Source organism: Phodopus roborovskii, unplaced genomic scaffold (genome assembly GCF_943737965.1).
Source record: "Phodopus roborovskii unplaced genomic scaffold, PHOROB, whole genome shotgun sequence".
NCBI lineage: Eukaryota > Metazoa > Chordata > Mammalia > Rodentia > Cricetidae > Phodopus > Phodopus roborovskii.
The window spans coordinates 19,238,241-19,382,419 of NW_026126511.1; positions in this window are offsets into that span (position 1 = coordinate 19,238,241).

Here is a 144,179-nt window from a genome sequence, read left to right on the forward strand (position 1 = left end):
GTCTATTTCTTCCATGTGTTCCTGCCATGATGTAATCCCTTACCATGGGTCCCAGGCATGTTTAGGCCCTGGAATCTCTAAAACAGTGAGTCTCAAATCAAGCTTTTATGTGGTGGGGAAGAGCAGGGAGTTGTTTTATATATTTTATTATAATCATAAAAAGCTGACAGCTACAGATCTATAACAAATTCAGAATTTGGATTAGTAACTAAATTTCTTTCCTCAAGGAAAAGTCCATTTCCAAATGGCTTTGTTGTTGAATTTTATCATTTTTTTTAAGAAGAAGCAATGCCATTTCCCTTCAAATTTATTCAGAACATTGAGGAGGATCATGAGGTTGTCATTACCCACAGACATTATAAAGTAATGTCATGAGGGACAATGTCCCTCGTGAATATAGATGGAAAACTCTTTAACAAACCAAAGCCAGAATCATAAAAGGAAATATATCTCCTCCCAAAAATGCACAATTAATTGTCTGAAAATCAATTGGTTTAATACATCATATTAATTGAATAAAGGAGCAAACTTACATGATGATTACAGTAAATGTACCCAAACTATTGGATAATATCCAACCATCATCCATGAAAAACCACATAACAAACTAGGAATAGGAGAAAACTTCCTCAACCCAAGAGTCAATAATTAGAGAAGATATAGACAAGACAAAAACACCAGGTACCTACATTATATTGAGTATCGAAAGACTGAGCACTTTCCCCAAAGATAAAGTCTAAGCTTTGGATTCTTGTGATTGCTATACAGAAATTTCTTGGCAGTGCAATAAGACAGGCATGCAGAAATAAAAGTACTTAACTGAGACAGGACATTATAAAGCTCTCTTTATAGGTAAGTGACATGATCTTAACTATAGAAAATATGGTAGGTAACCCACAATTACGTGCATGTGCAGACCCACACACCTCACACACATTTGCACATATACACAAGCCAAAACAATGTTGAAAACAAGCAAGTTTATGAGGGCTACAAGACATAAGATGTGTCTTGGTTACTCTTCTGCTGCTGTGATAATGTATCATGAAACAGGGATTTGGAGAGAAGAGGTTTATTTGGGCTTACTGTTCTAGAGTACATGTGGTTCTTTACAGCAGAAAGGACATGGGGGCAAGGATATGAGGCAGGCCTTCACATTTCAAAAGCATTCTGGGAGGAATTGTCTTTCTGCTCTCATGAGGCAGGCCTTCACATTTCAAAAGCATTCTGGGAGGAACTGTCTTTCCGCTCTCACAATTGGAAAAGATAGAAAACCATTGTGAAATAATGAGCCAATAAAGAATTATGCAACAAAAAATGTAGGGCTTTTTTTAAAAAATAAATATTTGTTAATCAGTTGTTACATAAAAATAGTGTGCTAATGTTTTGGTGCATGTTTTGAATGTCTGATCACCGAAATGTTTTCTTTTTAAATAAATCATTGCTGTGTCTTTTGTTCATGACAAGTACTTTCATTCAGAAAGTTTCAAAAGTCAATAACTTGGATTTCACAAATTGTACCTCTCCAACCATTGTTGGAAGAAGAAATTATTTGAATTAGTTTATTATGTACTTTTTGGATATAATCTAATAATATCATAATGTGAATTAAATCATATAATAAAAACTACAGCCTTCCTATGGGCCAAGATTTGCTTTAAAAAGGTTGCATATATCAAATCATTTAATCTTTATATTCATCCTGTGAGGTAGATACAATTCTTCCCCCATTTTGCTGATGAAAACACTGAGGCAAACAGATAGTAATTTCCTATAAAAAGTTGTAAACCTATGCCACATCACAAAAGATCTGCTTCCTAAATGACTAAATATGTGTTTTTAATAGAAGCATATATATAAAGTATATACATACAAAAATATACATATACATATATATGTGTATATATATGAAGTCAATTTAGATACACACATGTAGGTATGTATATTATGGATATATGCGTGTGTACACATTTATACATGTGTGTATTCTGGAGTTGGAAGGTCTGTGTTGGAGTTATTATAGTAGGGCCATATTTCTTTGAATGCCATGTTCAACTTTCTACATTTTTTTTTTCCCGTTCACCTTGGGGTTAGGACTAGATCTACAATTTCTAGTGCAAAAGAACAAAAAGTGAGGTCCACTGTTAAAAGAAATTTAAGGCCATCAAGATACAAAATTGCACTATTAAGTCAAGAACAGAAGTGGCCAAAGAAACTAGAGTTTGAAGTTGCCACTATCACATGTTTCTGAAGTTGGGCTGTCACAGAGGACACAAAACCCAGAACTTCTGTCTCTAACTCCTTATATAATCTCTGCTTCCCACTAACACATAATAAGATGCTACCTTCATGCTGCAATCTGGGACCTACCAACTCTTTCATTATGCTTATCAGTTTGGTGAGGAAGGCAACCCATGTGCCCATACAGCTCCTACTGCTGCTGACTGAGGGAAAACCAGAGTTCTGACCACACAAGAACATGGGCAAAAAATTGGAGATTAGACATCTTTCTTTTGTATCTCTCTTTCTTCTTATCTTCCAGTTTATTTTAGCATGATAATTTAGGTCACCAATATCGATGCAATCAAAGCAACTAGCAATCAACTCGTCTGACCCTTCTTTTGACACAAATCCAAGTTATTCTACCTAGGGTTGTTCTACACTTTCAAGTACCGTTTATTAAGCTCTTTTACTAGAAAAGTCTGAAAAGAAAAGAAAATATATGATAGACTTGATTGAGAGGCACAGCATCTGAACATTTCCTTACCTTGTAGGGAAAATGGGAACCATTTTGAGAACTTACATTGAGCCAGTGTTATGCTCTAAAGTCATCAACTGATGAAGAGCCTATACCTTCTCTGCCCTGCCTTGTTCTTTTCCTGTCTGCATTTCTTAGCTGATGACCTATATACAGCGATTGGCAGAATTAATTTGATACCTACTCTATAAACAGATTGAATAAATAGCTGGCAACAGGGCTACCTCTGTCATCAGAATGTCTAGAGAGCAGGGGCAGTAGCCACACAAAGAAAATCTACTTCCAATCATACACGGGTGCAGGCAAGGGGGAAAAAAAGTGTGGGGGGGGGAGAGTAGCAAAAGAAAAATTTCCAGAACATTTCCATTTAGAAACACGATGTAACTTGTTGACTGAAGCAGCAACCTTATCTAGGGCATGCATTCGGCAATCTGGTACAGGTGACGAAACTGACAAACACACGCAAGAAACTAGCACAACATTAACTGTAAATTGGTTGTGATTGAACATTTCATGTCATCAAGGGAATAGAGGCAATGAAAGAAAAGCCTTATTCCTCTGCAAAGAAAAGAAGTGCTGTCAGAAAGGGACCAGGAAATAAAGAGAAAAACGTCTTAAGAGTGATCACTCTGCATTTGTAAAGTACATATTGTAAAGGGAAAAGGAAAAGCGGCTTGATTCTGAAAGTCTATTCAGTGTAATTTTGTGTAAGCTGTTCACTAAGGAGCGAGATTGAACCCTAATCAGCTGGCATCGTCTTCCAGATGGCTCTAAGTGTGCCTCAATCTGCTTTTTAAGAGAGACTGGGATGATTCCATACTAGGAGGAATGGCACAGATTGAGATTTGATCAAAGGATTTTGCCAATACATATTTATAACTTGAAAAGCATTCTCAGAGTGTGAGGGTTTTCCCTTTCCCCGTGCTCTACATGGTATTTGTTGGCTCTTGATTTAAGAGATGATGGCATCCTTTAGTGGCATTCTGGCTGCTGAGTGGCTAGATGACAAGGCCACCTTTCTAATATAACAATACGGCATTAATTGATATGTGTAGAAGACATGCAAATAAGGAGCTCACGCCCCCACCACCAAAGATGTAGCGGATGGAGAACGGGAGCTCAAATTAAGTGAGCAAGGCTGGATTGGCTTCCTTCTGTGAAAGGCAAGGAACCAAGGACCCACATTTGTACAAAGATGTGAGTACCTCTGCAAGACTGGACTCAGTAGCATGCCCAGCATTGTAAGCAAGTTCAATGATTGTTTTTATAAATATGGGAACAAGGAATTACCTAAACAGTTCTCCATGTCAGCAATGACCTTGCAACTGCTAAAGAGATAAGAGAAGATTCTTGAGACAGTATTCCTACACCTTGCATATGCTTATTTACCCAAGGTTTATTGAATGTCTAAGTCTCAGGCATAGAGCTACAATTCTGAGGGTACATGGGTAAATAAAGTAATGTGTCCTGACCACAGTTTGAAGAATGCTTAAGCCAGATTTTATCTGAGAAAAAAAGCTTAAGAAGTATAGATTTAAAAAATGAGTTCAATCTTGCCACACAGAAAGACATTCAAAGGTGGCAGTATTTGCAAAAAGGGCATACATAAAAAGACATGCTAGATATGAGAGTATATGGGCATGGAAGATACAGAGTTGGCCATGGGTGGGCATGGGGTGAAGTTGGAAGGGTATTTAGGGAAGCAAGAACTCCCTCATCTTCTTTTATACTAGGAGATGGTTGTGCTGTAACTGTGCTACTTGCTTCAAAGATCAGTAGCAAGCAGCCTCTACCCTCGAGGAGCTTGAGTCAGTAGCAAATTCTCAGGGGCCTGATCTATGTCAAGTCAACAAGTAGATAATCTGTGATCTGGGAGATGTCCCACAGTGATACTGAGAGCTGATTCAGAAATGCTGGCTAATGAAGTAAAGATAATCTCTCTTTCATGTATGTGATTTTAACTATGATATCCAGTTAGCAGGTTTATAAACTTCAAACATGTAGGGATTCTCAAATTTTCTGTATTTAACCAACATTAAGAAATCAAAGTGATCTGGTGGTCAGAAAGAAAGCTTACTGCTCTTGCAGAAGATTCATGCTCAGGTCTCAGGACTCAAGTGGTAACTCATAATCATCTCCATCTGTGTCTCTAGTTCCAAGGGGCCTGATGCCCTTTTCTGACCTCTGATGGCTCCTGCCTACCTAGACATGGTGCACATGTATTTACTGAGGTTCATATACACAGAATTAATAAATCATTTTTAAAGTATGTAAAGTTATCTAGAGAAATTGTTCTAACAATCTCTTTTGTATTCTATAACTCTTAGGTAGCTGGAAATACCATCAGAGAGGTTCAGATGGATTGCCAAAGCTAATGTTACATACCAAATAGCAGATCAGAGCTTATTCTGGTTTCTGATTTGCTGACCATTGGAATATGAGTTCTTGGAGTAAAGAGGTAAAACATGTTACCATTAAATGAACATCATTTACAATAAGAACTTTGAAAACCCATTAATCTAGGTTAAAGACTCCCAATCTCTGATTGTCAACTTTCAGTCACTGTGAGAATATTTGAAACTTGTGTCTACCATAAAATGTTTTTCTACCGAGCAAGTAAGTTTATGCAGATATTTGTGCCATCTTGCAAAACTTACTTTTATATGCTCATAGCTAGAAGAAGATTGAGAGCTATTAAATACATTATCTTTTTCTACATATTGATAAGTACAGATTATTACAACTAAAATTTATAATGTAGTATAAAATAATCTGACCCTAGAAAATCATACTCATTTTGCAGAAAAGGCCTACTTATTTTCTGCAAATGAGTTTCTGATTTTTTTTGTGTGTGTATCTATATATAATATATGCAATTATTCTGGTAGGATTTTAGTTGGTATGTGTAACAGGCCTGTGCAGTGACATCAATCTATCAGGATTGTCTATCCTTCTGACATTGTGACATGGCTTTGGAGTCTATAAATGCATTAAGCCATATTCATAACTATCCTGGGACACACGGGCCTGTGAACCATAGGAGAGTCACACCTGAGTAATGAAGTCCCATAGAAATCCAAGAGCTTTTCAAGAACAAGGGGGAAAGAGGAAGATGAGGCAGAGGGCAAAAGGAGGAGATGGATTTGATGATCTCTCTGTGTCCTCTGTGAAGAACAAAACCCAATCCAAAGCTCAGTTATAGCAACTTTACTTGGTGCAATTCTCAGATAAAGTGATCACCTTTTCTCACCACATGATGCTTTTGTGCTATTTTTTTTTTAAAGATACAATTATGCATGTGACTCATTGCAAGCTATCTCAACTCCTTTGTGGAAGTAGGTGTGGTGTGAATAATAAACTAATTGACTTGCAATATTATACAAAAAAAATAGATCTCTTTATAAAGCAAAAGTTCTTTAAAAATACACAGAAAGTTTCTTGAGTGATGTGCCCTGGTAGACTCCCTCCTTGTCAGAATGAAGAACAAAGTCTTCTGTATCAAGCAAACAATATTAATAATAATGACAATGATAATACAGTCCTTGCTGGCCTGGGGTGCTGCTTAGTACCAGGAAAGTTAGTTCATTTAAAATCATGTGTTATGTCTTTTTTTTCTGTACTAGCTCAGAAAATGATGAGGGTGGGGGCAAGAGATGAAGCCATTTTGCCTCTACCTGGGGTACTATTCGTGCAGAAAAGAGAAATTTGAATGGCACTTGAGAAAGTGAAGAATTATTCACAAATGTTTGTCTTGCAAAAGGGGCCATGTCCTGGATGTACAAAACATACCTGTAAAATATTAATAAAAGCAAACAGCGGAGAAAGAAGGGCTGCTGCGTATCAGGCATCCCAGATGTTCTAAGAAGCAGCTGTAAATGCTGTGCAGAGAAGGGAGGGGAGCTGCTCAGGAAGGGAGACCAACCCAAGTACAGGACTATCCAACTTTCCCTTCCAACTCCATGGCCACTTTGCCAGCTCTTCCTCCTTGAGCCATCCCTAAAATCTCTGGGTTACTTGGGGCTCTAGCGGGGCTCCACTTATCATCTTACACTACAAATCAGTCTTAAGCAATTCTCTCCACACCCACTAATGGCTTCGTTCCCATCTTTATGCTGATGACAACTAAATATGTATCTGTAGCTCCAATCTCTTTCATAACTTCAGATGGGTATAACCAAATACTTCAAGACATCTCAGCGTTGGAATCACTCAGACACCTCCAACTGAACATGTTCAGAACTGCATCTTTCCCCTTCTTACATGATTCCTCTAGTTTTTGTTTTGGCTCCTGGCACTGCAAATCCCCAGGTGCTCATATCAAAAAACCTCTACTCATCTTTAATTCCTCCCTTTTATGCACCCACACTCCCTATAACTTGCCTGGTTCTGGGATGCCAATATCTGAGGCACATCAGGAACTTTTCTTCCTGTCCCCTGTTGCTTCTCTATCACTCTGAATCACAATTTTTATGTCCCTAAATTATAGAACAGCTATTAGCCAGCAGATGTGGAGGGATGAGCCAGAACGATTAAGTCATGTGGAAATAGCGAATGCTGAAAGTGAATCCCAATGGTTAAAGTATAGTGCAGTACTGGAAGTTATAGAATCTAGCCAAATCTGAAAGCTGCCCATGCAGCATGTGGGCAGGGGCAGAGTATGTCCAGTGCTTCTAAACATCCATTTGTCTAAGATCAGAATGAAGGTTTCCATGGTCACAGGCTAGAAGTAATGATGAAGATTTTGAATGAGAAGAAAATGAAGTCTTTTCTTCCTGATTTGTAATCATCTCACATAGGAACCTGGTGACAAATCAATGATGTTCTAGCTCAAAGACTCATGAAAAATAAGTTGGTGACTGAAAGAACCTTATTTCATAATTTGAGAACTGATAGCTTATAACTTTGTTCCATTTATCTTACTAAATATTGAACAGATTTGTTAAAAAGGTTTTTGCAATGATAAGGGGATCTTATATATGCCCATTTGCTACTAGGACTTTATATGTTGTTTATGTATGTATATGTTGTACATAAATGCATCATGTGGCAAGTTTGTATGCATGTTCCCTGATCATCATGTTTTCTGTTCTAGACATAGCAAATTTTCCTGCATTGACATCTGTCTTGAGCCCTTGGACATGTCTGACTGGACCATGGTTGGAAAGTCTGCTCTAGCAAGAACTCCAGGCCATAGAGAAAGCTCACATCAAATAAAATGTTGTAATTCAGGTAGTATTTCTCATGTTAATGTAAAACAATACTACATTTAAACTAAAGAGGGTTTTGAGATACAACTGATGATTGGAATAGGTTCTTAGTGCAACTCATTTCTCTTGAGCATGTTTTTTTTTTTTTTTTTTCAGAATGGCCATTATGTCAAGGACAAGTTGATCTCAGGACTTGCCTTAAGTGGCAATACATACTGGTGACATCCTGTCAGTTAACAAAAATCCAACCAAATTCCATATGTCTGAAGCCTAAATCTGAAGGATATGCAGGCTATGCTGAACCACATCTGAAGAACGCCCTAGGTCTTCTATTCATTTAAGATTGTTAAGATTTTTTTTCCACATTCAAGGAACATTTAATAACATTTAGGAAACTGGTTTCAGAGTAAAGGCTATATGTTGGTATACAGAAGTAAACAGGAATGGTAGGGAACAATAAATAAAGTCAAATCCAGATCAGATGGAACAGGTTAAACCTAAGAGTAAATTCAGAGACCTCTCTCATACCCTGCCTATACTCTGGCTGCCATTTCTGAGAAGAGTTTTCCGGAGCCTTTCTTGGCTGAGCATCAGGGAAAACCAGGTGACTTTTCCAGGCCAATACTTTTTGAGTAGAAGGAAAACTGACCAGACATATCTTCAACTGTGGTAAAACCCTCTCAGAACCCATAATGGAACCAAGAGAAGCATTTTTATCTTGATAAAAATATTCATGCTGAAAGTGGAGGAATGAAAAATAATTGCCTGTTCTGATGTGATGTTTATGTCATCTCACTTCCATAAATAGGAAGAATAAATACTTTGATCCAATTAACATTCTAACATAGATACTATTTTACTATTGCTTTTTTTCACTTAATATATTCTTTTGGTTTGTGATACAAATAATAAACTGATACTCATAATATACTGATAGGCCTAGACATTTTAATTAGAAAAAAGAATACAAAATAAAAGAAATATATCAATGAAGGAACTAGTAGCTACAAACTGAAAGAAGATTTAAAGAATTATAATTTGGGGGAAATTAACTCCACACAGGGAAAGTCAAGTACCTAACTGAGGCTTTCCAAGAAACTTTCCAATAGCTTGTAAGGCTTCCATGGACCAGGAATGAAGAGCTAAACTCTAAACTCAGGCTGATCCATTTGCCAGTCACCACACTTGCCTAACAAGATACAGCACTGCCCATAAATGCCCTGTAGGGTGTCTAATAAGTGCCCAGTCCTCAATGGATATTCACAGAATGAAGGAATCTACTATGCAGAGAGAGCCAGTGTGTAATTTTTAGAACTAAACTGCACTCCTGTTTGGTAACACCATCCATGGTTTCTGCCACAGCCTCCATCTACAACTTAGATGTTGAGAAGTTCCCCTTGCATTTACCCCTGCTGTTAGGCTTAGAGGGAGTGTGTTATCCCGACCACCTTCATGCTTTTCTAGCCCCAAACTGAGGGTGATTGAGTCTGCCCTTGGTCACATCTGACATCAATGAGTTGTCGGCCCATCATAACGACAAAGACAAAGTACAAGGACAGGATGTCCTTTGACATTGGCTTGACATCTGGGTCACTAAGTGGATCTTTTCCAGAAGTATTTCTTGTCTGAAATTTTTGGTATTATGTAGTTCTTACAGCGGTTCTAATGATGTAACAATTTTACGAGAGATCCTGCTTCTGCTGTTCAGTCTGAGGCTTATTTAATGGGAAAACGAGTGGGAGCCACGCCATCAGTACATATCAAAAGGGTCTTCCGTGTATTTGGGGATGTCAATAAGCAAGGGGGAAAGCGGAAGTTAAATTGACTTAGGCAAGAAGAATTACATCAGATGAAGCAGAAGGAAAACTCTTGACAGATGGTCAGAGACCATTAGTATAAGGAAGAGGACATGCATCTCACCATCTCAGGGAGGGCCGTTGCTCTCTGTTTTATTATCTGGCTTAATTAATAGAGAGGACTGGAAATCAAGACAGCTTGATTCCCTTCCCATCATTTGAACACTCTGGCATCGCTCTTTCTGGCTTCGGCTTTTTAAGACAATTGACTGCAACTTGATGAAAATGTCTTCTGTATGCAGCGGTGTAAGTGCCCCGCTCTGCAGGCCCCATTAAAGAACAGGCACTCCAAGCAAGTCATTACCATCTAAGTACTTCTTAATTCAGAAATCAAGGAACTAAACACAGGCAGGAGATTTCAAAGTCCATAATGATATCAGCTTAAATGAAGCTTCTGGAGTTATGTTATTCAAAAAAAAAAAAAAAAAAAACCAATAAATAAATAAATAAATAAATAAAAACCTGCAGTACTCTGTTGTTCAGCTACTACTTGGAAAATTGGAAGCCTTATGGCAAGAAAGGAAGCTACCAAATACCTCCAATTGCAACCATGATCGCTACCATCTCCAGGTGACAGATCTCAAAGCCTATGCTCTGGCTGGAACACTTGAAGCCATCAGATGATATCGTACTACCTAATGCTAATCTGGGTCATTTCTGGAAGGTCTTATTATTGCTTTTCTTTTTTTAAGTTCTGTATGGAATTCTAACACTCAGTATGGCTAGAGGCTGGGACTTGATGAGTAGTGTCAGAGAGATCATAAGACTAATGCTTTGCTCCTAAGAATGTAGTTTCCCCCATGTGACGGGATCAGCCTTGCAGAGATTCTCGGCTCCCCAGGGAAGTCTGGCTTGACAGACAATCCTGGAGACAAACTAGATGAGGCAACGAGTCCTACTTTATCTCTTTGACACTTCCAAGGTTAGAATATGCTGAGCCACATCTGATAATCTCAGCTGAAATTCAAAGCCTTGTGGAAGGATGGATGCCTAGGAACCGTCTTGTAGAAACTGCAACCTGGTATCATCCTTCCCATCTCAGCCTGCCTCTGGTGGATATGACTGTCAGTGCCCAGCTGCTGTCAATTCGGCTTTATCTTCACTGCGACATCAACCTTTGTGGTGTTAAAGGCTCATGTTTTGGATGAGGAAACAGAGATCTTTCCTAACTGAGGCAAGACCATCTTCCTGGGAAAATGTCAAACCAAGAGTCAAGCCCCTGCCTTTCCAACTCTTTCATGGTGCTCTGTTGAGTGGAGCAGCTACCTTCAAGTCACCAACGCTGGACTTGTGCCATCAGGAAATGGGTAAGCATCGCTGTAAAGAGAACGGAGCTGGTTCAACCTCATGATCCTGTGACCAGACTGTTCTCCAATGTGGAACTGAGACTGTGGACATCTGGATGTTAAAATGTAAATCTCTCTCTTTCATATTCTCCCTCACTCCCTGTGCATGGCCCTCTCAAAAGCCACCTAGATGCTGGCATATTCTATGTTGGTACATTACCACTGAGCTACAATCCCAGCTCCGAATTTAACCTCTCAAGAGACCTTAACAGGAGTTAAATGGAATACGTCTCATAAAAATTAGATTTTAGTTTTCAAATCTGAGCTACTACCCATGATAAAAATACATGCTTTCAAACCACTGGCGCACCCCCCCCATTCTGAAAAAAAAAAAAAAAAAAAGGAGAAGAGTTCCAGGGAAGAAGAGGAACTCAGGATTTTTTGTTAAAGAAACAAAATCCTCCCTAAATAGATCTGCTCTCAAAAAAATTAAGTAAATAAAAACAGAAGGGCTGGATATTTCATGAGAAAATTAAGATGGCCTGTTGTTTTATTGCTTGCACTAAGTAACGACTGATTCACAGTCATCAGTGTTTTCAGACAGATGGAATTAAATTTATTCTTTGCTGAACTTGAATCACTTTACTGGTGAATGAGTGTTTTACCCAGGGCTCATAAAGGCATGATGGGGATGGGGGCAATTGTCAGTCATACAAAGACAGATAAGGTAATTGGACATAAGGAAAAAGAATGACTCCACCTTTTTAATACATCTTTATGTAACAATGATATGCCCAGATATACAACCACCATGTTTTCAACAGCTGATTGTCATGTGTATGACATTGTCAAGCCCTGTGACTATGACTATGGGTTTTATTAAATACTTAAGGCAAACGAAAACTAATGAAAATAGAAAATACCCTTCTTTGCAGTCTCCGTAGCCAGGGCATTTGAACTATGGTTTGGATTCGAGTTGGGTATGCTATGAGAGAAAGATGTCCTAGGTGGCGCAGGCCCTTGAGAAAATCACTTATACCACAGGAGAACTTCAGCTGGATTGTAAACACCCCCCAGACAAAAGCTCCTCAGTTCACACCCTTCTGGGATTAAATCCGCAGCTTCATACGTGCAGAACACTGCTCTATGCAAAGCTCCCCTCCAAATACTGTTGTTTACCCATTTATGATAGTTTTTTTCTTTCCTATCATAACATGAAAAAATGATGGGAAACTCTTTGGACACGGAGGAGCAAGTACAATAAAATCAAACATCTCCAGTTCTAATACTCTCACTCAGATGGGTGGGGGGGATCTGGGTTGTTTAGGAGAGGTTACACCTTCAGCTTCTCCCTTGTTCATCCCATGATTGCTGCAAACTGGAAAAATCCTGCCTCTCCTTCAGACAGACATCACCAGTAGGTAAAACATTGTATATACTTTTCATAGAATATTTCCAGGCAGGGATAAAAGGGTACAATAGAACACTTTATGACGCACCTCTGTTCGATCTCATGGTCTTGGAACAGTTACTATCAATGAACTTATAACTTATTAAAGAAATAACAATTAAATAGCATTGCATTATATTTGAGATTTGACCTGCAGGAAAATGCAAGAATTGGTGGCATGTACTTCAGAGGCAGAGGTAGGTAGCTCCAAAGTTCAAAGCCTACCTACCTTGGTCACACAGTGAATTCCAGGCCCACTTAAGCCACATGAGATCCTGTCTCAAAATCAATGAATTAAATCAACCAATAAATATTAAAACACAAAAATGTTGTAAAAGAAAGCACAAGGAAAACAAACCCAAACTTTTTTGAAAATAACATGTCCTAGAGATACCTAAGAATTAGATACAAATATGCAAATATAGCATTTAAGTATGTATTTGGTTATTAAACAGAAATGTATATTTGACAATTAAGTAAAATACTTATGATTTCCCAACATCAGCTCTTTAAAGAAATACAATGCCGGAGACTGTTCATCCTGTTCCATACCCTAGTGGATATAAGCGTTCTACAAGGACCGTCAGCGCCTTTGCCTCTGTGGAGCAGAAAGCATGGTGTTCTAGGATTACAATTATAACTCTACTTTTACCAAATTGGACTGTGCAATACTGTGAGAGCTAAGGGCCTTTCCCTTGAAGGTTACATAAAAGAATGATGGTATATTGAGTGACCTTTAATTATCCCATTTCCTTCCAAGGATCATGATCTCTGTTTTAGTTCCAACAGTGTGTCAGAGACAAAATAAGAGAAACTCTAAAAGAACGGCAGCCAAATGCAAGCACTTGGTCAGTTTACTTGGGACCATTTCATTCCTCTTTAGAACATGTACACATATATATTCTTTGCTTTCCTCCCAGCTACCTTTTAAGTAAACAAATAGAACTCTGGGTGTGAATGGCAAATTCAAATGCTCAATTTTGAGGGACTTTGAGCATTGTTGATGAGAAGCTGAGTAGAGAGCAGCATGTCACCTGAAGCCTCTACAAACTCTTTGGGCCATGGAGACCGGACATAGTGACGAGGTGACCCAGAGCTGTCACCACACCCAGTTTGCTAGAGGGACTAGACTGGAAATGGAAAAGAGTAGCTGAGTGTTGCAGAAACAGAACATTCTGGCAACAATGACACCTGTTCCAGGACCTCCTCACACAAAGGCAGAAAAGTCTTCTCATTCTTTGGAGTACCTAGATGTGAGCTGTACAATCAACCAAGCAAAACAACACTAATTTAAGGCGTGGCTCTCAAGGCAGCCATGTGTGTCTTACCCAGATTTTTTTTTTTTAAAAGACTAATGATACCTCCCATGTATTTGAAGTTTGGTCCATGGTTTCTCCTTACATAATGCATTGCAAGCTAATTTGCTGTGTAAACAGATGGTACCCTTCTACAATCTAACTCAATGTATAAACAGACTTTAAGCCGTGACATGCAACAAGCAGGTGACCAAGGACAAGTGGCAACTGTTGAAACTACGTTTAAAGACATCTGGGAGGGAGTTTCTGTACCATTTCCTTTTTCTGCCTTGAACATAACCTTGTGGTGTGATAGGGTAAAACATTTAAAGCCACTGGTTCAGGATAATTCCCTATTCCAGACTCAAAGGTAAGGTCAATGGCTGCAAAGCAAAGATTTAAGACTTTAGTTTTAACATCAGATACAGCTTCACTCCATAACCAGTCATGAGGACAGCCTGGGCACTAACAAGGAACTTCGTTGGGTGGTTGGCAGCTGCCTCTGGTTTCACGTGCCTCATTTAATAATGTGTGTGGCATTTATACCGGACGGGGACGGGGTTTACCTGTACAAAAGCAAAGCACGTTGTTTAAAGTGGGAGGTACTACACGAGACGGTGCTTCTGCGACCATGGGCAGATGGCGAGGAGTGGAGGGTTGGTAAGAACAATGTTTTCAGGTTCAAGCTGAGGTCAGTAGAGTTTGCTAGATATGAGAGACATGGAAATAAATGTTCTCTCTCTTTTCCAAGGGATTTGAGGAAAATATTCACTCTGAGAAAGCACTCCCTTCTGCTTCTCAAGATGAAAAGAAGGTTTCTATTTATGTAGTATCCAAATGTCCTGGTGAGAAGCAAAAACTTATTTGTCCAACACACTGAACCTACCCACCCATATTGACTCATGCACTGTCTCAGATGGGCTCCTCAATCCAGAGTCTTTAAAAGGAAAATCACATAATTTGTTGGTGTTTCTTCCCAGATAAGTACTTATTCTGACTTTCCTACCTTTGCCTTTTTTTTTTTTTTTTTCTGCTTCAGCATGTTACTTTTAAAAGCTTTTTTCTTTATTGCTAATTTCCTCTTTGCAGGCTCACTTGTACAATATGGTATGTGTGTTGGCTTGAAATTTTGGAGCAGAATTTATGGACCTGTTATGGTTCAAATGATATTCTATTTTTGCCTGTTTTATTTTTGCCCAGGCTTGATATGTTTTATGAGGTTCTTGCCTATAGTACTGGCATCCATATTTGGCATAACCAAAATTCTCTTATTTAATATCCTTTCAAAGCTTCAAATCTTTTCCTTCATATGATGTTAAAGCTCAATATATATCTGGAAACACTTCCTTCCACATCAGCAATCCAGTTTGCAAAACATAAATAAATGAATAAAATAAAAATAAAGTTCCTTTGGGAATCTTTAAATGTGTGTTTTGAGGGCAGAAAGAAAAAGAGCCGGCACTGGACTTCTTGTCCACTGCAACCCTCTGTGCAGCTGCGGGGGGAAGGGCCCGATTGGGAGAGAAGGGCCTGATTCTCCACCTCTGTTCTCCAAAGCCCTTCCTTACCTGACCTGCCTGAGTGCCTGTCTGCTCTGCTGAAAGCTGCTGGACGGACTTCTTTTACAGTAAAACCAAGGCAGCTGGGAGTGCTGGGATCTCCTAGACAAAGTAGATCTTCCCAGGAAAACCCGAAAATAAAGAACCAAAGTGCACAGAGGCTTGAGGAAAGATGACGGCCATGCCACAAAAGGAAGCTGAGTGACTCAGGAGGTCCCCACGTGGCCTCCAATGGCCTCTGCTAGCTCCTCGGCCCCCGAGCTCTTTCTGGTGTGGGAATGGGAGGCTGGGTGAGCCCAGTCAATCCACCAGGACCACAGGTAGTAAGTTGTAAGCTGACTAACTCTCGATATGCTTTTATTTTTCACACCATACATGTTCTTTCACCTGGAAAACATGATTGTGGCGGTGGTAAGCTCAAAGGAACATTGCTAAAGTCTGTTGGCGTTTCGGAGCTTTCTAGTCTGCAGTCGCGGGGAGCTGGTTTAAATATTGCTTGCTCAGAACTATAATTTCTGATTCTCCTGTCTCCTTATCACCCGTCCCCATTTCTTTACACTCTGCCACTATTTTCTTTATAAACTCTTATTTCTCTTTTCTTCTTCATGATGCTGACCTTGGAAATCCCTTATCGGGCCTCCTAGCTTATTTTGCATGGTTTATTTCCTTTGGAGAGAACGTGTTGGAGATAAACAATTGGTAAACAAAAATCATGTCCTTCCAAAGACAAAGTGTTGCCAAAAATATGTTTTTAGAGAGGAATTAGGGGAGGGCTTTGTTTTAATATTTTGAGTTCAGAGAGATTTTGTTCTCTCTCTCTCTCTCTCTCTCTCTCTCTCTCTCTCTCTCTCTCTCTCTCTCTCTCTCTCTCTCCTTCCCTCCCTTGGAAAAGGCCTCTCTAGGAGGACAGGTTAGGGAGCTGGCTTCTGAAAAATGCAGCATCCCAATCAAGTACCGCCTGAGAAGATACAGCAGCGAGTACTCATTGTACTAATGTGAAAAAGATGAATGACACCTAAATGGGTTTTCTTTGCATCACACAAGATGGTTAAGTGTTTCGCATGCATTTGTCACTGCTATTAATGTAATCACATAAAACTTTCTCTTGTTCTCAAGTGCTTTTAAAGTGAGCTATTTGAGCTTTTGATTCTGCAGGTTTTCCTCTTTCAAAATTAGCAAAGGTAATATCTGAGCCCGAACACCCCCTGCCTTTTAATGTAAGAGCAGAAGTAAAGAAAAGGATATGGTAGTTGATGGAGAAAATTGAGAACTGCCGGTGTATCTTCCAAGGGCTGTTGCTCGTAACTGTAATAAAAATGTCCTGAGAGGATCATAAAGAACCCCGCTAGTGTGGCAAGCATTTTCTGTATTATATAATATTAATGGCACGCCATCTACACAGGCTTTCCACACAATTATTCTTGTACAGTGTTTTTTCCTTCTGATGTTGGAACTCAGCTGCCTCTGAGAAAGACTAAATTCTCCACTGCCTGCAGGGAAGTCCTGCAACAGAGGCAGGGGAATGACTGGCTTCACCAGCGGAGAAGCCCACCCAGTTATAACTGTGGTAATTTTTAAAATGTGTTTCGAGAGGGAAAGACACCATGAGACAAGGGTTCAAGGGGGAGGAATTTTTGTTTTATTAAGGGAAAGGGACCAAAAAGGGGAAAGGGGAGGGGAAAGACGAGCCTCTGGGCACAGGGGCAGCGAGAGAGAGGTAAGAAAGGGGACAGAGAGAGGGAAAGACAGACAGAGAGGAGAGATTTTTAAAGGGAACACGTGAATGTGCACAGGTGGTGCTCTTAGTGGCAGCAGCTGAGGGTGTGTCCTGTCAGAACCCCAAAGGCAGGCCAGTACAGATGCCTGAATGCTAACAATAACCGTGGTGGGCATTTTGCAGGGAAGTGAAGAGTTACCCTTTATTTTATTCTTTTGCTCCTGGCACCATCTTCAAATGTAGATGAGGGACCTAATGTCCTTCTCCTTCCATTGAGAAGACTTGAGCTGTACCATTCATTGTTAGGTACCTAGCTAAGGATTAGTAGATTTGGAAGCCACTGAGGATCAATCCCTCCCCCACTGTCTGCTTTGTACTCTACTTCCTGGCTCCCAGGTCACACTAGAAAGCATCATGACTGCTCCTTCTTAGGCCTCCTGGTCAAAGGAATGGATTATCCCTGGCCCTAGGTGGAGACATGACAACCTGATTTGCTCTGAAGATTAAAACATTACATATTCCTGATGATACCAGTCAGGAGTCCCCCTTTCCCAGGAAAGCTGATTCACATGAAGACATGCAAAGGAGATGGGAGGAATAATTATCTGCTCCATGAGATAATGTATTTATCCTTCTCAGAAACCCTTCCCCTGGTTCAGACACTCATACAGACTTACACATACAGCCTGTCTGCTTTTCTGAGCACAACTTTTTCCTCTTTCTCTTTTTCTTTTGGATACAATTCAAAAGCATAAATGTGCCTTCCCGACACTCTGGAAGAGCAAGCTCTCTTTCTGTGACCTACATGCTAACTTAAAAGGCATGACTTTCTTTGTCTCTTCCACTCTGGGGAAGCTGTGAGGATTTTTCAGCTTGAACTCAGTTGTTTACCTCTCAAGCACTAATAAAAGTGTTCCTGAGCTTTCTTACCAGTCCATGTCTCGATTATTTTATTAACTAGATTAGGAACTCACAGGAAGGAAGCCCAGATTCCCCAGTAGTAACATGGCTCTACCATTCACTGGCACCATGGCCTGAGAAAAATTGCTTAATCTTTTTAAGCTGCAACACCTCATTTAATACCTACTTTATAGGGTTACATGGAGACAATGCATGGAAAGCTCATAGCTGTGAAGAGGGTTTACTTCAAGGATGGGAGTTCACTCTGCCCCCATTCTGCCTAAGCCAGCATGTTACTAAAAGTAACTTTTTTCCTTTTGGGGTGTTGGTGGGGATGCAAATGTTCTTAGGTGTTGTCCTCACTCACTGTCAACTATGGTTTGACATAGGGTCTCTCTGAACCTAAAGTTCACTGATTCAGCTAGTCGGTCTGTCCAGTGAGTTCCAAGGATTCTCCTGTCCCTCTCCCTTCCTGGTGCTGAGATTATAGATGGATGCCACAACACTCAGCATTTTACATGGGTTTTGAGGGGTCTAACTAAGATCCTCAAAACATGTGAAGCAATCATTTTATCCACATGGCTACAACTATATTGACAACCAGACATAATCTTACAGGCTATTTAGACTTTCTTATGGCTACATGTGAGGAGTAGGTTCATTTTCTTTTGATTTTCTTTTAAATTAGAAACTGCTCATTTTAGAGTAGTGTAGAATTCATAGAAACTGGGCAGAGAATACAGAAAGGTCCCTGCTCCCTTTTGTCCCATGTCCTGACCAAGTTTCTCCTATGGTTACTACTGTTTTGCGTGATTGTGGTTTGGTGCATTCATGACAACTAATGATCAGTTTTGGCAGTACTGGTCTTCCATGGCATCCGAGGTTTTTGTCTTTCCTAGAATTATTATAGAGAGTCATACAGTATGCACATTTTTCAGATTAACTTTGTTCACTTAACAAAGCCCTTTATTCTGATGGCTTGATAGATCACTTTTGTTTATTCTTGCATAATATCCCATTGTCTGGAGAAACCATGGATCATCCATCCATTCATCTATTGAAGGATGTTTCAGTTGCTTCCAAGTTTTAGTGGAAGTGAGTAAATCTGCCATCAGCAATCATGTGCAGGCTTTTCCACATGGGCATAATAATTTTTTAGTATTTGCCTTAATACTATGGAGTAGAATTGCTGAGCGGTATGATAAAAACATGTTTAGTTTTGTAAGAAACTGCCAAACTTCTTCCAAAGTGACTTTGCCATTTTGGACTCTCACCAGCATTTTTCAAACACTGAAAAATTCCTTGGGTGAAAGGTTACATTTCTATAGCTAGGTACAAACATTTGCTAGTCTGTATTTTGTTTGCATTCAAAAGTTAGGGTTATTTGAATTTCTAAAAGACTAAAACTTAACATTCCAAGAGTTCCAACCATCTGAAAACTAGTTTTTCTTATTATAAAGAATAGAATGGTCCATGTGGGGAAAAAGTTATTACAGGCATGATAATGTCAACAGTATATTGAAAGGACAAACTTTTATTTTAAAAATGCAATCCAACATTCACCAAAAAGGGGGTAAATCATTCATACTATTTGGCAATCACAAAGGCCATGAGAAAAACCATTTCTAGTGGAATAATACTGTTATATGGATGAATCTAAGGAGAAATCAAAACAGACAAGGAAACCGTGGGTGTGTATATGTGTGTGTGTGTGCATGTGTGTGTGTGCATGTGTGTGTGTGTGTGTGTGTGTGTGTAGTTAAAGTTATATTTTCTTGCTTATGTTATTTCAAGGTATGGTATTTACAAGTGAATTGTGATATCTTACTGTGACTCTAAGCCAAAGGTATGTCATAAACAATGTACATATTTTATGCTTTTTTCTTAATATCATATAAAATGAGAAGAACAAAGAAAGAAAAGAAGGTAGTGAGGTTGAGACCCTATTCTGCAGGAGCAATTGTCTTTGAGAGATTTTGTTTGTTTTCTGCAGCTTGAAGAGTAGAGTAGGTTAATGTGAAACAGTTTTGTATTAACTTTGATGGCTCTTTGTATAAAACTTTGGCTGTAGAATAGACAAGCTTTTCAATGAGTAGTTATCCACCAAGTCTGTATCTTGGCATGAGTAGTGAGTAATGGAGTGAATATTCAGTTCTAAACTATGTATCTATACCACCCCCTCTCCTGCTCAAGGAATATAGTGGAAGAGGCAGCAGAAGGAATGCAAGACCCAGAAGATAGGAGAAAGCGTGGAAAGACACTGTATCGTGGGCACAACACAGCCAACTGCAGTCAAGAATTCACAATAGCTACAGTTGTCTGCACTGGCCTGTTTAAGACTGGACTTGTCAATAGCCCATCATGGCTTCCCTGCCTGTAATCACACAGCTAGCCCTGGTAAACACAGTGAGTAACAAAAGAAAGAGACATGAACATGGAGAAGGGAGGAGAGAAGTTGACAGAGGTTATAGGGAGACAATCGAAGGTTCTGGTGAGAGCTACTAGAATGAATTTTACATACATGTATGAAACTGTCAAAGAACTAATTCAATTAACAGTCCCACATTCTCTGAACAGACATAAGGTATGTATGTTTTCTAGGGTTCTAAAACAGAGAGTATTAGGGGTAAAACTGGAAGGAGACAATGGAAGTTCAGAAGTAGAGTGGTCAGCATCCTAGAACTACTCCATGAAGGACACGGAATGGCTAGATGACCTCAGAGCAACATCAGTGAAGGACCAGGTGTAACTGGAAAGAGACACTCTGGAACATGGCCCCTCCTCCTGTTCTCCATCTTCCTGTGAGACAGCACACATTCCTCTCTTTCACTAACCTTCCTAACCTGTCAACTCTCTGGATGTTCCTTTGGTCACTCAACCAGGCAAATAACCAGAGATGTGATTCCTATACAGATAATTGGTAGGCTGTAAGTTGAGTCAGAAACAGATTTAACAGGGGAAAATATGCTGGAACAAAGATGGGCAGGATAAAAATCCTCAAAAATTCTGATTTAAGAAGGTAGGGATAGAGTTAACGTAGCAAAAAAAAAAAAAAAAAAAAAAAAAAATCAGCTGAGTTGACTCTATTCACAAGTCATGACTAAAAGACCCTGTCATTCCTTCGATATAGGTAACATCCAATGTCTCCCAAGTCCCTATTGATTGGCAAAAGTGAAACTGTAAATTTTTAACATCTGTCTACTGGAAATAATGTGTCCAGGTGTTTAAGGGAGGAGAAGAAAAACCCTGCTGGCTGGGTCTGTTCCCAGCTCTGGAACTTGGCAGCTCTTGGAGTTTCACTCAAGTTCTCAGGTCAGAGGGATCAAGTAGAAGAGGTGTTCATGTAAACACACTGCTTTTCTGTGAGCAACAAACCCACTCTGGGTATTTATTTTAGATTTGCAAAAATGTTCTCATACCAGAAGCTCCCAGGTCTGCCATCACATACAGAATGAGACTCAGTAGAGACATAGCTGCATGTTTCTGTTTGCAGCATGCATCTGGTTTACTAGATATGTCTCATAGACAGAGTTTACTGTGTCCCTCACTGTCAATGAATTTTAAGATGTTTTTGAACATACCTGTCACTCAACAAATGTAGCATGAGAATGAGATGATTTATTTAATGACTCATAGTAGATTGTATAATGGAATGTAATATATTTACTATTGCACTTTTAGAAATCTTGGAAAGTTGGGAGGTTATATTCTCTGCAATTGTGTGTCCTTCGAATCAAACTTATCCTAAGCATATCTGTTGGTGAGTGGAGTTGGGGATCTATTCTTAGCAGAGCTCTTGTCTTTACTCTGTTGAAAAAGAAAGGCCTCTGTGATCACTCACTCGGAAACATTGCACATAAAAGAACTTACTTTACAATTCTGACACTGCTTATTTAGAAATTGGAATCTAAGTGAGATAATGCATCATAGGTACATTTCCCACGATGGATACTCATCTTTCTAGGCATCATCACTGTCTTACTAAAGTAAGAGTTTCCAACTGTTATAAAATTGGGATTTCCATTATTCACTTAGGAATGCTAAGTGACAGCTATTGTGCTAAAGACAGGTAGTGTATATTTGTAGGGCAGCAGACTTATGCAGTATGTGGCACAGGGGCTATTTAAAATGAAATTGCAAAATATGGAGTAGAATATTATGTTTTTGTGGCAAATAACTCACAGTCTCTCCAGGACAAATAAAGCAAATAAGGCCATTTCTCATGAGTGTAGGGCAACATGTAAACACAGACAGCAACCCAGCACCATCTTCAGAAAGGGTTTGACAAAGTTCTGATGACTTTCTCAAACATTTTAATTTGTCCTGGGTTCTGTTCGTTTGGAAGCAGAAGACTGGACAAGCCTGAGACCTGAAACACACTTCCACTTATATAGCCTGAGTAGGAAATGGAGAACTAACTAGAGTGTAACCGCTTCAAATGTACTTGAAATTGTGTTTTACTAAAGCAACTTATAACTTTTCATCTATCAGTTAGCACTTTGGACTTTGACTAGTACAAATCAAGTTGAGGCAGATGAAATGGAAAAAAAAATTATTGAATCAATGCTGGGAAACACATAGACACCTAAGGGGAATAAGAGAATGAAATGTGTACATAGATGGGCATCCCTATAGAGAGACACCTTTCCCTAGAATCACAGGAAAACTACACAAGGACACCCCACCGATGCTGTAGTGACACCCATCTGCTTCCCTTCCTGGATCCCCCTTCTCTTTCTCTTCGTCTTTCCAGTTGTTCTTTTTTCTCTCAGCCCTGGTCCATGTGGTAGAAAACATGATCTAAGAGTTTACAACATTCTTTCTCATCCCAGGATGAGACGTGAATGTCCTAAGCCCCTTCAACACGACACTGACAAGGCAGGGATCCTCCAGCTCGGCTGCTTTCAGGGTCGTTCCCTGGATGGGTAATACCATTCTTTGAGCCTTGCCAGGATGGATTAAGATGCCTACTGGGAACCTGTCTCTGTGTGTAGGTGGATGAGTGTGAAAGTGACTCACAGAGAAAGAACCTCACATAACCCAGTGTACCCACTGTACTAACAGATCTAAACCCTAATTGTGTTCTTAAAACTCCCATTCTTGACTCCACTGAATTAATACTTTGAACAGCTATGAAATGCGTCAAGAATTACTTTCTGCTAAGAAACTATTAGAAAGTCTAGCAATAGTGCCCTCAGTTTTAGTTCATGTCCTGTGGCCTCAGACATGGTAGTCAAGCACGTGGACCAGACCTGAGCTCTGGGATTAGAGAATAAGGACTGGAGGGTTCTGCCAGACACTCATTCATCTTCCCAGTGGGGACTCCTCATTCATAGTCTCATGCCTTTACTAAATAACTTGATCGAGTCAAGCTGATTTGTAAAAATAGATGTTGGACATAAAAGTGAGACTAAGGTCCTCGTGCCAAAAAGAAATTAAAACGTCCTCCCCTCCCATCAGCTACAGTTCAGAAGATGGTGAGTGTTCCACTTAGGAGTTCAGACTTTTTTTTTGCTGGAATTTGTTCTTGATTTATAGTAGACCTCCTTTTAAAACCTAAGCATGAACACAAAATATAATTTTTCATTCTAATAGATCTCTTTTTGTTGGCATGTCCACTATGGTGGGGAATGTTTTTGTACACCTTGTGAAGATTATATGCAGGCTTCTCTTTACCATAATACATTTTTACTTCACTGTAGTAATAGGAAATCCACTGAGTGGGCTAAGTATGACATCTTATTAAGGAACACAACATGAATTCATTTAATAAATGCACCTAGAAGGTAGAGGAGATGTGACAAGACAGCTATGTTCATATGTGTCAGATAAACAGATTCTGAAAAGTCAAGCTAGCAACAAGCAAAGCTCATAAGCTCTAAGTTGTCTCCTCTGCTTTGGGGTCCAGACCTACTCCCCCCTCTCTTTCTGACTCTATATGTGTGGGTCACTGATATACCAAAACACTGGGAAATCTAAGTAGGATGGGCTCCTGTGGTTTGGAATCTATCTTAAGTTGGTGTCATAGAACAACAACAACAACAACAACACACACACCTCAAAATAAAATTTAATTTTCCAACAATGAAAAAAAAAATATTCATTTTAATGTTACTTATTCTTCCAATGGAGCAAAACCAATACTAAACAATCATGATGGAGCTATGGTTTTAACAAGGAGATTATACGAAAGAGAAGGCAACCAATTAACACGTTACACACCCCAAATCATGCACACAGTAGCAAGAAATGAATCCAGCCTACATGACCATCAACAGATGAATGAATACAAATAATGCTGTATGTATGCAATAAGACTTTATGAAGCCATAAAGGAACATGAAATAATATTTTTGCAAGAATGAACAGTTAGAAGTAGAGTTAGAAGTAGTTCTTTTAAAAAAAAATCTGTTATGCCAGACTCAGGTAGATATCATATCTTCTCTCATATGCTGAATATAGATTTAAAATCATTTGTATGGACCCATATAAAACATAGGTGTCTGTTTTATGTCATCTTCAGAGTGTGCTTCACAAAACATCTTTTTAAAGTATCTGACTGTGTCAGAGTGGGAAATATGTTCCTAAAGGGGGTACACACAGAAAAAAGTATGCTGAACAAAATGACTTTCGCTTCATATTCCATCATCCTGAATACCTCTATTATTTTCATAGTAGCTTAATTTCCATTAAGTATAGAATGTCTCCCACATTTTCCTCTGTTGCCTGAGTATGCTTTCTTTTACTAAGAAACACTTCAGAAATATTACTAAGTAAAATGTATAATTGTGTTATAATAGCAAGGATCCATTTCCACTAAGCATATTTCCTTTAAAAATACTGTTTTCTAGGCTTGGGAAAGGCTATATTGGCAGGATTGGGTCAACCTAGTAACACAATGGCATGAGCTGCCATGAACACACCACCCCCATTTAATCCTAGCTGGGCTCCATGTTTCATAAATTTGGTTATATTTCTCCACATATTTAGCTGTAGTTCCCTTTCCCATTAGTTGTTACTTTTACTTTTGAAATTCTACTTGAAATTGTAGAGCTTTGCAGAAGTCTTTTCTATATAGTCCTCTTTTCAGGTTTTACTGTCTTGTGAATATAGACTCTCCTTGCTCTCTTTTCTTCCTCCTCATCCTCTCTCTCCTCCCTTGACCTCTCTCTTTCCTTCTCCTCTTTCCTTTTGTGATGCTGAGGCTCAAACCCAGGGCCTTTCTTAAACATTGCAAGTATTAACCATGGAGCTACATTCCTCACTATTGTATAGTTCTTCAAGCAAAGCTAGTGTTCTCTGTCTTAGCTTCTTAAATTCTGGGTCACTACCCCATTGCCTAAATGCACGCGGGAGTTATGAAAGAGTTGGCAACAGAAAAGGATTTCTCAACATACAACTACCAAGAACTAATTCAGAATCAAACACATGCTTAATCCAACATGTTTTTGGCAGTGCTTGCCATGTTGTACCCTATGACTCCACGACAGCCTTGGTTTTAAACACACTACACTGGCACCTTGCACTACATACGTGCTCAAGCCAGACAACACCACCTAGCAAGCAGAGCATCCAAAATACCTCAGCATAGATTTGTGACTAATGGACACTATGTATTCTACTCACTGTGCATAACAACTTTTTCTGCTACTATAGAAACATAATGGCTTAATTACAAAAGAAAAACAGAGACTTTGACTATTTTCCTACCATCATTCTTCAGCAAGTATGTATTGTTGGAATTTCTTGGGTTAAAATGCTTGACTAAAAGTTGTTGTTGGAGTTGATGGCTTGGGTTTCATTTAAAAGATCCTCCAATATATTTGGGTTTAGGATTAAGACAGAATTTTCAACATTTTACAAAACTCATATTAAACATGGCTCTACCTGTTTTTGCTTTGTATTTATACTAAGAGGCATTTTGGGCATCAACAATTATAAAATCAAATCCTCAACCAACTCTGAGAAATGAAGAAACTCTGCATCCCAAAGTGTCAAATATTCAGCCAAAATTGAATTCTTTTACATTGTATTCTCTCTCTCTCTCTCTCTCTCTCTCTCTCTCTCTCTCTCTCTCTCTCTCTCTCTCTCTCCTTTCTGTCTCTCTGTATGTATATCAAAAAATTGTTTTAAAATAAATTTCTGTGTGATTTATTGACATTTTGGTTTATATGTCCATTTTTGTATAGTCTACCTAGGGCCATGAATAAATGTCCTGAGTGAAAATGGGTCATGGGGAGAAAAAGCTGAAGAAATTTTATTTTAGTTAAACTGCATAGCATCTTTCATAGCTGGCATTTGATAAATATTTAGTGACTTTTTAAAACAGCTGTGTTTTATTTTATAAGAGTCAATATTTTTTCCCTCAATGTTGTAATTAAAGACAACTAGCATCTCAACACCAGATAGCATGCCATGAGACAGTGACATGTCACACATTTTACATAACCAATTTTCTCTGTACTTGTGAAGTACAAGCAACTAAAATTATCTGCTTCCATTGAGTTTTGTCAACTCCACTGAAGAAAGTCATGTCTAAATTTCTTGTCTTGTGTTTTTATTTGAGTTTGCTCTCTACTGGAGTATTAGTCTTGCAGTCACATCATGTCAAGGCTAGAGGTCTTTGTTCTATGTTTATGAACTCTGGGAGGGTTTTTTAAGAAATGGCATCTGGCCTTAAGAAGACAGCTCTTGTGAATGTAGGGCTAAGTGACAGCAGTTTTTCAGGAACTTGGCCATCTATAGATTTCTATCCCAGGATTTTCTTGTCAATAATTTTCTCTTCTGTCACTGTCCTTCTGATGAGATCGGAGTCACTTCTTTAATGATGGTGGCATATGATTAAGAAGTACTTCCTGTGCTGGCTGTAATTTAACATTATTATGTCAGTAATTTAACATTCATAGCATCTCACTGATGAACATTTGCAACACCCTATGCTAACAATGCATGTTTACATTTACAGTCTGGGGTTATGGCAGAGGAACAGACACCAGAGTACCACCCTGCCATTAGCCATTACAAACTCTGTGCAAATTATAAAACACAACTGCCTGAGTTGTAAAAGTAGAACAAAAGTCATCCTGGAAAACAGGGTGACATGATCCTTGACATAAGGGAAACAAATCGAATGCCATGCATCTTCACTTGCTTTCTCTTTTTAGGGCATCCTGAGGCTGGGTGGGCCTAGGAAGTCCAAGCTCAGATAGTGACCAAAGTCCTTCTGTTCCCAGAAGTTCAGGGCAACAGAGCACCTGGGAATAAAGGAAAGGATGACTGTACGGAGCGTTTCCCCATGAGAGGGCATCTCCCTGACTCCAATGCTTTCGGGGAGTAGCAGTACTTACAAACCCCATGGTGATCAGGAAGAAGGATTAGAGCAACATCACACAAAGTGGATTTGGAAGAGAGCCTGCCGAGAGATCAACACATCTTGGTCAGGGATAGATGGAATTTGGCATTCAAATCCTAGTAAGTTAACAGGGCTTTGAACATCTTGGACTTTCCATTAAAACCCCAGAGGGCCACACCTTAACAGAGAGAATCACATCCCAGAAAAAAGATCAAAACTGAAAATAGACTCATCCTAAGAGCCTCAAATTAAAACTAAATACTGACAGGCTCAGGGTAATCCACAGTAATTTAACTGCCTGCTTTGAAAAAAACCTTAAAAAGCCCTTCTTGCTTTTTACAGGAAATGCAGAATCATAATCTTTAAGGGTTTGATCACGAATCATCCCAGTGTAAATTTCTCTTACAAGAAATATTACTTGTGAGAAAACAAGAGTTTTACTAATTGAGGGTCAGTTCGATCAGAAACAGGCCCACGGGGCCTTCATGTGTTGAAACTGGTGGCCAAAGGCTTTAAAATAATAACATTTAAAGATATTCAGGAAAAATACTGAAGCGATGGAGGAGATTAAGACAGATAAGAAAAGAGAAAGAAAAGGTATATAAGAAAATATAATACATAAGGTTTCTCTTTTTTTTCTGTTGATGTTGTATGGGACTGGAGAGAGGGCTCAGTGGTGAACACTAGAAGACCAGAGTTCAGTTCCTAACACCCATGTGAAGTGGCTCACAAATGCCTGGAATGTCAGCTCCAGGGGACCCAGCGCCCCATTCTGACCTCTGAGCAGATCTTCACACACAGCATGTACACACAGGCAAGCACACAAACATACAAAATTAATAAAGAGTATTTGGATCACATGAAACAGTGAAGAGATACAAGTCACTAAACTACATGTCAGCTGAAATTACTCGAAATGAAACTCAGAGAGCAAATGATTTCAAAGGTAAACAGAACTTTAAATAAATTACTTACAATTGGGCAAAATTACAGATTGTTTCAGTTACAGCCAGGTTGTAGGGTCACCAGTGTGTACTAGCAACCCAGCCTGAGATAATGTCCTTTGCATGAATTGTTTCTCTTGACTTTCACAGCCTAAGAAATGCATATTTTTTTTTCAGGAACTAGTCTTCAAAGCAAGAAACGCTAACCAGACACAAATTAACAAGCTTTGGTTAATTTAGTTTCTGATAACTTATTTTAACCTAAGATTGGTGTGGTTGTAGACACTTGGGAGGCTGAAGCAGGAGGATTGCCAAGTTTAGGGCTAGCCGGATATGCAGAGGAGTCTCAGTTTCACAAGGAAAGGAGGCAGGAAGAGGATCGAATGGACAGGAAGAAGGAAAAGGCTTCCCTAACTGGGTGTCTTAGAAGCTTTCCCTGAACATTAGGCAGGGTTATATGATGCCATCAAGTTTCAGTGCTCTGGTCATTCTTGCTGTGGCCTCCCTCAGCAACAATCCCCATTGTCCCATGCCATCTCTGCCACAACCACCACCACCACCTCAGAGAGACAACTGTAGACTATGAAAAGCACAAGAAGAAAAGCAAAACCAAAGTCCTCCCCTTTCAGGGAGTTATAAGCTAAAAAGGAGGAGGAGGAAAGTCTCGCTACTTTCTTTAAGACAAAACCTTGTTACTTTCTCCATCTTGAAAACTGCCAAACTTGAGGGTGAAACTATTTATTTTAAATACCTTTAAACTTCTCCCGATCCCCTCTCGTATCCGATCCCCTCTCGTATAGACTTCTACAGTTTTGTTACTGCAGCACATTCTCTATCAATTAAAAACAAAGGAGTCATCACTGAAGACGCATCTCAGAACATGAACGATGCTACCAAGCTTTGGAAACTGATAGGGACAGAGGTATTTTTCATGTTCTGGCCACTTACATTGCATAATCAAGAACAGTTCTTTTCAAACAAAACCTATCAACCCAATGACTCGATAACATTCCTGTTGTGATTTATAGTTTATTATTTTGCTTTTCTTTTCCTTCTGACTTTCCGAAAGAGACAGGAGGAGCAAGGAAGCTTCCAGTCTAGGAAAATGCACGTAGCAGTCACTAAATTATTGAAGATGCTTTCCAGTTTTAGGAGATGATGATACTAAAATGCTGTTGCTCTTTTTCTATCTGTGGGATTTTAAAATTCAGTTTAGTCCCGGGACCCTTGCATAAAAAAAGACAGTAATCAGTTCATTCATTTTCTGAAAACTTTTAGCAAGTCTTTTTCATGCCTGCCTACCACATTCCAAACACTGTGGAAGGCATTGTGAGACAGCCACCAAAAAGAAAGAAAGAAAGAAAATTCATCAAGAAAGAGCCACTGAAATGGTCAAAGAGGGATAGGAGGATGGCTCAGTTAATACAGTGATTTGCCTAGCTGGTACAAATTCCTGGATTGTATAAATTGGGTGTGGTGGCACATGTTTGCAAAACAAGCATTTGCAAGGTGCAGTCAGGAACATCATCTTCTGCTACACAGAAAATCTGAGGCTAGCCCGAGTACATGAGACGGTCTCAAACATAGAAAGAGGATAGAGAGAATGTCTACAAGCCTGCAAGTGAAAGACCACCTTCAGTGTGACATTTGGTATAGAGTAAAGGTTGGCCCAACGGAGAGGCGTGGTGTTACCTGGCTGTAATCTCAGCATCAGGAGACCATGATAAGAGTATCTCAAGTGTGAGGGCAGCCTAGAAGAGAGAAGTTCGGAATGTTTTCCCAGTGGTTTTTACTGTTGAAGGAGTCAGAGGAGTTGATCAGATTTTTGTTCAAAAGTTAGGCAAACAATCTAAACACACTGTGCCCTGTAAGGAGCACAGATGTGGTCCGGTTTAAAAAAATCAAGCGACATCATATTAGAGTTTTAACACTGCCATCTTAATATTTATGCTTTTCTGGATCCATATTAATCTGCTAAAATATCCTGTAAATAAACAAACCAAAAATAAAAATAAATGCTAGTAGGCTTAAAGTATAGTTTCTGTCTGAATTTCTTCCAATATTAAAAAAAAAAAAGTGAAGTCTATCACAAAGGAGATTTTGGCATCAATTCAGTAACTTGCATTTTATAAGATGAGATAAAAATCAAATGACATCAGGCAGAGACGACTAGAACTGACAACACTGAGGACATCATTAGTAGACAAGCCTGTCACATATTTCTGGTTTTGTTTGGCTTAAGTTAGGAGGTGCTTTTGAGTTTTACCTTGGCACAAGTTATGAAATGGTTTCATGTCCTTCTTATTTACTTTGAATTGGCTTCTCAGCGAACACATGCTGCTTAAGAAAACAGGTGTTTCTATACAGTCCCTGGGAGGCATTGTTTAAGTTTAGCATGATTCACTTAAGGAACCAGGGAACAACGTATGAACACCTTGTTTTGACATAGGTTAGCAGATGATGTTTACTTGGATTTAAGTAAATGGTGATTTGTCATAAAAAAAAAAAAAATACCCATGACTGCTACACCAATCTGTTGAAACTTGCCAATGCTTTGAAACCACAAATGAGGTCATGCTGCATGCTTTGGAGTTAGAGGGCTTTGGGAATATAGAATAAAACCTACAGGAGGTCATCTTGCCTCCTTAGCCCATCATTATACCTCTCCTCAGTGAGCCTAATGGGAGTAATGATAATAAATACCATGGACACTTTGAAATCTGGAGTTATTTGCTTTTCAGTGCTAAGGATCAAAGCCAGGACCATACATGGCTAGACAGGAATCCCACCACTAAGTTACCCCAAATCCCCTACTGTGTTTCCTTAAGGAAAGTTGAGAACACTAGCATCTTGAGAGTACTTTAATTTTTCTCCCCATGCAAAGACGCTGCCACACACACACACACACACACACACACACACACACACACACACACACACACACACACACAGATGACACTGACCTACTGTGTGCAAAGCTAAATGCCTTACTTAGTTCATGTTGATACATGAACTACATGGCCTACAAAGCCAAAACTGCAAGTGCTATTTGGGATAGCGACATCACCCAGTGTGGAGTACATTTCAATGTGAAACACAGGAAGAATGTGTTTTCCTTGGCCTCTCCCACCCCTCCAATTAATGAAGAAATATCAAAGCAACTCCCTAAGAATAGAGTTAAACAGAAGTATCACTTTCTCTGGGGTTTGGAGATCGGTATATAGACCATGTTAAGTTTGGGCTGCCTATGCCTTTTGTATGGCTCTGGACTGGACCTGTTTCTTGTTTGTTTTTCTGTGGGAAAAGAAGTTCAAGGCGTGGCTGTCAATTGTGTTGATTTGAGAGATGGTCATGTCTGAACATCTATCGCCTCATAATTAACACCAAAGGGGACACAATCTACTCCAGAGCAGGGACAGGTTTGATCTCTCAGCCTTTGCCATCATCACAGCCCATACTTGACTTGGAGGAACTGTAGAAAGGAAACTTTATCTGGAAATAGTGTTCTTTCTCAGAAGGCCTGCTGACTTTTGAAGTTCATCTAATGGACCATGTTGTTGGTCATTGAGCTTCACTCTCTCTAGTAGGGCTTTAATAAATATGTATTTAAGTGCCTAAAAATGCATGATACCTCTGAATACAGTTATAAATATACCATAGGTAAATAACAATGATTGGTCCTTGGGTAAAAGAAAATGTGAAATCTTTATTTGTACTCAGTGTAACTGCGTGATGTTGGGATTTGGCATTTCCTTGTGGGAAACCTATTATGAGGATGTCCTGCCAAGATAAAGGAAGGAGGAAATTAGAGCCCCACCCCAGGACAACTATATAGAGTGTTTTATAAGCACTTTTAAAAATAGCTTGTCTGATGATAGGATCAATTGACCTTCAGGAATATTTCCTAATACCACTTGCCATGAGGCATTAGTTTCCAGATTTGCATGGCCACTAGTCTGATGGGAGTCCCACTTCTGTCTTCTAGAATTTCCTAAAGTTTGTTCCCAGCTCTGCTATAGTTTCCAGCTCTCCATCCAAGAGACTTTGAGTCAACACCACCATTATATAAAGAGCACTGGCCCTTGACTCCCTGCACCATGGAGAGGTCTAGGGGGATTTTTTTTTTTTTTTTTGGTAATTTGGCCTTTGAGAATTTTCTTCAGTACACCATTAGTACTACAACAAGAAGAGGTTGTCCTTTCTGAGAAAACATCACTGATAATATTGGGATAATTTTCCAGTTAAAGTGTAATTATTATTCTCTAAATTGGCAGAGAGGTGATATCCTGAATCGTGACTGGCTTGATCATATTTTAGCATTGTAAATAATAGTTAAAAGACAATGTAGCCTCCCCTGATGGGTACTTATGCACCAAGGATATATTCTGCACTTATAGAAGTTCTCTTTAGTCTCTTTAGGCTGCTATAAATATTATAGACTAAGTTCATAAATGACAGAAAATTATTTCTCATGGCTCAAAGGCAGAGCACTCTGAGAGTGGGACACTGGAAGATTTGGGGTTTAATTAAAGCTGATTTTCTGATTCTGAGATGGTGACTAATGGTAGAGGCCACACATCCTGCACAGAGAAGATTTCTAGTCTCTGGGGTCCCTTATAAGGATACTTACCCACTTCTGAGTTCTCCAGCTGCAAGGCTAGATCACCCTAAGCCTCCAACAATGGCGATTATATTTCAACATTTATATTAGGGTCAGGACACAGATACTCAAGCCATACTAGTATTTTAGATTATAGTGCATTTTTTTCTACTCTCAGACTTACCTGTTCATAACTACAACAGCTCTGAAGGTTCGGTCCAGTTTGGATGAATGCAGGTTTCCCAAGGGAGAGACATGTCTATTATGAATTAAATTCATTGTGATACTTTATCAGAAAAAATAAGATAAACTATAACTTGAATAAGGTGAAAGAAGGAAGTGGAAGAAAAGGATAAGTGTTTCCATTTACCTCAGTGGGAATGTAAAGCTGTTTTACTTTGGGGGCCTTGATTGTAAGTCATTATCATATAGGAACCTGTTTGACTTAACTTGTTCCAACATCACAGTCAGCATAGGGCACTTCCTGCTGCAGACCTCAGCATGTGTTCAGATAGTATACACTCTAACACATGCTCTGCACATCTCTGTGTGGCTTCTTTGGGAGAAAAGAATAGAGATGCCTAACCAGGCTAACTTAAAAAAAAAATCAGAGTTGTACCATAATGGATGATAATGATTTCTTCAGAATACCGTTCTAGGTCTGAACTCGTTCTTAAACCCGTATAAGCTAATTCTTCATGGAAACACATTAATCAGCTGATATTGTTTAGCGTTGGAGCATTATATTAATCTTCTAGCAGAGGAAATTGATTTTACATATGAAATAAGCCCCAGCTATCTCAGCTTCTTGTTCATAGGTGTAAAGGCTAAAAATAGCTCGAAATCAGAGCAAGTTCCAGAGCTCTAAAGCTCTGAAGTAGCATAGTGATGGATTTACATAATAATCTTTCTAATTATTTGCAGCATACCACATCATTTCCACTGGGTCTAATGTAGATGCCTATGATTTTGTTAGATAGTTGTTGGTGATTATTCATAGGACAGTCTGTATGCCAATGTGCTTTCTTGAATTATGGTATTTTTATTTTCACAATTATTTGTATCTATTTAGTGTGTGTGTGTGTGTGTGTGTGTGTGTGTGTGTGTGTGTGTGTGTGTGTGTGTAGGTCTGAGAACAACTAGTTGCAGTAGGTCCTTTCCTTCTACCACAAGGGTACCACAGATTAAAATGAGGACATGAGGCTGGTGGCAAGTGCCTTATCCCCTGAGCCATGAGCCATCTTGTCAGCACTCTTTACACCAACTTGAGCAGTTTGGACAATAGTTTTTCTGCTCACTTAGTGTGCTGTCACTGAAGTAGTATTTCAGGACACAGAGGGTGAGAAAACAGTCCTTAGTGTGCAGAAATGGGTCGGCTACACTTAAGGACAGTGCTAAAAGAGATTTCAACAGGAAGGCACACTAAAGGCAAACTTAAGAATAAAAAACAAATTTGTGCCAGATGGTGGGGGCACATGCCTTTAATCCCAGAACTCAGGAGGCAGAGACAACTGGGCTTCTGAGTTAGAAGCCAACCTGGTCTACACAGTGAGTTCTGGGAATGCCAGGGGTTTGCAGAGAAACTCTGTCTCAAAAACAAACAAACAAACAACAACAACCAAAAACCTTGGAAAAGATTTCCTCGGGTGATGGTGGTTTAGCCAAGCTTTAGAAATGGGAATGTAGATGGGGTAGTGGTAATTAATTTCCTTAGAATTAAGACTTTTGAAAACATAGATTCACTTATACTTAGCAATACATTTTGCACAACCAACATGATACTTATTAAAGTAGTTTTTCAGTGATTATAATACACAAAGTCACTCCAAACTGCCTTTAAATATACCATGAATTTAAATAATAGAGGCATCAAATTTTTAGATATGGAAGGCATATCATATTTATTCAGCCGAATACTAAGATATATACAGATTCGTGGGTTCACTGGCATAACAATTTAATTCTCAGAGCATGGAGTCTTTGTTCTGCATATTATAAACCCCTGATTTTAGATATGAGTAACAGAGGGAAAGGATGGTAAGCCATTGTGACACAGATAGTAAAGTTTGGGTTCTTGTTAGTTTTCTATCACTACGATAAAAGCAAGTAATGGGCTGAAAGAGTTTATTTCACCTTACATTTTAGGACACATTCCATTCTTGAAGGAAGCCAGGACAGGGACTCAAGAGGATTAAAGCAAACACTATGGAGGAATGGGATTATTTTGTTTATTCTCTGGTTCGTGTTCAGCTACCTTACTTATACAAGCAGGCCAATCTGCCTAAAGATGGCACTGCCCACAGTGGGCTGAACTTTGGGCCCTGACACAGCATCAGCACTCAAGAAAATCTGTCACAGGCCAGTTTGATGGAGGTAATTCTTCAGGGGAGGTTTCCTCTTTTCAGATGATTCTGGGTTCTATCAAATTGACAATAAAAAATATACAGCACAGTTTTCTCTTAATTTCAGGGAAGCCATTGATATGCTAGATGAGCACATAGTAACACAATTCAAAATACAGCTTAAGAAAATTCAGTTTGACATGTGTAATATAGACAGGGACTCACCATGTCAATATGCAATCAATAAATGAAGGCAATTCAATGTGAGGACAGACAAAGCAAAATACAGCAAGGTTTGTAAATGCCAAGACTGTGAAGAAACCCAAGAAGTGAGTGACAGCAAATAAGAGCACTGCCAATAACTAGCATTAACAAAAATATGTCTTTGGTAAGGAAAGTGAACAGCAACAGTACTATGCCAGCAATCTAAAACTAAAACATCCCTGAGCTCTTTGGCTCAAATATAAATATTTAGGAGCGAGGGCACATCATGCTAGCAATTTATCCTCATAGTTCCAGCAGAAAAATTATACTTTTTTTAAACACTAATTTGTTCATTTTCCAAAGGTTTGGGATATTTTCAAATTTTAAGTAATAATAATTATTAACAACTTTATTTCACATATGTACTTTGTGCATGTTTGTGCGTGTAAGAATGTGTGCATAACTAAGTACACAACATCAGGCATCTTCCTCAGTTGCTTCCTACCTTATTGTTTGAGACAGGGTCTCTCACTGAAACCTGGAGCTTGCTGATTTGACTGGACTGGCTGGAAGCTAGCCCCCAGGATCTCTTGTCTCTCAGACCCCAACTCTGGTATTACAGACATGAGCTACCCTGTCCAGTTTTTAATATGAATGATGGGATTGACCTCAATTCTTCGTTCTTATATAGCAAGCATTCTACAAACTGAGCCATCTCTCCAGCACAAGCATGTTCCCAAATTAAAAGGAAATTTTTAAATTATGAAAACATCAATTTATAAAGGATGGGAGCAAGGCAAGGATTTGAATTGAATCATTGTTAAAGAAATATTAATGTTCATGTTAGAGATTTGTGTTGTTTGATTTTTTTTCATTGTTGTTGTTTAGTATCAGGATGTTAGTGATGGATTTAATAGGACAGGAAGAGAAGCCCAATTTAGAAAGAGAATTACAACTGAAACCCACTCTAAATAATGAAATAATCCTCATGCAGAATTTCTTGGGATGATGGGGGAAATATTGGCTCTTGGTCTCCATGGTTACCTTCAGGAGGATGGACCACAAGTGCCTCAAAGATCAAGTGACTGTCAACTGGAAGAGCAGGTGGATGCTCGGTTGGTCTTCTTGGAAATAGGCTTCACAGACACTAGTTTTCAACACTGTCATCCCCAGCATTCAGTGGCTACAGGAGACTGAGCCCTCCTTGTGGTTACAAACCACTGACATGGATTTCTCTAGGGCTGCTATCATTATTACCTATCATCAATAGCACTGTTTATGCTCCTATGTGTCATTGTCCTTCTCCAGACATGTGTTCCTATGAAAAGTTTCAACAGCAGTCAGGGACCTGTTACTACTTGTTATCTAAATATGATTGAGGGAGGTGAGTTGCTAACGCTGCCCGGTCTGATGGGTCAGATATGTTCTGAAACTAGCTACCAAGGCAGATAGCCATCTTGGAAGACAAAACAAGCAGGGTACAATCTGTGTTAAGAAAACATTATGGTTTCAGCCCATTATAAAATCCAAAATGGGTGTTTGAGTAAATAATATCATTAGCTTCTCTGCCATAGAAGGCAGCTATAACTCTGTTTTGTTAGTCATGCTGATAAAAATAGCTAATCAAGTAATTGTAACAGGTAGACCAAGAAGCCTGTTCCACAAACAACATAAACAACAGATTCATTTTTGTGAGAAAAAAATACATAATTATAGGTCTTTAATCATCCCAGGGAAAACTGAAGATGATGATGGAAAGTAGACAAAGGCAATATGCCAGTCTCTTCAATGAGGGAAAACATTCATAGTGAATGTCTGGGCTTTGAATTCAGACAATAAATGGTTCTGTTTTATGGCAATTTCATGACCATCATCAAGCTGATGAACCTCAGTTTCTCCTTCTGTTAAATGGGAATGTGGCACATTACAGGGTTCTTTATAAGGACAAATGATAACATATTTAAGAAACAGCATTACTATTTCTGCTTACTCATACCCTGGTACTTAGCTTGCTACTTGTTACTGCTTTTTATATTCACTGTATACAAACTACATTCTAATTCAATAAATTGATTAACTCAAGGCTTATAGATGTTATACAATTATCAAAAATAAGAAAAGATACATGATTTTCTTTTTTAAAAAAAAAGTATAAATATGTTTCCTGAGCTTTTCCAAGTGAAGGTGTGTTCCTATTAAATGTTTTTTTTTTTAGCTGCTTTCTTGATTTTATAGTTTAAAACGATCACATCCTACGAAATCTCTAATTAGCTGAAATAAACGAGTTTAGAATCTGTCCTCTCCTCTCTTACCTAAATAAACATGCCTAAGGAGCATTTGCAGTCAATTTTGGTAACCTGACATTTTAAAATCATTTTATGATGGTCCTCTGCTTTGGTTTGCCTGGGTACTTCCATTTCCTTCCAGCCATTCCGGTATGTTTAGTATAATCCTTCCATCTCTTCTCTTTGGAAGGCATGCCAGTTTCAATGACAAACACATCTGCTCTCCCTACAGCGTTTTCACTTACACTTTCCCGAGGAGGAGGCAGGAGGCAGGGAGAAAGTACAACAGAAGGCATCAGGGATTGCATCAGCCAGCTAAGCAAACTCCAGTTTCATGAGAAGACTCTGGGAGGTTTAGGTAGGAATAATTAAAGCCAATATTTGATTAGTGGGTTATAGTATGACAACAAAAGAGAAAACAAGATAAAATTTTTATCTTGTCTGGGATGTACCTCAAATGTGGGCAGGCAGCCGGGAGGCCAGAAGAGGATGTCAGAAGCCCCGGAACTGGACTCAGAGGTGGTTGTAAGCCGGGTGGGGATGTGGGTGCTGGAAACCAAACCTAGGTCCTCTATCAGAGCAGCAAGTGCTCTTAGCCACTGAGTCATCTCTCTAGTTCGAGACAGAGGCACATATAGGACTAAGAGTTGAGCAAAGCACAAAGTGGTTTGTGCCAGCTCACTGGGGACCAGGTAGACAGTTTCTAGTGGATGGGGAAGATGGGTCAAATTTGGTATCAAGTATTTTTATACTGTGCTTTCCAAAAACAAAAAAAAAAGTGGCTAAAAAAAAAAAGAAAGAAAAAAGAAACTTATTTGGGTTTCTAGGAAAAATAACATTCATTCATTCATTCATTCATGCTAAAGAAGGAACCAGGATCACTGAGATACATTGCCTTTAATATTAAGACAAGGTTTTGCTATCTTTCTCAAATTAGCCTTGAGTTTTCTTTGTAGACCAAGTGTACCTTGACCCGTTGAGCTTCCTTAGCCTCTCTAGTAGCTGAGATTATGTCCTTATGACACCAGATGCAGATTAGGAGGTAGTTTTAAAAATCAAAATACTGTAAGTTCTGCCCTCTCCTGCTGAGTTTCCAGGAGGATTCACAAGTTAGCTCACTCTGATATCTTGTATGCTGGAGATGAGGCCATTACATAGAATTAAATCAGGATGATGCCTGGAAAGCACCCGATGTCTAGATGAGACTATCTTCTCTCTCCCATCTTCTCCATAGGTCCCATACAATTTTTAATACTTTCAAAAAATTTAGAGAAGCAGAGATTTTGACTTCTGTCAGTTTAAAACAGATTTCTTGATTTACATCTATTTTCATAACTTACATAAGTTATAGAAATCATTTATTCAGTCTATACATTATTAGCTTATAAAGTATGATATACTATCTTTTATGATGTCATTGCATTGAGTTAATCAGAACTGTGAACACCTTACTTTTTAAATATCATCATTCATTTACTCGGCCTTACTTACCAGGAAAGGCAAAATCAGTGTCTTGGCACAGAACAGAGACATAGAAAGAATAGAAGGTTCCCCGTGCCAGGCACTAGAAGAAAGACTTAAGTGTAATGATTCTTGGGAAAGCACAATCATGCAGTTACCATGAATCATGGGTGTTGTCGTCATTCATAAACTCGTCATATCTAATCTCCCAAGGAGGCTTGGGGAGGTGGGGGGTAGTCAACTCTGTGTTTGAAAAACACAACAACAAAAATCAAACAAACAAACAAAAAGTCAACCGACAATCCTTAGCAATCCGAACACCATTTTTTCTTTAAATGTTTGTCATGGCTTCTTAATGTGTAAGGAGTCTTGCACCCTTTTTTTTTTTTTTTTTTTTTTTTTTTTTTTGTTAGCCATAAGGCCTTTCTGATATGTCAGCCAAGGACAGAAATCAATAAGGAAAGGGTTTTTAGAGTTGACTAAAACAGAATGAAATCTAGAAAAATACATCCCTAGAAACACAAATATGGAAAAGAATATACAAAATCCATAGTGGATAAATGTCACTGTGGTAAATACTCTTAGAAGTTCTTACAGTCAATTACCTTTTTTTTCCCATTAGAAACACAATTTAGAGTGAATTCTCATAACAAGATCATCAGATGATGACAAATAGCAAAATGTACTCAAACTCGCTGATGATCAATGAAATTGAACTCAATAACAAAAATGAAATAGCATTTTTAACCAGTTGATTGGTGGAAGATTTTCAGAACAGTAGGTCCATGCTGCGGTACATTTTATTTGTTGTCAGTGAGCTGTAGACAGCAAGGGCTTTCTAGAGAGAAGAATGTGGATTGGGTATTGGTACAGGGTATGATAAAAGGTTTTGCAACAAGATTTCATTGCTTTGTGAAAACCAGAAGGAGCCCAGCTGTCTATCAATATGAAATTAATTAAATAATTATGTGTGTGTGTGCCTATGAAATATACTTAATTCATTCAGGATGCAAATTTATGATTTATTGATATATGATGAGTCTAGTTGTGACTCAATTGTTAGGAAACTCGCTGCTCCTCCAGATGCCTTAAATTCAGTTCCCAGCCTTCACGTAGATTGGCTCACATCTGCCTGGAACTCCGGGTTCACAACATCTGATGCTATCGTTTGGCCTTGGTGGGCACTGCATACATGTGGCATGTGTGCACAAGCACACACACACACAAATAAAAATAAGAGTAAAACCTTAAAAACTGTATCTTTAATAGAAAATGTGTTAGTCACAAAAAAAGAGTTCATAGCTCTTTCAGAATATTTCTGAAAGGATGTATATAAAATCCCAGTGAGAGGATTATATGGTACTTTTACCTTCTCCTTTATGTGAGTCTATAATGTCTAAACTATTTATAATCACAATAAAACCAATAAAAGTCTTATCCTACCCATTTCCCATTATGAAAGGGGAAATGCCCAGGCAAGCAATTTCAGATTTTCAGTTAGGATTGAAATTTGATGCCCTGAGCAAAAACACAGCTATATTTCTGTATTCTAATGCAGTCTTAAGTGTGCACCATATTAGATGTTGTTGGCCAGTTACCATAGGAAATTTCATTAGGAGGGGAATGGTACCTCAGAGTCCTCTATCCTACAGACTGTGTGGAAGAGCTCTGGGGCGTGGCTGGCCATCTGTGGGGTGATTCCTTAACACCCCAGAGTTTAACACTCCAGCTGCTGTGCCGAAGGCTGACGTCTCTTTGCTTTCTTCTCACCCTGTTTCTTCTTAGTCTCGAGTGTGAAATGAGCGACTTTTAGGGGTTCTGGAGAAAGAGGGTTGGTGGGAAACAGGAGAGAAGAAATGGGTGATGCATGCAGAGACCCTTCTAGGCCACAGCTTGGAGAAAACCACCAGACCCGTAAACTTGGTGCTGTTTTCATCTGTGAGGAGGGTGGGGAGTCACAAAAGTGAGCCCCAATGCCTATCCTGCTCCATGTACAAATATTTCAGACGAAATGTAACTGGGGGGGGGCACAAGCCAAATAAATATGCACAGCTAGCTAAGTCGGTTACAAAGGGGCCCTCAGGGTTTCTCTGCAACTCATGATCGGAGCTCCTGGCTCTAACACTGAGATGGTTCATGAAAAAAAAGCTAAATATGTTTTCTTAAGAAGCAAGTCAACGTGTCAGAAAAATATGATTGTCCTAATCCAGTTTAACTTTTAACCTCAATAAATAAGCAAGAGAAACTGCAACCTGAACCTTTCTTAGCAGCAAATGTTTCTCTTCCTTCTTGCTCCTGACAAATCTTTCCTTTTTATCCTGGGGATAAAGGGATATTATAATTCATCAAAATTTCATCCCCACAGGAATCTGGACACCCCCAAAAATGAGCTAGAAAAAGAAATCATAGAACATATTTTCAAAAATATATTTTATTTTGTTTTGTTTTGTTTTTACAGAACAGGCACCCATCTGCGCTCAACCTGGGATGAGGGCAAAGGAGCAACACAGGATACTCTTTCAGACCATCTCTCCTCAGGACCATCAGGCTGAGAAGAATCAGGATGCTGGGTCACCTTACCCTGCAGTGCTGATCAATTCCCTTTACAGATCCAGGACCCTGCAGGAAATGTTTGGACTAGCTCTTACAAGATGGAGGCAGGGGGGTCAGGAGTTAAAGATCATCCTCAGCTATCTAATGAGTTCAAAGCCAGCCTGGCCTACATGAGACCCTGCCTTAATTATGTTATTTGTAACTTATAAGGTTCTGTTCAAGGCTGGAGAGATAGCTCACCCATCAAAGTCTAGGCTCACAACTAAAAATAAAAAGTTCAGTTCATTGTGATATACAAGTAAGCAGAAGTATGACATAAAAAAAAATCTAAGTCACTATGCCTAAAATGAATAAAGTAGAAACAGTAATAAAGTATACACACAAATCAAAGGCTAGACTGTGATCCAGTGAAGAGTGCATTGATTACACATTTATGATCATTACAAGTCCTTTGTTAATATAATCTCGCAAACTGAATCTTCTAGCAATCTGAGGCTGGAATTTGTGCCTTCTAAGGGTGCCTTTTGGTGAACTTGTATTAATTTTGATGTAAATCAACTTACTATTTTTCCCCCTTTGGATTAGCATATCTCTACTCTGCTTAAGAAATCTTTGCTGACACAGAGAGATGAATCTATCCATAATTCATTTTTATTTTCATCTTTTCATATCAATCCATTCAAACTCTGGAGCAATGGAAAAGCTTTTCTAGAGGGAAAGGAGCAGGAGTGATACATCTTGATTTCAAATGGAACTTTCTAGAAGAGGCCAAGCTGAGAACTCAGATCTGTGCTCTACAGTTTCTCTGCAGATGGTGACCTGTGTGTCCCCCTGGGATGTCAGTACCCTCTATCACTGTGTTTTGACAAATGTCCTTTCCTCTTGGGCCCCTCTTAATGTCCTCTTCATTTTCTCACAGTAACACACACACACACACACACACACACACACACACACACTGTATTTCCATCCTGACCAGCTTTCCAAGCAAGGGTGGACCTAAGATGCCTGGAGGGGGTTAGACAGAGTAGTCCTGAGATGCATGCCATTTGGAGATCTCTTTAAAGAATAAAATAAAAATAAATAAAACAATGGCAGTAAATGTGGCAAACTTAACAAGGGTCCCTGGCTCATGGTTGGATTCAGAGCAGGTGATGGCTTCTGCTGTTGGGTCACTGAGTCCTCTGCAGCCTGAGGTGGCTGCTTTGTCCCCTTACTCTCCACTGAGCATGTCAGAGTTGGGATACAGAGCCATTGTGAAGTCATTGCTTTAACCTGATTCACTGAAAGCCACCCCTCCTTTTAACATGCATGCCAGGGGGCTGTACATTTGAACACTTATCCTGGCTCTTTTTTTGGTTCATGATACAACACACAATAAGGTTATATATACCCAAATATTTACTAGTTAATATATATTTTCCCTAATATTTATGAAATCGCTCTGTTTTTGCGAGATGAGACAGTAGAGTATGAGGCTAAGGTGTGGCTCTGGAGCCTGACAGCTTGGACTTGGTTCTAGCTGTAGCATTATCTGGTGAGACTTCAAATAGTTACTTTACCCTTTTAGCTCTTTCACATGTAGCTCTGTCTCTCATCAGTCACAGAGAGGATGGGACAATTTCAGAATCCTACATATGTAGAGTAAGTGACCTATAACAACTTGCTCTATGGCATTTCAAAGTTTATTAGGTTCTATTTTTGTCTTCTTTATCAAGATGTACACCTGGTTTCCTTCTAATCTCATGTGATATATCTTACTATTATTTTCCAGGTCTAGACTGTTTCAGTGTGGTCTTTTTCTTAGCAACTTTTGTTCAGAAATCATATGTCAAATGCTTGCATTACTTAACTGGCTTGATCAGGCAGCAAGGGCACTGGTAGATGGAATATAAATCAACTCACTAGAGGAAACAAGGGAGAATATGAAAGTCTCCATTCTGAGCAGGGGGGACTTGGCAGGTGAGCAAAATGCAAGGACTTTAATAAGAAAACCGGTGCAGGGAACAGGGATAGAGGCTTATGCGGGAGCAGAAAGAAACCACTGTGTCTTGAAGAGGTGAAACAGTACAGTGGACATACAAGACAGCGAAAATGCAGGATGCAATGGAAAGAAGAGAAAGAAGAAAAAGAAAGCATAGTTCAACCCACATAGCTCCTGCCATCTCCCCAACTGGAAATGGATCCAGCTAAATCCCCCAGTCGGCTTTGCTCCCACACATCTAGAGCTGTGAGAGACAGGAAGTAAAGCTTGCATCTCCGCATTTAGTCCTAAGCTCTATTCTATTTTGCTTAGGTTCTTAAATGCAAAGAGACTGACTTTTTTAATTGGCATGGTATATATTATGTTTTGCTCTAAAACTTTACCACTGCTTCTCATTGGTTGGTACCACACAACAATTTTCAATTTATACTTGCATGAATTTTTAAAATCATTTTCAGACATAGCTAGAACCCCTTGACCATTATTTCAGCATGCTCAATCATTTTGGCCTTGTTCCACATTTGAAATTATGATTTGTGTTTCCCAATAGATTTCCACTCAAATTACATCTCAACCCCTAACCCTTGTTTTACATTGCCTAAGAGCACAGAGAGTTACCTTCAGAGACGGGAGAGGCATATTGCACTGGAAAACTACACTGCCCCTGGTCTTTGAGTTTGCCTTAAGGCCACTTAAAGTAATCCAGTATGCTCTTTGGTAATTGAAATACTTCCATTACCCTCACTCCATCCCATTTAAATATTTGTCTCTCAAATGCAATTACGTCAGGAGGTGAGCCAAATGGTTTGGGAAAGTCATGGGCATTTCCAACAAGAAGACGGTTGGCTCCCAACCAAAAAGTTGGCTCCGAGTCTTAATTCTAAGCCCAAATCTCTTGTCTGAGAGGCTCCTGTTTATGAACCATGATCTACCTTGCTCGGGATTCTAGGACAGTGATCAGGAAATGAGTCGCCTGACGTCCTTCATGGCACCCACTAAGGAAAGATTACCTCAGATTTCTCCATTGCTAGCTCATCTTTTGCTTATTGTCCTTAGTCTTCTTCACATCTTGGGAACAACATGAAATATTTGCATTTATTTCAACCTCATAAGCGCAATTTTAAGTGGAATCCTGCCCCTAATCTCAAGTTTGAAAAGATACAATTTAGATATTAACAAAACTAGGAAATATTCATGCTATAGCATCAATGTTGCCTTTTGAATGTGCTTAGACAAATGTTTATTACACATATAGACTACTACTGGGCCGCAGCATGCAGCCTTAATAATTCAGTGGAATGCACAGAGAAAGCTAATGATTCTGTACACTAATAACTGTTTTATGGAGAGCTTTTCATTAAGGTCTCAAAACTAACTAATAAATCCACATTCAGATGATGCAATGAAGTTATATTTAACTGTAGAACTCTCTTCACATGCCAGATTTCAAATCTGCTTCTAAGTAAATGTCCTTTTGAGGACTCATTATGATCTTCCTTCAAAACAAACCCATTACTGATGCTCATTTCCCTTCTTCTCTTGGCTTCCTGCTGTCAGATTTACACCTCTTCCAACCCATGCTGTCTTGGCCAATGGCAGCAATATCACAGCCAAGCACAGGGCGCTCAAGCCCAGCAGACCCATCCAGCAAAGTACCAGCAAATGCATTTCTTCTGGGGTCCTCTCAAGTAGCAATCCCAAATGACGATGCAGGTGAGATTTATAACGGGCTAATATAATGGGAAAATTATGAGTAATCACTGATTTAATATATGACTGACAGCAGACTTACTTTCTTAGAGTTTAGACGGCTCACTCAGCTAAGTCATTCAGACATAGACCCCTCTCTATGAAGATATCTGTGAAGACACTGTTGTAGCAGTCCCTGCAACGGCCCAGGAAGACCAAGTTATATTTCCTGCTTTAAAAAAAAAAAAAAAGTTAATCTTGGGGCACAAATCCTCCCAAAAAGATGCACATTTATTGGAATGCAAATTGTAATTCAAGCAGGCAATACCATAATACTTGGAGCACCCTCAAGCAGGTTCACATGCGCAGGTGGAGATTGAAACCCACCGTGCAAGCAGCATGGAAGACTTGGGGCACTGTGTGTGCTTGCCTGATGTGTCACTTCCCATCACTTCCCAACTTTTCACCAGTACCGAGTGTGGCATTAACATCTACATTAAAATTGCCCTTTGAAATTGTGTACAAGCCTCATGTATCTTGTGGGTGGGTGTGTGGCTGCATGAATGCTATGATGCGCCTGTGGACATCAGAGCACAACCTACAGCATCGGTTGTCTCCTCCAAACTACTCATTCTCTCCCTCCGACATCTGACAGACTGCGGTTTTTAGGCTTGCCAGTGTTTCCACTGAGCCATCTCTCTAGCCCCTAACACTGCCCTTTAATCTTCACAAAGAGAGATGTTTCCATTTTTTGAGAATATTTCATTCTTGAGAACTCTGATATTTAAAAGCACAAAATTAGCTTTTCCTCCTCAGTGTTAGGCAGGTGACAAAACAGACGCTGTTACATTCAATAGTTCTTCCTGGTGCATGCTTTCCTACAGTTCTAAGACAATTATATGGAGAATTATAAAAATAAACAATTCATACGTTTTGAGTTATGTGATGCTCTGAGAAGAAAAATGGAATCTCCTGATATCTCACTCTTCAAATCCAGGTATGAACCAAACTTTTCATCTAGTGTATCTACTCTATATATACTACCTTCACACTAATTAGTAATCAACCCAGTTATCAACTGTGAAAAAGGCAGTTGTTGAAACAACCTTTATCATACTTAATAATAAATCCAAAATATAAAAGTAATGATTACAGCAATTTGGGATATTGTGTGAGTTTTATCATGCTATGAACAAATAAATACCTGGTCACAACTTAAAGAAGATAGGACAAAGACCAGAGGCAAGTATAACCTTCAAAGATATCCCTCCAAAGACCTACTTTGTCCAACCATGGCTCAATCCCTGATGTTTAAATGATCTCCAAAAATATTACCAACTCTTCCCTAAGCATTCAATATATGGGATCATGAGAAACATTCCGTATTCAATCCATAACAAACCTCCCAAAGAAAATGCATATGCATTTCCTTAAAGAATCATCCCTTGCCATCACAAGAAGAGGTGAGGAGAAAATAACACATTCTGAGAAAGAGGGGTGGAGGAGAGTTTTGACTTTGATTACAACATGAATGAGCACAGATATTTCATTACAAAACTCTAAATTCTAATACATTGTGGGCTTGAGCAAATGTCTCAGCTGCAAGTTGGAATCCAAATAAACATTTTTTCCAGAATCCACATTCTATAATTCAGTTTTAAAGATATCTGAAAATAGAAATGTGATGAACTGAATATCAAGTGCCCCCCACAAAAGGTCCATGAGTTATTGGTCCCCAGCAGGTGGACCAAATCATCAAGGGGTAATTAAATCATGAGGCTCTGACCTAAATAGTGGTTAATCAACACACTGATTCACAATTTATGGCATCATTGGAAGTGCTGGATAAGTTCCGAGGTAGGGGTTAGAAGGGAACTCTAAGTCGGAAGTAAGTCTTTTTGGATCCCTCCTCCTGTCCCTGCAAGGAAGTTCATTCCAAAGGCAGTTGAGTGCATTCTTACAATTCAAACTATCCCAGCACCACCAGAAAACAGAAATAATTGAAATCCCTCATTTTAGATGAATACTTGTTTTGTGAAGTAGGCAATGATTTAAACCTCAGTTCCCAGAGTGAGGAACAGTCCACCCCTTTTCTTTGGCAGCTGTGGGTAGAGAATGAAACACTGTGTTTGATCGTTACACATGAGTAGTATTTATTAAGAAAACCCACATTTCTTTCTCTTTCTTGTGTCTTCTCATTCCAATCCTGATCCCTGACTCTGAGATGGGAGTTTTGTAATCTCCCTCAACAAAAATTGCTCCAGGGGAAAATTTGAAAAGGTCCACTGGGGAAACTGATGCTTTTTCAGAAAGCCCCAAAGAACAATGGAAACATGAAGTTGAACTATTCAGGTAGAAGCAGGAAGCACATGGGACCGTGTTTCAAAGGGAAGTTCTACTGTAGATACAAAGAGCTGAAAAACATCTTTGGGTGGGTATAGGAGCTGCACTTGAATCAGGTCTTGCGATCATTCAGGTACCCAGAACTGTCAGGTACAAAACAATGTCCTTTCAAGTGCTTAGTCGGGGCCCCTGTCATGGTCCCATGGGGAGGTGACTACATTGCAAATACTGCACTCATCACTCACTTATTCATGCATTTATCCTTTCTGTATTTGAACTAGTCCTGTGTCAAGCCCTGGGCTGTAGTATGCATCAGATACAAAAATGGATACAAGATAGTTTCATCATTCATGAGTGTACAGCCCAGGTCAGAAATCGTATGTCAGTAATTACAGTACTGTGATTAAAGAGGAAAAAGGATGAACAGGCAGATCTAGTCTGGCAGGATGGAGACTACAAATAGGAGAGATATAGGCACAAGAGACTGGTAGAGCATTCATTATGGCTGTGTCAGTGACCTTTTTAAATTAATGTGATCAAAATGTCTGGCAAAGACAACTTCAGGGAGGAAAGTTATGCTTTGACTCAGTGTTAGGCTATATCAGACCATCACTGCAGGGAAGGCGTGGTGGAGTTAGCGACCATGGGAATGTGAGATAAAGAACCTCTACATCATGGTGGGCCAGGAATCGCACAGCCGGATTGGAAAAGGGATAGACTATGAATTTCAAAACCCCACCCTCAGTGACTCACTTCTACTACCAAGGCCCAATGTCTTAACGGGTCTACATCCTCCCCAAATGGGAGTTTCAGGTTCATATTGTAATAACCACTCCATGGAACACATTAGAGACTGCAGAAATGTGTTTTCAAAAGGATTTCCACTGGGATTGGGCTCCACAACTCTGCATTTGAATTGATTGTGGTTTTTGTAGTGGTCTCCATCTGTTGTGAAGAGAAGTTTCCTTGATGAGCAGTGAAGACTTCTGTAGTGTGAAGTTTTCTGTCCCTCCTGGAGCTCCCAAATAACCACACAGAGACTTATTATTAATTAGGAAAGCTTAACCAGTAGCTTAGGCTTGTTGCTAACTACCTCTTACAATTTAAATTAACCCATTTTTATTAATTTACCTTCTACCTTATCCCATTTTGTGTGTCCTTCTTGTTCTGAGTCTGGCCGGTGACTCTCGATGTCTCTGCCCTTCTTCCCAGCATCCTCCCTGTCCTGAAAATCCTGCCTAACTCTTGGACATTCAGCTACTTATTAAACCAATCCAAATGATAAATCTTCAGTGTACAAAAAGAATATTCCACAACAGACTACACTTACGTGTGGTATAAATACAAGTGTTTATAAATTGTTCTTAAGGATATTGTTAGGTTAGAAAATTAGTGGTTATAGATTTTCCAGTAATGATTATTTCACTAGCACTGAGTAGTTAGCTAGGTTTCCAGTACCAGGCATGTTTTCTCTCTTGTTTTTAGGTCTTAAAAATTTGCAGCTCTTCCAGAGGACCCAGGTTCAGTTCCTAGCACCCAGATGGTGACTAACAACCGTTTGTAACACAGAACCCAACACCCTCTTCTTAACTCTACAGCCACCATATGCATGTGTCCAAATGTCCAAAGCACAAATTAAAAAATAAAATCTATTTTTAAAAAGTTAACAACATCATTGGAGGGGCTGTTGTTTTTATTTGGTTTGGGGTTTTTGTTTGTTTGCTATTTGTTTAACTACCATGTCAAAATGTATACCAAGACATACTGCCCAGTGAGGAATCTCTGTGATGCAGGTCCAAGTCCTAATTTTCTTTTAAATGGCTCTTTTCCCACAGAATGGAAAATTCACTTATCAAGGAAAACATGCTCACTGAAAGGCTGGCCAACCCACTAAACTCTGGACCATACTCTAGGTATCTGGAAACCATGTGGTGGCAGCCTTGATGACCCTAAATCTATCCCTTAGTCCTGAGTCTTCTCTTACCTAGTCTGTCTCATTTTAAGCAATATGTACTCACTCTCTGGTGTCCACATCGATAAGTTGCCATTAATAGGTGACTATTTATAAAAATATGAAAGAAGATTGGAAAGACAGGCTAGAGTACCAGATATACTTGAGAGTCTTCAGAGAGGAAATGGCTATTGGAGATGGAGGAGAAAAGACACAGACCAAGGTCCAGAGGCTGGACCAGCTCTTCTTACCCAAGTTCATCAAGTAAAGATGCTGAAATTTCTGATTTCAAGTGTAACTTCCAGCCATTGAGAATGGGATCTGTCAAGTTGTAAAATAGGATATATTTAACTCCCTGTGTGTTAGCTTGGTTTATTGTTTGTAAATACCTAGACATATGGTATATGGGGCTCTTCTGGTATTCTTAAGCTAGATCCACAGAGTTTATTAGTTAGCACATATGGAATAATTAGCAACCAATGGAGAAGACAGGGTAAGTAACATTTACAGGAATGAAACATTCTTAAACAAATTTGAGGAAAAGCCAATTGTTCAGTCAATAGCACATTCTCTTGTTGAATACATCCTTATGGCAATTGAATTTACAAAAGAGGTAACAGGAACACAGAAAAATCAATAACAAAACCCAGCACACACAATAGTTACTAGAGACCTTCATGATCAATTAACTGCCAGTGTTATTTTGCTCATACCCTGCTACCTGAAACTGGAGAATAATGAAATCCTTCTGCTTTTGAAAAGTAGAAATGAAGCATTCCCCTGAGACAACTGTATACTCACACAACCTTGAAATTTAATTTTGTTATTTGAGTCTATAAATTATCTCCTGATATATCCAGTTTAAAAAGTAAGCAGAGTTCTGGGTCACTTCATATCTTCAACTCTTTTGTCAAAGCCATACACAGTGCTGAGCTATGAAAAGCCACTGCTCAGCATTGTCATCACTTATTAAATATTACAACCATTTAGTTTAGTATATATTTATGAGTAGGGAAAATTATATGTACATTAATAAATAATCATTAATACAATAAAATCATTATTACACTAATAGCTAGACCTTAAAAGCTTAAAAACATATGATATAAAATTTAGCAGTTGTGATGTCCAGTCTTCATTATCAACTTGACTGTTAGGGTGCTTGCATCCAGAGAGGTTTAACTGAGGAGGCATGTGGATAGCACTATTTCACAGACTGGGGTCTCATCAAAGGGGAAAGGAGAAAGCAACATCTGGACTAGTACTCCCCTCTCTCTCTCTCTCTCTCTCTCTCTCTCTCTCTCTCTCTCTCTCTTACTCTCTCTCTCTCCCTGTGTGTGTGAGAGAGAGTGTGTGACTGTGTGTGTGTGACTGTGTGTGTGTGTGTGAGAGAGAGAGTGAATGTGTGTGTGACTGTGTGTGTATGTGTGTGAGTATGTGAGAGTGTGAATGTGTGTGTGTGTGTGTGTGTGTGTGTGTGTGTGTGTGTTCCTTGGCTGCAGATACAACAGACCACCTGCTTCATACACTCTTCTATGTCATGGTGGGCTTCACCCCTTCTGAAACCATGAGCTAAAATGATCCACCACTTTCTGTTTCTTCTGTCAAGTAATTTTTTTTATTTTTTTTTATTTAATTTTATATAACAAAGTCCAATTAAATGAAAACAAACATTTATACACAATATTTGGGAATTTGGGCATCGTTCTTTCCAAACTACTTCCTGCTGGTAAGGGGCGCTGTCTTGGGGGATTCGAAAAAGATTCAGATATCCTAGCTGTAGTCTGTAGGGCTGTTTTGTCCAGCTGTTTGGAATGTAGGATCAGCTGTCAAGTAATTTTTTACAGCAGTTGTTATGATTTTGTGACTCTAATGACTCTGTTGTGCTCAGACATTATTTTACAGCCCTTCAAGTCCATATCTTCCAGCTCTTAAATTCTTTCTTTGCCTACTGGCTAAGACTAATACTAGCATTTGTTCATAGGTATAAACATAAATACATAGATGGCAGATTGACAGTGTTCCAGTTTGGCTAAATGACAATACTAGAACTTTGGGGTTTTAAATAATGATAGAACTATCAATTTTGAATTATAAAATGGCATGAACCTTGGAATAGGCAACAATAGAAGGTTTTAAATTAAAAATTTTGTTTGGGTATCAAGTTGACTAGGGATGGGTTCATGCTGGCTTATCTTCACTGTCTACTTGGTTAGGTTTTGAAATACCTATGAGACACATATCTGGGATATTCTGTGATGACATTTCCTAGAAGGTTTAACTGAGCAGGGAAGAAGACCCACCCTGAATATTAACCATGCCATCCAATTGTCTGTAGTTCCAGACTGAATAAAAGCTGGGAAAGGAAGCCAGCTGATCATTAGCATTTATACTCTAATTTTTTATGTTCTAAATTTTTAATTAGATATTAAAATTAGATATTAGAATTTCTTGTATTCTAAAATTAAATTTTGAATCTAAAATTCTAATTTTGAATGCAGTCTTAACCAGTGTGGTGGTATTTTGTTTATGCTGTAACAGATAAAGCTTGCCTGAAGACCAGAGTGCAGAACTAGCCACACTAGTTAACCATAGAGGTCAGGCAGTGGTGGCACATACCTTTAATCCCAGCACTTGGGAGACAGAGTTAGATGGATCTCTGTGAGTTCAAGGCCAGCCTGGGCTACATGAGATTGAATCAGTCTAAAAGAGAAACAGAACTCACACCTTTGAGCCCAGCACTTGGTGTCACACACCTTTAATTCCACCACTAGGTAAATGCAGACAGAAAGGGATATAACTGGGTAGAGAGAGGAAAGTAAGATGGGAGGAGACAGGAACTCATCATTTAGTCTAAGGATTTATGGAGACAGATCTTATCTACTTCTTTCTGAGGATTCAGGAGATGTAAGAGTTCTCTCTTGTGGCTGGATTCTTCTCTGATCTTTCAGCAGTTACCCAGCTAGCTGACATTTTATTATTATTATTATTATTATTATTATTATTATTATTATTATTATGATGTTTTCAATATTAAGACCGATTAGTATTTGAGACAAGACCAGCTACGTCATGCCCCTTCCTGGGAAGGTAGCTTATATGCCTTCTTAATCTCTGAACTAAAATAAAATGGTTATCCATTAAATTGCTTGTACAAGATATTTTGTCACAATTGCAGAAAATTATGTATTTGAATGAGAAAGAAGTTATTTTGCTACCACTTTGGTATTGACTAACCATGTCAAGTTAGTGATATGTTTCTAAGTATGTTAAATAAAATAAGTTGAAAATATTTAAGCAGGTTTTAGACTTTTGAACATATTTCAGGAGACAAAATATCTACTTAGGCATGGTGGTACATGCCTGAATACCAGAACTTATAGAAGCAAGAGGATAACAAGGTCAAAGTCAGCCTAGGCCAGCCTAGGATATATAGGGTGCCTTCTAGTTCGGGCAGAATCAAAAACAATGAACATTACCACAAATGCATGTGCCTTTGTGCATTGAACACACAAGCCTCAGAAGCCACAATAGGTCAGTCAGTGTCACCCAAGCAGATGCCTACATCCTTCATTTTCCTGAAGCCCAAGATCTGCTAAGAAATTCTGATTATAACCGGCCTCAAAATTAGAATGATGTGTGTGAAACAATGCCCCCTTTCCATTAGATGGCAACAGATAGAACCCTGAATTAGAGTATCACTTGACTTCTATACATAGTGCCAAGCAATCTGAGGGCTAGAGATGGCCACCACGACCCAGTATCCCTCATCCTTTCAATGCCCAGATTCTTTGCCAAACATCAATGTAAAGATTGTAGCCTAGAGACACAAAACACTATATTGTGGGAGCCTACCCTGGAAGACCTGTGCACGGTTTGAAAGCCATTGGTTTAGAGAATGGCAGCAAGGTCAAGCGTCAAGAGCATCACAGTGGTCAGCAAAGGTTGTGGAGTGTTGGGCACAGCCTCCAGCACGGGAGCTTCCATCATGTGTTCTCCTCCTGGGACCTCAAGGGCAAAAGGAGTTGACTAATACCAACAAGACAGCCTCCGACATTTAAAGGCTGGTGAGTAATCACTTGGAAGACTTGGAAGACAGTTGGGGATTATCCCTGTGCAAAACCGAAACAGGATCTGTCTGCTGATTTGTAGGCAGTTTCAAAACATGAGGACATAGGTATTTACTATTAGTGAGGTCGCATATGCATCAATTGGAGCATTTTGAAATACATATAAATGTACAATTGTATACAATTCTACATAGTATACAAACAAGAACATTGTTAGTACAGATATTGTTACAATTCACTGTAATCACCTAGTCTCTTAGTACACAAGTGGAAAATATTATTGGTTTGAAATCTATCTTTATTTCATTGTAATATCATGTCAAGGAGAATGCATAATGTACATGTACGCATGAGATAGTCACCCCACACATGTAGACTGATTTCTACCTCCTAGGCATGGTATAAAAACAGAGTAACTTACCTGAGAACTGTACCCTTGTGTACCTTATAATCATGATGCACTCAATGATCCACTTAAGACTCTTTCATCAAAAGCTCATTTGAAGCACACTGTTTCTGCCGATTTATTTTATATATTAACGTAGCCAAATAAATCATGCCAAATGGAAAGAAAAGTGCAAGCTTCACAGGAGCATGAGCTGTGCTGTCACTGTCACTCAAGGTCCGTGATTAGAAAGAAGTGTTGCATGCTGAGGCATCTTAAATTTTATAATAGTATTTGAACAAGAAGACCCCACACATTTTCATTCTACATTGGACCCTGGAAATTGTGCCAAGTTTGCTTATAAAATGTGTCAAAGTTACATTTAGTGTGTAAACATGCAGGGCCAATCATTGCTTGGGAATAAGCTTTAGCTACTTGTTGCTTTGACAAAAACAGCTTGACCAAAGCAATTTAGGGAAGAAAGGGTTTATTTTGGTTCGTGGTTTGACAGTATAACCATCATAGTAGAGAAATTATGACAGCAGGAGCTAAAGCATTTCATCACGTTATATCCACAATCGGGAAGCAGAGTGAACAATGCTTATGTGCAGTTAGAGAGTACTCCTTTATTCAGTCCAAGACCCCAACTCAGGGATGAGGCCATCTAGCTATAGTAGACTACCACAGCTTAGCCTAATCATGATAATCCCTCCCAGTCATACCCAGAGGTTTGTTTTTGGTGATTCTAGATCCTGCCAAGTCGACACACGATTAAGACTTACAAGTATAACCCAAGTGTTTTATGGGATGTCCTTATACTACAGATTAATGATTGTTTATCTAAATTTCATCTGTAACTGGTTGTACTGTGTCTTAGTTGCTGTTCCATTGCTGTGAGGAAATAGCATGACCAAGGCAACTCTTACAACAGAAAGCATTTAATTGAGGGTTTGCTTGCACATATTAGTTATTCCATGATCATGACAGGAAGCAGACAGGCATGGTGCTATAGCAATGTCTAGGAACATTACATTCTGATTAGAGACAGACAGACAAACAGACAGACAGGCAGGCAGGCAGGCAGACAGACAGGCAGGCAGAGAGGGGGCACGAGAGACAGACTGAGACAGACTGGGCCAAGTGTGGGCTTTTGAAACCTCAAGCCCACCCCTAGTGACACACCTCTTCCAACAAGGTAAACAGTTCGCCCACTGGGAGCAAAATATGCAAATGCATAAGTCTATGCAGACATTCTCCTTCAAACTACCCTGTATTGTATTTGCTAAATCTTCATGGAGCAAAGAGAAACAAATGTTCCAGCCGGCCTCACAGTGGTTACTACGCCACACTCTCTCACTTCCCTAGTAGATTTATGCAAACATTAGCTCACATGTTCAGCTAATTGTTCCCAGATTAGTCTTGGAACTTGCTATGAAAGTACAGATATAAGTAGAGAATCTGAAAACTTGAAAATCACTGAGGTGTCCCAAACCAGGGGAGTGGTGCAAAGTTTGCCAAAATCTTTGTTTTGGAATTGGTCATTTAGCCACTATGGTCTAATTCCTATGTTTACTTTAATTAACCTAGGTAGGGTTTTCTTTAGATAGTGGACTCATTTTAATATGGCTAAATGCTAGTCACTAATAAACATGAACTCATAGGCTGCTAACACAATTCTTAATCTTACATATTCTGACTTTTGTCCCTGCCATGTTTTCTCTTGAAACCCCAGATTTTTTTTTCATTTCCAAATGAATAGTATTTCTTCAGTCTTGGTAGTCTCTTTCCTTCAGCGTCTTCAACACGTACTCAGCTTGATCTCCTGCCTCCTCTCCCCATGCCCATCTCTACATTTCCCTCACTATTTATTTTGAAGGGAGGCAATGCACAGGGTCTGCCTTGGTGTATTTGTTAATGTGTCTCTTCCTCTTCCTCCTCCTTCTCTTCCTGCTCTTTACTGTCCCTCCTCCTCTTCCTCCTCCCCTTGACTTTTCTTACAATCCATTCCTAGAGTTCAACCAACAGCAATAGTGATAGAGCTGACTGGGCCTAATTATCCATAACTGATTCTTATCACTTCTGCCAGTTCTACATTCAGTGGCCTCATGAGAAGTGGGAATTCAGGGGACATCGTGAATCTTAACTACCTTTCACTGGCTCCAGTATCTCTCTACTTGACTCTTAGCAGGGTACCACTGTGCAGAATATAAGGCCTTTCACAGCATGGCCCCCACCTAGTCTGTAGCCTGATTCTTCTATCCGTGCAGTTTCCTTTCTACTAAAACTATATTACCCTGTGCTACCCTAAGTGACTCAGCCAGCCTACCATTCTGCAGTCAGTTATACTGTGTATTACTCTCCTCTGTAATGCTGTCTTCCCTTCATCCTCAGCCTTGCCTCCTCCCCTTCCGTCTCAGTTTTGGGGGTCTCTTGTCTGACAGTTTTCAAGTTACAATCTGCATCAAGGTTACTAGTGAAGTTCTCTTTTCTCTTTCCAAAAAGTCAAAAAATACTTCAGTTCATGAATTGAAGTCAAGGCCTCGTGGACGCTGCTCTAAACCTCAACTGATGAGCAACAGCCCTAATCCCTTTGAAAGAGTGTGTCTGTCTCATACTTTAAATTTAATATAAACATTCCAAGTATTAATTACAGAGTTCTAAATCACTGAATTTATTCAAATATAAAATCTCGTGTTTCACAAGGTACATAGGATAACATGTATTTGCTTAAAAAAAATGAATCTCTTTGCTTACGCAATTCTTTCAGAGAAATGCCAGTATGTTCCTTTAAAAAGCAACTAACTATGCCTTGGTTTAATTGTGAACTAATGATGGTTTTAGGGATGGGAATGGAAATGAGAGACTGTTGGCTGGGAACAGAGAAAGCCATTACTTGATCATGGTGGATCACCGCTAACACATCATACTGAAACTTCTTCAACAAATATTAAATTCCTCTTCATTGAAAGAGATGATTTTACATGATAAACCATATTACAAAAAAAAAAAAACCAAAAAACTTAGAATTACCAGAAAATTGAATCTCTTTCTCAAGTTTTATGTGCTAATGGGATTGAAAAGCCAGTGATTCATGTAGAGTAATCCCTATTAAAGTTTAAAATGCATTAAAATTAAATAAAGGGCATCCTTCAAGAGCACATATAATTTACATTTGGGTAATAAGTGAATAGATATTTCCTTTCCAGAATTTTCCCTTAGAGTGCTATGGGCTATGTCAAGTATTGATGCCTTCATTTTATAATGAGCTCAATCACAGAAGAATTTTAAAATCCATTTGCCTTGTCTCTTTCAAAAAAAGAGTCTCAATTGCACACCTTTGTATCCACTTTCTAATAGTTTCTCCCATATAATTTTATGGATAGCTCTCTCTCTCTCTCTCTCTCTCTCTCTCTCTCTCTCTCTCTCTCTCTCTGTGTGTGTGTGTGTGTGTGTGTGTGTGTGTGTGTGTGTGTGTGTGCCTGAGCTATGACAGCTTGAATGAAGCAGTATACTAATTTTTTATTGTTACATTGTTATATTACACACACACTCAGGGGGGATTTTGTTAAGGTATAGAACATTCAATAAATTAATGGGGCTCTGCTTCATTCCCTGGAAGCAGCACATGACAGTCAACATAGGAAAGAACTTGCCAGTCTGAGCTCCAACAATGCTCTTGAGCTAGACTTAAAGGAAAGCCCTCATCTGGGTGTTGGGGTGCAGGAGACACAGCCTTCTGGGGAATTTACTCTGCACTCTTATCAAGGCTTGCCAATGGTTCCAGCTCTGGGGAAAATATGGGTCTTGACAATTGTCCAGAAAAGGGAGAGAGTGGAGGAACCATGCTCCTTACTCAGATGAGCTTACAAACCAGAATTTCTGGAGTGTCTTAAACTTTCAGGATGGAAAGGATGCCATCCTGAGCTGGCATTGTTCCCCCACCATCAGTGAGACAGACAGACCTTCTTGAGTCTCAGCTATGTGAGAACCACTGCCTGGCCTAGAAGCATTTCCAGACATCTGCCCTGGCTAGATGAGGATGCTAGCCCAAAGCCACCCCATCCAGAGTCTCTGTGCATCCATGAGAAAGGCACTTCTCTGGGCAGACAGCCCCCTCTCAGAGTCATGGTCCAGTGAGATAGCATAAAATGGGTTTTAGGCCACCCAACTCCCTTGTCCTTATGCAGGGTACAGACTATTCCCACAGTGGCTCTGACTTACTCTGTGTATCGTTCTCTCCTCAAGACCTGGGGACAAAGCAGTAACCTTTGGATGTGTCAAACTGGATATGGGCAGTGTTCTGCAGCATGTGGGTAACATTAAGTGAGATCTTTGGATAATAAGCCCCCTGATTACAGCTCAGGCTCCCCAGTTTGCCATATCCTGTCTGCTTCAGACACGTCATTAACGAAGTTATAAGCAGATCCATCCGAGATAAAGCCAGCTTTGGAGATGACTCTCGGAGTGGTTTATTTGTAAGGCGAGTCAGAAAATTTCTCCACTGCATCAAATTATTTTAAGCCTATCTTGGGTGACTTCATGTTCCAATCCCTGCTTATTGCAGTCATCAGGTCCTTAAACAACCTTAGGGAAAAAATAGTATAATTGCAGGGGATTTCTCACAACAAGAAGTGAAAACCAAGCATACATACACACACTTACATCGACTGTGCGTGCATTTGGATAATTTAGCTACGTGCTGCAGGAGCATTCCTTTTCAGGTTGTCTACCAGGCAAACCATCACTCACTCCTTTGGGGAAGTGTCCCTCTGCAGAGGCAGCCCTGCAGCTACAAGGCCGTCTTGTCTTGTCCTCTAGAAAGAGGGGACCCTTCTTATGGATGAGGAAAGAGGAAAGTTAGAATAACTGGTGGGTGGCTGAAAAGGGTTAAAGAGGAGGGAGAGAGATGGGAATGGATTCCCTAGAGCTCTGTCATCTCCATATGTCGCCCCAGCCTAGGACAGAGTAAGTTGTTCATGCATGTTTGCTGAGTGACTATTTGGGGCTGGGGGGGGGGGCACTCTGGTACTCAATGGTCTTGAGAATACAACATCAACCCAGGGCCCAGATATTTAAGATAGAACACTCCAGGCTTCCCTGTCAGATGATTACCGCATGCCAAGTGGGTTGAGCTGTTCTCAGTTTAGGACATAATGAAAATCTCCCAGTTGGGAATGTGTTCAATGGGAAAGTCAGTGTTTGTTTAGCACTCGTGATAGCCTGGGCTCAATCCCCAGTACTGCAAAAGTAGAAAAGAGGAAAGAAAGGAAAGAGGAAAGAAAGGAAAGAGGAAAGAAAGGAAATGCCTACGACCGCGTGTACATCACAGCGTGAACATATCCTGACAGGTTTGCTCTTAAAAATTGCTACTTAATTTACGAAGAATGTTACCATTAGTAACATGGCCATGTTGGTGCCAATGGATTAAGGCAGATCATCACATTTTATAAACTTCCAACAGGTAGTGACACTTGCCTCTCAGGATGAGTCTCCTCAAACTGAAGTGCTGGTTTCTGGTTTATGATTCCATGCATTTCTCTGACTCACAAAGGGTGTGGAGTGAAACAACAGAGACCTCTGGCCCCTCAGTCTGAGTTTTCATGTTACTGGGTGACTATGCCTTTACCCACTGACCACAGGAGGGGCCAGGGAGAACTATGGCTTAGAGTTACCACCCTACAATGGTCTTTTATGTATTCTAGAACAGGCCTTACGAAAACATATTAGGTCAGAATAAAAAAAAAACAGAAGCGTGTTATTGAGTGAAGGAAGTCTGGGAGGGTAGGAAAGGAGAAAATACGGCAGTGCCAGCTAGAACACTGCCCAAAAGGAAACGCCACAAGCCAGCACCTCTGCTCCCCAGGTACACGACACACCAGCTGCAATTACTGCCTGTCATAAACGGATGCAAAACTTTGGCCAGACACAGTACTACAAAGCGTCCATTGTGCATGCAAGTGAATAGGGATACAAATATAGAAAATTAAATGTTATCATTATTGAAAGAAGATATGAACCCTTTGTGCTAACTTTCTGAGCTTGGTAATTGGGTTTAGACTTCAACCTTCCTTCTTCTCCCATGGCCTTGATTTTAATGGAGTTGGTGGTCTCTGACACAGGAGATCCCCTCCCATCCTCCCCCTGTCCTCCACAGAGGATGTAACCTAAGATCCTAATGGGCACAAGAAAAATGTACCCAATTTTCTATGAACTAGATCTTTCACCCTTTATAAACATGGCTATGATATAGTTGAGTTCATAAATCAGGTACAGCAAGAAGATATTAAAGACCAGGTTGCAGAAACACATAGAGACAACTGACCTGAACAAGGAGAGCTAACAGGCCCCTAGACTGATAGCTGGGAATCCAGGAATCCAGCATGGGATTGACTCAGACCCGCTGAATATGGGTCTCAGCTAGAAGGACTGAGCAGTCTAAGGGACCTCTGACAGTGGAGCCAGGATGTATCTCTGGTGCACAAAAGGACCTTGCGAACACATCCCCCATGGAGGGATAACTGCCTTAACCTAGAGACAGGAGAGAAGTCCTAGTCCTTACTTCAAATGACTAGACAGATTCACATGACCCCTCCTAGATGGCATTGCCCTACATGTGGAATTGTGGTGGGGGGATGGGAGGGAAGGTGAGGGTGGTCAGGGTGAATGTGAGGGGAGAGAGAGGGTAAGAGGGAGGGAGGGAGGGAGAAGGAACTGGGATTGACATGTAAAATAAAAAATAAACAATAGAAAAATCATAGCAACCTACTTCAATAAAATCATCATCATCACTATTCTGACACTGTAGGGCTGTTGTTGACTAAAGTAAGGGTCATTTAAACCCAAGTAACATCATGGCAGTCATTGATCTTAATGCAGATGGCTTCAAGTTCAAGGCAGACAGGTGGCATGGAGTGAGTGTTGAGCACACTATTAGGAAGGCTACGCAAAAGAAAACATATGTTGTTTTTTATTTCTAGGATTTTCCATGTAGTATTTTACCTGAAATCTCAGAAAGCAAAATTGCAAGGAAAAAATGTACCTTTGAATAAAACATATTCATACAGTTATTGCAATACCAGAATTAATTCTATTCCAGGAAAACCTGAGAGGATTCAGACAAGCCTGGAGATGTGTGACAATTGGGAATCCATTACCAGGCTCAAGAACATAACTAATCTGGAGAGTTTCTGTGTGTTTTTTTACTTCAGTTTATGTTTAGTTATGGAAGGATTGATTTTTAGCTGATTGTTGGTGTTATGGTTGGACATATGCAAAATCCTAATAAACAGTTCTTAAATAGCCAACAGGAACTGTGATGGTTGAAAATTAAGGCCAAAACAAATTTGTCCTTGAAAAATGTTTTGGGACATATTTAACTGTAGTTATGTCTACATTCTGATGGTTTTAACTGTTTCAGACAACATAGCAAACTCCAACTCTGAAGAAAATGGGAGAACCCGATCTAACACCCATCCCTTCCAGAACCTCCCTCAGTGGAAGGAAGAGTTGACTGCCTGCCAACTCTGTACATGCCTGAACCGAACACAACCAAATAGAGAGGTAACACAAACAATCGCAGCTTCAGTCTGTACTTAGAGAACCAGGCAAATGGTCACATGTGCACAAGGCTGCAGCATCCTCTTCAACAGCAAAGCTCCTCACCATTTCCATGAACACATCCTCCTATGTCCATTGTCCCAACAGGAGCTCTTATGTGGCTCCATTTTGAAAAGCAATAAAACCCCAGAAGTGACAAATCGGCTGCATTCATATTTCATTCTGATTTTTCCTTAACGCTAAAAGAAGCCCCTCCACAAATATAGACCCCCACGAATTTAGTGTTGCAAAGATGTTCTGGCCCAATGCAGGGTTTCTGCAGCTCTTTTGCTGGCTCTGTAAGGTCTTAGTATGCAAATGTGAAATGAAATTTGTCAAATCAAGTAAGTTTGGACACATTGCCTTCTGTAAGCCTCTTACAATTTCTTAATAAACATTGTTCAATTCAACTTCTCAGTAGAACCTACTGTTCTCCAAACTTCTGCAATAATAAAATTTCTAAGGGGAAACATTTGTTAGCACCTGGAGAACTAACATTTAAAACAAAAAAAACTTCTTTGTTTCAGAATATACTGTTATTTAAAGAACTACAAGAGTGAGTCACTGAAACAGTGAATCCCTGACCAAGCAATACCATAGTTTTTAATGAAAATTGGTTCTATAATTATCACTGAATATTTCTTTTCTCTTGAGTGCCCATTCACCTTAACCTTAGAAAAATAACATGATAGTAGTAATAGTCTTCTCTTCAAAATTACTTGCATTTAACATCTCAAGTACAAAGATGCTTTAAAACTTAAGACATCCCAATGATGATTGCAAATTCATACAGTTGTGATTGTGTGTGTTTGTGGACACACCTGTGTGTGCAGGTGGGGGTCTGACAACCTTCATCCATCACTCTCCACTTTCATGTTCACACAAGGTCATGTTCCTGAACCCAGAGCACCCCAGTTCCAGGGGTTCTCTAACCACGTAGCTTGCTCTGGGGAACCCCTGCCATGCTTCCAAGTCCTGACAGTCTAAGCAGCCCACCATGCCTAGCCTGAATCCATGTCAGTGCTGGGGATCTGAACTTTTACCTTATGCTTGTGAGGCAAGCACTACCCCCTGAGTCCTTCCATTGACTTTCACACTGTGACATCCTTCAATAGTTGAGGTTCTTAAAATTCCATCTTGTTTCTGGTGATAGAAATCTTATCATCATAATAATTTGAGATGTCCTGTTCACATATGTTCCTCAAGACCTGACGTTTAGAATTTGAACTTTGCATAGAAGTTTCACTATAGCAAATGTTGGGTCCATGCTTACCTTCATCACTATGACAGATGATTCTGCTTTCCTGAGATGAGCCCTCCTGCCCTGAGAGCATCAACCTTGCTGGGAAAGCCTCCTGCCATTAATTCTTCAGAAATGATGCAACTCCCCTCCTTGTATGATTCTCTCATGGATTATTTAGCCTTGGAGTTCCATTCCTGGCTTAGCCTTCACTCTCGACATAGCCCATAGACACCCTCAGTTCAGATCACCTGATTCATCTGCTTTGTCTCCTGGATAGAGCTGGCCTATCCTGCAGCTTCTTGCCTGTACAGTGTGAGGAGAAGAAACTTTTCTTTAACTGGACATGTAGAATCACAAACCTATTAATAATTCACATAGAGTTTCAAGGAATATCTTTAAAACATGATAGAAAAGCTAGAATTAAAGTCACAAAGGCCTAGAACTAAAGGGGAAAAGTCTGTCTGAGGCCACCATCTTGTTTGCCCTTCCTGCGAATCATCAATATATATTTTAGCTTTCCTTAACCACGACCTCTGATTTGGTAGCTGCTCACCATGACAGACACATTTTGCCTGAAGATTTGGGTAAAATATATGCAATAGGAAAGAACTAGACTACATTTCCCTCCTTTTTCTTTGTAACTTTTTTCATCTTAATATCTTCATTAAGGCTACTCCCTCATTGTTAGGCTCTTATTGAGTCTCCAAGGTCAAAACTATGGAAAGGACAGTGTTGAGTATCATTATTCCCAGGATTTCTCACTCACATTCTCTGAGTGTGTATCTTGGAAATCCATCATGGGTTCCTATCAGTATAAATCTCTAAGATGGCAAGGATCAGTTGCCAGAGTCAGTAATTCAAAGATGCCAGGCCATGTGCTACATGATGTCATATGCAGTTGACCTTCTCCATCTCTAGGGTCAGTAACTGTGGAGACCATCTCTAAATAGAAAATATTTGGGGGGGAAATATCAAAATATCTACAAGTGCTTATATAAAGATATTGCTATGCCATTTGCACTATATTAGAGATTATAGTAATCTGAAAATGTGGGGTTGGCTAGATGCAAATATTTTGACCCTTAGTGTAAGATAATTGAACACACACTGATTTTGGTTTCTACATTCTTGGAAACTCATGAGTGTGAAGGTACCACAATATACACATTGTTGACACAACCCCATGAGGCAGATATTTTATCAGTTTTGGTAATGACTAAGCTGAGGTTCAAAAGGTTAATTTATGCATTTTAGACATGCATGGCACCACATACCTCATCATCAGAACTGGACCTATATGCACTACCAAGGGTTTTATTTTGTCACAGAGCTTTACAGTAACATCTACCTAAGCTATTATGACTTTTCTTTTAAGAATAATATCTCCTTTTTAATAAATAAGAACTTTTGCTTTGTATAATTTACTTTTATTATCATGTGTTCTGGGGCATGTGTGTGTGTGTCTGTGTGTCTATGTGGATGAATATGGTGGGGGGGGGAGGGTGTATGCCCATATGTATGCCTGTGCATGTGGAGGCCAGGGTTTGATAGCAAACATCTTCTTTAAGTACTGTCCACTTTTTGATTTGTTTGGAAACAAGATCTCTCATTGAACTTGAAGCTCACAAATTCAGAGAGACTAGCTGGCCAGAAAGCTACTCTGCCACCCCAGCATTGGCATTACAAGAGTGTTCTGCCACTCCCAATTATTATGTGGGTGCTGGGGATGTGACCTTGAGTCTTCATGCTTGCGTAGCAGGCACTATACCAACTGAACCATGTCCCCAGTCCCCAGAACACCTTCCTTTTTTGATGAGTTTTTGGTGGTCTTTTACAAAGTCATTATTTCTAAGAATGAGTGCTTTCAAACTATGAGGCCCACTCCATCATGCTGGGTGCTGTCACAGTGTCCAAAAGTGGGCTCACTCGGAATGAAGTTCATTTTACGTGGTCTCTGGCATTTTTTAGAAAGACCGTCAGGGAAGTCGTTTTCTATTACCTTTGTGGATGTAATCAGGGAATACTGAAAATGGGACACCCAAAAGCCAAACACAGTTTCAAAAACACATCTGAGCATCTCATTCAGATCAAAGCAAGGAGTGATGTTTTTGCTGCACATGTCTTTTACATATCAGTGTTCATGCCTTACTGATTCCTCAGGACCTGTTCAAAGCACCATGTTATATATCTGTGAGATCTCCCCTTCTCCTAAAAATAAGCTAGCAACAAGCCACTGACAGAATCCCTGTTGCAGCCTGGCTACCGCAGCCTTCACAGATGAGTACATTCGTTTCTTAATTAGCCATTTAATTAGCTTTGTCTACATATGTAATTGCTCCCCCACAATGGTAGTCATGGTGACAGCTACTCTTTGACCACAGCTTCTACAGACAATGAAAACTGCTCCATAGGTAGGACCGAAGTCATCTATTTCCGTGTCACAGTTCCCTCTAATAATAGGCATGCTTACTTCTATATCACAATAGGACTGGCTAATTGGAAAATGATTTTTCTAAAACTTCAAGTTGCTGAGCTGGACTGGCTGATTCTACATGAGTAAGTCCCTCTATGGCTTTTGGAGGAAAGCTCACTGGGGCCCATTGTTTGCCATATTGTTGACTTAACATTCATTAGGAGACTCATAAAAAAAAATCTTACTTCCTGCACGTCCAGAGCATAGTGTTTAAGCTGTAAATATGGCAATATGCATGTAAATATTGGCTTAAAACTCTTCTTTGAGTCATTTATTTCCTTTATCTTATTGACTCTCCATTGCCATTCTCTTCTGTTTGGCCTGGCCCTTTCCCAGTCTCCAAATGTGCTTTCTGAATTCCCAGTGGTCTTTTCATTGGGATTCTTCCCGTAAGAGTCAAGGGGCACCAAGCGAGGATCATTTTTGTTCTCACTCTGTTCCAGACACGCTGTAGTGGCTGACCAAGAGGACGGCACTCCACTGGGCTGACCTTTGACTCTTGGCAGAGGATAGCCTTTTCACTGAGGGAAATCACTCTGCTTCGTTGGTCTCTAATGTTTGTAGAGATCTCTGTGGAAACAAACATTCAGAGAGTCTTTGTAGACAAGTCCAGGAACGATTAAGGCAGGAGATCCCTACCTCTTGAAAAACAAAACGTGCCAGGTTACACTAGAGGACTCCCTGACTGATACACTTGTGAGGATGACTGCTTTTCCTAGTGCTTTTCCTTTTTCTCTTGAACTGACTGGAAGAAACACAAAGGCAAAGTCAACTGAATCGGGCCCGAAATTCATTTTTACAGCTGAATAAGCTTTGTCTCTGGTTGTTTTAAAAATGAAATAAATGGGAAAATATTTGCTGGAGAATAATAAACACACCCAGGTATTTGATGCTATTGTAAGGTGGGGCTGAGAATGAAGGGGCTCCATAAGACCACCTGTGTTTCTTGGTTCGAGCCCAGCAAAGCTTCACGATTTGTATAGTTGGGCTCAGCCCAGCAACCTGGCTACATTCTTGGATCTCTTACTCAACCGAGATCACTGGAAACTTTAACAAAAGCGTCGTCAAGTGGAAGAGTCGGTGAGCCTATGGTTTGACCCCCAGCTGCACAGCCTTACGTCTGGCTATTTCTAATCTTCTGGCAAATTAGTTCAAGGCAGGGAGTAAGGGGAACCTGAGGGTACAGTGCTCCGTCCCCCTGAGGAGATGATGAATCCAGTGTCATCCCCAAAGCACACGTTTAAATGCCTGCTTTTTAGTATGTTTCCACTTGGCCATATGGATGCCTCTGCTATAATTTGAAAATCATCAAAGAGAAAAGCAACATAACTCTTGTAGCATTCCATTATGGAACCTAATAAAAGGAACACAACTGTCAGTTACTTTGGAAGCAAACTTAGAAATTGCTTCTCAAATGCAACTCTTTGAGGAAGCTCATGATGCATCCTGACCATCCAAAATACATGCTTCAAAACAGAAGCCGAGGTAGGAAGGAGACAACAGATCGATTCTCACTTCTCCTTTGGTGTGTGACAAGATAATTTGTGTATTTCTTAAGTGGTTATTTAGGATGGTTTTTACTGCAGCTACCAGTATCTAAAGAAAATGATAAAATAGCCCAACTTTAATAGGCACGAGAATATGCTATGTATATATTGATGTGATGACTGAGTCAAATACCCTCATCTTAGAGCCTCAAATGCCAGAGTTCATGTGTGTGATCTTGGTCATGGGAGCCCCTCCGAGTTATTAGGTGAAACAAAATTATATTCTGGCTCTTCACGGAGCGTTTCATAAACACATGGAATTAAAGGTTTCACTAAAGAAAGTTCATGCTTTTCTATGTTTTAGAAACCCAGTACCAAATAAAATGGAGTTTTATGTCTGGATTGCTCATCCTTTTTAATATCCTAATTACCATGGTAAAGGTAAAAATTATATGAAGCAATATTTAAATCTTCTTGATCATGGGACTCTTATTTTAAAATATCGTCAGTATGATGCAATCTATGGTGCTTCCATTTTTTTTTTTTTTTTACCTGAATCGACTAATTGAAAATTGGCATGTACACAAAGACCATTATCGCAACAATTATCAATCATCTCTGAATGTTGTACCTCACAGGTGGATATGTGGAAACACAGAACAGCCCCGGCATGTAAGGCATGTTTTCCTGTTCTGACGTATTCTCCAAATTTGGGGGAGGGGCACTCTTTACATGCATGGCCTTGGTTGGACAGATAAGCCTGAAGACTTATCAAGAAGTACATTGCTATTACTCACTCCTGGTGTTACTTGGTGTTCTGTTAGTCTCCTGTCATCTAAATAATAAATAATGTGTGTGTTTCTCTTCGGTATTTTACTTGCCACATATCAATCATTTATTTTTCAGGAAATAAAATAATTACCCCTTTAAATTTTTTTTAGATTTACTTGTTTTATTAATTTATGTGTCTGAATGTTTTACCCACATGAATGTATGCATACCACATGAGGATCCAGTGTCCATGTATGTCAGAAAAGGATACTGGGACCCTGGGACTGGGATTACAGAGCATGGTAAGCCACTACGTGTGTGCTGGAAATTAAACGCAGGTCCTCTGTGAGAACACTTGCTCTCAAGAACTCAAACAACTCTCCAGCCCAACTACATTTTTTTTTTAATATTTAAAATCAATAGATCCAGTTAGTGCCCTACTCTGTAACTAGAATAGTTTGCAAAACCCTGAATACATGTATGGTTGGCCCATTTCATGTTTCTTTCTCTTTTGTGATTTTAATTCAGGCACCATTAGACAGAAAAGCAACAACAATAACAATTAAAAAAAATGTTGCCTATGACAGCTTTCTAGTATATCTTCTCCAAAAATGAAGAAAAAAGGATAAAAATAGCTGGAGCAACTGTAGGCACACAGCAAAGGGCATAAAGCTAATTACATTCAAAGGAGATTCACGTTTTAATTATATATAAAACACATTCTAATAATCTCTTCTGTCAGCAGTTCTTTACCTACTACCATGATATTTAAATCCAGATGCAGTTGTGCTGTAATTTATTTAAGGTAAGGTTGTGAGAGAGTCCCTCAATTCTGCTATAAAGAACATTGTTGACCTCTTACTTCAACTGCTACTGACTGCACCCCTCCCTTGATGTGAGCAAAGGCCACACTCCATGGGTGTCCCTGAGAGCCACAGGACTTCCTTGGTGAGTGACTTTGGCTTGGGCTCTATTGATCTTTCCAACGTTTTGTTAAAAGTGCACCACTATGACTCTTCTTTCAAACTTCCTCCATTCCCTCTCTCTCACCAAGGTCAGACCTGCACTCTGCATTGTGGTCTAATGGCGCTCTCTCTCTCTCTCTCTCTCTCTCTCTCTCTCTCTCTCTCTCTCTCTCTCTCTCTCTCCTCCCACCTTTCCTCATTAGCACTTACACCAGTACCTCTCTTTTATGTTGGTTATTGCTTTGTAGAGGACATAAGCCACTAATAACCAAATCCATATTATTGGGAACTTAGACTATGCTACTTTGTAAATTTAGGTTTTAAACAATTTCACTGCAATAAAATTTCCCAGTAGGGACAGGAGTATCAGAAGTCCATGGCCATCCTAATTACACTGGGATATATGTGATTCCCTTCTCAAAAGAAAAAAAGAAAGAAAGAGAGAAAGGAAGGAAGGAAGGAAGGAAGAAAGAAAGACAGAAAGAAAGAAAGAAAGAAAGAAAGAAAGAAAGAAAGAAAGAAAGATATTTTAGATATTTTAGAGCAATTTTGGAAACTGTAGTCTAAAAGTTATCCTGGTTTTAGCACTTTCCTCTACTGGATTACTTGAATATTTTATTGGTGATATTGTGTATCTTGGTGTGTGTGTGTGTGTGTGTTTATATGATTATGTAGATATGTATGTATGTTTGACCATGTGCACTGTGTGTAGGCACCAGAGGTAAATATCAGTATCTTCCTCTACCACCTTTTACCATATTTTTTGAGGCAGGGTTTCTCACTGAATCTGGAACTTGCTAATTCTTCTAGGCTAGCTGGCCACTGAGCTGTAGGCATCCACATATCTCCACATCTCCTATGAAGGCTACAGATGCACGGCCTGGCCACGCCCACCTTGTCACTTAAGTGGTTAAGATCTAAACTCAGGCCCTTATTCTTGCAAGGAAGGAATTTTACTGAGTGACCATCTTCCCAGCCCCATTCTAAGTGAATTTTTAAGTGTGTTTCCACCTACTGAGGGCCATAAACAGTGAAATAATTTTAAATTTCACCAATTATTAACCTAAATAGTCATAAATCCTCAACAAGTAAATTCCACCTTCTGTCCCATCATAACCTTTAAACCTCTCCTCCATTCATAGTGTTCAGAAAACAGTGCACAGATGATTAATTACACTGAAAAAGCAAAACACAAAACTGTACCTTCTGGATGGATGTCTGTGGAGCCAATTACACTGAGGAGCAGCTCCTATTGCTCTGAACTCTTGGCCAACAGCTCATAGAATCTGGCTAGTGATAGCAGAGGAATTTTGTGTGGGCTTGTGCATTCATTTACTTTCCAAAATAATCCCATCCGCGTGCATGAGACATGCTCTGTCTGTTTCTGCTCATTAGGAGACCAGACTCAAGCAAACGTGCTCAACTTCGCAAGCTGGGTCCTAGGGGAATGAGTCATCCATCTCAGTGTGCTCCACCAAGTTTGCAAATGGAAGACCCACACATGTTCCCTGAGTTGCCTGTTTTAATTTCCAGCTTAGCAAAACATATTATTTTATGGGCTCACACTAAATCAGGCACCCAAAGCAATTAGATATTTGAGGAGTAGGAGGGAATGAGTGTTTTAAAGCTTGCCTCTAATTTATTTTTATTGATTCTTCAACCCTTGGGGTCAAGGAGACAATTTCAGCAATCTTAAGTAAAGTCACCCTGTTAAGAGATACCTTAGAGAATGCTCACCTATCTATACCAATTTTCATGTAAAAGACAAGCTTGCATGAATACATTTGAAGTAAGTCCCTTGGAATTTGTGCCGATTCCCCATACAAACAATCTTTATTTTCTGTCCTTTTTTTTTTTTTTTTTTTTTTTTTTTTTTTTCAGGCAACTAGTAGTTAACTACTATATTTTCAAGTTATAATGAAAACCCAACTAAGCCCATGATGGGCTAGATAGGAGCTTGGAGGACTACAAAGAAGGCTAGCCCCACCCCACCCCCACCCTTAGGGGGCTCCCTGGTTAGCACAAAGCAGAAATGAAAATGCCTGAAAACCATTTAGGTCCATTTAAGAGCTCCAAAGTATCAACTGACTTTTAAGGGGCACTAATAGACAGAGATTCACATTTGCATTACCGACGAGCAAAACAAAGGAAATGGAGCCCTGTGCGTGTTGGGAGGATCAAGGAAGGAGGCAGACTTTCTGAAGATTACAGATGAATTTTCCCAGAAAGGGCATGCTAGTTTATCTCTCAGTGCATCTCTTTGAAGCAATAATCTATGAGACTAGTGTGTTAATATCTTTACAATAAAGTCTTCCTTTTTGACTAAAACTTCTAGTCCATTAATAGTAGAGTTTGTGTATGTGTGGCTTGGAGTGGGAGTGTGCCTGCGTGTGAGTGTGCGTGTGTGAGTGTATGTGTCTGTGTGTGGGGGGGGGGGTTCGTTTTAATCATGTAAAAAGCATTTGAGCTAACAAGCTTCTCTTCGGCATTAATAAAAATGACACTAATGCATGAAATAAAGTCAATCTGTGAAGTAGCACAAAGAGATTATGACACACTAACATTGATTTTTATATGATCAACTGAAGAATTTGTATTGAGTTTGGAGGACCAAGCGATTTCAAGGAATGATTTTGCTACTTAAAAGCACGATGGCAGAGCACATTTGTTTTTATTGATGTTCACAAAAGTTGACCCACTTACGACGAAGGCAGGCCTCAGCTACCCAATTGGCCCATGAGTTTGGATTGGATAAGTTCATGTTAAGCAGTAAACTATAATGCTGTTGATTTGGATGCACAAAATTAAATACCATATTTATTCCAAAACTGGGTACATTTTACAAGAAGGGACAGTTTCTGTTGTGGCTACATCTGAAAAACTGTCCATGTGATAATCCCCAGGACATCTGAATATGTCCTCTTGTATGGTAGATGGATAAGTTTGCTAATCAGCTGGCCTGGATTATGTGGATGCTTCCAAAGAATTATCAGGGGTCCCTTTTCTGGTAGATATATGTATATTGTGGGTGTGTATATATCTTCCCATGTTCTTGATGAAGATGTGTGGATGTACATGTGCATGGCATACACAAATATGGAGGCCCGAGGTTGACAGTGTCTTCCACAACTGCTCTCCAACATACATATTGAGGTCTCTCACTGTTTTGGCTAATTTAGCTTGCCAATATGCTCTGGGTGTTATGAAGGGACCTTAGATGATGAGTGTGGTGATATTATATATGGTTTATTGAATCTTGCCTGAGGATTCAGAAAACAAAGTCATCCTCAAGCTATGGAAATCAAGCAGTGGTGGTACACACCTTTAATCCCAGGTCTCAGGATACAAAGGTAGATGGATCTCTCTGAAATCAAGACCACCCAGGGACACATGAGATTGAATCATTGTAAGAGAGTAACAGAGCTCAGGTCCTTAATCCCGGCACTAGAGCGGTATAAAAGATAGAAGCAGGGTCTTCAGTAGTTAGTATCAGGCATAGAGTCTCTAGCCACACGGAAGAGAGCACAGCAGTCTGAGTGAATCTGAGGAGCAGTGAAGTCCGGAGCAGTCTGAGGATCACGCCTTTGGTCTTAGCTGAGGCAGAGGTAAGAGCTAATGGCTGGCTGCTTTGCTTTTCTGATCTTCAGCTTGAAGCTTGAACTCCAATATCTGTCTCTGGGTCTTTTATTTGTCATGTTACAATTGGTGACAACAGAAACTCCTGTCTACAGACGAGCAAGCAGATGACTTAGATTGAGGTGGACGACATTGTGAGCCTTACCGGGCAGTTGCTGCCATTGAGCACAGAAAGGGCCAGTGAGCCAAAGGGCAAAATGTTTGGGGAATGGAAAGACAGTAAAATGCACCCACCACCTCCACCCCCAGTCCTTTAGAATGTAACACAGCCATGGCTACATGCTGATTTTAGCCAAGGGAAAGCCATTTCAAGCTTCTAGCTTTCCAGCTATAAGTTCATCGTTTTTGTTTTGTTTTGTCTTGTTTTTTCAGCTACCAAGTTTGGGATAAGTGTTTATAACAGCAATAAGAAGACAACTTAATTAGTTCAGTGACTTAAAATGTTCAGACATGAACATGTATGTGCATATATGTGGGGTTTTTTCGGCACACATATGTGTGCAGATGTACTGTATTAGTATGTGCATGTGTGTGTTTCTACTGTGCTAAGTTGGCCTTTTAGTTATGAAGACAGGCTAAATTTTAAATTCAGTTAAAGTTTTCATAGATAATTTTTAAGTGACTTTAATATAAGATAATTATGAAGAATTGTTCAGGAAATTTAAAATCTTACAAAGTAACTTATTTTCCTCATTTTGAAAATATTTGTTGCCTGGCATGTGATGGACAGACACCTTTAATACTAACATTTGGGGCAGAAACGGAGATCTTCACGAGTTTGAGTCCAGCCTGGTCTATATAGGGAGTTCCAGGACAGCCAGAGCTATGTAGTAAGACCTCCATGCCCCCAATTCCAAGTGTGTGTGTGTGTGTGTGTGTGTGTGTGTGTGTGTGTGTGTGTGTGTGTGTTGATGCACACGTTCTATGGCAGGTTCATGAATGCTATGATTTAAATGTGGGGTCCAGGGGTCAATTTTTGGAATTCATCTTCCACCTTGTTAAGACAAGGTCTTTCTTGTTTCTGTCACTGTGCTGTGCACTCCAGGCTGGCTGGACCATGGGATTTCAGCCAATTCTGCTGTCAGAGCTGGAGTGCTGGGATTACAGATGCCCATCACCACATCCTGCTGCATGCATGGGCTCTGGTTGATGGACAAGTCTCAGTACGGTGCTTGTGTTCACTACTGAACCATCTTCCTGGCCCATTCCCCTCATTTCTGAGAGGAGTTACATGGCTAAAGACTTGTCTCTGGGGAGATAATGGCTGCTGGTGGCTAGCTGTTCTAGAACTCCAGCTCTAAAAGTGAGTTGCTTGTGTTCCTCCTGATTCGACCATATAAAGATGGATGCCTGCTCTAACACACCTGGCCTATTTGCTCATGTGTTGAGCATTAATAGCCAAAGTACCTGGCTTATAAGATAGCCATGACAGTTAAACAGGACTAGTAACCACTCATGAAGGAGTGGGCATTACACTTTTATTTGAGTCTATGCAAACTTCTATGCATAACTTTTTGAAAATAATAACTTTATTACATTATTAGAATGTCTATTTTAAATAGATAAAGAGTTCCAGCATATTTATTAAATGGATAATAGCCTTTTGGCCTATATCCTGACTTCTTATGAAGTCTGTCGTTGTGGCTTATAAAAACTGTTGCTCAACAACTTCTAGTTTTTTTGTTCATTTAAAAACTCCAAAATTCTTAGTAAAAATGTGACTCAGTACATTATGATTTCTCAGGAAGAAGTCCAAGCTTCCCAAAATTACAAAAGATAAAGAAAAGCAGAGGAAAATCTCAATGAATTCATGAAATTTACAAAAGGAACATGGCTCATTTTTCCTAATTGTTATGAGCTTCCTAACCAAACTCCAGAGGTATTTTTTTTTTCAAATTCTATATTTCTTCTACTATGATAGTGATGTCTTAAATCCTGCTGGATAGCTTCCATGCCCTGCAACACACTGAACTCATACATTCAAATTCACTCACTGGTTATACCTACAAATTTTGTATGGTTTGAGAAAGACACACACACACACACACACACACACACACACACACACACACACGCACGCACACACAAATTAGATAGTAAAAAATACCCATTTTCTTTTTTCCAAAGCAGTACTGAAGGACTTAATTTGAGATTATAGTCAAAATGCAAGAGCCTCACCTACCCCCTAATTTGGACCTTGTGGTTAGCTTACACTTGGAAATGGTACCCAACTTTCTGGCATTACTACATGATACCATCTACAAAGTCCTGAACTTTGCTTCAGGAAACACACACACACAATGACAGAGTGTTTTTGAGTGAGTTTACAGTTTTGTGTTGGCCACATTCATAGCTATTTTGTAGAGCGTGTGGACCACAGGGTGAACGCCCTTGGACAGAAAAGGTTGATAATCAGGTACTGAAGAGTCCATCAGTGCAATACATTCTATGGTCTCTCTGCTGTCCAGTCTCAAGAAAGAGAACAGAGAAACATGGGTCTCCAGGAAGAAAGCAGCTGGAAAACAAAGCAAGTGAGCATATATGAAGAGGAGATGGGAGACTTTGCTCCTCTCCTCCCCAAGGATGTAGTCCAATAACACTTAAATGACTAGTGTATGTGCCACAGAATTGTTGCTTCATTCCACGGGCTGCCATTTCCCATTGTACACATGAAGGTCAGGGCTCAAGTTGGTTAGGAAACTTGTTCAAGGTTCCTACCTGTAATTTAGCAGGACCCAACATCCAAAGCTTAACCTACTGTATTCTAAAACCATTGCTTTCTCTACCACCAATCCCAAAATGCTTGCTAGCAGGTTAAGTTCCAAAACTGCACCTTTGTCTTAAGTTCCCAGGAAACATTTGTCAAGTGGATGAAGACACACACACAGAAAATATAAGGGAAAAGAATTCTCAAACTAGATACAGCTACTAGAGGAAGGAAATAGTGCATGTGTAAGACATATGTACATGTGTGGGGATTTTGTTCCTGCTGAGGATGCACAGCTGATGGATAGAGAAAGGAGAGCAAAGCCTAATAGCACTAGTTGCTAGAGTTGACAAAGATTATTTTAAAGAACAATTTACCTGAGTAAATAATAGAAGTCATCAGAGCAATGCTGCAGTCTCACTGGAACTTATAATGATCACCACAATTCCATCTTTCAGGATTCATGGGACTCCTCCCTCATTAATTCAAAGCCTTAAAATACAAGATTTGCATATTCATCGAGTCCATAAAAGCAACAAGTTTGTTTCAGAATCTTAAGTGATATTAACAACAGATAACAATTCTTATCTCTGGGAATATTAGCGACTAAAAATGTTGATTATTCATGTAAGTGATAAATGTTTAAATCTTATAGTTCTACATTAACTAGAAACCACCCATTCTGTCCTGTGGTACCGAGTTACCCATGTTAATTATATGTCTTACATTATTGTTTGTTGCCACTGTTACTTTCTTTAATTGGGTCTTCTTTTGTTGGAAAAAATGCCCTTCAACTCTGATTAATCGATGCCCTCTTGAATTAGTTAAGCTAACTATAAAATCTGAGTTCACAATTCTGTGATCTCCCATGTACCTGAGACCATCTGTGTTCCTGTATCCACAAACAGAACCCAAATAAATTTTCAACAACGATGTGATGTAAAAATGGCTTGTGCACTGGCTGCCCTTCCAAAGGACCAAGGCCAGTCACCAGCACCCACAGAGCCACTGACAACTGTCTGTAACTTCAGTTCCAGGGGCTCCAATATCCTTTTCTGAGCCTCTCTGAGCAGTCACGTACATGATGCACAGACATACATGCCGAAAGAACAGCCATCCACACAAAATAAAAACATAAGAAGCAAACAAACAAAATCCATAACCCACCTTGCCCCCTGAGTATCTTCCTTCTGCTCTCTTGCCTGTTACCAGGTCATCACACCCATTAATTACCCATCCCATCATCACTGCCATCATCACCACAACTATCAGCAGTACCACCAAGTATTGGTGTGGTTTGGAAGACCTGAGTGTCACCTCGGGTGAAGACTGAACCCTTATAAAGGAAACACTGTCCTTGCCTTCCAAGAGTTGAAACAGCTACAGACTCTGCATTTCTTGTCTTCTCTTTCCCTTTATTGCAGCTTGCCTGTCTGGTCTCTTGCTCCTGGTGCTTGCTCCCACCTCCTTGTATTTGGATGGACTGTTCTTTACTGAGGGTGCTGTCCCTTCCAAGCCAACAAAATCCAGAGCCAGCATTGTGCTCTCCAAGAAGCTTTTCACGAATCCTTCTGAAACTGCAGTTCCTTTGTCCTAACCCCTTTAATCTGTGTGCCCTTTAAGTGGATTATCACTGGCTGCTCTTTATTCTAATAGTTTCTATATTCATCATAGGAAAAGTTAACAAATCCTTGTTGATGGAATGAATGAATAAGCCAATTTATGGTGATCACAGTCTAGCTTGAAAGGTTCCTGCCTTTGTCTTTCACTGGAAAAAGAAACACAGGTATCAATGTGCCTATTAACAGCCTCCCAGAACTTTTCACAGTAAATCTTACAAAACAGACACTCACTGTAAGTCTTCTGTTGAAGGTGTTAAGAGTAAGTGAGCGATCAGTGCTTAGCTCTAAACAGGGTATTGACATCCTCACCTCTAAGGCTCGGGAAGCATCACAAAAGAAGGAGCATAAAGAATATGCTAGATGAGAGGGAGGATTGCTTTGAAATAGATCCCACTTCTGACACCAGATAATGTATTGGAATTAAGATTCATTGGACTCAGTATAGGTTAAATGAGGTTTATTTGGGGAGCATTCACTTACATATGAAACAGATGACCGCTGCTGGTTCCATTCCAGGGATGCCACCCTGCTACCTGGATGCTCTAGGCAACCTTACCAGGAAGCAAGAGAGCGAGCTGGGGTCCCGGACCCCAGACCTAGCCTTCCCCTGTCACATCTGTACCTGTGACGGTGCCCTTTGGGCGTGGTGTGGCTGCTGCAATCATGAGCTTAAATCGGCTGGGGCTGCCTACACAAAACCGGGCCTGTCAACAGTCATGGATTTGGAGAGGGGCTCATGGGACCTTATGCCTCCATGGGGAACAGTTTATCAATGAATGCTAGAGGATGGAGAATATGTCCTACTGATGAGCCTGCAGGTTCTGGTGGATAGTTCCACACCCATGTTTCTATGGATGGCCCTGGTTAAACTCAATGTGTCATGACACTAACTAAAAGGACAGTGGCTATGGGGAAGGGACTTACAGAGAGGAGGAGGGCTGATGGAGGTGGGAGACTATAATAGAAGGTACAGGGGTGAATACAATCAGGATAGATTCATTCATTTATACACAGGTACAAAACTGTCAAAAATAAGCAACCACAAACGCCACAGATGATACTCTGAAATGACTTTAGGAAACAAATGGTAATAAAAGGATAGAGTATGAGAATACATTGAGCATCAAAATTAAGCAATAGGCCAGTTGTTACTAAACTAAACTGATTGCTCCAAATTCACCTCTGAACTAAATTAAGAAGTAACGGTGTTCCCACCACCCTGGAGCAAAGATTTAAAGGTCCTGGTTGGAACTGGTGAGGTGGCCCTGCGGGTAAAGACACCTGCCACAAATGCTTTGCTACTGGAATCTATTTAAGGGTAGAAGGAGAGAACCAACTCCTTATCGTTGCTATCTGACCCCCACACGACACATGTTCTCCCACACATGCTGGGAGCAAACAGATACATACAACAACAACAACAACAACAACAACAATAATAATAATAATAATAATAATCCTATTATAAAGTGGCTTGAGAGATTGGTACGGGGATCCTTTTCTCCATTGCTCACTTGCGATCCCTATGCCTCCCCAGGATCGAAGTTTCCAGCAGGTAATGGAACAGAAGTTGTCTGCCCTGCTGGTATAATTAGTGACCACACAGGTCAGTTCTTAATATTCCTGTTGCCTCAATCATGTTAGCTAGTTGTCTTATGCTATGTTTATTCCCTTATTTAGATATATAAACATTAAGACATAATATATCCCTGCTTATATAAAGCTATGAAACCAAAAATGAAAATATGTTTACATTTTTAAAAGAAACAAAATCATCAGAATTTAAAATCCTGGTAAAGAAATTGAGGTATTCCGTATGTCATAGTTTTTGCTCTCACAGTCTAAGATACAGAATTTGGACACTACTGTGTGTCTTCTTCCTAGATCCTGTTCTTAGTCATTCCATATGCAATGAGTGTCCCCTTTGCTCTAAGCCCCTGTGACAGGCACACATGTTCTCTTGTGGTCCTCTATGTTGTATAGACTGGCCTCAAACTCCCCATTCTCCTGCTTCAGCCTGACCAAGCATTAAGGTTATTGAAGTGTGCCACCAGGCCCTCCTTACTTCAGCTAATGGTGCTCCTTGGTTTGGGTTATTTATCTGTTCATCTCTATACTCCTAATGCCTTTACATTTACTTCTTCAAAAGCTGTGGACAGTCAGTTTTCCATTTTGCAAGCGACTTCTTGTCTTGCCCTCCCTCTAAGAACAGAGCAGACAGAGAGTAGACAAACAAACGGCGACTTTTGTTTGTCACACGGAGTATACGTTTGAATGGGAAAATAAGCTGCTCCGCAAGGAAGACAACTCTAAAAGCACAGATGTGAACTCCGGCCCTAACCAGGAGTTTGCTGGCAAGGGTCACAGTTCTGAGTGTTACTGCTGCCACAGCATTAGTCCTCTACAGAACAAGTGTGCAGAGAACTGGTCACAGGCTAGTGTAGCAGCTGGCTCTGTGGGTCTCAAAGGCCCAAGGCAGGAGAAGTGGCTCTCCAGTAGGGCAGTGGGAGACTGCCAGAGTTGTGCTGCCTGTCAGGGTCTGTGGTGGTGCATCTGAGTCCAGCAGGTCTCAGTCATGATTTTCTTTCTTCCCCATAAGATCTGGGAGATAAATCACTGAACAGAGCCTGGAGCAGACTTCTGCTTAGAACTGATCTTGCAGTGGTTAAAAAAAAAAAAAAAAAAAAAAGCCATGCTGCACCTAGTACGTGTATGCAAATGATGTGTAAAATGGGGTCCAATGGGAGAGAGACCATTCAAAGCCAGGAAGGAAGAGATGAAGTCCACAAAAACCAGAGCGTGTTCTCAAAATCAAGGACTCTGTTCTATTCTAGCCCACTCCCCCAATGCTATAGCAGAAGAAAATAAGCAAATAACAAAGAAGGAGGGGCATAGTTTTTCCATTTGTTCTTGGTTTCTCTTGCCACTGGGATAAAACAGCCTGTTTTGCTTGGAGTGTGAGCTTGTTTGGGGCTACCTTGGTTCTCAGGTGCTGCCGTGAAAGGGAACTGGGGATCTCTGCCTGCAGCTGTCCCATCATTGCATCATTCAGGTTCCCTGGGCTGTCAAACACAGCCTGCTGCTGGCATTCAAAGCCAAGTATTTTCACATCTATTCCTTCTACCCACCAACAATCAATCAGCTTACTTCTGGGTGTGTATGGGGAGACTTGGGAGGGGGGAATGATGGACAGATGCTGTTAATTCTATCCATACAATATGTTTATTTCCATAATATATGCTTGCTTGTTTTGAAAACTTAGCAGAGTGGTTAAAAAGGAAATCTTAATCATCTTTGAGTACAGACAGCCACCAACAATATTTCTGAATGTGTCTTTCCATCCCATTATTTTTATTTTTATTTTTGTTCATTCTTCATTCTTAATGTGACATTGGAGAGCACACCCCCCCCAGCCCTACCTCTTTCCATGTTCTCTGTGACTATGGGGTGGGAAGACATGAGTGTTTAATATGGCACAGAGAACTTCATCTATAGAATCAGATAAATCTCAACTTGAAACATAGCTATAAAACTTTCTTTGAAGCCTTAGTTTCCTTGTATGAAGGTTTAAAACAAAAATAGTAGCTGAAACATCTCTTACCTTGTAAGATTGTTAGAAACTTTTGAGAATAAGAAAGTAAATAGGCCTTGTCTAAAACAAAATCTTGCATTCCGCAAAAACAAAAAACATATTTTAAGTTCTTTCTGTAACTTTAATTGGAAAGGATCCTGTATTTGCCACATTTAGAACTCTAAAGTAGTTGGGGATCTAAGACAAACAATAAGATTAGTGTATATACCAAAGGCATAAAGGCGACCCAGACAATCATGTTAATATGAAGTAAATCAGAGATCAGAGCAGTAAATATTTGAGCAAACTTTGTGTCTCAGGAGTGGGGTGACTCACAATCTCCCGCAAGTTCAGACAAAGTGGAGTTGAGGAAGAAATCACTGTTTTCCCAGTTACTCAGCAAAGCTTAGGGGAAGAGGTGAAAATGGGGGAAGGAAGGGCCTCCTTAGCCAACAATAGGTGACGTTTCCAGGAATGAGGCTTAAGGGTCAAAGAGGACCGGGAATTGATTAACTCCTCTAGAAAGAAGGACAAGAAATTAGGAAGAAAGTTAAAAACACCTGGGTTTCCTTGGGTGATGGGGCTTGCTCAGTCTCTCCTTGAGACCTCCCTGTCACTTACACATCTGCTACATCAGTGAGTTTCTAAACACAATTCTGTTAGCAGCTATTTTCTGGGCAATGCATTCTGAGAAGCCTGGCGTCCACAACATGGTGGGTCATTCTGAAAAGGCAGCTTTTCTTTATGAGAAAACCCTTAGCTCACTCCTCTAAACAAAAGGGATTTGACTAGATAGCTGACTCTTCCAAAATTGCTGACTCTGAGTGATAAAACTCACTTTGCCAATTTGTGCTCTGCAATTTGGCAAAAGTCACTAAATATGGAACCTTGCCCATTTCCACCATTCAAAACATCTGACATCCCCAAGGGCCTGGCTATTATCTATGTGTCTTCTTGTACATTCACTTGTCCCCACAAGCCTCCACAGCTCCTCTCACATCACACACACACACACACACACACACACACACACACACACAGTGCCACCAGACACTCAGGGAAATGAGGATACAAATAAATTATTGTGTGAAATTATCACGGGATTAAAATCCTACATTAAGTTCAATATTGAAAAAGTTGCAACAAGTATTTGCTCTGTTCTATGTAATACAATGTTCTATGTAATAAAAAGACACTAATATACTGTCCCTTAGGGATTAAATTTTGTTCTATTCCTATCCAATAGCTGATTTCCTTTTATATCTGTGGAATGAGGAAATGCTCTCATGTTTTACATGTGGACACAATGTTTCTGTGATTCAAAACAAAACAAAAAACCTCAAGCAACTCAAATTTGTTTCAGGGCAAAGCTGCAGGCGTCTCACCCCTTTATAGAGTATTTGAGTCACTCATTTCAGCTGTATTAGTCATATTCCTTAAGGCTGAGCCTCACTTTATTAATTTCTGAAGTTTTCTCCTCATAGAAGGGTATCTGGAGTTCTGCAAGAGCGTTACGACAAGATCAGCCTGTTCTCGACGTGACAAATTATACGGTTTCTATGTGAACATTGCCATTCTTCATTCAGACTCACAAAGCAGGAGAGCTGGGGTGACTCACAGTTTCCCGACACTGGTAGAACTTGTTTGCCTCTCCAGCCCCTGAAATTCCATCAGAGAAGAGCTTGATTCTTCCCAAGGACAAGCAAATTCTAGATAAAGGAGTTTCAGCTAATAGCATACCATCTCGGTGTGAATTTAACAACTCTACTGTATCAGTTCAACTAAGGCGCAGGGCTGAGAAAGCCATTCTGTTAACCCCCATGCTGCCTTGGGGTTAACAAAGCAGTGATTAAATTTTCTCAGCTATTCATGCATCAAAGTGTTGTGGCTGTGCTGATTTCAGTGAGGAATATAGAAGTCTCATAGACCCCAGAGTAAATCAGATTCATCTGTAACATGATAGTGCTCAGCTCATCCTGCAAACCTGTCAGACAGGCTAACTTCCTCCACTTGAAGGGTCTTGCCCTTCTCCTTGGCAGCCTCGTATTCTCAACAGCACTATGTGCTTTGGTTTATCACATGGCTCTGAGTGTTAGAACCACAGCCCACCTCTCCGAATCAGCCGAAACAGAGTGTGTACAGGAGGGAGGAGAAAGAAAACGGTCTTTCAGGTTCAATAGAATTACGTTGGGACTCTGGTATCTAAGCAACTCAGATGTTCCCCTCTGCCTCGACTTCTGCATCAATAGGGGGGTGGGGGAGATAATGAGATCTATCTGCAGACATTTGGGAAAATTGAAAGAGACGTTTAAAGTGCAATTCTTTACAAAGGAATTTGAATAAGGATATACATTATATTACACACACATACACACACACAAACACACACACCTTAAAAGTTGCCAAATACAGCTGATGGCCACTAGGGACACATTGGTGGGTTTCCCATGTGCCACTGGATAACCCCATAACCACATTCATATAGACAGCACTGATTGGACTCAGATGGTTGTTTTCTAAAAAGAGAGAGTGAGGCAAGAAGTGTAAAGGGAAGTATGAGGCTGAGGAAAATTAGAGGGACGGAGTGACTAAACAAGATATAAATAATAAGATGTTCTATTATGTATGTGATGTGGGGGGCATCCTTCTGTATCTATGTTTCTCTTATTGGTTTATGAATAAAACACTGTTTGGCCAATAGAGGCAAGAAGATAAGTGGGACTAGGAGATGAAGAGAACCCTGGGAAAGGTAGGCAGAGACGCACTACATAGAGAACACCTTGTAGCTACAAAAGGAATATCAGGGCCGGGCATTCTCCTGTAAGCCAAGAGCATATAGAAATAACTTAGATTAATAGAAGTGGGTTAATAATTAAGAGAGACCTAGCCAGTAAGAAGTCCTAGCCATCGGCTAACAGTTTTATAATTAATATACCATCTGTGTGTTTATTTGGGGCTGAAGGGTGGTAGGACCTGGTCGGATAAGGAAACTCCAGCAACATGTAGGCAAATTTCCAAACACTGTCTTGAATTTCAAAAGTTGCTGAAGAAAATTATCACTCAAAAGGACTACTGAAAATTCTAGATCAGAGCCCATCTATGGTGTTGCAATTACCAACCACCTTCTTTTCCTATGCTAAACCGATCTCCCTACAGAAAATATGTCCAGCGCTGTCCTCAGCTGGGTCATCTCATTTGTCTTTTAAGTTTGTCAAGACTGGTAGATGACAGTAGCAGGATGAGTTAGGACAAGAAGAATTCCCTCCCACAGTCTACCTACAGCTGATGCCAACCTCCTCAGCCTCTTGGCCTTCTTGCGTGTGGAAGGAAAAATGGAGGTTAATAACAAAGTCATCTACTACAAACCCTTTCTGAAAAGGGTGTGGGCAGATAGGTGTGGAAATAAACAAATGACCGCTGGGAAAACAACCACAGTGGAATATTAGAAGTAGGAAGGTTGTAGACTGTAGTTAGGCAAATATCACTACTTCATACTGACAATGTGCTCTTCATCTGGTTTCTAAAATGCTCATCGTGTTTCTACCTCATCACATGGAGTAAAAATAGCTTCGCAGACAATTTTCCTAAGGAAGTAAAGATGTAGTAGATGTATAGTGACTTGGTCAGGTTCCAAGGACCTGAGCTACCCTATAGATGTTAGTTTTCTTCCACTGTGCACAGCTATACTGACCTTAGTCTAAGATTTACTGCATTAGGAAATGTATTGGCCACAAAGCAAACTCATTAGAGTGGTCATTGTCCTTGTTCTCATAGCAATCACAATAGGAAGACATTTATAGGATGGGCAGGTAGCTAGCCTGCTAGTGAGCTATTGACTCAGGTATTGAAATGTAGAAAATATTTCCAGTAATATAATCCCCAAAAAGAAAATGAGAGTAAATGAAAAGCAAAGATCTTTGTTCTTTCTAAAGCTGATTATACTTCATATTGAATGGCCCAAACTGAAATACAGAGACAGCTGGACAATTCACTCAGCCCTCAAAATCTAGCTGCTACCAAATCAAAATTGAAAAGGGAAATATTTATTGTGTTTACTTCCTGGTAGTAAAGATAAAAAAAGAAGATATTATTTTGAAAAAAATAAGCAAAAACATATTAAAATAATCAAATTTATCTGGACCAAAATCGTCGATTTGGATGTTTCTTTTGGGTTTATGACAGATGCATGAAATTTTCCAAGAAAATTTGTTTGAATTTTAAAAAATCACTGAACGAAAGTATTCTAATTGTTCTAAAGGCTACAGATGCAAAAATGATCAGCAACAACAGGAACATCTTTGTTGTTTAATTTATTTACTTTTTTCACATCCTGACAGCGGTTCCCCTTCCATCCTCTCCTCTCATCCTCTCTCCCACCATCCACTTCTCCAACAGAAACCTAAGGTCAGTGGGCTGGTTCTTAACACTCAGGAGATCAATGGGCTGGTCCTTAACACTCAGGAGATCAATGGGCTGGTTCTTAACACTCAGGAGATCAATGGGCTGGTTCTTAACACTCAGGAGATCAATGGGCTGGTTCTTAACACTCAGGAGATTGAGGCAAAAGGATCATGACTTCAAGTCCAGTCTAGATAAATCACAGTTTTCAGGACAGCCTAGACCCAGTCTCAAAGGTGATGCAAACAAACAAGGATGACAAAGAGCAAAAGAAGACTGGGTTTAGGGACATGGAAAGGTCAAGTTTGAAATGACTAGAGACCATCCTCATAGAGATGTATAAAAGACCTCACGAATAGATGTATACCACACAAGTGTTAATAATAAAATACAGTAACATGCCCTATTTGGTTTTCTAACATCTTAGGAGTACCTCTCTCACTCTTAAATACTGGAAACATTGTTTTTAATGTTTTCTACATTCTCATTCCTAGAGTTTCTTTCACACTTATATGTGAAAAATCTTGGGAGGAAAGATGACCTCAATGACCATACCCTTAAGAGGTACTGCCTACTCTACTATAGGATCCAAGAATATGAAATCTTTTTCAGCTTGATAGACACTGAGTTGTGCTCCCAAAGGCTATGTTGAATTAAAGTTTCACCCTCCAGCTATGAGAGCATCTCTCTATTTCATTGTATTTTCCCCAAACAGATTATTTCTTTATTTCTTTTGATAGCTTTTTTCTGATTCTCTAAGTAAAAAAAGAAAGAAAGAAAGAAAGAATTTGCTAATGTTTAACTTCCATTTATTACATTTTCAATGAGTTTAAACATCTCTTCATAGTTTTACATCTCTTTTGAATTTTTCCTTTGTAAGATGTTCCTTTGCATAGTCTGAATGGAATGCTTTGGACATTAACATTTTTTAAATTTTTATTATTATTTTATGTGTATGGGTACTCAGCTTCCTTGAATGGCTGGGTACCACATGTATGCTCAGGGCCATTGGAGGCAAAAAGAAGGCACCAATATTTCTTAGAAGTAGAGCTATAAACAGTTGCATGCCTCCATATGGGTGCTGGGAATCAAAGTTGGCCCCAAAGAAGCTCCTAACTTCTGAGCCATCTGTCCAGCCTCTTGGAATTAACATTTAGTATTAACATGGCTCTAGTAATAGTAGTGGCTAACACAAATTGTACATGTCATACATTGTATTAATCAATTTTCATATTAACCTTCATGTATTTATAATTAACACTCAGCTTACCTATGAGAAAATTCAGTGTTAAAAGATGTGATTGGCTGCTTACAATCGTACAATCAGTCAGTTTGGAGCCAGGTTGATGCCAAAACCCACACAGAACAGTCACTCACGTTCAGTAATCTGAGAGGAGAACAAGGTCAGAGGTCACAGAAAATTTGAAATATAAACTCAGAATTTACCCAGGTGCAAATTTACTAGAACAAATACATATAGTTTGGAAATGTTATTTGAGCAAGTCAGCTCCTTTACCAAACTGACTGTTAGGGACAAAGTTTCCCAAGATGCTGGGGACATTTGAAGGAACTCTTGAAAGGTCATTTCTAATGTGAACTAAGCTGCTACTCTTAGGCCCCACAAAAGCTGATTTGTTTTCAGATTGAAATATCCACTAGTGTTGAAATTAACCAAGTTACAGATCTACTTCATTCCTACATTTTAAGTAGACCCTGGAAAGAGTTTGGAGTATTTAAAATTAGGCTTCTGCGGGCTCATTTTCTCTTCCTTTATAGTAAAGTTTTCCAGAAAAGAACAGTACTTAAAATTAAACATTTCCCCCTAGTGCCATACAACATTTTTAGAAAGGACCGGGGTGTTCTCTCCTGCTCTGTCCTGCAGCTAACACCTACCTCCTTGTAGCTTTAATGGATTCTTGTTTTCTGAAATGTGTGACAATCAGAAATCTGGCCCTAAGCACTCATTGAGATGCCACTTACACTGTGGGATCAAAGTCTCACCCCAGCAAGAGGGTGTCTGTGCCTGTGGCAGGGACCTGGGAAATACCCTACACCAGGAAGAATGGGCCCAGAAATAAATGAGGAGCCCAGCAGGTTGAACAAGATCTTCGTCAAAGCCTTAGGAAGACAACAGCCCTCCCAAATATTAGAGTGAGGTCAAGCCAGAACACTTCCGACACATTCACACGGTTTATAAGAAGACCCAATAGTGTTGCTTCATTCCTGTGGTGACCATGTAAATCTCTAGGACACAGACACATCACCCTTGAAAAAAAGTGGATGAAGTGAAGATAGAAGAGGCCCGAGGGACCGCTACACCTTGGCCACAGCCATGCCGGTAGGTAAGTGTGTCCTCGGAGGATCCTGTCCTGCAACCTTGGAAAGAAATGGGTGGGGATAATCAAATCTGCTCCAAGGACTATAGGACTTTAATTCCTCTCTAAGCACCCAAAAGCCTTGCTGTTTTAAAGGCAACTGTGCTCAATAAAACTCTTGCAAAACATCTGACTAGTCTCTCTTTAATGTACAGAAATTAGCACAATAACACATTTTATAGCAAGCGTAGTTCATATTTGATAAACCTTATTATGTGCCAGGTGCTGTGCTGAACATGCCATGTAGTCTATCTTCCTTAATATGAGTCTATAGTCTACATAGGGTGAATGACAGCCTATATAGTGTCTGTCTGTCTGTCCCCCTGTCTGTCTCCCCCCTCCCCCAGCAATTGACACTCGAAACAAATGCAGATCTGTGTCATGGCAAAAAGCAAGAGTTTAACTATTATGCTTTCTCAGCTGAATCCAGAAGGACAGTTTTATTATGATTCTGTTTTCTATGTTGGCTGTACAGCGCAATCTTAGATACTTTAGCAAGTGCAGGCTCCTTAGCTTCCTCATCGCCTTTCCTTCTCGATCTTGTTTACTCCTCATTCAGTTTCTCATCTATTGTGCCGTCACTTCTGTGTGATAGTCCTTTTTTATAACGCCTTCAGGAAAAATATAAACAGATGAAATAAGCCATCTATCTCTGATAGATAGATACTTAGAAAGACAGAAATGTACAAACGTATACGTATATATTACTTTAATGTCCAAAGATTTAACAAGTTAAAAAAAAATACATTTACAGCCAAATGTAAATTTAGCTCCGAAGTAAAATGTCCTGGGTGCTTAGTAACGTATCCCATGCTGCTGCGTTGAACAAGCACAGGAAGTGGAGCATATAGCATACCTTAAATGGTATTACCTTCAGCATTTATTGCTACAGCAGAATTGATCCTGTCTGTTGCAATTCTGACAACATTAAAGCAAATCTCCATGAAAGCTCTCCTGTCAGCAGAAATGATTAAGACCTTTACCATACACCTTATTCATGAGCAGCCTCGCAAGCAGAATGCCCACTCACCGTGATTAGTGAGTGGGTCAGCCTGAATCATAAGAAAGAATGCACCTGACTGAATCACCAGCTCCACTTCCTGTAGCACCTGGTTTTCCTTGGACCCCTGCCACTCGCAGACATCCCCAGACAAAGCCTGTTCAGCTTAGGAAATCTGATAAGGTCACAGTGAGAGATGGTGTGGTAGTGAGATTCATCAGAGCGCTCGTCCAAGAATCAGGAAATCCACTGCTATCTAAAACCAATATATGTATATCCATAGAGTTTTATGGCATCATTTCCAGTCATTTAGACAATGCCATTGTACTGGGGTCCTGGAAAGCAATGCAGGAAACTGCTAATGTATGTCCAAATGAGTACAAAGGTTATTACATCCCAAAGCAATTGTCATACAATGTGTCTGATAAATGTGGCTATTGAACTTGTGAATCATCAATCCTACTACCGTTCGCCTATGAAAATTATCCTTTCAAGACAGCCTAAGGGCCACTCAGCACATCCTTTCCCCAAGGCTTGACCTATTACTCTCATTTCTGACAACCAACACAATGAGGGAAAATCTTGTCTGAGAGACTACGGAAAAATAATCACTTGAATAAGTGTATTTAAAATCATGTTTTGAGGCCATTGAGATGTCTCAATGAGTAGGTACTTGCCAATATGCCTGAAGACTTTGAGTCCCATCCCTGGTACCCACGTGACAGAAGGAGAGAACCAACTCACACAAGTTGTCTTTGATCTCCAAATGTGTGCACATAAAATAAATAAATGAAATGCATTTTAATTCTTTAGTCATATTTTGTTTCAGCTTGATTAGGAGGGAGAGAGAGAGCTGTTCATCAAATCTCTACTTTTTTTTGCATTCACCACAATGCAAATAATATGCAAGAATATGAACCCTACAGATTCATATTCCTAATAGTGTGTGCCATTGGTTGATACATCCCTCATGAGGTTTGCATGGTATCAGTTCATAGGGACAGAGCTAACAGCCATTTATAACAAGAAAGTCAGCTATTAACAAGGTTGGAATGGTTAAGCTGGCAAACCTATCTCCCAGCATCCTGGGAACAAGTCATCATCTCAAGATTGGTTTGTGAGGAACGTGAATGGATCAGAACACAAGTCCTGAGTTGACCTATAACAGCCTGAGACGATCATCTAACAAAGTAGTCTTCTCAAGCCAGTCCTGATCAGTTTGTCTTCCTGGACTCAGCTGATTTGGGGTCCAAAGTTGATGACTTTTGTTATAAAAGAGACTTTCTGTCAAGAAAAGAAGCAAATCTTTGAGATTCCAGATACTGAGTTACAAAATCACAGTCAGATTCTGGATCCTCTTCCTAGTTTTCCTTCTCAGAATACACTGCATTCTCCATTGTTCCCAAACTCTTCATATGTAGATGTGGCCATATCCTGTATGTGAGACTTGTGTAATTCTGCCATTAAAGGAAGTACGTTAGTTACGGTTTGTTTTGTCATTGTGACTAGACACCCAACAGAAGTGACTCAAGGGGATTTATTGGGCTCACAGTATCCAGGCACAGAGTTTCTGGATGGGACAGGGTTGGTGTCTGGCACCAGCTCCTTGCATCTTGACAGATCTGGGAGCAGAGAGCTCAGTGAAACAGAGCAGACACAACCCCAAGGCCTGCCCCAGTGGTCTTCTCTATGCCCCAAAGGTTCAGTGACCTCTCAGAACAATACTATTTGATAGGGACCAAAGGTCCAAACACAGTAGCCTATGGGGGAATCAAACCATAGTGGAACGTTCATTGTAAAAATGAAGACCTCGGCACTGGGTGATGAATCCATGGCTCAGAGGCTGCGCTGTGCTTTCAGAGGACTTAAGTTTGAGTCCCAGCACTCCCGTGTGCTGGTTCACAACCACCTGTAACCCTATCTCTGGGAGATCTGCCACCCTTGACATATAAACTCATATACTCAACTGAAAAACAGTAAACCTTCAAAATGAAGATGTTGATTTGAAAATAGTGAGTGATACACTATCATCTTTCCCACAAAATTATTTTAGCTTTTTAATTTCAATTTAAGATATACCATAAGAAAACTACCCTCAATTCACTAGACTGTGTCCATTTCTGACAAATTTGTCTGAGGCATTCATTGTTTGTTGAATTATGTTTAGAAAAATATACACAGAAAAATCCCCCACAAGTCTTTGCTGTTTGAATTGTGAAAGCCTGACCAGCCTTCTAAGGCATTTACAAGACTGTAGCGTGTGTAGCAGATGTTTCTAAGAATTTTGTTCATGACCAGCAACTGCATTGCTAAGTGGACTATGCCTGATGGGGCGTCTGTGTCTTTTCCTGCTTTAGACACAAATTCTTATTGATGCAATCACAGAATCCAAGTACCAGATGAGGCCTAGAGGAATCCCAGTTAAGCCGTCTGCTTCAACCCAACACCACATCAGATTACCCATGGCTTATTTCTTCAGTTTTTACAGATTTCCCAGAGCAAAGACTCACAACTGGCAAGTTCTGCAGTTTAATGAAGACATTGTTTCTTCTACGTAAGTATAAGATTTCTTATAAGAACTTCAGACCATTTCTATTTCTGATCTCTATGGAAACAAAGACCAACTACTTAGTCTTCAACAAATAACATTCCATAGCATTGGGAAAAACTTCAATTAGCCATAATTGCTTTATTTCTCCCATTAAATTTCCCACAACCTTTTAACTTTGTGTTTATTTCCCAACATTTTTATTATCTTTGTTTCCCCCCAAGTTGCTTGGTGTATTATGTAAATCCCATGTAAAATACAGAAAGAACAAATGATACTGATAATTATTAGTCAATCAGGTGTCGGGAATTCGACTCCACCTCCTATGTCATGAAATTGAAGCTACATCTTGCAATATGTTCACATCAGGAAGAAAATGAAGCAGAATGCTGTATGTCCCCTTTGTGGTTCAACTTCAGCTTGAAATCATTGCTGTTCAGAATTTGTTTTTCCTAACTTTTAGGCTATTTGATGCTCTCAGGTACAAATGATCAGCCAACCCGAGAAAGGTGTCTCACCTTCAATCCAAATTCAAAAGTCTTCCAATACTCCTAAGTTGTTGTCTCAGCAGTTCGAGCCAATTGAACACCATGCTAAGCATCAGGCTGGTTTTCTTTAGTCTCTCTGGATGGTGACCACTCCCAATTTCAAGTACAGACTATCACTGTCATGCATGCTTTTGTATCAGGAGTTCAGCAAGTGGTTTTAGTAATCATGTTGAAACAGAACATTTCAGTGAGAAATTTGCTTGGAAAGGACTCTTAAAATAACAAGTAAAAGAAAAAGAGAAATGTCTTAGGATAATCATAGTCTGTAGTCATTATCACAATTTTTATAAAAATTATTGTAGCAATAATTGCAAAGACCTAAGGGGTTGGAAAGGCAAGGATTAAGAAACCAAGATGAGAATTACCACAAGGAACCAGGAGTTAGTGGTACACACCTTTAATCCCAGCACTCGCGAGGCAAAGGCAGGCGAATCTCTGAGTTCGAGGCCAGCCTGGTCTACAAGAGCTAGCTCCAGGATAGCCTCCAAAGCTACAGAGAAACCATATCTTGAAAAGCCAAAAAGAAAAAAGAAAAAGGCTACACTTGATTTTACTCAAATACCACATCATTATTCCCACAAACATAGGATCACATCATGTTTTCAGTGCCTTAGATCATAGATCATCACCATAGGTCACATGCTAAGGAGCCGGGCCACCCAGAACCCAGGGGCACAGGCATTGGTATCTTCTGTAGTCAACTGCTAACTTGGCCACCTTAAGAGTTCTGAGACAATTTTTGTGACCCTCAGCTTGTGCATTTCTACACTTACTTATTTCACACCAAGCTTTTTGTTTTTCCAAATTCTCTACAAACATTGACTTGACAAATCCTCATAATCATCCAATGATATAGAAGTTATTTAAAAAAAATAAAAATAAAACTTGGTCATATGTGGAAAATTGAAGGCTCAGTATAGTAACCAAATTTCCCACACACCTGAAAAATGAAAAATGGGGGCCCTAAAGCTTATGGTTCAGATTTCCCCCTACTACTTTTAACCACCACTGATGGAGTCATTATAGAGACTATTAGATGTAACAGCATCTATGCAGTTACGTTATAGGATTTGTGGGCTGGCATGCATACAAACTGATTATGGCAGGAGGAATGATGACAGTTGTTTTTCAAAGCAAATAGATTGTGTGTGATCCGCTGTGAGCTAGGCTGGCCTCTAGGAAGCCACACTGCGAGCAATAGGTGGCGCTCTTTTCTCTAATTGCAGATTCACCACCCACCCCTCTCTTCCCAGCTCTACCTTCTCCACCATTGTTTTGGGAGATATTGGATCATCCTGATAAGGCAGCTATTAAAAATAAACTCCACCAGTTCCTGTACAGTGTGTGTGAGTGTGTGTGTGTGTGTGTGTGTGTGTGTGTGTGTGTGTGTGTGTGTACGTATATATTATAGATTATATTTTATTGTACTATAATGTCCATGATAATATTAAAGGTTTTTGCAGTTAATTCAATAGCATTTGGCTGGAATCCACAGAGATCAATAGTGCTCATGCTGTACCTCTACTTAGTTGAGTAAAGTTAATTATGAGGAATTGTTGAGAACAACTAATAAAATATATTTTGCCATATATAAGAGCTACTAAAGTATACAGTTCAAAAATGAGTGTACTTTACCCTCATCCTTTTCAAACTGTGTTCTCATATCACAACTTCAGGGAGATGTGTCTAGAATCACTTTACCCACCTAGCAGGTTAGAAGAGTGAGGTCAGAGAGATCAAATGAAATTAATCACGTCAGAGAAAGTTATGAGTGGGATCTGGGATTTCTGTATTTCTCTGGTCCTGTCGTCACAACTGTGTCTGCTTGTCACTGATTCTCTGTTGACTGCTGTTTCCTCCTTTTCTGCCTTCTTCCTGATCTTTCCTGCTGCTTCATGAAGCTCCATCAAGAGTAGTACAGTGTTAAGAGTGGGTGGGTTTTGAATCCAGCTCTTTGAGGTGTTCAAATTACAGTTTTTGCTTAGTTTGTTGAGGACACTGAATAGAATAAATAGCTTGATGCGGGTAAAGCATTAGAGCCATCTCTGATCTTCAAATAGGGTGGAACAATTATGTAGGAAATCTTTTTTCTATCCTCCCTTTCTTGTCCCTTTTTATCCCAGGGACACTTGTGGAATAAGGGTGCCACTATGAGAGACACATGTGTGAGGCCAAGGTCTAGGTGGGCTTTCAATGACCAGTTGTGCTACTGGAAACAAAAAGACCCAGACATAGCCACCATGCACCTCAAAGGAAGAGAGAAGTGAGGGCAGTCAAGCAGAGCATCTAATGTCAACAGTGTCATTAACACTGTGTCCCTCCACCCTGTGAAAGCAATCATTCACTCCCTTAGTTCAGCAAATATGTATGGAGTGTTCAATGCCAACTACTGATATTAAAAATAAAAGTGAGTCAGAAAGGGATTCCAACTTCCAACAGCCAAAGCCTAACCTATGAAACTGGAAATGATGAATAAATGGTAGAAGCTGTAATGTACAAGGAAATGACTAAATTCTCCTTATAACACATTTGTACAGTTAATGAAAGCATCCATTTATTGGACACAGAGCTGGTGGTATGGCATGACCACATTTGAAGATGCCTTATCTGTACCAAAAGCTATCTGGAAAGTAAAACTGGGTAAGTGGAATTTGTTTATTTTTTTTTCTTTTCCTTCTTTGTGATTGTATTACAATAAAATGTTGAACAGCTTTTTTCATCAGATGCACAGGTAGCTCTTCTTTGAGCAAGGCATTCAGTGAAAAGGAAAATAATGGCAGATTAGAGATGCACGTCTGATCCTTGTGTTTGCTTGAACAACTCATATAGCTTTTTAGAGACTTCAGGTCTTTGTGCCTATTGAGTGGGAATCATAGTAATTGTATCGATTGTTGACTCAGTCTCAAAGGTGATAAAGAATTACAGTGAAACAGTAAATAGGAATGCTCTACGATATTTCTACAGAAACTTGGGGGCTATGTAAATGAAAACAATTGAGATAAAGCACAAATGGGTGGCTTGTTGGTTGCTTGCAGTCTCTGGGAGAGAGAATGTGAGAGTGCAGGATGTAATAACCACTGATGAAAGAATTGCACCTGGAGTTACCTATCAGTCAGCTGAAGGAAAGAAAGGAAAGACATTTCACAGTGTGAACCTGCTCATCTCAGCTTTCTCTTTTTAAGTGTCGTTTACATACCAATCTGGAACACTCATCTACAGACCCTTTGCCTGGTTTGCATGGAAGCTCAGAGCCTGGAAAAAGAGAGGAAGGCAAGAGACTTTCAGAAGAAAAGTCTGTAGAGATACATATGTGTCCCTAGAATACTCTGGAACAAAAAAAGCATATAGAGGCCGCCATGATATGTGAGCACACATTCGGAATTAGCTCCTGGCATTGCACACTGTCCTTGGGTGTTATGAGCACTTTCCCACCAGCCTGGTCCCACAACCATGTCAGCCCCAAATAACCCACAGAGACACTGTATAATTATGAAACTGTTGGCCAATGGCTATGGTTTCTTATTGGCTAGCTCTGACTTAACTATTAACACATTTCTATCAATCTAAGTGTTTCCACATGGTCTTATCTTACTGGAAAAATGGTCTGGAACTCTTACTCCTCTTGATCCTACATTTCGACTCCCCTCTACTACATGTCCCAGAATCCTCCTTGTCTCCTAGTCTTGCCTATCTTGCTTATCTATTGTGTTTACCAACAGGGCTTTATTCATTAACCATAAGAGAAACATATATACAGAATGATATCTCCCATCACCTGGGAGTCTAGTTTTTTATTCCTCTTAGGACCAGAAATCATACTTTACACATGACAGAGATTTAGTTAATGTCACCACAAAACAGCTCTTAGAAACTTAAAGTTTCAGGAGCATTGACAAATAACATTTACACTTTATTTATTAGTAGAAATAAATTTAGTCCCAATTCACTTATCACTTACTGATTATTGACTCTATCCCCATATCTGAACATTTATTATAATAACACTGTCTATTGTACATTCTTTCTAGCTATACAATACATGGAAAAGCATATGTTTGGGAATGGCTGTTTATGTGAGTTTCTATGAATATGCAGGTGGGAGTGCACACATGTGTGAAAGCCAGGGAACATACTGGGTATTATTCTATCATTGGCATTGTCTACCCTGTTTTTTGTGATGGACCTTTCATTGACCTAGGGCTTGCGAATTAGGTGGGACATTCTGTGATTAGAAATGCATGCCACATGTCCAGTCTTTTAATGTAACTTCTGAGGATCAAACTCATGTCTCCATGCCTGAAGAACAAGCACTTCGTTGGCTGAGAGAGAAGATCTTATTACACAGTTCTGTTTGTCTGAGAACTTGCTATGTAGACTATGCTGGCCTCAAACTCGCAATGATCTACCTGCTTTTGTCTTCCAAGTGCTGAGTTTTCAGAAGTGTACCATCACAGCTAGCAGAAAAACATGACTCTAAATAGTCATGACTTAAAAGATGGAGGGAGAGGCTGGGAGACTAACTTAATTCCACCATTGTCCTCTTTTCTCATATGTATTATGATTTTTTAGGTGGCCTCCCATGTGGCACAGAGTAGAAGCCCCTCCCTGTGAGTTGAGCCACCCAAATTCGAGTCGCAAATGCTAGAACTTGAGCCCAGACTTTCAGTTACTTGGTAGACTACCAATGTTTATGGATTCGTGGGGCTCATATTGCCATTCCTATTTCTCTAACAGAGGAGCCTGATTGTTCACGGCATCCATTTAATTTGAAAAGAACTTAGAGGACTCTTTCCCAGTGCTGTTAGACACTCTTGTATTCCCTGGGAGAGAAAATGTAAGAGTGCAGAATGTAATAATCACTGATGAAAGAATTGCATCTGGATTTACCTATCAATCAGCTGAAGGAAAGAAAGGAAAGACATTTCACAGTGTGAACCTGCTCATCTCAGCTTTCTCTTTTTAAGTGCCATTTACATACCAACCTGGAACACTCATCTACAGACCCTTTGCCTGGTTTGCATGGAAGCTCAGAGCCTGGACAAGGAGAAGAAGGCAAGAGACTTTCAGAAGAAAAGTCTATAGAGATACATATTTGTCCAAAGAATACTAAAGAATTTTTTTAAAAAAGCGTATTGAATCATCTCTTTAAGGAGCTTAAAATGCTTTCTTTTTTGTTTTCCTTCTTGTGCTAAATGCCATTTCTCAGCCTTCCCTTCACTTCAAAGAAAAGGCATAAAGAGGCTAAAATTTAGTAGCCGTACAAAGCAAGCAACTCACGTAAAAGACTCTGAGTTCTGTCACACTTTACTTAAATCCAAGCTGTCCTAAGGTAATCTCTCACTTACCAGGAGGTATTAACAGGAAACCGAGTGCAGGGCCAGGACATCTAGGCCTGCCCACTTGAACTGACTTTCCTGCCTGTGCCGCCAGTTTGAGGCTTTCGAAAAGAGAAACGTGTTTCTTCTTATCTTATTAATATTCAACTCACAGTACAAATTCCACAGTACAACCTTTCAAAGACCCCAGGATGCATAGAGATAACGGAGGCAATGTGGAGCTGCACGGTTAATTTCCTTTACAAATAGTGGCAAGAAATCATTAGCTGATGGAGCTCAGTGAGCAAGGATGGGAGATGAGAAGCCAGCAGAACAGATGTTAGCAACAGCAAGAAGTCTAGAGGTGCCTTCTGAGCTGGAGCCTAGTGTCTCTCCTCTCCTGTTAACACTAAGGACCTACCAGGGTGATTTGACAGCTTGATAACAAAAAGACAAGGAAAGACTTCAGCTAGCCCCCTGCCCACTCCCAGCTCAACTCAAGACTTTTTGCCTGTACCATTTCTGTAATAGGAAAAGATGCTTACTAGCTTCCAGGGATACCCAAAGAGCTGTTGTGTGAGTTACCAGCTGTCATTAAACACCCCAAAACTGGAAGGTGTTATATAACAAGATTTATTTAATATAAAGACTTCTTATTTTGTAATTTTTAAAGTAGGCCAGATGATCCAAAGTGCATATTATTGGGGTAACTTTCAAAGGAACAAAGGGTTTGTAAAATACAGGAGCAACAATCTTGAGAACGGATTAAAGCATTCTTCCTTTTAATTGGTGGTCAGACAATGAGTTGAAAATTCTACAAACTCTAGGTTATCAGTGATAGGTTTACAAAACTCAGTGTGTTGCTTTCACTAATTACTCTTATTCAGAGAGGATTACTATAAGTTACCTATGACCTCCAATGTTCTTCCTCCCTACCCCCCTCCCTGCCCCCTCTCTTCCTCCCAATCTAGCTATTGTCCTTCATTTCTTTCTTTTGATTGGGGGTGGCAATTTGGTTTGAGACAAGATCTCATTCTACCAATTTTTCTCCAACTCCTGAATATCTAGGACTATCAGAATGTCCCACCATAGCCAGCTGACAGTTTTAATAACAAAATGCATACCCCTGAAACTTTGATGATGATGGTTTGAGCTCCAAAACATCAGTGAGCACTTTGGAGTCTTGCAATTTCTCATGGTCCATATAAGTAATCACCCACTGTCAGATTTCCAGGTTCGGGCATTTCAAAGAAACAAGTAGAATTTCAATTACTGTCTTACCTAGTTGCATCCCCTGGAGCTTTCGTTTTGATTTATTTTAATTCTTTAATGTTACCTTGCCTTCTTCTAATTTGTCTTTAATAAAAGCATACTTCTGAAAAGCCAGTATAAAACTGCATTGATGTTTTGATTGCTGGAATCCTAGTTAACAAATGAGTACTTCAGTTCTGTGGAAGGAAAGGGAAATGGAGAGTCTGGGCTTCTGTGTGCTGGTAACTGGCCATAGCACCTCAAGTGACTCCCTTACACTCCCTGATTGTCAGATTCCCCTGAAATTAAAGAAAAGCGTAACAACAGTCAACTTCTCACAATGCCCACATCTTGTGATTTTATGATACTTAGGATATAGAAAGGCACACATTATGAATGTTTTTAAAAATGTAATTTCATTCCTAATAAAGGCTCATTTAACTCCGTGAGGGGCGAAAATGTAATTCATTGGGAAGACAGACTGATGAGGGTCAGGAACCTAGTTATTGATGCCACTAACCAACTGAACGACTAAGCCAAAGTCAACCCACTCTGACTCAAAAGGGAGGACAGAGAAATTCAATTAAGGTTTTAAAAGCTGAGCGCCTCCATGTGTGTTATTTATTAACCTTTCTCCATCCCAATTTTCTCATCTAAATTGTGAAAATGCTTGACTGGGTAATCTCTGGACTCAGCTCTAAGATTCAGTTCTTCCGTAACAGGTTATAAAAAAATGTTTGGGGATCACTTCTTCTTAGCCTTTGTGGCAAAGATCAAGGAGAAAAAAATGTTTGAAGGACCAATGAGATACTTCAGCAAGGCAAGGCTCTTTTGCCTGATGGTGCAAGCCTGACAACCTGAGTTCAATCTTTGGATCTAGCATGTTGTGGTTTAACTAGGAAATGGCCTCTGTAATTTTGTTTCAGCACTTACTACCCAGCTGGTGTTGTTATTTGAGGAGGGTATGGAAACTTCAGAAGATATTATAACCTGGTTAGAGGAAGTCACTGGGAGCACTTCGAGAGTTTCTGGTCTCACTCTACTTCCTGCATGTGGATGAAAATGTGATCAGCCAGCTTCCAGTTCCTGTCACCTTGCCTTCCCAGACATGATGAACTCCATCTTTGTAAACCAGTAAGCTAAAATAAACCTTTTTCTTCCTTAAATTGCTTCTGGTCATAGGTTTTTATCCTATCAACACAAAAGTAATTCATATACCACGTAAAGCCGGAAGGAGAGAACAAAAATCATCTAATTGTCCTTTGATCACTATATATGATCCCTACACAGACACCATATAACACACACACACACACACACACACACACACACACAGATGTGCACACATGAACACACACAGAGAAAGTGAGATAACTATTCTAGTGGTAGAGAAGAAGGCAAAGAAAGAAGAAGATAAGGAGAGGAGAAGATGTTTGGACACTTCTGTTTTCAGAATTTACCATATCACTACGAAGGTCTGGGAGCAATTGTCTATACTAATCATTCTAAAAGTTGATTAATCATTAGCAGATAACTCTCAGTGTATGACACCCTGGATTTTTAAGTAATATTGTCTAGGTGACCCCTGGCCTGAAAGACCAAGCTTGCCAGTGAGACACTGCACTCAGCTGTCAGTAAGTATTCATGGGTTTTCACTACTTTCTCAATGATGACCACATCTTTGACCAACGCATGTTACACTTTAAAAGACAAAACACTTGCCTGCTTTGTGCTTCTTGGCCTATAAAACTGTGGTCATAGATACTTACCTCCATTATAAAAAGGCTTTGAAGATTTATAACATTTGCAAGGTGTACTGAGGTCCTGGATGGAAGGCGCTCCATCTGTTGCCGAGTGTAATTAACATTATGAGTTTACCAAAAGAAACATAGGAGTCATTGTTAAAGAGCATGATGGATGCTGTCTCAGCCTTTAGTCATAAGACACCTCTTTTATGGAGGAAGGTAATAATTTGTAGAGCTTCTAAAAGAAACTTGGATATGAAATGAGCGACTTATTTTTAAACTCAGCCACATCTTTTCATTAATTAGAAGAGTAGCCTTTGTAATGCTCTTTTTTTTCCTTAACTAATAAGGAAAAGAAAAAAGTATCATACTCTAAAGGAAGCGATGGAGTTCATGAAATTTAGAAAAGGTAATATTCGCACATACTGGGCAAACAATGTTTTAGGAAACCGTAGCTTCTGGAAGTTTCTGTTCCTTTGGTTGAGAGGAAGAGATACTCTTTCTACCGTCTTCTTCATGTGGTTTAGTTCTCCAACACACTATGGCAAAGGGACACCCACTCCAGGGCTCCAGGCCTGATTGAGTGGCAATGAATCCAGCAGCTCTCCAGGGGTCAGGAAAAACCCTGGATAAAAGGCAGAGAGTCAGAAAAAGATGACCAAGTTGTTCCTTCTGATAGCTAGGCCAAACAGTGTCACACACAATGAGGAATTTAGTGAAGACTTGATGCTGCTTCTGCCTCTGGTGAAGCTGGTGATACTAACAGGGGAGCAATCACTCTGATCTGATGAGCAGGTCCTCCACAAATGAGCCTTAGCTGACAGTCCACTGCTTCCAACTCCAAGGAGGATGTAAACTACAAAGGAAATATCTAGTCTTAATCTAGACGTGTATTTTTCTTTCAGGGCTGGGGGAGACTTCCAATGCTAGAGACGTGAATAGATGATGAAAGCAATTGGCAGTGTGAATGACAAAAACGATTAGCAGTGTAATGCACACCTGCCATCCCAACGCTGGAGAGGCTGAAGCATCCTGTCCGAAAACAACGTAAAGGGCTAGAGGGATGGCTCAGTGGGTAAGGGCACTTGCTGTGCAAGCGTGAAAAATCGTTGAACCCTACCACCCACGTAAAGACACCAGATATGGCTGCCTGTGCCTGAACCCCTGGAGCTTGGTGGCTGCTGATGACCAGCCTTGTTCTAGACTCAGTGAGGGACTGTCTCAAGGGCATAAGGCAGAGAGTGGGAGTGCTGGGTGTGTGTCCCTGTGCCCTACATACAGACACAGGAACACACACTAACACAAGCATGTATGTCTCCATCTTAAACACATACAATACAAACACGTGAGCCTCACAGCCACAAAAAACAAGTTTAACTGGTAAGTTTTGAGTAATTAAATAGCCTTTGCTTAACGAAGTACTTTCAAAAGCAGAGTTTGAAGTAATAAGAAGATGACAATAATAATAAAATGAAACAGTACAGCTGGCCCATTAGTTATTATCATGTGTCTGAAATTGGTCTATTTATTAGGAGAATGTGTATGTTTCCAGTATCTGTAAAATTATGCCAGTGGGGAATCTTGGAGAAGAAGAAAACAAAAGGGTAACACACAAATCTGAGGGACAGAGAAACTCTTGCATATGGTTTTTAATAAGAGAGATAGGATATACTTTCATCAAAACCCACAGATGTATAGACTCTAGTTACTAAGCTACCATCATGCAACGCTACCAAACTATAAAACAATGTGAATTTAATGGGAGAAATTATTTAGCTTGCTTAATTTTCCTAGAAACTGGCAATGAGGGAAAATGCCTTTAATCCTGGAACTCAGAAGACAGTGGCAGGTGGATCTCTCTGTGAGTTCAAGGCCAGCTTGGTCTTCAGAGTGAGTTCTAAAGCATCCAGGGCTACACAAGAAACCCTGTCTTGAGAAATCAAATAAATAAGTAAAATTATTATGTCTTCAAAAAAGGGAAGGAAAACTTCAATACTATTGATATATACATCCAATTTCAGTAAAAGAAAGCCAAGGGAAGGTTGGATCAACAACAATAAAAAAAAAAAAAAACTTATATCCCACAGAAACAATAATCAAAAATTAAGCCTGATTATAACTGTTTCTTCAATGGGTGCACGCTAAGAAGCAAGGAGCTCTTATCCTGAAACATAAAAGGAATTAAAGTTGTAAAGAAAGTATCAGTGATTATCACCATGAAATTCATATCTCTGTCCCTAAATCCCAAGTAAAGTATAAAATATTTTATATCATGTAAGACATCCCTAGCTTGGGTAGTATGTACTTATGAAATTACAAGGGGAAGAGAGTACAGCTAGCTGATCAAAAAGACAACAGAACCCTGTAAGGCAGACACTTGTTCTTTTTTTATTGTTTTACTTTTTTAAAGATTATTTATTTGTTGTGTATACAGGGTCTGCCTGCGTGTTTCCCTGCAGGCCAGAAGAGGGCACAAGATCTCATTACAGATGGATGGATGTGAGCCATCATGGGGCTGCTGGGAATTTAACTCAGGACCTTTGGAAGAGCAGCCAGTGCTCTCTTAACCTCTGAGCCATCTCTCCAGCCCTGACAGATACTTTTTCTACTTCCTATTTTGGAACTCCATAAAGCAATGGGAAAGTGGAAGCAATATCCTCTAGGACAGGTCATGTAGAGCAAATTGGTACAGGAAGGGAGGTATGATGCCACTCCACACTGATGCAAGGCCTTTCTACCCTGAGTCATCTGAAAAACCCTTCATTAAAGCCAGGACCAACAACAAAAGAGAAATTGTGTTGAAATTTTAATCACCAGAGTCCCAAACCTGAAAACCTTGTACTGACCGTCTCCATTTGGAATGAGATAACTTCAGAGGCCTTTCTCTAGATAGTACTTTGTGGAGTCAGTCAGATGTGACCAACCCACTAAGAAAGAAGGATTTTCCTAAATGTAACTGACAGCCTACCCAGGGATCACTTCCTTTATACTCAGAAACAAGCCTTGGTTACCCACTACCCTATACCTCTTCCTGAGCCTCAGGCATGCCTACTCCATACCCCAGCCCATCACAGAGGTGTGAAGAATCAGTCCCATCCAGGCTGTGCCTTGCTCTTTGTGTTATGGTTCCATTAATGATACAACTGATCTACCCATTTTTTTAATAAATAAAATGGAGTGCTGTTTAATGCCCTCCCCCCCCCCGCAAAAAAGAAAAAGACCTTGTAGAAGGTCTTTATCTTATTTAGCCCTCATGCCCATTCTAAAGTAGATTTCATTTTCCATGCTCTCATTGTATAAAGGGGGGAAACGGTGGATCAGAATGCAGAACTAAGCTACCTGAGGTCACATGACAGGCGAGGGAACATAAACATCCCAGCACCATGCCATTTTATGATGTCACACTGTCCCCACTAGGCCCCTATCTTTAAAGAGCTTGTTCTATATTGTACAGTGCTCTCCTGTGGTCTCCTATCAATAGCTCATACACCTCTGGTGTGACCTACATTGAACTCAGTCATTCTTCATTCACTCCTTTCCTTCTTCTACTCCTTCATTCACTCATTCGTTCACTCACTTAACACAGTCAACAAGGATGTGTTGAACTTAATAAATGTAAGCTAGATTCCTGGCAAGGCTCTGAGATCATGTACATAATAAAAGAGATGTGGTCCCTAGTCTCATGAGATTCGCAGTTTAGCCAGGAAAGCAAACGAATACCGATCACACATAAATGACTGTCTAAATAAAACCTTCCTAAATATTAGAAAGGAAAGCATGGGTGTCTGAGAAGCTGTGAAATGAAATGACATCACCTATGGTGCCACACTTTGAGGTGACCAACAGAAGTTTAAGTTTCTTATGTTCATTTTCATTGGGGCTACCTTCTCCTGAGCAAGGTGAAATCTGCCAGTCTTATATGTTCCCTCATGAGGACAAGGTTCCCTATGCCTCTGAAGATGTGATTTGCTAATCTAGGAAATTCATTGGCATACCGACAATGCTGGAGGGAAAGCCCCTGATGATAGCTTTGGAAGACCCTCTTCTTGTGTCACAGGAGATAGTAAACCCACCAGCATCTGCAGACATTTGGCTGGGGGAATGTGAGGCCCCTTAGGAAAACCTATGGACCAGTGCTTCGTGCCTCAGTCAGCTGCCTCCTCTATCTTTATTAGGGTCATTCCTCACCACAATCTCTACCTAAGTTATCAACACAAAGATGTAACATTGGTACATTCCAGATCTCCCAAGTAGCCCATAACTAAAAGAAAGTCCCTGAGGAAAATCACAGTGACTCGCCTTACTGGTGGTGACCTGAGGCTCCCTTTTGAAAGGACTTCATGGAAGATCTTCATACTTATCTCTTGGCCTTGGGCCAACTAATGAGATAGTCTTTATTAGAGTCATAAAAGACAGATGTAACCAGAGTGATATTGATCATCCAGCAAGCAGGATGCCCCCAGGCACAAGTGAGAGGTGGCAGCAATTTAATTCTAGTGTCCCTCTTTGAGAGTCTCCATAATTACACCCATTTCACAGGTGTTACCTGTAGGGATACCCAAAAGTCTGTATTGTGACATTTCTATAGTCACAATATCCTTGCTTCTTAATCGAAACTTATGTATCTTTTCCAACATTCTATCTAAAACATATAACCATAGTAGAATGTGATATCATAGCAACTAAAAAGTCAGCCAGTACAAACAAGTACATCCAAAGACTAGAATAGCTGGAAACAGACAGTCTCAAATAAAATGCCTGGACTTATCTTCCAGTTTTTTCTGGGCCTTGTTTGTCTTATGACTAACATGAAGGACATGTGGGCCTACACATTTTTTTTCAATTCCTATAATATGTTACTATAAATGGTTTATACAGGTTTAATCAAAGATGATGGCTCAGGATGATGTGTTTCTACCTCCAACCCCTCCCAAGGCAAGCTAGGTAGCACAGTAATTTATAAACACCCTCCCTTCCCCAAAGCCTCATTTCCTTCTGGACCTTCTCCTTCATCCCCCTATCCTTCACTCCCCTATTTTCCCCTCTTATTCTCCCTTTGTGCTAAAACTTTCTTGTGTTTCTAGAACCTCAACCTCTTCTATAAGTTATTTAAATGTGTCCCATGTGATGTGATATATATATATATATATATATATATATATATATATATATATATGTTAGTTTGACAAGAGAGTAAGAGAGTTCTGATTTAGGTTGTTTGTCAGCTTTTTATGTTTTCTTTAAGTAGGAAATAACTCAATCATAACAAATAATACAGAGTAAGATCACAGGCATTCCTTTGCCCACAGCTCAGACTTAACCATGTGTTAACATCTGTCCATTTTCCACAAATCCCTTTCAAGTAGGCTTATCACAGGCCCGAGTGAGCACCCTGCCTTTCTCCTGTCTTCTTCCCTTCATGGTTTTCGCCGGGTTTTGTTTTGATTTTTTGATTTTTAAAGATTATATGTATTTGTCTTTAAGGGTGGAGTATGTGGGTGTGAGTGGAGGAGCCCTAGGATGCCAGAGGCACCTGAGTCCCTGGAAGTGGAGTAACAGATGGTTGTGACCCAGCTGACAGAGGTGCTGAGAATTGAACTCTGATCCTCTGCCCTAGCCGCAGTCACTCCTAGCTACTTAGCCCACTTTTCTTTCACGTCCATCTCATATGCATTTACTCATAAATATAAACTAGCATTTGACCACATCAAATGCTGTGTGTATCATTTTATCTCCACTTCTACACAACACACTAGTTTCTGGCACCAACTCTGTTGAGAACACGTAGAACCAGTTAGTTCATTAATGCTCTTATTTCCCTTGTGTGAACATACCATAATTTACTGACTTGTTCAGGATTAGGCACACAGGAGTAGACAAACACACATTTATGCACTCCCAAGAAATACACTTAAATTCTTCCTTGCATGAGTGTTTCCCTCAAGGGTGACTGCCCTATCATACACTGGGTCCCGGCTGACTGGAAAAAAAATTAAGGGAAATTTACAAGTTATACAAATGACTAAGAATTAATATACAGAATTTTTAAGAAATCTTTAAACATGTAAGAGAGAAGCAGCTGATCCAATAAAATTGATAAAGGTTTTGTAGTGACCTGAATAAAGATATATGTCAAATAGTGTTAAATATAAAAAATTTATTCCACCCAGTAGTCATATTAATCAATTGAAATGAAAAAAAAAAAGTGGGCCAGTTCTCAAACATATCACAGTGGCCAAAATTAAGAAGCCTGAAGAAAGGATGCTAGGGCGGGAGTTAGGGAACTATGCCATGGGAGGGTGACAAGGTGACATTCTCTCCCTGGACCTTGGTTATTCATGCATAAAATAAAGGTGATGTGTAAGAGCCCTTCAAGTTCCCATATTTATGCAACCTCTTTCTGTTTGATTAAGCATGATTGACAAGGACTACATTTGGAGACATAAAAAGAGGAAGAGAGATTATTTGTCTCGTTCATTAAGTCAGGCTCTGCTTGGGGTAACCATAACCTCTTCTGGTGTAGATGTGTGTGTTTCTTTCTCCTAAAAGACTTAAGTCTGATGAAATAACTATCAAGTCACTCGCCTCCACGAATTTATGGGAGAATAAAAAGGGAAACTCCTGAAGGGATAATCATACCCGCAGAAATAAATGCTATGATGTGGAAGAGTGAGGGGTGGCAGGAGGCATTAGCACTAGACAGGCAAGCTCAAAGTCCTCTGGCCGTTTGAGAGGCAAAGAATCCTGGAACACACAGGCTTTGCAAGCAATACTCCACAGTTTATCCTAAGAACAAGGGGAAGCCATGGATAGCTTGAGGGAGAATGGAGGGCTGCATCGTAGCTCAGAATGTCCACTCTTGAATTGAATTGAAGAGGACAAGACACTAGGCAGGAGACGGAACTGAGTTGTGTGCATGGTATCCAAGTGCATCTGAGGGATTTGGGAGACGGGGGCTCTCCAGGGCTGCTCTGACTAGATGCTTGAGGGAAAGGAGGCATCAGGAGAGCTTTCAGGTGTATGGCTTACACAATGTGGGAAATGGATGCTACTCACATAGCTGGTCACAGGTCACAGAGCAAACAGAGGTGTGAATCTCATGACCCTGTTGTGCAGCTTGGTGTGAGGTATCTGAGAGATAGAGGAGAGCAGATGGAGTTGGATAAAGGGCACTGAAACCCTAACAGCACTGTTACCTCCAGATTTCGACTTGAGAATCACCACCATAGAACAGGGAGTTGAAACTGCACTGGTAAACAAGCTTATCTAGCTAGAACATCTAGAGTGAGACTTAAGGGCAAGGGAAACTGAGAAGTCATCAGAGCTGAAGGAGAAAACAGCAGAGCACAGTCTTCCACACATGTGGGCTTGGGGGTGTGCATGTGTGGATAGATGTAGATTCCACAAGAAACAATCCTACATGACTTTTCAGCAGCCCTAAATACAGTTGTCTGTCTTTTATAAAGTTTGTTCTTAATGCTGATGACTTTTCAGGAAGTCTTGTGATAGATGATGTTATGGAATTAGGCTCTCCTAGCATTGAGTGAATGTATGGTAATACTTGGGCAGTGGGGCGGTCTCAGAAGAACTACTCATAGTTTTGACAGTCTCTTAAAAGCATCTGTCAAGTAGACAGGTCACTTCTGGATTCCCCGTGCTTGTTTCTCACATCTGCTCTCTCTGAGAGCAGAAGGTAGGCATCCAACCAACTTGCTGCATGGTACCAAGCAAGAGCTGCTAGGTGATGCCTTCAGAGACGGGGGAAAACTCCTTTCTTAACAACCCTGGAAACTTCCAAAATGGAGAATGCAATAGTACCCTTAGGAATTTAGCCAAACATGGGGTTATCCCTCCAATTTTACAAGAAAAAAAAAAAAAAAATACAGTAGCACAATTAGAAGCCGGGACCTGGCACAAGATGTCCTCTCCCAATGACTATGTGTCCATTGTCAAGTCTAAACTTTCCCCAGAGAAGAGGGGGGCCTGCGAAAATGATTGCCTGCCTCCACCTCCTCTCCAACACTTCTGAATTCTCAAACTGGTGCCGTTTATACTCTGATAGCTTAGCTGTCTTCCTACTAACCAAGCCTATGTGTCATTGTTCACCTTATAAGGAAACATAGAAGCAGGACAAAAGCTCTGAGTTTTGTATGTCACCTTCCCAGCACAGGCTGCACGAGTTCCGGAGATGATGACTTCAGGCGCCCTCTAGGAAGCGTGCCTTGGTGAGGGCGACCGAAAGAGAACCGTAGAGCAAGAGAAGATGGAGGGGCGGTGAAACATGAGTTCCCAGGGACAAGGAATACAGTTCTCCGTCTCCTGTAAATATGTCAGAGACAGAAAGAGGAAAAAGGGGGAGGCCTAGAGAACAGCAGTGTGTGTCAAAACACTGTCATTTGAAGGCTATGTTTTAAAAGATTAAGAGAAAGAAACTTGCAAGCACTGTATGCAGACATTTTCAGCCATGTTTTCAAATCACTCCTGAGATGAGGTGCTGAAAGGCCCATAGGCCAGGGATTTGTGCATAATCGGATCATTCAAAAACATATAAATGGCTGCCAGAGCCAAGCACAATGTTCACTTTTGAAATCACAAAAAAAGCTTTGTTTTCAGTAGGGCTGAATTGACTAAAGCTTCGTTTCAGTGAAGCATGTTTTTGCTTTGGGTGTCATTATTTAGTTTGGCATCTACCGCCAAGGGAACTTTTTTTTTCTTCTTCTTCTTACTTCAACTGTTGTTTTTCTTGCGCTGCTACAACTGTGAAAGTTGAGGCAAGATCCTGATGCTATGCTACATATTTGAATGAGAACCGGCCCCTGTTTACCTTTGATTCTGATAAAGCCAGTGAGGGAGCAAGGGGTCTCCATTACTTGCCAGGACTTGAAAAGCTGATCCTTGTAGGTCTTGTCTCTTCAGCAATCTGGAAAATCAAGTTTAGCAGGTTTGATCAAAGACCTTGGGAGTCAGTTGAGAGCCCTTGCATGCAATAACTATAGATACTGTATACATCGGCCAGCCAAAGGCCAAGAAGCTAATAGCTCTGGGAAAGATAAAGGGTTATGTATGTTGTACTCTCAAACGCCAAATGATAGAATTCGCCATTTTCATATGACGGCTAAGGTTTGTTTGTACTGATTAGACATTCAGACAAACAAAATATTCTAGATCTTAGAGATTTAAATCATTACAATTACGTATTTTAAAAAGCTCTTGCTTCTTTCTGCTCCCTGGAACCCAGTGCGGAGCCAGAGAGTAAAATCCACGCTTCTATTGACAGTGTGCCCAGAGAAAAGAGAATACTTTTAGATGGTTATGGAGTGAGATTGCCTCATTATTTTTGGCGTCCTTTTTCATCCAACACTTCTTGCTACAACACCTGTACAGACAAGATGATTTTGATTGAGATTGATGTGGTAGGGCCTGGCACACATTCTCTCTCGGACGTCCTCCTTTTGGGCAAGTCAGTCATGCAAGAAAAACTACACCCTTCTGCCAAGACTTGATTCCCTCGCTCAGAAAACTGTATGTTTCAACATGAGGAATTAGAAAAGCTAAAACTGTAAAGGATTGGTCAGGTCATTTGTATCTGATCTTATGAAATAACCATCTAACTGGGTCTTGCAGGCTTATTTCAAGTCCTGTGGTTTTGTTTCTCCTTATCTTACTCAGAGGGCAGTATCTTGGGGCAAGACAGACATTCAGTTGGCAAACTGCTTGCTATGCAAGTATGCAGACCTGAGTTCAGATCCTTAGCACCCAGGTAAAAGCTAGGCATGGCAATCCCCAGAATCCCAGGTAGGGAGGCAAAGAATGGATGATACTGGGAGCTAAACTGTCAGCCAAGCAAGCCAAATTGGTGTCTTCCAGGTTCAGAAAGAGATCCTGGCTCAAAACAATGTAGATCATTTGAGGAGAACATGTGAAGATGACCTCTGGCTTCTATATATATGCACATGAACTTGCCCACACAATGCTCCTATACATGCACACACACACACACACACACACACAGAGAGAGAGAGAGAGAGAGAGAGAGAAGAGAGAGAGAGAGAGAAGTATCTTCCTTGATATAATTGTAGGTTATTAAATCATGCTGTAGACACTGAACCATTTCTTACCTGAATGCATGCATGAGAGATGGTTGATTCCTAAAAGTGACACTGGTTTTAGTTACTACTCTTAGAATCCCTGTGAAACATTGTTGAGAGGAAATTTACACACACACACACACACACACACACACACACACACACGAGAGAGAGAGAAAGAGAGAGAGAGAGAGAGAGAGAGAGAGAGAGCACAGTGACCTGGCATTAAACTAAATTACAGGTGACATGCAAACGAATCTGCCAGTACAAGTCACTGAATGCTAGATGTGGTACACAATAATGGGCGATACCTTATTTGACTTTTGTACTAATTAAAAAACTACATTGTTGCTAAGAATCAGAGTATTAAACACATACATCCTTATGAAGCCTGTTTCTGAGAGTCAGAAAGGCGAGAGGTGGCTCTCGGGTTTCAGGAGACTATTATTAGGTTCTCAAAGTATTCTCTTAATCGCTTGCGTTTTTTAAGGGAACCCTGGAGTCCATGTCGAGTAAACAAGGTCCCATTGTGTTCTAAATGGCCATCCTGGGTCTTTCTTATTATTTCCCTGTTGTTTTTTCCTTCTCACGCCACCAAATTTCACTTCTCGGAATCAGGACCTGAACCGAAGTTAAACATCATAAAGAAATTTACTCAGTATAGACGGACTTTTATGGACTGAAAAGCAATTTTTTTTTTTTTTTTTTTTACAGTGTAATCTACATTTTTGTAAGGCCTTGTGGAAAATCCCTGATGATTGAATGGCACTTAAAGACTTAAGGCCATGCCTTTGCCACAAAGCTTTCAAAACTCCTAGGGGACAAAAGGGAAGGAAAGTGCATGTTTCCCTCTGTTGCCCCTAGAACAAAAGATTGCTTTTAGGGACCTGTAATCCTGGGCCCCAGTCCCTCTTCTGGCCCTCAGTTCACACCGCCCATCAATGAACAGCGCCAGCGCCCACCAGCTGCCTTCTGGCTCTTTCTACAGCCCCTCTCAAGCCCTCTCTTGCTGCCATTACTTTCTGTCCTTGTCCTGTCCTCATTCTTCCAAACCCTCCCTGCGTTTTGCTCAGTGACCCAAACTTTCTTTCTTTTAGTTTTCCTTAAGATTTGTGTTATTTCTTATGTGTCCATGAGTGAAGGGTACACACACACACACACACACACACACACACACACACACGCACGAACGCACGCACGCACGCACACACACCTGTCTCTGAGGAAGAGGATGTCAGAGCCATCACCGGTCCCCCAGGAAAGCTGTAAGCACTTCTAACCAAAGAGCATCAGGTTTTTCTCTCCAGCCCCAGGTTTTTCTCTTTAGCGCCTGACCTTCACTTCTCAAGCCTCAGCTGAACAGTATCTAGATCGAACATTCTAATGAGCTCAAGATTTCACAGATCTTTTCCTCCCCTTAGCCAGAATGCCTGTGACACAGAAGCCCCCTTGTCAGCATCCCGACAGAGCATGATCCCAACCCACATCTCTGGAGCAGCCCATCCTCTTGTTTCGAGCTCATGGGGTGCACGACTGAGAGAAAGCCCAGTGCCAAGCTTTGTGATTTTGCACCCCGTGGAGTTTTGCTGAGAGATTGAAAAGGACATGAAATTATAGTTGATTTGCTACAACTGCATATTCTCCTATCAGCGTCGGACATTTGAACATGCTAGCTCACATGCAAGGGGGTTAACCTTGAGAGTCCCAGGTGGGATATGTTCTTCGGAAGGACCTGCATTACTAACCGGGGCCTACATTGCACTGTCGACTTAGGGAAACCCGGGCCTAACTCCCTCTCCTCGACACTTTGACCACTCGCCTGCTCTGCAGACTCCCACAGGAAGAGACATGAAACTCAACTGTCACACTCAGAACAGCAAAGGACAGCAGCAAGGTTCTAATTCCTTTTTCCTTTAGAGAAAAACAAAACCAAAAACATCCTTCTGAAACAGTCGCTCAGTGTAAATGGCAGCAAAGAATTCTCTCTTTTCTCTTAAGATTACAATTTTAAGGAAGTCCTTATACTTGGCAGTTGTCTCTCCGTCTCTCTGTCTCCCTGTCTCTCTCTCTCTGTGTGTGGGGGGGGGGGGTAATGGCTGTGTGTGTGTTGTTGTTGTTGTTGTTGTTGTTTTCAGACTGACTGTTTCCACTCCATTGTTTACAACCAACAATGGCCATGCTCAGCATACACTAGGGCTGAGTCCTCTTACTATATTCTTTACTCATGGATTGACGTTCGGGTGGAAGCCGCATTTTTTTTTTCTTTCACAAAAGCAGCCTCCTCTCTGAGCACCGCTAACCAGTACAGCTTTTCACATAACGCATGTGTCAGTTAAGCATTTGATTTTCTTAAGATACTAACCATTGCGGGTGTGATATTGCTGAAGCAGGGGGGCCTCGAGGTTCTGGCCAGCCTGGGCTGCAGGATAGTGAGAACTTGTTGGAAAAGGGAGCAAAAACAAAGACAAAAAAGTAGCCCTAGAATTATGTTTTAAAAGTTTTCTTCATATTAGTAGTAGTTTCCATTATGTCATAACACAGTTCTTCAATAAACATGCTGAACCTAGCACCAAATGGCATATTTTAGTTCTGTTTGGTCAGGAAAATCTATTCATAAGCATATCAAAGACTTGTGGCTATAGCTTGACCTGAATCTAAACTTAGCATATATATGACTTTCTGGCCAGACATGGTGGGCTATGCTTATAATCTCAGCATTTGGGAGGTGGAGACAGAAGGCCTAGGAATTAAAGGTTTGCTCTGGCCACAGAGTAAGTTTAAAAACAGCCTGGGCTACAAATAACCCCTTCTCAAAAAAGTGTGACTCTTTTAGAGACTTTGGAAACATCCCATGGACTCAACAAAGTCCTTGATGTTTCTCCTTAAACTATATCTGATTCTATAGTCATTTCTATTTCCAGCCTTTGCCTTAAACCACATTTCTCCTGAATCATAGATGAGGACTCCTGGCTACTCCACTCTTACAAGCCTGCAAACAATGGGCCCGACCTGTGCTTCAGAGCTGGTGTGGGAGGGCTTCCCTGTAGGCCTTTTTGGAGTTAAGGTTTGAAAGGTGAGGAGAAAAGACCTCAGGGTCAGCTCAGGAACAGAGAAGGAAGATGACCAAGGCAGAAACCAGGTTACAACATGGCCCCACCTCCTATCCATCCATACTGTCAATACCCTGTGTTGTTCACATCTCCACCAAGGTTTCTCTGGCCTGCAGGATCCAGTGCCTTGTTTCAGATCTATCCTCCGACATAGATTCATTTCTAATCATCCTCTATCAAGACTCCATGCTGGGCTGGGAACTGCTCAGCCCTAGACTCTTCCTGTAGCTGTGGGAGACTCTAGGTTAGAAGGCCAGCACCTTGACCTCAGATCAATCCTCAGAACCCATGCTCACAAAATCCTGGGTGTAGGAGCATGTGTTTGTCATCACAGCATGTGAAGATAGGCAGATCCGTGGCTCACCAGTGTACCATGATTAGAATGTCCCAGCAAGTCTAGCCTACAGATAGGCTACAACCACCCCCCTAACACACACACACACACACACACACACACACACACACACACACACACACACAGAGGGGGCTCTTTACTACTCTAAAGTGTTGCAACGAGATGTACTCACCCTATTATGCCTCTTCTTGGAAAGCCCTTTATTTGTTCTCTGCTTGTGTAAGTTCTACTCATTACACTCTCCAAAGCCTTCCCGACTCCTCTGGGTAAAATAAAAGGCACTTGCATGCCTTTATGCCATCCTAGCTCACAGCTCCCGTCTCAGCCAGACCTGCACCGGACTTATATGTGCTTTTCCCTTCAGATCACAGACTCCTTGAGAGCAGGGCCACATCTTACAAGGGGTGCCTGATAACTGTACTTCCTAAGAACTGAGCTCTCCATTGTTCAGTATACTGAACTGAAATGAGTAAGTGGTTACTGAATAAAAACAAAAAACAAAACAAAACCTAATCTACGTAATTAAAGCTAAACTGATACAAATGGGTACTCTGCAATTCTTACTGCTTCCAAGTCTCAACTTGCTGTTGAATCATTGGTAGATTTCCTGATAAATTTACATACATACATACATACATACATACATACATATATGATGGAATGGTGTAAGAATATGACCTAGCTGCTTGACATACTGTCAATGAGTCCCTTAATTTGATAATGTATATAGGAGAGGCTTGGCATTATTGCATTATTCTTTCTTTCCTTTCCAAGTGAAATAATTTCAGTTTTAGGGTGAACTGTTTCCTTTTGCCTTGATGCTTTTAAATTAGAAAAAAAATGTCTTATTCTTACACAAGATAGAAAAAAATGCATTCTAGATAAATGCATTTTACATTGCACTAATTGTATGCCCCACCTAAAATAAAACCTCCATGATCTCTAGTTATACACAGAGAAGTTTACTATAAATGGTTCTGTTTACACTAACTTTTGAATGATAACGATACTGTTCCTGTGAAACTGCAGTTGGCAGAAAGCAAAGAAAATATTAAGGAAATTTTACTTACATTGGTTTATTTCCTTAATGGAAATAGAAGAACCATATCTTCTCATTTCCATTATTCCTTTTTTTTTTTAATAGGTTGGAGACACCTGAACCAATGGGCCATTTCCTGTCACTAACACCTCTCCATCAACCTGTTATATATTCTATTGTTCCCAAGACACTTACACAATGCACGATTCTCACAATCGATCCCCATTCCCTTAGATCAGCCTTATGCCTTGCAATGCTGATATCAATCTTTAAAGCTGATTGAACAGGCACTGCTTTTAGGTTGCAAAGCAAAACACACACATGACTAATTCCAAACAGAAATGAAACCAAAATAATGAATAAGAAATTCGTCTAACCTGCATTGTGTTTAAAACATGGACTTCCGATTGGAAATACTTGTTTCAAAACTTTAAGGGTCCTTCTGCTCACTGAATTGTGGTTGAATAAAAAATCTCATTGATTTTCACCCTTTTGTTTGTTTGTTTGTTTGTTTGATTTGTGAAACAGGCCTTTGCTATCTAGATCAAGATGACCTCAAACTCGTGGTGATCCTCTTGCCTCAGCCTCTCAGGAGCTGAACGTGTAGGTATTTGTCACCACAACCAGCACAGTTGACAGAATCCTTGATCCAACATGGTTTTAGCTATTTGGTTTGTTTCCCTGGTTACCAATAAAAGTAAGTTCCTCATTGAAAATGAATTTGGGCATGCTGAGGATATGAGTTCAATCCCCAGAACCCATGTGAAGGTGAAAGGAGAGAAGCCACAACATTGTTCCCTGAACTCCATATATGTGCCATGACTCATAGGTACCCACCACACTGGCACATTGTGCATGTGGAAATAAATTATTATTTATTACTGGGTTTTCAAGATAGGGTTTCACTGTCCTGGAACTCAGAGATCCGCCTCCCAAGTACTGGAATTAAAGCATATTCCAGCACTATCTGGTTAAATTAAAAATAATTTAAAGTACTTTCTATCATACAGAAGAGAAAATTTTCTGTTTTCTGGAGCAATCTATCAGATTTGAAAGCTCATAGGTTTTGGTAACAGTAAATGTTCCCCATGTCTTAGAAAAAAAGATTGCATCAATCACACATAGTATCTTCTAGTACAGTGGTCTCAACCTATAGGTCTCAACCCATTGGGGGGGGCATAGCAAATATCCTGCATATCAGACACTTGCATTACAATTCATAACAATAACAAAATTATAGTTTGAAGTAGCAACAAAATAGTTTTATGGTTGGGAGACACCACAACATGAAGAACCGTATTAAAGGGTCACAGTGTTAGGAAGGTTGAGAACCACTGCTCAGTAGATCAAGAGCTACTTTTATCAGAAACCTCAAATCTTAAAATAGTGTCCACTATTATTATTTAATTGACATCACTTCTAATACATCAATGAGGATTTCATAGCTCCAAATGAGACCTTTGAAACACATTACTTCACTTACCCAAAGAATATGTTGTATGTTATTTTCTATTCTGTTCATAGCAAAAGTGATTGAAAGACAAATAAGACAGGCAATGTCCTTCACCACTGGGAAATGATTATAATCACATAAAATAAAGAGCAATGGCCAAGATAGAGAAAAAGAAAGCTAGAGAGCTGGAATATAGTTATTTGCCCCTTAGAATGCAAAAGTGCATATTGGGTAACAGTTGAGAGATCCTGTGTTAGTCAATGGTACATATGACTTTGCTAGAGTGTTTTTCAAACAATTCTCTAGTCCCTTTCCACCTCAGTTGATTTCATTAAAAATATTATGCCAACCTTAGAAGCTTTATATTGTCAGTGACAGAGCCACAATATGGAAAGAACCTGGGTTCTTGAATGGTCCCATAAAGGAAAGCTATATGCCAGTTTCTGTATTATATTAGTGAGATGAAATTTCCCTATGACTGTATTAGGTATGTGTTGTGGTGTTTTCTAAAACATCAATCTTTACCTTAATATTATAGACATTTTACTCTTCCTCAAAATACTTGATAAACCAGTGATCAGCCAAGAAAGTATGATATAGTTGTTCCATGGCTTCAAGCAGTCACTGGTATATACAGGAAAGCCTCTAAGACTTTTTATATACACTCATTCTGAAAAGTATGGCAGGCCACCAATATGCCTCCCCAGTATGCATGAAAGCCATGGTAAGGTACCAACAAAAATTCACTCTCTATATATAGCCACAGTGTCAGAACAGCAATATCTATAGTGACCTCATTCAGGAAACCATGTGGAAACAGCCTGGCAGCCAATCCAACACAGCCAACAGCCCTCCTTTCTGTATGTCCCTGCCACTGTAAGGACTATGATTCCAGGCAAGATGTCAGATCCCCTTGTGGGATGTTATTTCTTTTCTAGAAGACAGTCTAGGCTCTGTCACCCACAACAGAGGCGATTCTGTATCTGGGTATTTTTTTTTTTTTAAGGTGGGAGAGTGATTATTTAGACAGGTAACGGTATGGTGGTCCACACTGAGAGAGATTTTTAAATGTACTGAGGGTCTTGAAGAACACTTGGCTTTTTATAAAAAAACGTGATTTGAAACAATGAGTGAGTGACTTGTCATAGGCCACACTAGAATTAGCCTTGGAACTCACAGGTTCCTGGAGTGATCTCCTCTCTGACAACAAACAGGGTCTGAATTCGTAGGGCAAATATTTCCCTGAACACCAGTTGTCACAGAAATGCAAACCTAGAAGTGACCTCACTGTCTTCATTTTGGCCAATGCATTCTGTAGAAGAGAAAAATGCATTCTGGATCCTGGTGGCATTTGAGGCAGCAGAACCCTCTCAAACTCCTAGGCATGGACTTAGAGCTTCTGGCAGAAATGACAAGTTTCCTGAAATGCAATTCATGCCCCTAAACCACTATTGCTACAAGTTCTGCCTTCAGTTTTGTTTGTCTTTCTTAAACATCCCAGGGTTTCTCTTCCCATTCAGTACTAGTAAGGATTTCTTCACCTCCTATCCGCTTGAAGCCTTGTATTTTGGAAATGTCACATGTGACAGGACTCTTTGGCTTGCCAACAGTTTCACTTCACAGTGTCCTGTCCAACATTCTGTTCAGTTGGTCAATCAGCTAACTTGGGATGTTTGGAGATAAAATATTGACATAGTGAACATTTGGCCTATTTACACGTTGCCATGTCACGTTCTCATTGGGTGACTTAAGAGTTTATTATTCCCTGGGTCACTTCTATACCCTTCCTAAATGGACCAGTTCCCACCGGATGTTGATTGACATCAAAACATTCTATGGTGTTGTGTCCTACTGCCTTTGGTTTCTTCTTAATTTCTTCTCAGGATCAGGAAATACCAGTTTTTCTACTGCCTGATGGGATAGTTCATTGCCAAAAGCAGCCTTTCTCTTTAGCTCCAACTACCTTGAATTTGTCATTGTTCTCTTCATTTGCTTTAAAACTGCAATGAGATGTTGATACCACAAGCTGCAATCCTGTGTGTTACCATCATCTTTTCCACAGAACCAGTCATGAGACTGGATGATCTTGTGTGATCCTGAAGATATTAAAGACTTTGATTCTTCCTAGAACTTCCTTCATGCTTCTTTTATTGGTTTTTGATTTCCCATTTCCAAACTTGGAGATAATTTCTAATTTTATTTCATGAAAGTCCCAATTCAAAGTAATACAGCTTTATATATATATATATATGTGTGTGTGTGTGTGTGTGTGTGTGTGTGTGTGTGTGTGTGTGTGTGTACGTATATATGTGGGTGTGTATACTTTCATGTGCTCCCGAAGTTAGTCTTAGTAAATTAGTGAGCTCCTGGGGTCAGCAAGAGACCTACCTGCTACTGGTTCTTCATCTATTTGCTCATTCTCCAAAGGCAGAGCTTAGACTCTCCTACCTTACTATGGTGCCTCAATTCACAATTGCTTTCTTCCTCTTGAGTCTTCTACTAAGCTTCACCTGGTCTCCCTACCTTTTGAGTGTACTCTCCAAATGAAACCTCTACTGAATACCAGTAGATCCCTTTCTAAATTAAATCTCAAAAATAATGTCTCCCATCTGATACCTCCCCTCCATGGTTTCCTCATAGTCCAGTAGTTTCTTCCAAATATAGTTTAAGCCTTGGAGGCTATCCCATCAAGCCCTTTGACATCTGCCTATTGCTTTTCTCCCCAGCCTCATTGCATTGCACATGACATTTTCCTGCTCATGCCCAGGTTTTTAAAGCTTAGGAGAGTACCAGGTCATTGCCTTGTCCTCTGCAATGCCACCATTGGACTCAGAATACAAAAGCATACTCAAACCTTTGAGTCCAGGTAAAGATGCAAATGTACACGTAGGTCTTTCTCTGTTGGCAAACAAGACTCCAGGATGCATTGCTGCTTGCTGAATCCCCTTTTGCCTGAGTTTGATATCATCCAAGGACCTTACCCCCTCTACAAATCTTTTTCTTAGGAAAGAAAACCCCTGGTTCACAGCAAGGTGGTTATCATGTGGTCACCAAGCTCCTAGAGGACTTGTCCATATCTGCTACCCTGAGAATGAATTCCTACTGTTTACCAGATTTCTATGAACCTACAGAGACAAGCTCCCCAGACAACAAGGTACAAAATTCAGATGCAGAGATAGAAAAACTTCACAGTACAAAAAGAAAATGTATTATGTCTGCTTGAAAATAACTGTGCTTGTGAGAGACATGAACACTCTGTACAGAAAGTTCGGTAAAACCTTTCCAAAGAGTGAGCATGGTTTCCACACTGCAAAAGCAAATGCTTGCTCTTCCTTTGAAAGCCGAAAATCAAGTGTCAGTTTTGAGAGGAAAGGGTAACCAAGTCAGACACTCGCATCTGAATGGAGAGCCGCTCCTTTCCCTTCTCAGCAGCTTTTGCCCAAGCATAAAACTACACAGCTAGCTTTGGTGAGTTCATTTTCCCAGGTCATATATCTTTACCATTAGTTGAGAGTCTAACTTAATCACAGAAACCCATGAGCTCACTCAATCCTTGGCTGCCTCAGCTAGCTCTGCATGTCCTGCAGGAAAGCCGGGGCTCTGTACTCAGTTCAGCACCACGCTGAGCCCTTGCCTAGAACCCATGGCTCCTCTGTCCTCATGACACAGGAATGCAGACAAGCAGTAAAATGATATCGGACAGCTCCACGCATCTTTAGCAAAGGAAGTGGGGGTAGGGGGAGCGGCAGCAAAGAGGCTGCACTTACAGATACGACCCGTAAGATATCTCACACCTCACAAATGTAGTTATTTTTCAAAGTAATATATTACCTCTATCGTGCTGCAGCTGAGAACACTAAACCCAGGCATGTTCTACTCAAGTGAGAAGTACCAGGATATAAACTGACATTCCATGGCCATGTTCTTCCCTTTTCATTCCAGCTGCTTCCCAGAAAAAGAAGCATGGGCCTCTTGTGACAAAATTAATTTCTAGGAAAAGGACATCCAAACAGAAAAACTGATTGTCTGAATCTGATGGCCTCTTTGTGTTGAGTAGGGAAATGGCTTGCTCAGAAAATAGATCCTTACTTCATATAACATCCATGTCTGTTCCTGTGGTCAATATTAGTCCATTGATGGTGTCTCTCTATGTGATAGGCATAGTTTCTTTTTTTAAAGAAAGGGTGTTTTAACTCATTGAATAGCACCAGGGTGAGGAGACACAGTAACAGGTGACAGCAAGATATCAAAGTCAAACCATCCCTGACTCTCCCTTATTAAAAATCTCTCTAATCTCAGATGAAAGGGTTTAGCATTGCTTTATGATGAAGAGTGACGTACAAAAGCTTCACCCTTGTATTATCTCTACTGATATCACATGCTCAGACAGCCCAGTGACACCTAACAGAACTCGGCTATTGCTAAATGGCATCTGAGATCAATATTTCACTGGCTTTTTGTTGTTGCTTAAATATTTCATCCCAAATAGCCATTTGCAAATGTTCATTCAAACAAGACATCTACTGTGTATGCCACAGTGATCCGAAATAGAAAATGTAAAAGATCCATGCACTGGGCTATAACATGTAAATCAAGAATTCCTGCATCTCTACTGCCTTTACCGTAATAAAAATCAAACATCACCTCTAATCTGGAACATATTAACAATGTTCTGATTGGTTCATGGATCCTCTTTTGCCTCTTTGAATCTTCATGTCTGAGTTTTTCCCATTATTCAAGTATGCCTGAAACAATCCTTTCTTGGAGAGCCTTCTCCAGTGACTCTTTCTTAGATAAATACTGTTTTATTTTCTTTCCATACTTATTAGAGTTATTAATGCATTAAATATTTCTAAAGTATATTTATTTGCTTCCATAATTATAAGGTCAAGCCTTTGAACTGTGGAGTGTGTTGTTGTTTGCTTGTTTTGTATTTTTTTTTTCTTTTTACTTTCCTTATCACTGTTGCCAAAGCTTTGCTCAGTACGTTGCTTAACAAAGCTGATGAATGGATCAAAGCAGAGAACATCTTGACATAATCCACATGAAAGGATAATAAGAACAGAAAGCACCATACAAGAACAAGTCAGTTAACATTCAAAATTCTAGCATGGAGTGGGTAAGTTTGTGAGACCCCATCCCTGAGGAGTTATTGACAGTTGATGGCTTTCTTTAATAGTGTGGCTCCTGGCAGGTCAGCCATACTCCAGTGGGTGGCACAATACCCAGGAATATATAGGCAGCAGAAATTAGAGTCCATGTGTTATTAAGACAAACCAAAACAGAGACGTGAAGTTGGGTATCAGAGAGGCAGGAGTGGGTGGAAGAGTAGGGTCCCACAGCTTTATACAACCTCAGGGATTGGTCTGCCTGGAGTTTCAAGGGAATGAAGACACAACAGACTCACACATAGACAGAAAAGCTGGGATGTGTTAAAATGGGCTCTCTGATGGAGAAACCATAGCATCCCTGGAAGTCCAGTATGTTTATTAAAATATGTCAAACAGAAAGGCAGGGTTCTTGCATACAGCTGAACAGGAAGCAGCATTATTATAGACAGATGAAGAGGTGGGTTATTACACACAACTGAACAAGAAAGCGGGTTCAGTGCATCTCAGTAGGAGCAATCTCTGTAGAGGGCTCTGTTCAATCCATAAGCATACAGAGTGAAAACGTTAGAGTGGACATTTTCTGCACACACAGTGTCAACCTTTGCACTTAGGTCAGAGGAAGGCTTTGCCATCCCTCTGAGCCTCACTCAGGGAAAGTTTTTCTACTTCCTTGGGTCTGAAGCATTAGGGTCCTGAATATGGCAGTTCCCATGTCAAACAATATAAATTCATTTAAGACTCTCACACTCTCTACATTGGGAGGATGAAAATGTCCAAAGCATATTGTATAAAATTCTCAGAGCATTAATAAAATAGTAAAGAAACAACTAGAAAGCACCAATATCATTTATACTATGACAATTTTTTGGCACTCCATGCTTTTTAAGTTCTTATGTCAGTTTTTCCCCTTCTATTTTCATACTTTTATTGCGACTTTAATTAAGAAACAAATAACACAGTTGCTGAGAGCTAAGTGACAGCTCTGTTACTGAAAACAGGGAAAGCTAAGACAACACATTCAGTGCACCTATCCAACATTAACATAATTATTATTTGCCCAATGTTCCTTTTAGGTCTTCATAACAGGTATATGTTTCTATATGCTTGCAAAGAAGCATCCAGGAGGAAGGGTGTAATAGCTGAATTTATTTTTAGAGCAAAAAAATCATAAAATCTAAATGTTTTTCAAAGGACAATCGTCAAGAAAGCGATTGAGGTAGTTTAATGCTAGGCTGCTTATCCGGTATGCATAAGATCTTGGGTTTGGATCCTCACACAAAGAATAAGAACGAGAAAGAAGAAAACTTATCCATACCATCAATTACAACAAAAGGAATATCTCATTTTGTTGTTCTGCAAAAACAACAACAACAAAAAAAAACCAGTAATAACAACAAAGGGGCTGGTGGTTCAGTAATTCACATAAGATTATTCTATTTATTAAAATGAAACAAAAACCTCTATGTGCTTGCATATTTGTTCACATTTATGCAGCAAAAGATCTAGGAGGTTCCTCATTGAATTGCTAATACTGATTACTTCTGACAGGATAAAATGATAGAAGTGGAGAGGGCATGAAATGAAACTTTGATATGTTAAATACTGTGATATTGTCTGAATCTGAACTTTCATCATCATAATTCAGGAATGAATCTGATTCTAATAATAAAAGATAGTTATCACACTTGGTTACAAAGTAGCCATGTGACACGTTGGGTTTCTACTAGCAAAGTCAAAAAGGTTCCAACGTATATTTATATGCAATAGGTTTGCCTATTAAAATATATGAGTGTTGGGATAACTGGAGAAGTGGGATAGAGAATGTATTAACTATTCTGTGAAGTACTAGAACTTGAGCTGGGCATCAAAGAGTGTATTGTATTTAAATAGCAACAGACACTGTCCCCAAGCAAGGATCATTGCCAAAGCACACTCATGAAAACATGAATATGCATGCCAGGTTCAATTCTTTTTATTAGAAGTAGTGTATGCATGCAAATGCAAGGAAAAGCTTTTCAATATTATATTCATTAAGTTTCCTTTTATAGTGAAAGACATTGTCAATAGAGTCTAAATAAGATAAATTGTTATAAAATGTTAATATAACCATATTTCTGCCTGGTGAGCAATGCTGTCAAGTAATTAATACCACCTTACACATTGGCATGACTCTTCCAAGACTGAATAAAACATACAAAATTTGAAGGTTAATAAAAATAGCAATCTTGGGGCTGGCGAGATGGCCCAGAGGTTAAGAACACTTGCAACTCTTAAAGACAACCAGGGTTTAATTCCTAGAATACACATGGTGGTTCAGAACTATTTCAGGGGATCTGAAACCCTCTTCTGGCCTCCTTGAGCACCAGACATGCACATGGTACACAAAAGTACAAGTAGGCAAAACAGTCACACACATAAAATAAAAATAAATCTTTAAAACAGCAGCAACCTGATGCCATGATGAACTTCTGAATACAGCAATGAGAAGCTGAGCTGGCTGTGTGAAAACAGAAAATGTTTCCTGGAAGCCAGCTCAAACTTTAAGTTCTGAAAGAAATTTTAGCTTCATATAGATATGATATGTATACATATATGTATAGTAAAATTTGTACACAGTATACATTTAGTTTTTTGTTGTAGGTGGTATTTTCTTATCTTCTATGAAGTGTAATACTCCAATTTCTCCAATAGAAGCCTAAATTGACGATATTATCAAACATTGTACTATTGTTTTATACACTATGAATTGTCTTGTATAGCCATGATACAGTTTAATTTACAAAGCAAATCAAGTTAAGAGTTAAATAATGATTTATTATAGACCTCAACAACCTTGACATACACCTTTTTTATTAAGTCCTTTCCCCTCTTTTTTATTAAATCCTTTCACCTTTTTTTATTATTATTTTTAAATCCAGAATTTTCACTCTATATGTCTTTGGCAACTTCAAATTTCTAGCATTGTTGACCTTGCACTTGGGGTCCATTAAGAGAAATAAATGTGACCAGGATATAATCCCTATCATATGCCTACAGTCAGCCTGATAACCATGAAGGGTACTAAGGATATAATCCCTATCATATGCCTACAGTCAGCCTGATAACCATGAAGGGTACTAAGGATATAATCCCTATCATATGCCTACAGTCAGCCTCATAACCATGAAGGGTACTAAGGATATAACCCCTATCATATGCCTACAGTCAGCCTCATAACCATGAAGGGTACTAAGGATATAACCCCTATCATATGCCTACAGTCAGCCTGATAACCATGAAGGGTACTAAGGATATAATCCCTATCATATGCCTACAGTCAGCCTGATAACCATGAAGGGTACTAAGGATATAATCCCTATCATATGCCTACAGTCAGCCTCATAACCATGAAGGGTACTAAGGATATAATCCCTATCATATGCCTACAGTCAGCCTGATAACCATGAAGGGTACTAAGGATATAATCCCTATCATATGCCTACAGTCAGTCTGATAACCATGAAGGGTACTAAGGATATAACCTCTATCATATGCCTACAGTCAGCCTGATAACCATGAAGGGTACTAAGGATATAATCCCTATCATATGCCTACAGTCAGCCTGATAACCATGAAGGGTACTAAGGATATAATCCCTATCATATGCCTACAGTCAGTCTGATAACCATGAAGGGTACTAAGGGAGACGTGGGTGGGTAGCAAATACGTTGTAAACACAGGGGGATAATTGAAAATGCAGAGAGGGCTTAGACGTTGGTGAGAAATCTCAGAATAGCTCACAATTTATGAATTGTATTTCTGGAATTTTCCCTCAATACTTTCTAACTTGGCTTGGTTGCAGGTAACTGAAATCACAGGGAGTAAAACCAAAGATAAGGACATGTCTACTGTATTTCTACATCATCACAATCAATTGCAGAACATCTTTTTAACTAGGAGAAAGCAAACTTGTTTGCGTCTAACATTAAGTCTAACATTAATTATCCTTTCTCTCTCCAACTGCAAACTTTGCAAATAAGCACAAAGTAGGAACAATGGAAAGCAAAATAGGAGAATAAATGAAAGAAACTAAAGAAGCAATGGTGATTGACAGGAAAAGAAAGAAAAACACAAGCAAATTCGTAAGAGGCTGGGCAGATTATAAATAGGTATATTGCTAACGCCACCTCCATATCTGAGCATATATGCGGGTGAACCAACATAGGTGCATTTCCCAAACTGATAAAATGTGTCTTACAAGATAGGAAACACATGGGTATCATTTAAAGAACCCTATACCATAACTTATGTAAACATAGCTTGTCAGCAAATGACAAAAAGGAAGCTAGCCTGCCAGGCTGTTAATTAAAGCCAGAGACTACTTCATTACTTAGGTATTGATATTTCAGTTTCCAGTTGGGATTCTTTTACTACATCCCAAAAGATGTTTCCAGTCCTGAGTTGTCAAACAGCTTTATCCAACATGTTCCGTGACATTGTTGGGAATAATACTGTGTACAGCTCAAGCTTTTAAAGGCAGGAAGATTTCTTCTGTTTTTACAATTTGCTCCCTCATCTGACTCAATAACTCAGGAAAGATCAGTTAAGGACAAAGGGTCACAGAAAACTGTTCAAGCATCCTAGCCTTCCAACCTCACATGTTGAGGGAACACACTGAAGTTAATGTCAGCCCGCCCAAGTTGAAAGACAGTACTCAAATGTTGCCAGCTAAACATTTGCACCTTGCAAGACAACAGAAGTCTCAACTGAAGAGATAAAACAAGGAAAAATACCTAGCAGTAACTTTTCCATAGGCCCGATTTTCCAAGAGGCCAAAGACAAGGCCATGGTCCTTTCTCAACTTTTATGATAATTGCCACTGGATGGAAAGAGAGAGAAGCTTGTGTAGCTGGAAAAAGTTCCACATGAACATGGTAGAAGTGCATGTAGGTAGTGATTGTTTGGGAGAGTTTCCTCAAGGCCTGTGTTGCTAGGTGGCTGATAAATACAAACAAACAAGACTGACTATGAAAGAACCGAGTCTGAACATGACTTCTGGGACAAGGAAATCAATAAAATGCCAGTCAGTGAGGTAAGAAGAATAGGCTTAAACATGTGGAGTTTGCTTGCCTTTTTTTTTTTTTTTTTTTTTTTTTTTCTTTTTGGAGAAGTGATTACACAAAGATCGGTACAGTGAGAACTCAGTGGCATAGAAAATGGGAGACCAGGAAGATGAGAGGAAGTTTGTTTTAAAGGCGAGGCTAAAAGAAAAGCGCTGAGCCTGTGACACCAGTCACTATATGTTTGTCCCTCTGCAGTTTGTTCTATGGGATAACCTCAAGCCTGTGGTCTACGGATCGGCTGTTTGTAGAGAAACTGCACTTTGGGAACAAAATCAGATCCTCTGTGGCTTTGTATAAGATTCAAGAAAAATCGATTTGTGAGTAATACTGGCATGTGGGGGCTGCGTTGCCACTGGAAGGTTCACAACAGTACCCAACGATGTTGCCTGGTCCTCAGAACTGACTTCAGTCACATCCCAAAAATTTCCCCAGAGGTAACTCTACCACTTTCTGGTGTGAACTAGCTGATTCATCCTGAACTAAGATGGATTCACTGTTACCCATCCATCCCAGTATCCAAAACAAACAAACAACAACCCCCCCAAAAGCAAAAATAAAAACCCACTGTTCTTACCTAAAACAATAGCCATATACTTTTCTTTCTTTCTCAAGGCTCATCGCCTCCTGAGACTTCTTTGCTTACATTAGCCTAAAGGACGCTTTCTGCCCTGATATGTATTATCTGTGGTTTGAGTGACAGCCTGACTTGTATGGTTCATTTTATGGTTATGTGTCTTATCTCTCCAATCTGACTATAAACTCCTTAAGGTCAGGGACTGAGACACATTCATTCATGTTTTTATATCCCCAGGGCTTAACATAATGTTCAATAGATGTTTGTTGCTAGTTTTATATGGATGAAAAAAGGACAAACACTAAATCAAAGAAATGGCAGTTGCTAAAATAAATGCAAAGCAATGGCTGACACTGTTCCAATTTCAACAGAAGACTTTCCTTTACTCTGGTGCAGAGAGACAAGACATAGATCTGTTATACTCCATAACTGGCAATGTAAGGACTTTCACCCCAACCAGTGGAAGAGAGGGAAAACCAATTCTAGCACCATTTATTTTCCTTTAATATGTGAACAGGAAGTTACATACATCACTATTGAGGATGTTGTTTTCCCTCGGATCTAGCTGCAAGGGAAGCTGGAAACTGTAGTCAAATTGGGCACCCAATTAGAGCTCAGTTATGACTCTGTTACGGGGGAAAGGGTGAGAAAGTGGTTCTAGTGGGTGAGAGGTATCCTCACTACATACATTCTGCACATCTTCCTCATGTAACTTTTTCAGCTAATGAGAATGCATGCTCCATTCTGTACTGAAACAAGCTTTCTCATTCCATGTTGGCACAATCCGGAAACTCCTTGCACTCCCAAAAGGAATCTTAGTTCATCCAAGAACCACATTTTGGATCTTATTTAGTATCTCTCTTCCTCTCTCCCACCTCTCTCTCCATCCTTTTAATAGAAAAAGAATCTCCTATACTTTCCATGTATGATCAAGTGGCATATTTTCCACAGTCTGGGTCAGATGAAGACCATTTCTGTTGCTGTAGGTCACATTGACTAGGACAGGCCTTCCTTTCAGCTTCCTGAACAAACATGCTGACTGAAGTCTCTAATAGATGTACCCAGATCAGTGGCCCCAGCTCAGCCACCCATATTTAAAGGCATTCAGCACTCAGTTTGAATTCAATTCTAAAACATGCATTGACTGCATAAGACTAAGTGATGCTGAATTGTTTTAAGGCATAACTCTTGCCCTAAACTTGTTTAGAATCCCACGAGGGAGGCAGATACAAACAACAGCCTCTATTCCAAAATACAGCAGAATGAATCTAACTTGAAGCACAAGCAACATACGGGGAACTTGTGGCCAAAGGAAATTCAATCTGTGCAGACAGGCAGGAGAGACTTGGGGACACACTGAGATGGAACCATTTCCCGGAGGTGATGTCATTTGATCAGGGCCTCAATGGATGAGTGAAATTCCGCAAGTGGCAGAGAAAGAAAGCAAAGGCTCAGAGATATAAAAAGCATGAATTGGAACACACAGATGTCTGCTGGGGTGGAAGGCAGGGGGCAGGCCAGCCCCCATGCGCATGCGCGGCAGGCACTTCCTCCCTGAGCCAAGCCACCAAGCCTAAAGACTGCTGACAGAGAGACACCTGACCCAGAGGCACCAATGAGGAAAGGACAATACAGAGTCAGCCGCCTGAGCCAATGGGACCTTGGGAGGGGGTATAAAGGCAGGCCTAACTTCCTAATTAAACCAGTCTGCTGCATGCTCTGCTACTCACTGACTCCTGGTCCTTGAGGCTCTGCCTCTTCTCACCCCCTCCCCCCAAGGGGTGTCTGAGCAGGGTAACCCACAACAGGGGTGAAGCTCATGTGACAGGAAGGACTTTGAATGTTTGCTGAGGTCCGAATCCACAGGACAGTGATGACTGGGGATGGCTGAAGAATGTAGGAGCTGGATGAATTCCTAGTGGAAGGAAAGACAACCCCGGCTGACTGTAGGAGGGTGAGATGGAAGGGAAGCAAGATCAATGGCAATCGCAAACACTGGAACTGACTGATAGTCAAGCAGTGTGCCCTTTTTGCGTTTGGATGGGGGAGGCGAGTCCTCTCATTAGCGCTGAATTATCTCCTCGTCACTGTAGGGACAGAACCAACACCCTAAGTGCTAAGTCAGAAGGATTTGACTCCCACCTGTGCTAACTGCAGAGCATGAGCCCCCTGCCAGGAGAACTCCTGCACCATACCCGTGCTTGTGACAGTAATGCAATCTGGACACACAGAGACCACTAAAGACAGATCAAAAGGAGACAGCCCTGACTGGGGAGCTTACTCCATGGTAGACTACAATGTAGGGGAGTCTGAATCGGAGGAGGGACAAGGATGAGAATTCTGCTTAGTCACAGTGAATTCTGAGTGTATGGAAAAGAAAACTATGAGAGCATCAAACCGTCCCAGGGGAGACTGCAGTCGGTGCGTTAGCGTTAGAGAAACACAGAGAAAGGAGTCCCATTTGTGGATGCCTTGCCTGTCAGCTAAGCACAGGGAAACCAGTGTGTGAATGAACACAGTAAGAAAGCAAGTAGCTGCCTGAGCGAGCTCTCATCAACTGATTCAGAAGAAAAATTCAACTTGATTGACTAGCCCACATTATACTGACAGCAATAAATTCTTTTGGCCAAGCAGAATTGGGTCCGGCTGGAAAGGTGTGCTATGTGTTATCGCTTTGCATACCAAAATATCCATATATCTTGGGAAAGTATCAAACATTATGTTTTTCCTTTCATAGACTGGAATGTAAAACACCCACCGGATCTTCCTGGATGGCGCCTGGGTGAATACCGTCCTTGTTATTTGACATAAGCTGCTAAATATCTAGTTGAGTAAAATTATGGGCTCTCCGCACATGGAGCTTTTCCACTTGATTCCTGAACACCGGGGCAATAGATATGACTCAGAGCTTTCCGTTTAACAAGACAGGTATACTTCACGTGGTGGCACAGGGGCCTAACAAAAGCTGTTTCTTTGTGCAATGACCAACAAGCCATGTAGCATCAGGCAGACAGTCTTGGGATGTGGGGCAAAGCTTGGTGGGCAGAGTGTTTGCCTGGATTCCATAGCCAGCAGTACGTAAACCAGATGCCTGTGGTCTTAGAACTTAGGACATGGAGGGAGGCAGGAGGGTCGGAAAATCGAGGTTGTCCTCTCATGACCTAGAGAGCTCAAGGCCAGCTAGAACATATGAAAAGGAAACGAGAGAGAAAGAAGACAAGAAAAAAGTAAAGCCATCTGCAGAACACTGGGACTGGAATTACCTAAGGCTGCCAGCCCATGACCTTCACGCTGACCCAGGGACGACTTTTCCCAGAAATGACCTGCCCATCTTACAAGGCAGAGGGACTTCTTTCTCTTTAAACTTTTCCACCTTCCCAGAGTGTGAATTTCTAGATTTGCAGGTGAGCCACTCATGTCCCCTGCTCAGCAATGAGTGGAAACCAGAGGGTGGGGATAGAAGAGAGAGAAAAAAGAAGAAGAGCAAAATGATGTACACACACAAACAAAACAAAACAAAACAAAAAACCTAAATGTTCCTTTATTCAGTTTTCCAACCTTCTCACCACGCAGAATGAGGAAACACCAGTAAGACATTAAGGTCAACTGCTTGGTCATTGCTCAGGGCTGTTGAGTTACTAGGGAGGCTATTTGCCAAATCAGGATACATGAACTTTTAGAATATAGAAACTAGAATGTGAACTAAGCTCATATCACTCAAAAAGAACTGAATGCATCTGAAACCAAAGTACACTGTCAGCCACCTCCACTTGCTCCAGGCACTGATACCTTGATTAGCTATGCAAGAAGCTACCTGCTATTTTAGAATTATATGAAGTCACCTCGGGGTATCTACAAGCTTCTCACGCACAAGGGACTGGCTCCGCCCTTCCCCCCTCTTCTTGGCTTCCAGCAAGCTTGTTGCTACATCCAGGTAAGTACTCTATCACGGATTGTTGTTGCATAAGCTGTCATCAAGGCAGCTTGCCTTCTCCCAGAAGAACCAGTCAGCAAACAATAATGGTTTGTTGCTATGTACCCCCGAGATGAAAAGACACTCAGCGTTTGAAGGGAGGAGGGTATGCATGACTCTTAAAACACTAGGGAGCCAAAAGTTTAATTAAAAAAAAAAAAAAAAAAAAAAAAAAAAAAAAACTAAAAGGTTTCAAAAGTTAACCAAGTACTTTCGCTGTACCCCATCTTTTAAAAAAGAACTTAGCGTCTTTCCTAAAATAGTAACTAAAGTTATAGGAACAAAAGACTAGCTCACGTGATAGACATCTATGGGAGGAAGCTGCCAGCGCACATAGTATTCCGGGCACAGTGCAGTGCAACATGTTTCTACCTGAGAGACACAGATCCTGTTTCGATACTAGACTGCTCAGAAACATTTCTACATGAAAATGTGATCTCGAACATGAGGGACTGACAGCTCAGCCTTCAAAAGCCAAGGTTAACAAGGGCTTTTGTATACTTTCCCAAATAAATACGTTGCCACGGCTCACCTTTGACCTGTACTGCCCTTAATCTTCCAGTCTCAAACTCTGCCCGGGAAGGGTGTAACGATTCTGGCTAATCAAGCTGTGCCAAAAAGAGTGCTGAACACTCACAACAGCTTAGACCGAAACCGCCTTAATCACTCACCTCTCATCTTCTCAGGTTTCCAGTGTAACGATTCAACCGCTCTGTAGACTTCTCAGGCTTCCCTCCCCACCCTGCCCGCTAGCACCCCCCCCCCCCCAGGCTTGACTATTCACGTGAGAAAGAAAAACAGGACCAGATTTCTGTTTTCTGCTTATTCAGCCCTGGCTTCTGGTAGCAACCATCACAAGGACTTCTCACAACCCAGGTTTCCAACCAACCTCCACTCAGGTCGTAGCCCCTTACAACAGGAGGCTGTGCTTACTGCTCTTGGCATGTGAGGTCTGTCAATCCAATCTGCCCCCAGGCCTTAATCAAAACTTCCTTTACTCCACATGCGATTATGAAGCATGCGAGTTAGACTTCCAGCTGCAAAATCTTCTCACACAAATAAAGCCCTTTAACCTGAGGTAACCGAATGCACCTTAGAAACGGGGGTCTACTTACTGCTTAGTCACGAGACCCACAGCACCATCAACCATTGTCTGTGACTTACTTAGACATGGCTGAATCCAAGCAAGGCAAGCATCTCAGAGCCTGGCCCAGATGGCGAACCAGCACTACAAAGTGAGATTAGCTTATAGAAGTAAAGAAGCTATGGAGAACCCCTGGTTTCACCACCAAGACAGGAAGACACCAGGCTGGTTAAAATTCTGAAAATGGATGCCATGTTGGTTGTGTAAGCTATAAAAACTAAACACAACATTTTGTCCATTTTTGTTCCCTTTCCTTCATAACTTCAGATGCTCTGAAGTTCAAATCTTAACTCAAACGCATTGGGGAGGGAGACTGCAAGTCGGAGACTCTTCTGGTGGGAAGATGCTAAGTTGCTAGGTGAGCATAATGGTCCAGGAACGTGGTTGAGTAGCCCAGAAAGAGAGCCCAGTTGCAGCCCTTAACTGTCCCCTTCCCAACTGGACTGTGATTCCTTCTCTGTAGTGTGTAAGAAGAGGCAAGGGGCATGTTCCTCATACTGGTGACCAGGCTGAGGAGTAGGCCCATCACTGTTTTCTCTATCAGTCTGACCTCAGCTCCAATGAACAATATGTGAATGTGTTTGGAAGGCTCCCTTTATCCCTGGGATCCAATAAAATGGTTTGCCCTTGGCTCATTGCTTACACACTCATCCCCCAAATATTTACTATGGTACACTCAGCTCTTCGGTCCATGCACCATCACACTGGAAACACACTGAAAGAGGGAAGCCCTGGTCTCCTTCTGCCTCTTCCGAGGAACTACATTCGAATTGCCAACAATTAACTGGCAAGCCGTCATTTGAAGACTGCCTCTGACTGTGTTCAAGCTACAGTTGCAGGAGGCTCCAAAACAGATTTCTCCTCGTCTTTTAAAGAAAAAAGTTTACGCTTTTTTAGGGCATGTGTATGAATATGCCGGATGGGGGGGTTGGTTGTCTCACATGTCACAGTGTGTGTGAAGGAGTTAAATGGCAGCTGTGTGGAAGCAGCTCTCTCCTCCCGCCTTGAGGTGGGTTCTAGGGATTGAGCTGAGGCCACCAGTCTTGTGTAGTGAGTATCTTTACCCAATGTCCCAGCTTGCTGGTCCCCTTTGTCAAGCGACTTCATTTTCAAATGGGCACTGGTGAGTTCATGGAAAGACACTCTTCAAGTCCTGAAAAGTGAAGTTCAGCAGAATTGGCTCAGGTTCCTGCTAGAATTGTCTTTGCACTCCACTTAAAAGCAAATGATCACAAAAAGTTTTGCACTCTCAACTTTAGGTATAACTGGGCAAGTATACATTGTTCTTTGTCACAAAGTGTGGAATGGCATCATGGATTTGATCAGCAGCAGTTTATTCCAAAAGCAACAGGCAATAACTAGCTGGGTGACTCATGATGAGGTGTAGAGCTGCTCTCTTGGGCTATCTAAAAAGGAAGACAAGTTCACTAAAGTTTAGTCTCACAGAACACATATCTAAAAGCTCAGAACTTATTTTAAAAAAAAAAGTCTCACAGTCTCTATAAGGGTGTGTCCCTTCAAATCTGATTTTCACTAAGACTTTGGGGACATGTGATCATATTAGTGCTGTCAGGGGGATCAGGTCAGTTATAAGATGGGAATCATGTCATTCTCTATTCTGTTTGTCACAGAGCAGCACACGTTGAGTTGCAATTGTTTAGTATTTCTTAAGATACATTCCTATAAATGTGAGAAAGAAAAATTCTCCAAGGTGATGTTGGTTAAACACAGGGAGCCCTAGGAGGTCACTGTGGAATGACTGTCTTACCTTTCCCCCACGGCATTCTCTCATGTAAGACGTCACTTCCGCATTTCAACCTAATAGGAAAGGACTGGGCTGGAGTCTGAGAGGAGGGGAAGCTGCCATTAGGTAAACACACGCCAGCAGTACTCTCTGAAATGGATCGAGTGTCTTTAATCCTGTGTCCTGGCCTCCAGAGGATTTATGGCTCTTATTTTCCTTTCACTCTTTCCTTGTGGAGCTTGCCAAAGTAGACTTCATCTCTGCCTTAAAGCGTGCAAACACAGAGTTCTGCCTTCCCTGATGAATCAGATCTGTGCCAAGTGCAAGCTGTAACGACAAAATTGTGTGCCAAGGAAAGGACAAGGTGATGATCAGAAAGACCAATAGAAATGCCACTGTGTCTCCTCAACTGTTGGAGTTTACAAAACTAAGAGTTAGGCCAATGTCCCTGTGTCTCACTACTGGCTCGCTCATCGCCTGCCCCAACTCTGGCTCTGGTGTAACAGGACAATGCCACCTCTGTGAGGACTGGTTTGATTTGTATAGAATGGCACTTGAGGCTCTGCTTCATGACGAGCAACTATCTGCATTCTCTAACCCTCGCCATCTCCCCATGGGTCTGCTAGTGCTCTGTCGAATTTTGAAGGGGCCAGGTCACATGTCTAACATGCAGCGACCTTCATGTCTAAACTGTTTTCTACTACTATCTAATCAACACCCCCCACCTCAATCACCCCCTCCCCTGCCTTCTAGGGGTTCGCCCTCCCACACTTTCACCTGCCTGAGATGAATATGTAGATGGATGGATGGATGGATGGATGGATAGAGAGATTTCTTGACAAATTAAAATGTAAAGACCAACAGAACAAGAGGGGTCAATAATGACTTCAAGGGTTTTATTATGGGAAACTGGAATTATGAATTTATCAATTGTGATAGATACAGGAATGGGGAGAACAGGAATTCGTATGTGAACACACTGAAGTCAGACCTATAAGCTACACAAGAGCAGTTTCCAGCACGGAACTGGGTACCTACATTTGCTATTTAGGAGGCAGATCTCACAAGCGAAGCAAAACAAGGAACTGCCAGGATGTATTCAGTTGCCAAAACTGAGACTAAATGTCTGTACCAAAGAGGAAATCGATAATAGAGAAGTAAAGATAAGGACTATGTCCTGGAACATTGAAACAGTGTAAAAGTGGTAGAAGGAGAGAATAATAAGACTAGCGGCCACTGAGCTGGTAAAATGGCTCAGTGGGTTAAGGCACTTGCTGCCAAGTCTGATCATCCAAGTTTGAGATCTGGGACACACGTAGCTGATGGAGAGACTGACTCAGGCAAGCTGCCCTCTGACTTCCATATATACCATTGCTTGCATGACCACACACACACACACACACACACATACACACACACACACAGACACGACACACAGACACACACACACACACAGACACACACACAGACACACACACAGACACACACACAGATACACACACACACACTCACACAGACACACACACAGACACACACACACACACACACAGACACGACACACAGACACACACACGCACACAGACACACACACAGACACACACACACAGACACACACACAGATACACACACAGACACACACTCACACAGACACACACACAGACACACACACACAGACACACACTCACACAGACACACACACACACACAGACACACACACAGATACACACACAGACACACACACACAGAAATTAAATGCAATTTAAAATAAAAAACAAAACAGCAACTACTAAAGTAACTCTTAGCTGACTTTTTTCTTCCATTTTTTTCTTTCACTGAAAATAGATTATTTTTGTACAATATGTTTTGATTATGGCTTCTTCTCCTCCAACTCCTCCCAGATTTCCCCCAAGACCCCCTCCCATCTGAATCCACACCCTTCTGTCTCTTCTTATAAAGCAAATGGGCATTTAGAGAATAATAGTAAAATAGAATAAGATAAAACAAAAACAGACAAATTGGGATAAGACAAAACAAACAGAAGAAAAAGAGTGAAGGAAAAGCACAAGAAACACACAGAGGAAGAAACACCCATTCACACAAACACACAGATATCCCATAAAAACTCAAAACAGGAAGTTCTGGAAGCTATAATATATACACAATGGACCTGTGAGGTCAAAACAAAGCAAAACAAACAAACAAACAAACAAACAAAAAGCTGGCAAACGTGGGACAAATAACTGAGCATTGCAAGGTCTGCACATTAGCTGGGGGGGTCTCTGTATTTGTTCCTATCTGTGCAGGAGGAAGCTTCTCTGATGATGGTTGAGTAAGGCACTGATCCATGAGTACAGCAGAATGTCATTAGGAGTCACTTTATTGCTACATTCCTTCAGCAAAACAGTAGCATTTGGTTTTTTTGTAGGTCCCTGGCCTATCTAGTCTCAGATTCTTAGCCAGCTGAGTAGTGTCAGGGGTAGATTCCCTGACATGTAGTGGGCCTTATATGCAATCAGATATTGACTGGGACCCTGAGGAAGAGAAGGCCGGAAGAGTGTAAGAGGTAGAGGGGATGGAGGACAACCAAGGAAACAAAGCCCTCTAAACACAGAAGATCAATGCACACATGCACTCACAAAGATCCTGGCAGCGTGCAGAGGACATGTGACAGGTGTGCACCACATGTGGTACCACTGAAGAATGGAGAAATGAACACAAGCCCCACTCCCTAACCCAGAAGCTACTTCCAACTGATAACCACCCACAAATGAAAACTCAGGTTTATCCAGTGGAGTCTCATTGGGTATAGTCTCAAGGGCAGGCACCATGCCTCTTAGCTGACTTTTACAAAATATTTTCTCTCCATCTTTACTTCATAGCCCCAAACTGTTGCATTTCCTTAAATACTGTCCACTTCTTTGGGATGAGACTTCTAGATGTTCAATGTCTCGTTTGTGTTTCTTATGCTAAGTGGGAGAGGAATAACTATAAATAATTCTGTGTGGTGTCTAAGGTATGGTATCAGCTATTATTGTCATTATTAGGTTTGCATCTCTAGGAGACCCGTGACATCTTTATAGCTCAGACAGTTTTATCTTGGAGTTTTATTTGTGCATCACTAGACAGATGTCTGTGAATGAGTATATAGAACAGAATACGATTAGGGCATGTTTAACCCCGAAGGCTGATTTCTTAGGAAATCTCAAATGCAGCAGCACTTAGGATAAAATGGGTTTTATCAAAGGATCCTTCACAAAGCCTCTCAAAGCGTGTTCCCCCAGGTGACCAGAGATATGTTTTCATACTCTGTGCCTTGAACAGAAGGAAGCTACCACAGGACCAAGCTTCTACTTGTTTAGAACTTCCTATCATTGATTATATTTTGTTCAAGAATTCATTGACCAGATACCTCCTGTTAATAGCAGACCTCCCAAGACAGTGATCCAACCACAGAAGCTTCAAATACAGGGACATACAGGATGCTTTGCTTAATTTTCCTCTCTCCCTACACTTGTATTTATAAAAATAGAAGCACTGTAATGGTGCAGTGAGATCATCACCTGAGGTCTTTCCTTAATAAAATGATGAAAAATGTAAAAGGGAAGCCAAATTCCAAGTATATAGAGAATTAGATGGCCACAGTAAGTAGAGTGAGCCCATCCCACTCAGCACCTCATCAATGCAGACCTATACAATATGTGTTATATTAATTTGTGGGGTTAATATAAATGCTATTTAACAATTGCCTATTGCAGAGAGTATAAGTATCAGAGGATGAGAAGGAAAGCTGTCAAATCCCATCTTCTGGATACACAGCATGCCCCTGCAACTACCAACAGCTATGCTTGCCTGTCTATGACCTGCACAAGATCAAGCTAGTTCAAGTTCCAGCATGTGGCACCAAGTTCCAGCTTGTGGAGCAGAGGCTCCCCCAAGACCCACCTCTAAAGTAGGAGTTATTGTCAGTTGTTGGATACTGAGAGAGACAGAGTCACTCTCACTTAGCTGCTGGGAAGCTGCTCATGCCCCTGTGAATAGCCGCACACCCATGTGGATATATGACTACTAATAGTTGAACTCAAATTTATTATTAACAATTACTATTTATTATAAGAGAGGATGTAAAGTTGGGAGAGGGACAGGCTGTGGTGTCCCAAGAAGGAAATTGGAAGGAGAACGTGGAGAATGATCAAAATACATAGTATACATGTATGAAATTGTCAAAGAAGAAATAAAAACATTATTTTAAAAATATTTTATGGAGTAGAAACTGAACTTATCAAATCAGATAAATGTTCTTCCCATGGCAGCATGCTGGAAGGAAAGGAAAGGGGAGGAAAGGAAAGGAAAGGAAAACTTTGCTATGACTAGAAGAGAGTGAGCATTGTATTTAAAAGGGAGGGAGTCTAAAAGCTGTGTGCTCCAGGCACATGGGCAGACTTCTAGAAGGATCTAGCATGAAGTTCTGTAGAATGTTTACTTTGATATGAATTTAAAAATGAAACCTTCAATTTGGTTATTATACTTGACATTCGCCACACATATACCTGTGTTTTTCTCTTTAGGTTAATGTGAATTTGTCTTTTTCCAGGGTTTTGTCTTTGGCCAGCAGTGCAGTTTTAACTCTCTTGACTAAAGGGATAGGAAGAAAATAAAAACTATAACACCAGTACTCAGACCCCTAACATCATTAGATATTTTCTGCTGCATCCATTCAGTTCCTGTGCACCAAGAAAGAGAGAGAACTACAAAATTAACATATCTCAGACTTACTTTCTGCATCAGAAATGCATTTTCTGCAGTCAGCTCATCTGTAAGCATTCGGGGTTCAATTTGCTCTAGCTTCTCTGTCTATGTTACCTGGCAACACAGAATTCTTATCATTAATCATGACTTGGGGACTGTAATATAGTGGTTAAATATATTCACTAAGCCTTACTTACTAGGGCAGAAAATGGAATAACATACTTCAGAAAGATTTTTCACAGGGAATGAAATTAAAAATGTTTTTTTTTTAGCTAATAAATAGTTTTTATCACATCACCACAGTTTGTGATGGAAGATACCATAAAATGATCCATATTTGCTTCAATGCATTGAATTTCATAAACATTCATTTAGTGCCAGGCATGTTGTTAGTAAGAAATAACCCTGTCATTTGGGGAAGGGGTGATCAAAATATAGAACATAAAATAAGGTTATGTTTGCATGATCCACAAACTAAGAATAGTTTTAAGGTTTTGAAAGGTTGCATAAAAAGAAAAAAAAGAACTATTTCATGATATAAAAATTATATTAAAGTGTTCATATTTTACACTTTTGTAGAAACAGGTATTTTTTTCACTTTTACTTTTTTTGTCTATGATTTTACTTCTTTTGTTGTTGTTGTTCTATGAATGCTTTTAGTATGATGGCTGAGTTGAGAGGCTGACATAATAGTATCAACTTGATTAGCATACGAGGTCCTTTAAGGAGAAGTTTGCAGACAATTGCTTTAGAAGATCATAATCCATAGTGGGATAGGTGGACACACATATTTCACTTTCATAGCCATGACTAGCACTTTAATAAACAGAAGTGATGGTGTTCAGATTTGGAGAAATCTGAGTTTGTTGAGTATTTTTAATAACAATGAAGGCAAAGGAAGTGAGGAAAAGTATTGTAAGCCAGGACGTGAAGAGTAGTCATGGAGCATGGGGACAGAGAACCACAAGTTAACAGTGTCTCTTGAAGAAGTTCAGAGAGGAGTGGAGAAAGAAGTGGAAAATGGGATTATGGAGATACATGAAATCAGATTAGTGTTTCAAATCCACTCAGAGATCGTGTATCACCCACAAACAATGGTGATTATGGATGGAGAGTAGAAGTACTTGATCAGATTTTGGCCTTAAAAAGATGATGCTAGCAGGAGGGTGGGGGCCAGAGGAGGATGAGAGGAGAGGCAGGGGAGCCAGATAAGGGGGGGGTGTGCAACAACCCAGGCTGGGCATGGGAATCTGCTCTGGGGCAATTGGTCACAGGAGTGGGGTGGAGCAGAGACATGCAAAGACAGCTAACCAATTGAATGGGTAACTAAATTAGAGACAGACATAGAGAGAGACAGAGACACAGACAGAGAGACAGACAGAGAGAGACAGAGACAGACAGACAAACACACAGAGAGAGAGGGAGAGAGAGAGAGGGAGAAAGAGAGAGAGAGAGGAAGAGAGAGAGAGTAACATGATACAAGATAGAACTACTGAGTGATGGAGGAAACATCTGAACCAGTCTTGGTTTGCTGAACGCTTCACACCAGTTTTTACAGGAGGTCTTGTGTTCAATGCCCTTCATATTTGTACTTGCTCTCTCTCGTTCCTGAAACAGCTTCAAAGTTAGTTGATGGTGCTGTTGTTGAATTCTAAGATAACTACAACTTCTTGTCTTTCTCCATTCTGCCCCAGGAAGTAAAGCAACAACTGCATCTTTGAAAACAATAAATAATTTCCTGAAAGAATTAATACACAAATGCCAAGAGGCAAGCCAGGAAATGAAGAGACATAGGTTTAGAATGATTCAGACAGTGAGTTTAGGACAGCAAGCTTTATGTTAAAAGTGGGACTTGAATGCATAGAGTAGAAAATACCGTGAAACATGCATTCAGTGCTCATCTGAGAAACCCTAATGCCATTAAAGGCCACACCATGAACGTAGGTGAGATAGTGAGAACACCGAGAGTATTCTAGTTAGTTTTCTTAACTGCAGCACTCAGCCGCTTCTCCTGCTAAGTTCTAAAACGATCCTGATTAATTAAGCAAATACCACGTGCCTTCACAACTTAGGCTCCTACGTCACTTAAAAGACTTGGTGGCCAAAGTCTTTCCAAATCTGTAAAAGAAGAGAGTAGGCTCCAAATTTCACTAAGTGACTTAACATCTATCACATAGCACTACAATAAAAGAAAATTGTCAATTATTTTATAATCCAACAATAGCACCATCAAATTTTAAATTGTGTTTAGGAAAGAAAACAAGAATACAATTCAAAGAGCTTTGAACCTAGGATGATCTCTAAATCTGATGTTAAGTATTTAGCAAATCAAGTCCCTTAGTTGTGTCAATAGTCTACTCATGGACTCATTGCCGCCTAGGAGACCACAGGGAAGCAGAACAGAGTACCCATTATCCAGGGTGAAGTTCATTGAAACCGCACTGTAAAGGCTAGTGGAGTTTAGTTTCTCTCTTCTCTGTATGCACCTAACATACACATACTCTATGTTTTGTAAATTGTGTTCTTCTAATTTTTAAAATTATCACATTATTGGAGGCTTGTGTGTGTGTGTAGTGGCGTCTTGCTTTGCCTGTGAACTTGTGGTTGTGGCCACAGGTTTTGATCATGGTTTCAGGTGCAGACACAACCCATTATAAGGTAGAGGACAGGCCGGCTCGTGCTCTCTTCGGTCTTGGAGACCATCAGAAGGGCGGAGACTGGACTGCAACTTCTGGAGCAGGAAGACCATTGTGGTTATTTACTCTTATCTGTGTAAGTGCTTCCCTAATAAATACCTATTTATCTTGGGTCTTGTGGACTTATGTAAACCCCACCTTCAATACATGCCACTGTGTTTGTTTGGAAGTCAAACAACCCATGGAAGTCAACCTCCTTTAATTACATGGTTCCTGGTATCAAACTCAGTTTGCCAGACTTGGCAGCAGGCACCTTTGCCTACTGAGCCATCTAGCCAGCACATAAATTGTATTTTAATAAATACAGCAGTGGGGTGTTTGTGAAACACTGTATTGTGAAAATTAAATCACATTTTGACACTGGTGGATTTAATTCGCCCCTGTACCTTGTACATTTTCAAGAGAAAAATGTTATCCAGTATTTTCTGGAGCTTGCTTGACCAGAACAAGTCTACCATGAAATTTACTACACATTATATCCACAATATATTAATTGCCTCTAAAAGTTATCTGGTTTTCAAGCAATTTTAAAAGCTATTTACTTGTGGATCATAATCAAATTGGTTTAACTAGTCAAGCTCATTTTTCCTTAGCTTCAGCCATGTACTGTAGGATATTGCCATTGGTTACCCAAGTGTCTTGTAAGCAACAGGAAAATCTGTTAATACTTGATTCACCATTTTCATTTATGGTTCTCTCCACTTTGCGTGGGCACACACACAGATAGATAGATAGATAGATAGATAGATAGATAGATAGATAGATAGATAGATAGTTGCCCTTGTAGACAATTCCTCCTTTCAGGAAACAGTACCACCCAACAACTGGTTGCTTAAACAGGTAACCTGTGAAGAACCTTTTCGGTGTCTTTCTCCTCAGTGTCCATTACTGTTTACCAAAACTTGAAGTAGTTACCTTTGAACTATCTCCTAGTCCCGTCTCCTTCTCATCACTTGTTCACTCAAACAATGGCTTCCAAGACATCTCCATGACTCCGGTCATGTTTCTTCCTAGCTCACCCCCTGAAGTGTGGTAGAAAATTTTGCAAGTTTGATTGTGTAACAGCACACTTGAAACACCTGAAGGGTCTTTTGTGGTATCAGAATGAATTAGAGACTTCGACCTGGCTGTGAAGTTTCTGCTACTTTTTCTATTTCTGTTGTTGTTGTTTTGACCACTTTCAGTCATTACTAAGCTTCTCAGTTCCCTTGAGTATTACCAGTGTCATGTCCCTACTATTGCCCATTCTGGTCCCTCTAGTTCCACCTTCCCCTTCTCTCCTCGCCTTTCTTCTGTTCTGCCTTACTCCTGTTTATGCTTCCCATCTTGATCCAAGCTTCTTTTGTTCGAGGCTATCTTCTGTGACATTCTGACAAGCTCAGATTAACACATCACATGACCTCCCACATCAGAGAGCTCATCACATGCCATTGTCATTATTGTCTATCTTCCATCTGCCCTGCTATGGATTCTTCAGACAGCTCGTCCATCTGATTCGCGACTATCTTCAAGGCCCAACTAGCACAATGGCTGCTTGAAAGCTGATGTCCAATGACAGTGGAGTATTAGGTGATTGCTGAAAGCCCTTTGGCTCTGGAGTTTATGTCTTTATGAGTGAAACTGCTCAGCTGAATGCTCCAGTCAATCAACATAAACAGAAAAGGTTAAAATACTTCCTGACTTGGAATGGCAATATGAAACCTAATGTGATTTGCCAATTAAACCTATTCTCTCACATGCATATTCCAAACTCCCAGATATTGCCAGTAAACTAGACAAATAGTCAATTCAAGGCAAAGTATTTGAGGGTTGCCTTGAAAGTTATTTTCATTGGATCAAATGAAAATGAAAGCCCTGTATTAATTAGGAAATAATTAAATGCCAGAAGTTAAGCACAAAGAAATTAATGGATAATTCCATCCACATGAAGTCCAAAAGGAGGAAAAGCCATGCTGTCATAACAAAATACATAAAGAGGTCGCTTCAGTAAAGAAGGGTAGAGAGGGTCACGAAGAAGCTTCTCACGGGGAAGCCCGCGTTGTTTTTTGTGACTGCTACAAGGATTTAAGCAGCAGTCAAGATGTACGATATGATCCTGAAGCACTAAAGCAGCATAAGTCGGTTGACACCAGGAGCAGTGATCTGAATGGGAACTGTCCCCTCTGGCTTCATGTGTTTGAGCACTTGGCCCTCGTCTACTGGTACTGTTTTGGGACTGTCGCTGAATCCGCAGGCAAGTGGAACCCTGCTAGAAGAAGTGAATCATTGGGGGAAGGCCTTGGGACTGGAGAGCCAGACACCATATCTTGCCCAGTCTGTTCCATGCTGACAGTGGACATGATGTGACATCAGGCTCCTGCCACCACTGTTCCCCACTGTGATATACTGTTTCCCTTCTTAAATTATAAGCCCTAATGTTTGTTAAGCCCTCTCTCTTTAAAGTTGCCTCTTGTCAGGTCACAGAGATGAGAAAATAAGTAACACAGCATATAATACAGATACCTGTAAGGAAAAGACTTGTCTTCTGAGTCTCTGATGTACAGCATTGCTCAGCCAAATATTTTGATAAGTAATGACGGAGTCCCTTGAAGTTCGGCTGTCATGAATCAGTGATCTTTTCATGGTTGTAAATGCTACCAAGGCTCTCACAGGTCAAATCAGCACATGCCTAATGCAAAGGAAACATACATGGAAACCTCCATGTTGTTACTTAAGATGACACAGGGCAAATATTTCATCTTTAAAGAAAAGCCTAGGTTAGTTTGAAGACCACAGAGTGAGGCTACTTGTACTTTTCCCCAAGTACCAGGAGGAAATATTTATGGGTTACAGAAAGAATTTCACATTTGTATACCTTCTTATCTTCTATTACGTATCTGGCAAAATACCAAAATTGTGTGTTTTGCTACAGCCTTTTAATCAGGTCCACAAATATATTTTTGCCCTTTAGGTTTTTAAATATACTGGCTTTGTTTAAAAGAACTCAAAATATAGGAAAAATTAAAGTTATTTCAGAAATGCTATAGATTTGTTTCCTATATGCAAAACAGCATTGAGGTTGAAGACTTAGCCTCTATAAAAGGGAAGTTTAAAAAGCCACATTTGGGACAGCCAGCTCCCAAGAAGCTGAGGTGCATATCCGATTTTAGGCTGGGTGGCATAGTAAGACCTTAAGACAGGTCAAGGGAATGGAACAACAAACCTCTATTTTCTCTGTTTCATTTAACATAATCTAAAGTTATGTGTTCCTGTTTATGTGTGAGAGATCCCAGAAGACACAAGCAGGCTACATGAAGAGGTAACTAAAATGCTCAGTGCCCTCACTCCCTTTGCGCTACACCATTTCTTTCTTATTCAATAACATATGCTCAGCACCTAGAAGAGAATCTGACACATCAATATTGAATTGTTGTTAAGATAATGATAAAATAAATACATTTACAAGTGCAATGATACAATAACATCTGCCTTTTAAGCAGAATAAGGAAAATACTGTTTTAAAGATGAACACAGATTACAAGATGGAATGAGGATGATGTAGTAAAGTCAAAGAAGCAATGGTGGAAATTTTCCAGAACTGGCTAAAAACACAGGCCCTTGGA